The sequence below is a fragment of the Rissa tridactyla genome, chromosome 5 (genome assembly GCF_028500815.1).
Source record: "Rissa tridactyla isolate bRisTri1 chromosome 5, bRisTri1.patW.cur.20221130, whole genome shotgun sequence".
Lineage (NCBI taxonomy): Eukaryota > Metazoa > Chordata > Aves > Charadriiformes > Laridae > Rissa > Rissa tridactyla.
In genome coordinates, this window is record NC_071470.1 from 56,112,990 (window position 1) to 56,224,265 (window position 111,276).

The following is a 111,276-nucleotide window of genomic DNA, read 5'->3' on the forward strand; positions in this document are numbered from 1 at the left end:
TCAAAAGAGGCAGAGACAGCTATAACATTTATCTTCTTTATACATTCCTTCTAGATTAGGAAACCTGCACTAACGAGATCATGGGTACACAAGCGTTTACATTGCTTTTGAACACCATTTAGCTGCTCAAATGCACGCCGCAAAGCAGTTAGCTTTGCACGTAGCTTTTATTTATAGGGCAACATTGATTTAGGCAGAATTTAACTCAATATAATTGTGCCTGCACTAGGAGTATGAACAACAGTGACACAGTCACTTCTGCTCTGAGGCTGAGAGTTTCTGCATCAGGGGGGCAATGGCAACCCCATGGTTAGGCTTGGGCTTCTCATCTGGATGCGCTGGGAGAAGGGAAACCAACAAGCCAAGTCCCACCGAGCTTGTTAAAATGGCAAATGATAATTAAAAATGAAAAGGTAAAGCTTGTTGTGAGTTGCCCCACTATGCAACCCCTGCCTTTCCCAGCTCCTGCCCAGGCACACAGCTAAGGCTCCTTCCAAGCGCCAGCATTTGCCGTATTGCAGCCCAGGTCTTTGTGTGTCACCCAGTTTAGTTGTTTCATCAGCCCCGGATGGTTTTCCCTCAGGGCTTTTCCCTTTGCAGGACTTTCTTAGGAGGCAACTTTCACACCTGCCGGGAAATCACAGGCTGCACTGCAGAGCGGCAAATCTCCTTGGCTTGTCCAAGTCAACAGCAAGACCTTTCCTTTCTACTTGTGAGATGAAGTGGAGAAAATGAACGGATTCCTGACATCTGAAATTGTATGTTTCATCTATATATCAGAAAATATCTAAGTAAAAGTGACCAGTACTGATTCTCTGAGACTGTCACTAGCGACACCAGTGGACGTTAAGCTCACATGAAAAAAAGCCACCTTTCTTTGGTGCCTAACTACAGGCACAGGGAGCCTGTCTTCAGACACCTAATCTGAAAATGTGGTTGCAGGAGGTAAGTGCTCGATCACTCCTTCATCTTCTACCCCAATTTTCTGAGGAAACCAGAGTTGGTTTGCAAGGAGAGGAGACACTGAGCACCTCTCAGGGACCAGCACCCATAGGAGTTTAGCTCTAGATCATTCCCCTTCAATTCATAGTCAACCAAAAGTCACATCCAGAGACAGAGGACAGAGCAGCCACTGAAAACAAACCACCATTCAAATTGAGACACCTTTCGGTAAAGCTGAGGAGAAGGCAGGGCCTGGGAGCAACATTGTGTTGGCCAGAGCCAACGTTACTGATGTCCGTATCAGAAACAGAAGCATTGAAGCCTCCTGCACCCATCCCGGCTTTGCATGGGCTCTGCGTGTGCAGCTACTGAGGGCTTGTATGTGAAGGATCCTCCTCCATCACCAGCACTGGCAGAGACCAGGGAGGGCACAAAGGAGACTCCATGGCCTCATCCACCTGCCTGCTCCCGTAACACCACTGCAGAGCTGCAGGGAGAGGGCTGCTGGAGCACGGTGATGCCAGGCGGTGCGGCAGACCCCATGGGCAGGATGCGAGGATGCACGCCAGGATGCCAACCGCAAGGCTGTGGAGGGCTTTGGAGATGAGGAGAAAACCAAGCATCAGTAGAGACAGCAGGGAAAAATGTCGGTAAATGGATTTGGCAGCTGTAGGCTGCCCCTTCTGCTCAGTCCACCCAAGCTTTTAGCTCTTCACTCAGCAACAAAATGCTCGGGGGTTACCACAGGATTTTAATTCCTCCAACAATCAGAGAATATACAGATACAGCTACCAGATGTTGCTCTAGCGCAGGAAGGCAGTGAGAGATGCGTGCTGTTACGTAGAGAGCCTGACACTGGTGGCACTGGGCAGGAGCACTCCTAGTCTCACGTCATTGCTTTAATGACACCGTGGAGGGCTAATGGCACAGCTCTGCACTGGGCTTTCCTCCCTGGAGCTGGACTGATGGTGACAGTGGGGTTTCAAGACTCCCGACGGCTGCGTAATGTAGTTGACAGAAATGCAGCACAGCTCACCACGTTTTGCTACGGCAGGCATTTGTGTGGGGGAGAGCATTCAGCCATGGCAAGCAAGACTGATGGAGCAAGGCTAGTCAGCCTCTCTGCTCCCAGAGGCAGATATTTTGGGGAAGGGCTTCCACACACTCTGCTTTGTCCCTTTGTGTACGTTGGTCTGTGGTACCGATGGTGTAAGGTACCCAAATCCTTCGTGCAAGGGAAGTGGAGACTCCTCTCATGGGCTCGTAGGAGAAGTTGCGAGCTGAGGGATGGAGACCTGGTCTCTGGTTTCTCCTGAGGAGTTGCTCTTTGTTGAATTCTGGGAATAATCTCCCCCCAGAAGCCCAAAAACCAACCCAAAAAGAAAGGGCGCTCAGCAGCGTGTATAGATCCTGGATGTAACTGAGTGGTGACATTTGGGACCAAAGTCAGCCCTCCCTGCTCTGGTCATCCCACTCCCCAGCCTGCCGGCATCCCTTGGACATCTCCTCTCCCAGACTGCAGGACCTTTGGGAGGGCAGCAAAGCCGAGAAAGCAAATAAACCAATTTTACCACGAAGGATTTGGGATTTTACTGCCACAGCCATGGAAAAGCAAGCCTGGGGCCCCGAAAGGATGAGCTGTACCTTCAGAGCCACCAAGGGTCCTCCCTCTCCTTAAGCCTCCCTTACTCCTGCTCCAGGCCAGAGGCTTCCTTGCCCCAGGGTGCGTGTCCCAGCCATGGCCCTGGGGGCAGGTGCTGCCCAGTAGGTGCCTAAAGTGCCCAGATTCAGACTTTCCAGCCACAAATGCCCGAACAATCACAAGGCTACAGTCACCTTCAGAGCTACAAACGCTGCAGAGCAGAATAGAGAGATCTACAACCATCGGCAAAAAGCCAAGGACTGAAAATTCAAACCATCTGCAGCACATCTCCATCACTGAGCGACACATGCCTCCCACCACCAGAACGACGGTGCTGGGTGGATAATACACCGCAGCTTCAATGTCGTCCCAGCAGGCATCCCAGCCACTGGGTATCTTGCTCCCCAAACTTCACGACAAGCTACCGTGATTCCTCTGCACCGTCTTGTCCGTGCGGTCCTGGAAAAGCCCCCTCCTGCCCAGGGAAGGAACACCAAGAAATAACAACCAGTGACCTCTGATGAATATCGGGGAAAAAATGAAGCGGTGTCCTGTTGTGTTGGAGTCCCAGGCCACCTCCAAGCCCTGCCAGCAGGGCCACCCCCTGCTGCCCAGCAGCATGGCTGTGGCCCCTGTAATCAGCCTGATCCCTCAGCTCTGAGGCTGGACTCTCAAGCACAGGGACAAACAACTGTCTTGGGACCTGAAAAAGCCCTTCTGAAAGTATAAACCAAAGCAAAATGATGGCTTGCTGAACCGGTCCCGTTGCCTTTCCCACCTTATCCCTGTAGGGCTTCTGGTGGATACCGCTGTGATCCGGATGTGGCCCTATGAGAAATCAGTGTCCTTTGGTGGAAGACAGAGATAAACGTCTACACAGAGAAAGGAGACAAGAGATTTTCTGTAGGGCTATAGTGTCGCAGTTGCCAGTTCTCTGGGCTGCCGGGGTTCGCTCAAGGAGGTGAAACAGGCTATCTGGCAAATTTGTTTTCCCTGACCTCATGTAGCTGTTCACTCTTTATCACAGCGGGGAGAAAACATGAATAAAAGAACACGAAGAGTTGCAGGCTCAGTAGAAACAATTTAATTATGGCTCTGAACCTGGTTTTGCACAGAAATTTTAAGCCAGAGTTGAATTTGGCCCAGCAAGCTACGTGAAGCGGGTAGTTAATATAAACCCCCTTATTCTTCAATGCGGGATAAAGGGTGAAAAATTATTTGCCCTGTATGTCTTTCTGAGCGTTTCATGCAGGGGTTTGAGGGGGGCCAAGTACTTTATATTCCTTGAGATAGTCAGAGTCAGGTTTGCCCATTGCAGCTTTAGGGTTAGGAGCAACCTTTGGCTGGGGCTTGTGCCCTGCCTGCCCCGAGGTCCTTCACGGCGGGGGGGGACACGATCCTTCCCTCTAGCAGAGGGCCAAGGCCCACACTCTTCTAAACCATTGCTCTAATTGTGTGCAATTACACGTTGTACTCGCAAACACTCTACCTGACGAGTGAGAGGGTGTTTTCTGCCTGACGTCTTGCCCACGACGACGTATTTGCCTGGTCCCAGTGCCAGCTGGGGAGCTAAGAGACCCTGCTGCAGCCACGGCCAGCGGTGACTTCCCCCCGCTCCAGCGCCTGTCCTGCAGTCGCACCCGGGGATGATCGGGCATCTGGACCTTGTCGCTGTTAACCCTCTGCTCAGAAAGTTAGATTGAAGCAGATTATTCCCTTCCCAGCGAATCTCAGAAGGAGCTGTTCCTGACAAGGATAGCAGCGGACACACATAGTCTGGAGAAGTGGTTTTTTGGTGGGATTCATGATGCATTTAATCAGCTGAAATGTCCTTTTTTCTTTTTCTTTTTCTTTTTTTTTTTTTGTTGCTTACAGATGCAAAGATCGACTGCGAGGAAAAACGGTGAGGCTGGGATAGCCCTAGAAACAGCTCCAAAATACCGCTTGAGCTAAGTGCATTTTGGTGCATTTCCAAGGAAGTTGCGTATCTGTCCTTTACAGCAGATACCTCTTTTGAAAAACACATGCAACTTCAGGCTGGGAACAGCATGTTCAAGAGGTAAAAGGCTTTTTTTACCCCAACTCTTAAAGGGGGGAGGGGTTAAGTCACTCATTGGTATGGTCAAACATTTTTTCTCCCTGTTTGATAGGCAGAGACACAGGAACGCAAAACGGGTCAAATTTTCTCGTTCGATAAATACGTTGAAGCCGACGGAGCTACGCCAAGGGAGAAATTAGATCCATGTCCCTCTCATTAGGCTGCTGATACTGAGAAACGTTGCGTTGTAGAGCACACTGCATTTGAGAGAGGCACGCGTAATAGAAAGCAGTCGCTTCGGAAGCCAAAAAGATCCTGCGGTCTGTCAAAATGTGTCGGGACTACGGGAGGGCAGCGGGTCAATTAGGAGGCTTGTAGGTCAGGATAGCTGAGCACAACCCAGGGAGCAGGGGAGGCTCCGGCAAACGCGCCTTGTGCTGCGGGAGGGAAGACGGTACTGCTGGTTCAGCAGGACCGCTGCGGGGTTTATCGAGCCCGGTGATTACAACAGGCTGTCATTAGGGCAGTAAAGTTTTCATAAAAAAAAAAAAAAAAGAAAAAAAGCGAGATAAAGAAAAGAATAGAGACGTGAACCACACCTCTGACAGGAAGCATGCTTCCTCACACATTCTCTCTCACGCACACTTCTCTGACGTTCACGCGTGCAGGTCAGATACGCACGAGTTGTCTCTTTCTTATCTTCAGCCCAGCAGCACAGTCAGAAAAGAAAAGAATCCCAGCTCAGGGTAAAACTCCTGTTTGTGGATTTGGGAATGCTTTTTTTCTCCCCCTCCCCCTTTCTTTTTTCATTTTACCCAGCCGGTTATCCAGGTTCGCAGCCACTTGCTGGTGTGAAGGGAGGAGAGGGCTGTGCTCCCGCTGAAACCGGGAGCCGGCGCGACAGAGTCCTGCCAAAACCACCCGCCTGCTTTTTCCAGCCGGGAAGGGGTGACGGGCATGGGAGGCACCTGAGCCATGCAAAGGAGCGTCACCTCACCCAGCGCAATGCAAATACTGGAGAACAGCGGAGAGAGAGGCCCCTGGTCAGGCAGAGCAAGAGGGTGCAGAGGACGAAGGTGTCTCCACAGGTGCTACAAGAGCGGCTCGGGGAGGAAGGAGAGAGCACTAAGAGGCAGAGCGTGCTCGCTCCCAGTAATGTCAGCTGGATGTGCCACACCAGGGGAAAAAGCAAACCCTGGGCTTTAGTAAGTACACAGGCTTAAAAGAGTTTGAAATCCTCGTGAAAGCCTGCTGGAAACCAAGTAAGGGCTGTGAAAGTGCAGCAAATCTGGTAAATTGAGACAGACTTTGACCATTCTTTGCATCAGTTACTCTTCCAAAAAAAAGACAAGAGTCTGAGCCCATTTGCATGGGTTTGGGCTGCATGAGATGCTGATGAAGTCAGTTCTGCGGAAGTGAACACAAAGCCTTTGTCTAGAAAACCTGTGTATTTTCCTATGGGATGAGGCTAACTGGGCCAGCAGCTTTCTAAGGGCTGGGGAGAGCAAGCTGCCCGGCACAGGTACAGGAGTGACACTCTGCCAGCAGCGCAGAGAGATTTTAGCACGTTGTAAGGGTGACCTTTTATCTCCAGTCTGCTTCTGAAATGTTTCACAGAAATTAAAGCAAAACCAAAACCCAGAGAACAACCTGTGATGTGAAAAACAAATTACTCAGTGACCTGAACTTCCTAGAAATCACTCTGATCTGCATCGAGCGCAACGGATTTGGCATCTTGCTGATGCCCTTTCCCACCAGCCTGGCCTTCCCCTGGCAGGGGACAGCCGGGGATTCGGCTTCTTTTTATTGCTCTCTACAGTGAGGTGGGGGTCAGTCTCTTCTCCCAAGTAGCAAGTGGAAGAGGAAATGGCCTTAAGTTGCTCCAGGGGAGGTTTAGATAGGATATTAGGAAAAATTTCTACACCGAAAGGGTTGCCAAGCATTGGAACAGGCTGCCCAGGGAAGTGGTGGAATCACCATCCCTGGAGGCATTGAAAAGTCAGGTAGATGTGGTGCTGAGGGACATGGTTTAGTGGTGGTTTTTGTCAGAGTTAGGTTGATGGTTGGGAATTGATGATCTGAAATGTCCCTTCCAACCCAGGCGACTCTGTGATTCTCCCGGGCACCGCTGATGAGCACGGCGCCAGCAGACCCCCTCCTGCCACCCCCGGGGCGAAGGACACATCCACGGTGGGGACAGCAGGGTAGTGGGGAGGCCACCGGCTCGTTCCGGCGCTCCTCCGGCGACGGAGGGTGGCGAGCAGAGGGGGCGGCAGCGGCGACCTGTCACCCGCTGGCGAGGGCTGGCAGATCTGGGTGGCCACCAAACCCCGGGGATGCGGGACCGGGCAGCCAGACCGACCTCCCAAGAAACCGCTTCTCCTGCGGCCAGCGACAGGAGCGGGGTTTGGCAGCAGTGCGACGGGCCCCCGCTGGCCGGGGGCGGGCGAGCAGCCACGCCGCCGAGCCGCGGGGCGAGCGGGCAGGGGGAAGCGAACGCTCGCCCGGGCGGGTGTCCAGCTGGCCCCGCGCTCAGCCAGCTCCTCTCGCAGCCCGCCGCGGCCGCAGCACGCGGGACGGCGACTTCCTTTTGGGGGAAACCTGGGGAGGTTTTGGCTCTGATTTTTTTATTTAGTTTTTTTTTTTCCTTTTTGGCTTTTCTTTCACATCGCCAGCCGGCGTGACCGGTCCCCACGCCCGCAGCCCGAGTGGTGGCCCCCGTAGCCCCCCGGCCCGCGGGAGACGGCGGGGGGGTCCCGCGGCCGTGGGAAAGCGCCGCCGGCCCCCGGGGAGGCGCCACTGGTGGCGGGGGTGCCGCTGGCGGGCGGACGGAGGGACGACCCCGCGGTGCCCCGCGGACCGCCAGCAGCCGCGCAGCGCGGGGCGGGGGGGGTGCGCGGAACGCTGCGCAGCGAGAGGCGAAAGCAGAAAAACTGGGGGAAGAAGGAGGGGGGAGGAAAAAAAACCCCAAAACACCAAAAAGCGGCACCAGCCGGGAAAAAAAGCCCCGCGGTCGGGGACAGAGACGGGGATGGGGGCGCCCCCGCACGCGCTGCTCGCGGGCGCGCGGCGCCGCGTGGAGGGGGGGGGCTGCCGCGGGGGGGGGGGGGGGGGGTGTTGTGCTGAGAGCGCGGGGCGGTGCGGCGCGCGGGGCGGGCGCCGACGTCAGGGCGCCGCGTGCATATTGATGCGGGGGCCCGGCCGCTTTCGTCAAGGAGCAGAAGGAAGCAAGATGGCGGCCCTGTAGGAGCGGGGAGCGCGGCGCCCGGCTGTGCGTGCTGGATGTCGGCAAGGCTGAGGGACGCGGCAGAGGTCAGAGCGGGTCCCCCGCGACGGCCGCCTTCCCCCCGACACCCCCGGGGGTGTCGGGGGGCCGCGCCGCGCCCCGGGGTGTCGGCGGGGGGGTGGGCGCCGCCGCGGCTCCCCCAACATGGCTGACTGACAGAGGCGGCGGGGGGCGCCGCGGGCCCCCGCCGCCCCCTCCCCGTGGGGCCGGCCCGCAACTTTGCCTCGCCGCCCCTCCCCGCGCCTTTGTCTGGCGCGGCGGCGGCAGCGGCGGGGGGGGACGGGGACGGCGGCGGGAGGCGCCCGCCGCCTTTGAGCCCCCGCCGGGCTGTCCGGCCGCGGTGCTGCTCCGCTCGCCCCTCCGCCCCGCGGGGACCGGCCTTCCCGCTCCCGGCTTCCCGGGCCGCCCCCGTACCGGAGCACCGCGGAGCGCGGCCGGGGCGGCGGCGGGGCCCGGCTTTGTGCCGCTCCCCAGCCCCGGGCGGACACAAAGGCGGGCGCAGCCCCGGGGAGAGGGGGAGAGAGGAGGGGGGACTTGCGGAGTTTGGGGAGGGCGCGGAGGGGGGGGAACCGAAACCCGGTCCTGGGGGGCGAGGGAGAAGTGTGTGCGGGTGTGGGGGGGAACTCGTTGCGAGGCCTTCCTTTTTCTGTGCCATCTACACGCGCGTTTTGTCCGCGTTGCTAAATCCTGCTGTCGGGGCCACTTGCACAATGTGGCCGCGGGAAGGGAAGAAAAAAAAAAAAAGAAAAGAAAAAAAAATTACTTTCTCGTGCATGTTCCCCTGAAATAACGCTTTCGGCGAGGTCAGGCTTGTCCCCGCCAGATGACAGACAAGAGCAACAACCTTAGCACATTTGTAAGTCGGACGCGCGGCTCTGTATGCTCGCATCGTGGCATTTATTGGCGTTAAATCACCCCCTTAGACACCAGCAGTCATTTTCGTGCCCTTAGTTAAAAGGAGGCTTTTCGGCTCGCGGTTTGAATCTTGGAAATTTAGCAGACCCATTTCTGCTAAGTAATTTTCCTTTTCAAGAGAGTGAGGTGAAGGGAGAAGTGATGTGGTTTAGCATGCTTCCATCGAAATGTTGCAACCAAAGATCTCATCACAAGATTTGTTTTCCATGATGAGCGGCATGCAAATGTGCAGGCTTTGAGCAGTGATCAGCAGCTCTGCATATCAGTTCAGCACAATTTTTTTCTCTCCTTTTTTTTTTTTTTTTTTTGAATGCGAAGTTTCGGAGATTCAGAGATAAGGAGATACTGTCCCTAGTGAAAGCAGGTCAGTGGGTGTTGTTTGTCGGCTAATGAGGCCATTCTATTTGCATGTTAATGGCAGGTTGACTTACTGCAGCAGGGGGTGAGTGTAGTAATATGTATATTCACTTGTGTATCTGCATGTGTGTTCCACTACGGCACTTTCTCTGGAGGTTGTAAAGTGCAAAACAGGACTTGGTTGGCGAAGATGTTCAACAGGGAGATGTTAATGGTCAAGAGTCATGTATAAACTCGAGTTAGAGGGGGATCTGACTGAATAAAAGGTGGCAAAAACAACACCGTGGTACATGCAGTGTCCTTTTAAGAGATGCCCTCAGCCTGGCAGGCTGACCATAGATTATAAATCATTCCTTCCCTTATCTTTTGGGAGCTAGACAAATTTGCTTAAGTGGTGTGTGATGAATGTGTTGACTGTTTTTACCAGTAGCCACTGAAAATGAGCACGTTTCTTAGGGCTGCTTGGCCCTCAATTACCATTGCATTTCCCAGAACTTCTTTGGCTCTTGGCGGGTTTTTTCCTTTTCCTGGTCACCTCACAGTTAATTTTGTGCACCCTTCCAAATAAAAGGTAAGCCTCTGCAGTTTCTGTATAGATTACCACTTGAGTATCATCACTAAAGGTCCATGACTAGCAATGGTCAGGAAATGGTTTTTAATAGACTGTCATACAGAAACACTACTTCTTTCACCTCTTTCCGTTTCAAATACATGGCACTTTGGTTGGTGCTGTCCTTTGACACTTCAGTTCTCAGTCGCTAAATTTCTGATTTTTTTCAAGAGACTCAAATAAAACTGGATACAAACACTGATACTATTTTGCTACATCTGTGTTAAGACAGTTTTGTATATTTCTTTTCCTGCTCCCAAATTGCATTCTTTCTGTTATATTTAAGTCTGTTGTGTCTTGAAAACACTGGTAAATCTAGCAAGTCAAGAACTTTTGGTCTGCCAGATCTGTTGCTATGTACACATTTTGGGTTTTTTCCTGCAGAAAAACAACAATTTGGAACCATTGTAAATAAATCACTGTTGGGAAATATTTTGTCTCTCCTCCTGAGTGTCACAGAAAGCATAGTGCGGACCCTGCCAGTGAAGTCAGAAAACATTTAAATCTAGCAATCAGGGCATAGGGAGGAGGAAAAAAAGGGAGGGCAAAGACGGGACAAATAACAGTGCTGAGGTGGTGGGACTGAACTGCTGTTTATATGAAACTAAGAACTCAGAAGTCATCTTTCAGTGGAAATAGTTCTTTCGTTTTGGGAAGTGACACCCAAAAACTTTGTGAATGCATCCAGGGAACCTCACAATGTGGTTTTGTATTGCCCATTTCAGAACTAATTATTAACAAATCTTCAAAAGAAGAAAAGGTTGAATGGGAGACACTGAGGCTCCTGAATTTGCCGAAGTATCACTGTTCGCAGGAAGGCTTTTAATGAGGACTTTGGCATTGTGCTGATTCCTGGCTTTTAGCCAGGGAAACTGGTATTGTTTTGATATAGTACGCATGGTCCTAGACTTTGGCATGTCAACATTGTTTAAAGAACAAGAAACGTGTGCCTGCTGAGGAGTTATTATGACGGACAGATTTCCAAGGTCTCTTGTTGGTACCAGTGCTGTAACAGAAATAGGAGGTTGAAAATGTTTTGATTTCTTTGTGCAGAATTGGGAGACCCTGTAGTTGTTGGAATGGGGATTTCAGCTGCCGGAGTTGGAAGGGACCGTTCCCTCTTCCCCCAAGCACTTCAGATGCTGCTGGGACTCTGTCTCCCATACAGTTCCTTTAAATACTAGCGACAGCCCTAAAGGAAAAAACTCACCATGTTTTGGAACAAATCTGCTGCTCAGGTGTTGAAAAACATGAAGTTTGGATTAGACTAATGTTACTGACCCTGTTTGGGGTTACACAGGGTGCATGGGCAGTAGAGTGGTTTTCTCAGAGTGTGCCTAAGCAGGGACGTTAAATCCCTTGCTCTGTTTTGTTCCGAGTGGAAGATGTGTGTTGTGTTTCTACGGGAGTCAAATAAAGTCCTTTTAAAAAACTGTCCATTTTTCAAGGTGGAATTTCAGATGAGCTGTCAAATTTGGCTTGTCACAGCGGGTGACCCTTCTACCTCTCTCACTCAACTGCCACACAGTAGCTCTAAGCGTGGTAGCAGCATCTGTAAGCCAGCTACACAATTGGAGCCTGAAAGTGGTAGAACAAAGTTGCCAAGTTTCAAGTGGAGTTGGTGGTTATCTTGGAAACTGTACCGGAGAACACAACCACAAATGATTTTGCCAAATAATATACAGTATTTATTTAGTCCAGCTCTCTGATTGCTGTTGAGGCAGTCAGCCAGCAGCAGTAAGTGTTGTGACATCATTTTGAAAGGCAATGTGCTGGTTCTGAAATGGAGTGGGATGTAGTATGAATCACTATTTTTAAAAAAAAAAAAAAAAAGCTGTAGTCTGAACAGAGATAAAGCATATGACTGCATCATGGCTGAAAGCCAAAAAGGGAATTATATGAATCAATCACACTTGTAGCATTATTCCGATCCCATACTCCATAAGGCAGTGAATAAGTGAATACCTTCTTACTCATTAAATGATTTTCTGCAGGAAAAATATCCTTTTGAGCACTGAACAAGTAACTAGTAACAAGTTGCCATAGTTCCAGTTGTTACATTTTCAGATCGTCACTGCTTGCATGTTCAATTTGCATAGCTGGTCCCAATATCCTAGATAATAAAATGTTACAAATGGAAAGTACCATGAGTAATCATCTTCTCAGTCACCCGTTGAAAAGAAGTCACTTCTGCCTTGCCTTAGGGTAGACGAGTCTCTTAAAAAAAAAAAAAAAAAAAAAATCGCCCATTTTCCCAAGGAATTGCTCAGTGGGTGGAGACAGAGGTGGTGGAGTTAAGGAAAATTCTGAACCTCCAGCATCAGCTGGACTAATCCCAAGGACAGCTGATGACTGACCCGAAAAGGTTGTTTGGATTAAAATACTGGGAATGTGTCTCGCATTACGTAGCAGAGAGTAACAGAAAGAAGATAGAGAAAAACAAGGTTTGAGAAATAGGAAGAACAGTTAACTAATTTTATCCATGTGTCTCACACTGTTCTTGAAATGAATAAAAAAAAAAAAAGTCCTGCCATATAAGAGGATCAGAAAGAATGTTCTACTAGTTGTTCATAGTAAAGGGTTTTAAATCTGGGGGCAACTTAAAGAAAGTTGTTATGCTTTGAAAAACACTTTAACAATTAAAAGCTGCAAAGATTTAGACTTCTGTCTATCTTTTCAAGCAGGCTTGTTCGTCTCTGTCAAACACCTTCCAGAAAGCTGAGTCATCTTAGCAACCTGAACAAAATTCAGGCTGTCCTTCAAAAACAAAGTTTTCTGTGGAGGTGTGGATTCCAAGTTGAAGTGTTGTTGCCTTGTAGCATACATATGGCGAGAAACCCCAGTAGGATTATTCTTGCAAATAAATAAAGGCTTGCAGTATTGAGGCTTCAGTTTGACCTAATTCTTGGTGCGTGTGGATTTTTCCTCTTACTAAAATAAAAATAAAGGCAACATTTCTCTTGCAGCATGGAAAGGAATAGGTTTGTTCTATGCTCAAGTTCAGCAAGAAAGAAAAATCCGGCATTTTAATACTAATGAAATACAGCATGTCTTTTAAGGCCGTTTCAAAGAAGTGAGCAGGCGAGTGGTTAGATAGCTAAGATAACCAGGAATAGCTAAATAACCAAGTACCCCTCAGAAGTGTGTGTCATGGGTACAGGGCAGTAATCTTGTCACTTTCTGATTAATTACTGTGATGCAGTTTAGACAACTTAGAATATCTTCATGTGTTCCACAGTATTACTTCTAACCTCAGATATATTCTACATGGGTTCTCAGCATGTGAATATTGGTTCTAGCAGCTGTATGCATGGGGGAGGAGTAGTTTTCCAGGCTTAAGTTGAATTTTTCACAGATGTATAAAGAGGATAATGACTACATTCTTTATTCTACATGAGCTACCTTATCCTTAAACTTACATTTCGATGACTAAAATTTAAACAACTTCTCCGCTTAATCTCCTTTCTAATATTGCATAAACAGTCCAAGCTTTGTCTTCAAATGTCCTGGCGTGAGCTGCTCTAAGTCACATTGTGTTGGAAAAGGATTTGGCTCCATTGCAGTAATACCCCCAGCTTACCAAGTGGGTAGATGTTTAGGTCAGGAGGATGACTCTCCATGTGGTTGCACGCACGTGGTTAAGTGTTTACAAACAGTGTCCCAGCATCCTCGGCAGCTGCCTTGACGCAGCCAGTGAGGACAGAGTTCTAGGAATGTCCCTGGTCCTCACGGGTGGCGGAGTGGGGGGACAGAAATAAAAAAATGCCGAGTTCAAGAAAACATATCGTAGTTTGGGTTTTGGCTGAGCTTTCTGCGTCTGTGTTGCATTTGAGGTCGTTGGTTCCTTTGTCAGATGCGGCTGTTTTTTTCCCCCCACTCGTGCGCAATCTGGGCTGTGTTGACGCGTTTGCCTGGAACGGACTGACCCTAAGGACGAGACGGGGGTTAAGGGAATTGTTGCAAATGTTTCAAATGATTTCCCTGCCCCCTCTCCCCTTTTAAAAAATTTATAAGGAATCCAATCCCCAAAAGCTCTCATGACAAAATAGCTCTTTGCAATACAAGAATCCCACTGTAAATGGTTATATATTTTTTCCTTAATTAGGCATGACTCACTGCCTGTTAGAATACTAGAACAATTCCCTTTTTAAAGAACAAAAAAGAAATCATGAGTCCTACTAACTTTATAAGTAAAATCAAATAGCTGAAAGTCTTTATTACTTAATGAGACGTGTTGACACAAAGAGGCGTTGCTGTTACGAAAGCTAATACCACTGCAAGGCAAGTTTTGGATCTCCATTAGACATAAGAAGCTTGGTGGAGATTTCTGCATTTACTCAACCAAAAGAATAATGCCACCATTTTTTTTTAAAAAAAAAAAAAAAAAAAAAAAAAAAGGAGGGGGGAGAAGTGGTCGTAATTATTGGGGTTGTCTTGACAAGATGGCTTCAGGAATCACAGATGAAAATACATCGTAGCTGGTCAGAAGCACCCAGCTGACAATGTGTATCACGCCCTTCCCTGTGGACCTAAACCAAAGCTGTCAGACAGGTTCTGGTCTCCAGAGACAGCCTGTGCTGTGTGTGCACTGTGGGACCTTGTTAGCAGAGGTTCTGCTCCTCATCCAGAAACATTATTTTCCAGTCCCGTGAGGATTTTTCAGACTTTCTCACATGCAGTTTTGCAGCAAGCACTCAGGATGGTGTGCAAAGCACATCACTTGCTTTACAAAATGAATCCCAAGAACTGGTTTTTTTCCACACAGGGAGGAAGCACTTGGTACAAGTGCATCTTCCATATTCTGAATTTGTCAAAATGAGTCATGGTATTCACCATCATAAAACAGAGTATGAAGGCCAGTCTGCAGATCTTGTTGTATATGTGACTTCTGCTATTAGTTGTGTGTTCACATTGGTTGCTTCCATTTTACATTAATGTCAATTACAATCACTGTATTTTTGTTATCACGCTCCAGTGGTTTCTTTCTCCCCTGTCCTCTCATATGCTGGATAGAATGGTTTGGGTCGCATCCAGAACCTGCTTCTGTTTCACTAAGCTCTTCACCTCCTTTTGTTTTCTTTTCTGACTTTTTTGACCCCCAGTTCCCATTACTTTTGCAGCAGCTGGGTAGCAGAAGGCAGCAGATAAGAATAAAGAATATATAAGTGAATAGGTGAAAAAAGCATTTCTGAGTTTGCACTGACTATTTGTTCCTGCTCTTGCCACTTTTAGTGCTGTTAGAGAGATGAAAGGGTAAATGTTAACCCTAGGCCTGATGCTGACAGGAGAGTTTTGCGCTCAACTTCAGTGTCCTTTTATAACTTTCCATATTTGTCCCTTAGCATGAGAGACAACAACTGTTCGTCCAGTGCACACCCCCATTTCATGCCCCTGATACTTTTTTTCATCTTTGTTTAATCTGTTTGTTCTTTCAGTGCTACTCCACTTGCGTTTGAAGTCACATACTTTGAAGTTATACAATTTTTATACTTGCCAAAGGACACAAAACTCTTTCAGCTCTTATGTAAGCAAAAAGGAGAAAAGAATGATTACATATTTCCTCTTGTGTGCAAGTAGCATTACTGTCCTGCTGATGGTAAAATGAGGGAAACGAATTGTTGCAGTAAAGCAGGAGCTGCTTCCCTTCCCCCAAAGTTACTAAAGTTCACAGAAGTGAGATATTTCCTTGAAGCTTAAAATGCACATATAGCTTAATAAAAGGAATGCAGTTTATACCTGAAAGAGAACGTATGAAAGCTGGAAAATACATTGGACTCGCCTCTCCCTGGGATTTGGAGAAATGGGGGTATGTGTGTGTAGGTGTTACAGACCTTAACAGACTTTCTTTTCAAATGACCAACTTTTTATTGCCAGTGCACTCCGTTGCTGGCTTGTCTGTTTGATTTCAAGGTTGTCTGCCCAAAAAGGTCTGAAGTATTACTGAAAGGGCAACAGTAAAAATCAAAAACATGAAAGCTGAGCAAAACTAAAAAGGGTCAGATTTTACACTTACTTAACTCATAACCAGTAGACATTTTGAGAAAAGAAAATCTATTCTAGTGAGTCTCCATTCCACACACAGTCACTTTGCGAGTGTACACATCACATACCCAGGAGCAAATGAAAATATTGACCAAATAGGGAGAAGCACTCTTGATATTTATAAACATGAAAAACGCACAAAACGGAAAAATACAGCCTTTCTGCTCTCTGTTGTTTCTATGGGTGCTTTCCATACTTTCCACAGAACATCTGATCTCTCTAAATGGTTTTGTACCTGTACTTTTCTGCTTCCCTGTAATACTTAATGCAAAGAAGAAGCTTTTGTAGGTGTGAAAAAGTAGTAGGAAAAACAAGAATTGCGCTGATCTGTTTTCTTTATTACTAGGCATATTGCCTGAGAAGTGAGAGACCAGGTAGGAAAACACAGATTTCTATGTATTTTTCCACTGTGCCTGCGTTGTGCAGTTGACAATAGGTTAGGTGGCTTTTTTTCCCCAGTGCTGTCATCTGACTTGTGATCCTGCAAACTGATGGCAGCCCTTGCCATTTTCACAAAGCCCTATTCATTTTCCTTGAGCTCACTGAGCTGTAACAGTCTGCCTATGTAGAGACGCTTGCCGGAGTGAGGCACCTAGTCAGTCACATACTTTGTAGCAACTGAAAAAAGGAAAAGTAGTTTTGGGGGTATTTTTTCTTCTTTGAGGAGGGAGGGAGAGGAAATGGATGGAAAGACTTAAAGGCAGGTATAGAAGCTAAAAACTAATTTTTACTTTAAAAGAAAAAGAACACCAAACTTCGAAGCCGTTGCAAGTTAACGTGATTTTTGCTATAAAATATAAACTCTAGCTGCAGGACTGGAGAGAAGTTTTGCCTCTGGAGGAGTGAGTCTGTAACTACCTACTGAATAGCTGCTTTTTCTTGAAACAACTGCTACTAGCTGGTTGGAGATATTTTGTTGGACAAGCTGGAGCATGAGTCTAATTCAGGATGGCAACTCTGATGCTTCTAAATATAAGGAGAGTGGATAGAGAGGAATTAATTATTGCACGTTAGGAGGCACCTCATATCCCAGCCACGAAACAGAATCCCACTGTGCTTGGGGCTGTACAAACATAAGCCATTTTTGTTCTGTGTTGCTACTTAATTCGGTAAAGGAGACAGAGAAAAGGGGTCTGGCAGTGCACTAGGGGCCAGAGTGTTAGTAAGTCTTGTTTATAACGCAAAGCAGAGGCAGGCAGCTCCCTTCCAGAAAACTAAATATTTGCAGTAAATAAAGCAAAGCTGCTATTGCTACCTGTTCTGTGTGCGTGTGTGTGTGTTAAGAGTAGTTCCTAACCAGCATTGCTGCAGTCTTTTCCCTAGGGTGCTAATATTAATGAGCAGGCAAAACATGCAAAGAGTAAGAGAAAGGGTATAAAATTAATAAGCAACAACTGAGAGCCAAAGCACACACAGATCATGCAACATGGTACAAACCCTGCTGGAGCCATTCATTTTAGTGCCTTTTTTTTTTTTTTTTAACCCTAAAAGTCATACAGGAAAGCTGTGGTATAGCTAGGAACTGAACCCATATCTCCTAAGCACCAGTGCTTTACCCATGATACCCTCCTTCCTGCTCATTCAGAGGTTTACAGATAGTTTTCTCTGCTTACTAAGATAACAGAAGTATCAATTTTAAGAAACAGAAACCAAACTCAGAAACAAGTACCTTTTCACTTTTTTCACAAGTTGTTTTTCAGTAGCGTTTTCTGTTGATTGACAACATGTTCTTTTTTTTTGCTGCACAAGCCTTTGGACCTTTAAACCAGCAGTTGGTGCTCATCCAGAGCAACCCAGTAAATTAAATACTGTTGTTTGTCTCCTCAGTGAAGAGTGTGGCTTTTTGTGCACCACTGCTGAAAGCTTCCACTCCAAGCGAGGAAGGGTGCGGGAAAGGATGTCATCTCGGTTTTACTGGCACTGTAGAGGTCTCCTTGCACCTCCAAACAAATAAGCAAAATCTCACAAGGAGCTAGTAACAATTAAAAATAGTGTGTTGTGTCAGTTAATTGCAGTGTGTGAAACCGAGTTGTGTAATGTCATTTCATAAAGTAGGTACTCCAATAACTCCCATTAACCTTTAATACCCTTGATCCTCCTATTCATTGAGGCAAGATTTCACACAGTCTGCAAACTCTTCCCGCGCATCAGCTCCAGCCTACCACAGGACTCCCATTTTGATCTGTTTTATCAATTAAAGGTTCGTCAGGGTTCACGAACCCTCATGCTGACTTCATACTTGGTAACAGAGCTGAAGAAAAAAAAAAAAGAGAAACAAAAACCCACCAAACACCTACCAAAAACAACCTTAATTGGTCATCAGAAATCTCCCTGCTGGAGACAGGATGTGCAAACCCATGCAGGTGACACAACCTTAGCAGCAGTCATAGCTTTCTGTTGCAACAGTCACCTGTTATCTCGTAGACCTGAATCAGAAACAGTAAATTTTAATGTTGCCTCTCTCCCATCTTTTGGAGTTCCTTTGCTGTGGGTAGTCATAGCTCAGCCTGCCTGGTTTGGTACATAGTGCATTTAACCGGGAGCCTACCCTAAGTAACATCAGCACACTCACAGACTCGTGATACAATCCATGATGAAATGCATTTGGAAATAAAATCCGATGGGTAATTTAGCTCATGCGGCGTCTCTGGATGCTGACAGAGGCAGTTGACCATGAAGGACAGATGGATTTTTCCCTGCCGTGTTTAGAGATTCGATAGCGCTGCAAACTACTTGGGGGGGAAAAGATGTAGTGGGAGCATTTGGATGTTCCTCCTCGTCCCTTGTTCTCCCAGTCGCTGCTCTCCCCACGGCATTTTGGAGGTTCAGCCGGCCAGGCCCCCACGTGGCTCTCATGCACGTGGCCGCGCTGTTTACAAACACCCTCCCAGGCGTCCCCGAGGCGACGCGTAACCAGTGAGAGGGTGCCACGCTCCCTTCGCGAGAACCCCTCTTTTTCACCCACGTCCGTGGCTGCTTGTAACAGTGGTGGCCAAAGGCAGGGCTGCGATGGGCTGGCGGAGCCTGCGAGCTCATTCGGGTTTGTTGTGTTACATTTAAGGAATATTCAGGCCAGGGGTTTAGAGCAAGGTCGTCCACAGTGAGTCAAAAATAGAAACTTTATTGCTCGATAGAGTAGTAGCGCTGGAGAGCGCTAGCTAGACATACATGCAACAGCGAGGAAGGTGCTTTTCTGCTTTCCAGAGATGCTATTAGGGAATTGGGTAACATTTACAGTAGGGAAAGATTTCAGAAAGCCTGTGGAAATGAATGGGGACATTTTTTTTTATTATTTCCTGCTAACAAACTGGGGACCGCTTTTTGTCCAGGTTTAAGAGATGGGTCCTCAACGAAACAGCAGTGGCTTGGAGCAGCTAGTATTTGAAACCACAGTTGCATTATGACTTGGAGAAGACTGCCTTGGTTTTGCTTTGTTTTAGCAGGCCATTGGCATACAGCAAGAAAGAGGTTTGAACAGCTGGTGTTGCTGCATTAAATGGCCTCCCATAGCTGAGGCACGAAAAGACAAAGCGTGCTTCTTTCCAGCCGCTCAGCTAAAATTGTATTGACTTACTTTTTGCTGCTCCCCTCACGAGTTCAGAGTTCAAGGACTCATATATCTACTGTACCTTGAGTTCAGATAACAAGATATAACTGCACGGAGTTAAGTCCGCGTTCTTCAAAGACGAGCATTTTTCTGTGCTCGTTCCCCTGTTTTGTTTCGGGGTGTGCACTGTTTATTTTTCTCCTTTTGTTCGATGCTCCCTCCCCACGCCCCCTCCCGCTTGCCCTCTGCTGCCTGCACACCCTCTTCCAGCCGCCTCTCTGCCTCCCTGGCCCAGAAGTGCAGACTCAGCAGCCACTGGTAACACTTTAACTCTTTGTCCTATTCTCAGCTCTCCCGGCAAAGGTCAAAGCAAACGAGACTTACAGCTGCACTTGAAACACAGCCGGTAGAGGAGGGAGGGAGGGACGGCGACCACAGACTGTTCCCCCCCTCCCGCCGTAGGCTTTGGGTGGCTGTATCTGCTAATTTGTCGCCAAGAGGAAATGAAAGACTTGTGACTTTTGGTTGTGCTGGCCATATCTAGCTTCATGCAACCTCTACTGATAAACGTAAATAATTTAGGAGTTACTTCCTCAAATGCCTGAAACATGGTCTTAATTTCACCAGTGCAAAGCCAGCAAAAACCTATTACAAATACGAAGTCTCGGTTATCTGTCTTTGAAGTCATTTTGGAAACTTTGGCAATGTGCCCTCATACAATTCTTTTTCTTAATAGCCATAGTTTTGCATTGTGTTGTGGGACCACACTGGCTCCAATTTCAGTGACTTAGGGCAGAAATGAGTTTTATTTTTCTGGAGAACAATTCGGCACTGCCATTTGTTTATGGCTGAAAGAAGGAACCTGCCCTGGAAGGCCATCAACATCAATGTGTGCCACATACAGGAAAAAGGTCCCCATTTGCCCTTTGAATAACCCGCCGCGGCATTCGACGGGCTGCGCAGTGCGCGTGCACCAGCCGGAGCATTGGCGTTCAGTAGCTTGGCGAGGCCGACGCCAAGGTTTACCTCTCGGCTTGGCGCTCCAGGTCACGCTGGTGTCTTGCCACGTGCTTACGCGCACATGGCAGCAGTGTTTACAAACATGACCCCAGAACTCTTACGGGCAGTTATGAAAGAGCCGGCGGCGAGTGCCGCATCCCGCCCGTGAGGGTGACCTAGATCGCCAGTGCTGGGAGTGAACAGCAAGGCGCTCGTACCGAAACGTCAGGCTCTGAGAGCACATCAGACATTTGAGGCAGGTGATTTTGCTCCCAAACTGTTTTGAAATATCATTGCCACCATGAGAGAGTTTTCCACCGTAAGCTAAAAATAGCTACTATTAACTAGCAGGAGCGGCGGGTAAGTGATTCAGCAACTTGAGGATAGAAGTGACTGTGTTCTTCAGCACCGTAAGTCTGTTTCTGCGTTAGAACTGACTCAGAAAGTCCGTACAATTTTTAAAGCAGGAAGGAACTGCAAAGCTGGCTTACTTTGGCTAAAAGAAAAGAACACTGCGTGATCGTGTAGTTCCTGACTGGCAGTTCCTTTTTTACTCCTTTATTAACACTTGCACTCGGGCACTAATGAATGCTCTGTAGCCAGGTTGTGACCGTCCATTTAGGAAAAAAATGCCTTAGTAGATTCAAATGACAGACCTCCATCTACAAATTACGAATACCACTGTATGGCTGACTTGTTTTTTTGACATGGCCCTTAAGAAAAAAATGCATAGCTGAAATACCCCTTTAGCAAACCAGGCATTATTTGCTTAACTGTCAAATGTCCTCATTCTATCTTGATATATATTTTTTTAAAATCACTTTTGGATGCAGTAGATGTCTACTTTTAAAAAAATGTGTCCCCTCCTTACCCTTGAAGATCTTCAAAGAAGTTTTTATTGTATGCCAAATTACTCTAAAGCAGTTTCCTTCCTAGAAGTTAGCAGTTTATTGTAAAATGGAAGTAGGTGATCAGGTGATTAGTTTTTGACAGATTCTAGTGTTCTTGAAGTTTTCTCAGAAATACATGTATGTGGAGGAAGACAGGCTATATAATTGTGACTGGTTGCCAAAGATAAACCGAGCTTTCTTGAAAAAGCTGCTAAACTAGCAAAAATAACCCATGCTTGTTAATAAATCACTTCCAGTTTTTAGAGTCAAAGAATTCAATCCCAACTTTGCAGAAGCCTACTAAATGGTGAAGGATTTTCCCTCCCCCTTCTCCCCCCAAAATAGAAAGATTGACCTTTCAGAAGCAGACAAAATGGTAGAAAGATGGTAGTTCTATTTTATATGTGTCACTATGATACATCTCAGTGTTTGTAAATATCATAATGACAAAGCCCTTAGGAAAGATACACTACGAGCTTCTCCGTGCCTCTTCTCCAATGCAATTGAATCCCATTTCTGAATAAAACTTTTTTCATTATAAAGCTAGTCCATAGTCTTCACCTTTTCCATCCATAGTCATGGCAGCTCTGCATTAGAGTTGTTAATGCTCCTGCAGAGTTTTTTCACTGTGTAAACAAAATAAATCAAGAGAGACCAACACATGCCCACTCTGGCCTGGTCACTAACTCATTTCATGTGGTCAGATAGCTCTAACCTGATAGCAGGTGAGTGCTCTGCAGGTCAGCCCTTGACCATCACTGGTTTTGTCCAATCTCCAAGCTGATTTTTAATGTTGCATTTGGAATGTGAGCAAATGTGCTTGTGTTGTTTATTGATGTGTTTTCACTGCTGAATGTTCATTACAGTGTATTCATTACACTGTATGTAATAGACCTAGAAATAAGAATGGAAGTACAGAAAATAGGTCACTGCTGTTCTTTGTAGCATTTCTCCTGCCTGAGGAAAGCAAATCCACCTTGCTGTGAAACTGTACAAGTATGGGCAGACTCGGAGAAAGGAGAACGAGAGCCTTACTATAAAATCTTCTCTAAATGTATATAGCTTTATTCCTGTGTACGTGATTGTACATCTTCTGGAGTCTTTCTCCAGAAGCCTGGAAGCACTTTTTAAAATATTCTGAATCAGAAAGTACTGAGGTTTACAAGGACTGTTTTATTAGTATTTATGATGTCTGTGGGCTTTACCAGTACATTTCACTTAACCAGTGTAAGATCTATACAGATAGACAAATGATGTGTCTGGTGCATCTTTGACTCAGAGAATCTTCTTATTGTTTCCATTTATGATATTTTCTTACATTATATGAAGAGCTTCTTTTAGTCACCCAATGAAGAGAATATTAGGAAAGAAATGCTGCTTATGATGGAGATTATTTTATGCAATGCTTTTAGTTGGAGGCAGGATGGAAGCAAATAGTGTAAGATTACCATTGTATGCTACAGGGTGAATACCGCCATTGTGTCAGTTTAGATGAGTATCTCAAAATAAATACAGACTCTGTCATGGGTTTGTCCTCTAGGTAAAAAAGTAATGGAAATCTTGTTTAACAAGTTCAGCAAAAGGCACACCTAAAGTTTAATTATGTCTTCAGAGGCATGGGTGCAATTCTTACTGAAGAGTTATACCCAACTACCAGAGAACAGACTTGGAACTTTTGATTTTTCTTATACTTAGAATAGATGCTGATCAATAATCATGTCAGTGCGTAGTTTGGGGAAAAAAATCCCTTGGCATAACAAACAATTATCCCCAGCCATAGCTTTCTCTGCCACATGTGTGTGTGAGAGCGAGCAAGAGATTAGTCACCAATTTACAATTTTCTGCCAGTCCCCTTCTGCCCCCGGCCCCCTCCAAAAGCCAATCTACAAAAAAAGCAGGGAGAGATGGAGAAGAGATGAAACAGCAGCTGTAGTATTTACCTGAGGGATTTTTCATTGATGTCTCTTGGAGCTGGGAATCTTGGATGGGATCTAAATTGTGCTACCAAAATTTGCAGCACTGAATGAGGCAGCAGGAGGACTCTCTGGCCCAGGAGGTTGACAGACAGGGACCACGTTGTTCCTCTGTCTCTCTTACTCATTGCTTTCTCAGCAGAACACGGTTCCTTAACAGACCAACTGCTTATTCTTTTTGTGTACAGAGAAGAAAACATGCAGAACACCTGCTGGACAATACTTGAAGTTACATTAACAACTGCCCACAGCACTCAAAGGCAAGGTAGGAACATGCAACAGGCCTGCAGAATATCTGCTCAGCACAAACCACAGGCAGAAAATTCTTCCCATCACCCTACTTAAACACAAAACAAGTCCTGTTAATTCAAGAGTCACGAGAACTACAATGTGTGGCAAAAAAGAACAAAAACAATGAAAAGGAACAAGGAGTATTTTAGATTTTTACAGTACAGGGAAGGTATGGGGAAAAATGCCCAGAGATGTTTTTAGGAAAGCAAGAAAATCCCACGTTATAGAGTAAGTTTAAAAAAATAAAAGTTGGCTGAGCCATGCCAGCAATGGCTCTTCTTTATGTTCACAGGATTAAACCAGTGAGGTGCTGATGTTTCTTCCCACGTCTTTCAGTATTACAAGAAACACTACTGTGCTTTGCCCACCAGCCTGCCTTTGGCCAGGGACAACCTCCAAAGCTTCAAAATATGATGAAACCCCCATTTCTAGAAGCCAAATTATACATCAACAAAAGAGAACAGCCGTTATTATGTAACAAGCAAACAGCAGAAACTCTGATTTATTATTTCAATAGAGATACACCAAAAGCAGCAAAATTAGGCCTTCTCTTCTACTCAAGTTCCACTATCCTGGCAGCTTTGTTTTTTTTTTTTAAATCTAGTTATTTTTTCTTGCTGTAGGTCCATGAGCGTAGAGAGAATGGGTATCTCAAGAGCAGCAAATATGATGAAACTCCGTGTAAAATAATGTTGTGCTCTGGTGTAAAGTTTTGATGTGGAAAACTGGGGTTTGTTTAATTTTCGGGGGAAGAGTGGTCAGCGTCTTCCCTTTGTGAGCCCCTTATGGCCTATGCAAATTTGCTTGCACCAGGAAAATTCTCTCCAGGCTATACTAAATGGAGTTTCCCTGTACCAGTGCACAGCAGTGAGAAAAACGGACAAGTTGTTCCTAAAGTTGTATGAAATTGCCATGGAAGAAACAATGTAATCCATCTTCTTCTCCCAGGCCAGATAAATCATAATTGTCTCTTTTGACAAATACTTGGATAATCTGCTCTAGAAGACCTCTGCTAGTGGAGATTCTGCATTCTTCCAAATCTTCTTGTTTTGATCACCTTTTTTCTTTTTGGACAGATACAGCATTCCAGCTGAGGCCTTGCCAAGGCTGAGAAGAAAGGTAACTTAATGTCACACAAACAGGACTATAGCCTGTGAAAAAATTGCCTTTTTTTCTCAAAAGGATTGACATTAACTGTTCAGCTTGATATTCACTGTAACTCCAGTGATTGTGCTCACGATCGTTCCTGCCTTTTGAGACATTGCCCTTGGGTTATCAATACAAGAAACTCCAGGAGAACTTCAGAAAAAAACTAGTGTATGAAAACAGAGAAGTTGGTGTCATCAAAGAGGAGGACATGCATACTGGGGGAATCTTAAAATAAGTAATTATGTATTTTTGTGAGGGTCTGGTGATCCACTAGACTGTGAATTCCTTGGACAAGGACTGTCTGTGTTACCTGGGCACATTGCTGCTATTCCATGCATAATGCAAGAAGTTCTCTCCTGCGGAAGATCTGGACAGTATCATACACAGCTTAGTGTAGGCACTTGGTCGATGTGTCAATAAAGAGAAGTGGGAAAACCAGATGCAATAGAGTACTTAATCTTAGTAGTACGTATGGTTTTGCTAAGCTGTACTGGATGGAGATAGAAGCGTATTTCAGGGAACCCAATATGCTAAAAAAGATTTCCCTTGAGCTACAGTGCCAGAGGTGCGTGGGTGTGCCATGGGAAGATCTGAATTCTCCTCCTCTTGTTCCAGTGAAATTTTCAGATGAAATTTGCAAATTATGAGTGTTCCCATGTATTCCAACTCCAAATACAATAGCCTGTGCTGGGTCAGCACCTCAAAACAGGCAGCACAGGAGGGAGCAGGAAGCAGAGCACAGTGAAAATAATGTTGGAGGGTGAGCTAAATACCATACGTTAAAGGCAGAGGAGGGCGATCAGCAGCTTACCTTCTGCTCTCTAGCACAGTTTGAAGAAAGAGAGTATTTGGAGAAGTAACCACCAACATATTTCAAATTGCTGAAAAGAAACAAATACGATTGGGTGTGCTTAATCTAAGGATCTTGCTGTCACAACCTGTTGCTGATGCAGGTTCTTTTGTAAGTATCAGGCATTTCTGTGAATTAGGACAAGATCCAGGCTCCTGCTCCTTAGGATACAATCTCTGCGGGCTTTTAAGTCTCATAGTTTTGGCTGTAAACTGGAGGCTGGCTGAATGCATTACTGAGTGTTTATACCTTTCTCTGAGGCATCTGCCCTTTAGCAGACTATGATAAAAACAGACAGTTGTTTGCTCCAGTGGCACTTCTCAGCTGCTGCTGGCTGTTTCCCTGTGTGCTCCCTCCTCTAAAGACTTTGCCACAGTAGGTCTGAGAGTACTGCTACAAAAACAGGGTCAAAAAAATCTGTTATTGGGAGGAACATATACAAAGTTGACCACCTGCCCCAAGAAGCTATTTTCTTCATTTATTTGTTTTTGCAACATCCACAAAGTTGTAGTTTATGCCACTGGCAGCTAGTGTGGTCACTTAAACAGTTCTTCCTAAAGCAGTGGCATGAACTGTTAAATTATCTAAAAAGAGCAAACCAGTGTTGGCGGTTTTTTTAAAAGATTAGATTGAGGGAACAGGGAAAAGTGCTCTCCTGTAGTTCTCTCCTTTTGTTTCTAGTTTTAATATTTAATGAACATGTGATATGGTTTTAAGCTAGTCCTGATGGTCTTGTGAAGTTAATATTTAAAGCAGATGGCTGCAGTCCTTTAATAAGATGGTTACTATAGAAACACAGTACTGTGAAAGCAATAGTTTCTGTAATGCATGGTCTCCTCACTAAACATTTTAAAGACTCTTGGTCTACATGTAGCAGGCCTAAAGAGGACTGACCGAGAACTGGAAAAGAAAGATAGTATGCCTGCGTGGAGTATTTACTTCAGCTGGGGTCCACTTAAACCTAACTGGATAGCTAACATTTTTGTGGCTTGCTAAAGAGCTGCTTGAAACGACATGAAACATGAGACGAGAGATAAGCAAAAATATTGATGCAGGAGAGGACTGTGGGCAGGAGACAGATCATTTCAGTTATCATTTTTTGGAATTTGAGTTGGACTCAAATATTAATACAAACAAATTTAAAAGCACAAAACACCCACAAACAGTTAGCTAATATACCCAAATATTTACTTTGCAATCCTCAGTCTTTTTTGTTTACTTCATCCTTGCATATCTAATGTTGCCTATCAACACACTTGTTGCAGCCTAATGGATGGGGAAGGACACGTTGTGTACTTTCAGGGATTTGGGCTTTTTATTACTGCTTCTGGTTTTCCTTATTCTGCCAAAACTGTTTTAACCTGAAAGTACCTAAATTCCTCTGCATGTGCCAAAGAATTTTATAGGCTATGACACAGACTTCAGAAATTCTTTTAAAATGTTAATGATATGTATGAATATGAGTTTGCACTAAATCAGGATATTCAGGGGGGTAAATGGCAGTCTTTTTGGAAGGGTTACTGATTCTCCTGTGCAGAACTGGGCAGGAAAGTGCTGCCTCATCTGCCCGTGTCTGTCCCTCCAGGGAATGAAGAAGTAGTTTTCAACAGTCACAGTGGATGAGTATACGGAGATATTGGTTGTAGAACTGTAGAAACTATGAAGCAAAGAAGGTTTCAAAGCAACAGTAACCTGATGTAAAGATAGCACTTGTGAGAAATAGCCATCCTTTTTTCATAAAATCTGGAACTCCTATCTTGCGGTATAGCTAGCAACAGTGCTGACCTGGACGAGGTTCAGAGGGAACTGGAGACAGCCTGCGATTTTTCTTTGCTTCATCCTTTCTCTTGTTTCTTTCTGTTCTCCTAAACTCAGCAGGTGGTTGTGCTTGCATGTTTTTTGCTTCCCTTTGCATTTTAAAACACCTAAGCTGGGCAGGCCCAGTTGCAGGGTTTGCCTTTTTTATGAAGTTGAACATCATAATTTAAATAAAAAGAAAGAAGGGAAAAAAGCTGTGAGGAACACTCAACTAATAGGGTTTTCCTCTACCCCATGACTTAGTTTGTTTCATCGTTTCCTGTTTCTGTATGGTCATATCTGATTCCTCTACAGGCTTTTTCTATGACTAAAAACTTTCAGAGGAAGAAAACTGTGTATGATCTAAAACACCTCCCACCTTTCTGCTTTGTCACTGTGGTCCTCACCACTGTCATCCTCTACACACCAGTCAAAGTACATTTTGCCTACTTTGCGCTGCCCTTTAGTTTCTTCCTTGGAAGCGTTCAAATATCATATCTTATCTCAGTCGTAAGGCTTAGCCTGGTTATTCCTGGTTGTATTTTTCTCTCTCACCCCTGCAAAGTATTACCGTGAGCAGCACTGCCCTCAGCTTTGCAAGTTCAGCAAGTCTAGAAGTCAGAGGTATTCCCTGCCCTATTTTACATATTGTCTGCTTTGGTTTAGATGTATTTATAGTGCAGCAGTAGAGCTATAGACAAATACTCTGAAACAAATACCAAGCCCCTATTCATAAGCTCACTGTTTTACATAATTCTTCAGTGCAGCATTCACAGTCCGTGGACGAGGAAGCTCACCCTCAGACTTACCCCACATGCACCTACACATACACTAAACACCCAGGCACAGCACACGAAAACAGACATAGTATCTGTGTCTCTATTTTCATAACAGGAATATTTTTAGGCATGACAGATATTATGAAGGAACTTTGCCCAGCTGCACTCAGGATGGATGGGGCAGGCTATTTTAGGTTATTACATAGCAGTTCCCAAAAAAGAAAGCTTTGTAGCATGCAGGCGAAAGCTTAGCAGGGAAATCTGTCCCTGGGACACCAGCAAGAGGAGCCCTGGGAAAATGGGTAACCCTGTGGTCTGTGTGTAGATTTATCCCTGGACCCACTCGGTGGCCTCAGGAGGGCTTGCCTGATGCGTGAGCACCTGTTTCCTGTTCTAGCCTTTTGGCTGCTGCTCCGTGCAGGATTGTAGTCTCGGCACTAAAAAGTTTTTTTCCCCTTTTCCCTTCATTAACTGTAGACCTGAACATGAGCAGTTTTCCACAGTGATGATTAGTTAATCTCACAAATAATGTCATTGACTGCAGTGAGATCACATGTAGTTTTACCTGCATCCATGTAAGAAACTCACAATACAGCCTTTTGGGAAGAAGCACATAACAGAGGGGATTCAAAAGCACATTATATATCCTTAAGGCATCTAAGCAGGAGGCCCCTAGCTCAGCTGAGGCCTGAAGACATTGCTGTGCTACATAAATAGCACATAAATATTTTTCCTGTATAGTATGTTAATTATGTGTAAGTGCAAATTCTGGGTAGAAGTGCAAAACTCAGGACCCCACCAAGCGAGACAGTGTAAAGTTGAGAAAATCCTTGCACCCTAGAGCTTAAAATACTGCTTTTAGAGTAGAATACAAGAGTCAGAAGAGGCAGAGAGCTCTTTGTAGGAAGATAATAATGGGAAAAAAAAAAAACCAAAACAAACCCAGGCTCAGCATGGCTTTCCGTAGTAACATTTTGCCACTTGTCTTGTGGTGCAGTGGTTTATCGTTCAGATGAGCAGAAGCAGCAAAAAAGACTGGTGATCACAACCTCTGGGAGTACTGCTGTTGCAATTATCTCATAGAGCTATCTGCGTTAGTCCTAAAGGGCTGGAAATCTTTTATGTTGATGCAGTCATAATTAAATGTGATCCCATTGCAGTCAGTGAAGCTATTTGTGGAATTAACTAATCACCGGTATGAGTAAGGGGCTCATAAGTCAGCCAGTAGTTACTGCGGGAAACCTCTGTGGGTTAAACTGAAAGCTGTTGAGAAATGTTGATATTTAAATGGCAGACACAGTAGCTCAAGAACGTGGGGAATAAGAAACTCTTGCTTCTAACATTTCCTGGCATATGACAGTTTTGATAAAGGGATTACTCTAAACAAAATTCTCAGTCTCAAGTATGTTCATAGCTTTAATTAGACCAAGCGTAGATGGAAATTTACAGTCTGCTTAACCTTCTATTTAAATCTCTCTGATATGTTCCCTTTGCACACCTGTTTGAAATAAAGTGTGAGTGGAAAGTATAACCTCGTGGTGCTCTTTTGGGCTTTCATTGTACAAGATAGGTGGCTGTGTCTGGGTGAGTTATCTTAGTTACTTAGTATTTAGAGTAATTTTTTTACTAGACAACTGGGATCTGTGTGTGGAGAATGCTTGTTAATGGGTGAAGCGGGCAACTGAAGTCAGGGGCTGCAAGAGGATACGGTAACTGAAGTAGCGTGAAGACTGTCCAGTAGCTAAGTCTCATGAGTTGCCATGATAATATGCAACTAATATATAATCCTGTCCCAGTTCTGTCTGTAAATTATGTTTTCTTGAGTAAAAACACACTGTTCACTCTTCTGAAACCACAAATTTGAATGTTACAAGCTAAGGAGGTCATTTCTGGGAGGCAGGACCTACCCTCATAGGTGAAAGCGTGAACAGCAGGTTTTTAAATGCGATTTCACATTAGCTTTGCAGTATGTTCTGTGTTTGCTAAAGCAGGTCTTACATTTGTTTAATCTTGAAAAAACTATATGTTCACAGGCTGAAGATCCTTACTACAAAATAAAAATTCACTGTTGTGTGGTAAAATTAAAGGCCTAAAGTGTCAGCTGATAGATTATGGCATTGCAAGGATTACGCAGCTGTACCCACCACACCTACCAGCCTGACCGAGGAGACCACAACCCGCGAGCTATGTTCTAAATTACAGGCGTTGCACATGTGCTGACACTCTTTCTATATATACGAATTCTGAAAAGACCTTCTCACAAGAAGATGTAACCACATGAGAAGACTCTTGATTTATTTTAAAAAAAAAAAAAAAGCACGCTCTTTAAACACCCCCACTGCACCCCTGTAAAAATGGTGCTTTTTCAAACTTAATCCTGAATCCACTAAAGTGACTGAAACAAATCTGATTTCAGTGATCATGGGATCAAATCATTATGTTTGATTAAGCAAATGCTGCCCAAGTGTAAGGATATGAAGACATGCATTGACTTTTCATTAGAAAGCTCCCACCTGAATTGTGTCTGTAATGAGGGAGGTAAGCCCACCAACCTTTAGGATCAAAGTTTCTAACAATTTATATTTTAGCAGCAAGCTTGCCTGGATGCTGAGTATTCTTTTCTCTCTGCGTGCTGACTTCCCTTCTCCCCCTTCTCCCTCCCCGTTATTTACTCTGTTCTTTTCCTATCAGTACGTGCCACTGTACTGTACATTGTGCAGTTACATTACCATTTATCTGATGGAGCTGAAAGCCTAGATCTTTCTCTGTAACTTTTGTGAGCCAAACTTTAAAAGCTTCTCCCTCTCCTCCCCCTCCCAGATCCCTTCAGGGAAGAAACAATATGAACAAGAATATGCACAGATCTCTCAAGAATACAAATTATGTTCTGAACAGAAAGTTGGCTCATGCATGTCAATTACTTGTTATAAAGAATAAAACGTTCACCTATAGTTAACCTTTAGAGGGAATGGGAAAAATAAAGTTATTGCTTGCTATATGCTATTTACTAAAGTGGCAGCTGGCAGGATGAACTGTAGAGGGGGAAAAAAAAGTTGCTCTAGAGGATTCTGGGAGAGTAATTTTGAGCCAGCCAGGAGAGAGAGAAAGTCTCACAGCAAAAGACAAAATTGATTTGTTGCCAGGGTGTGCAACATGGGAAGAAGAGACATGCTCAGCAGTGGTGCTTAATTGTCCTTTTTATACTCTCTGCACTGTCTGTAGTGAGGCAAAAAAACCCCCAGTCCTAAGTCAACTAATGCAAATGCAGAAGAGTTTTGGCCTGCCTGATCCAATGGCCCTGCTTAAAGCTCATTGCTCATGTGTGTTAATAAAACACTTGTGGTTTTGGTCACTAGGAGATGTGCCATGGATTATTTACTTCAGAGAAAGCTTGTTTCTGGTGTATCTATTAGTACGTGCCTTTTCAAAATGCTTTTGCTTTTTCGTTGAAGAGGATACCTTCCCTTCTATTAATGCAAGTAGCGTTTGAGGCTTGCTTTATTTATGTATGTATTGTGGATTTTTGACCTCTATTGCAGCTTCTTCAGGAGAAGATTGCACTGGCCTGTAGTGGCACAATTGTAAATCTGCCACTTCCATTAAAAAGGATTAGTGTATTCCGTGACTTACTAATGTAAACATCTGGAAAAGCAATAATTAGGAGGGCAGGGGGAATAGAAATTGCCTGGCCAGTAGTAAAAGCATCAGAGCTATTGGACAAGGTAGTGAAACATGCTGCCAACAGAAATCAGATAAACCTTTTTTGTGAAGATGCATAAATACAGTTAGAATAGCTAAGTTTGAAACTTTTTTTGCCCAACGTTCATGAGAAACTGAAGTTCACTCAGTTCTCCCCATGACTTGAACGCATACTGCTCCACAGTGCCAGGGAGAACAGGCTCACACCCTTCACTATTAAGTGTTGTGCTGTAGACCTCTTCATTCATGGCAAGGTCCAAAACATCCACTACAGTTAAGTTGATAATATAAACTTCTTAGGGCACACTATAAGCTACAAATTAATAGTAATTTTTAAATTTCTTAAAAATAATTTAAGACTAGTAGTATTATTTGCTTGGGATCTCTCTGGTGTCTGTGTACACGTATAAAATCTGACTTAATAACAAAGCCAAAGGCTTCTCTGTTCACAGTTCAAAGTGGGAAGTAGACACGTGAGGTTATTTAGTAGTCTAGATCCTGATCCAATGATGTGTGCCTTAAAAGGCACAAGGAGTAGTTCAGTCCCACACTTGCTCTCACATTCCTGAGAGAGAGAGGCTGGTGCATAACTGTAATATTACCCATGGCGACGGTCAGGTGATGGGAATGTGTCTGGGATTGCTCAGGTCTTTATATTACTCTTGACTTCTGGTCACCTTCTGGAGGTGAAAGCAGAGCACTTGAGCCAGTCATGTAGCTAGACCATTGGGATATCAAGGGATGCAGAATCGCGTGATAAGTCATTCCTGGTTTGTTTGGAGTGGAAGGTGTTAAACAAGGGCATTTCCTTCTTCGGGAAATGGGTACTTGCAATAGAAAGTTATTTTTAGTCACTCTGTGCTCCAGGAGTTGATACATAGAGCCCTGACCTGTCTGCTGATAACACATTACCTCATTTGCAGCTCCACTGTTGACGTGCGCTCCACTATGTCCTTGCTTGAACCTGGCAGGCACTGTGTGGTACAGTTGTCATGGCATTGTTTGAAGGATTAAACTGCAGCAATGAGGTTGCTACCTGTTCAAACTGACACAGAAACACCAAACAAACCCTCAGCACCAACGTATCTTAGCAGTAACTCACGAGGGGACAGGCTTACATCTATGTTACACCAGAAATATCTGGAATGGTACCATTTCACGGCAGCATAGGTAACACAGTCTCATTGTGCTAACGCCCTTGTTCAGACCTTGAGCCAAAACTCAACCAGTGTGGTTCTGCTGAAATCAGTGGAGCTACCTGGATTTACAGCAGTGCGACATCTGCTCTTGTCTCCTCCCTTTCTTGCAAAATTACCAGATTTTTTTGGTCAAAGCAAACAGGGCATCTTCGGCAAGTGTTCAGTCTCCTTAGAAAGCTGGTCACGAACAGCCAACGACTACCCAACAGGCTTCCTTCCTCCTCTCCGCCAGGTTTTCACTGCTGCCAGCACAGCGCCACATCCATCTGGACAGCCAGACGAGTCGCTCCCTTCGGAGGCGGCCCAGTTGCCTTTCCATGAATTGGCGCGGGGATGGCGTGGCAGCGTGCCGATCGGCTGGAAGCCTTCCGCCAGGACTACGCGCGTCACCTCTGTGGCACGCTCGACATCCCTTGGCCCAAGGCCCATGGCCTGCAATCCTGAGTCAATGCTCAAACTAGGTTTGTCACCCAGCTGACAGTGTAGTGACCTTACTCCGTGACACAGATTCGGTTCCATGGGTCACAGGAAAGATATCGTATAAGCTATTTGATCGTTTTGAATGGGATGTTCATTGCAGCTATTACGAACTAGCTAGATGGGTAAATTCATCCTCACGTGTATTTTTGCCTGCATAGTCACTAGAGACCTTTCTGTCATCATGTCGATCACTGTTACCATTTGGTTACACCATGCTAGCTCAAGAAGTAGGTAAGAGCAACAATCTTCCTTCACAGAAAGATAAACCTCACAATTTTGTTAGTGGTATGGCTTTAAAAGGAAAAAAACAGAAAGTCTTATTTCTTTATCATCTCCTTTCTTGGCTATATAAACTTTGGTTCACCTCTCACTTGCTCTGTTCACTTTCTATAAGCTGAAAAGCATCACTGCTTTATTTCAAAATTTGCTTTCGTAAGCATTTTCTTCCACTGTACCCAGAACTTCTTTTTCATATCTAGCCTTCTCCATTTCACATTCTCACTCATCTATTCTTGCCCTCCTTTAAGATCCTTCCTTTTATCTCACTCCTTTTTTTCTGTACCCAAAGAACGCCAGACATCTGATTTCTCTAATCTAACCAAGGTCTGCATCTGTATCTGGATACATACAGCACTCTCCTTACTTAATTCTTTGCAGCGTGCTTGCTCGTAAAGCACCTACACATTTTCTGCTTGTGTGACTACCCTGCTTCCCTTCATATCCTTCAAACTTCTTTCTTAGTTCCTGAGACCAAACTCTGCAACTACCTTCAACTGTTTCCGAAACAGTTCCCTTCCTAAATTAAAAATTAGGAAGGGACTTCCTCTAACATGCTCCCAGCTTCCAGTCCCTTTTCATTCTGAGGTTCTCCAGCCTTTCACATGTGTCACTTTAATGTGTGTGAAATGGTTCTCTGGGAAAACTTGTTGACTGGCGCAAAATTCCTACCCTGCAGTTGCATGACTTAACATGCATTAAAACAAACCAGAATTTTTCTAAACTGCACCACCTCTCTGCCCTGCCCCTTTCTGAAGCACTGCTCTGGGTGCAGTCAAACACTTCTGATTTGCTTTCCCCAAAACATGAGTTACCAAGTTTCTCTCCATAGAAGACAAGAAAGCTATCAATCCAAAGTACTGTCCTCTAGCCAGTCCCAAATTGCAGTAAGTCTATTGCTTGAAAAAGGCTCGCTTGGTTTTACTTCTTACCTTCTCACCTCTCTCTGTGAACCCAAACAGTGAGTGTCTTCCATGAATCTGTTCCAGTTGCCTCCAGAGGAGCTCCTCACATAATCTCCGCTGACCTTGCAGGGTCCAGGAGTCAACTTCTGTCCAGGCTTGTGTAAAAATTACCCTTCTTCTCTTGTCTCCTCTCCACTGCCAGTTCTTACAGATAGTGTTCCCTGGTGTCCTCTGACTTGTGGTTAAGGTGCTATGTCTGACAGCTTTCTGCTCTGATTTGAACGGATTTCTTTTACCCATTAATACCAGCAACCATTCTGCTCACTACCACAAGCTACTGCCATCATACGTCCCTCTTGTGTCTAGAAAAATATATGTTATAGTTTCCCAACAGAATGAATAATACGTGACGATACTGTGCATATGCACTTGTCCATCCCCCACAAAGACAGTCTGAGTCAACTGGTTGGTTTCAGCCATGTGTAATAGATTTAGTGCTCCAACTGTTGTGAAGATCAGAAGCTGGGTAAAGGAGAAAAACCCTGTAAACATCCCCAGTGAGGAACAACAAATGCATGACTTCACATATTATTAAATGCCAAAGAACGCTCATGGGAGAGAGCCCTTATATGTGTTCCAGCCACGAGAAAAGCTTCTGCTGCAACTCACAGTCGCCCAAAAAAGCAAACCCATGGGACTCTCAGGCTTCCTGAGGCTTGCTGCTCCCAGAACTATCTGCTTGGAAAGCATGGCATGGGTCCCAAATCAGGAATAGTTCCCACTCCAGTCAGAAGCATTTAGAATTTACATTTCAGCTCAGCAGTAACAAATACTAGTTCACAGCATTGTGTTCTTAAACCTCAAAATACAAGTAAAAGTACTGAAACCCCTTGTGTAATTGCATGGCCTGGAAAGATGTTATTTCTTAGGTTAGTGTTCAGGTCTAAAAAGCTCTGTACATAATTCAGGATAGTAACAGGTATGTACCAATTCTGGAGGAATCATCAGCCTGTTAGGGTTATTGATGTACTGGCTCTCATGTCATAGTATTTCTACATCTCTATCAATGAGGTTTTTGTATAACCTGCTCACTGCAGAATAACCTGCTCCAATGAGATGGAGGTATAGCTTTATGAGATCCTAATAAAGGTATTTATTTAGTAGAAACTGCAAGACAAACTGGGAGGTTTTGAGGAAGTCTCAGACTACATAGTAATCATAGAGAAATAACTACCATAAAAGGCAAGAAAAAATTATTTTAGATAATGCTAAAGTGATTTAGAATAACCTACGCAAAGCTAGAGGGGAGAAGGAAAGCACATGGCTGAAAACCCTGGGGAATATTCTGGCTTGCACACAGCGTCACGCTCAGTAATACAGTTACTCACATTTCTATATATAGCTCTGTGTATCCCAAAGATTGTCAAGGTGTTCTGTATAGTTTATATAAATAAAAACCCAACATGTAAAGATCACTCCTTTCACTCCCTGCCCCCTCCTTACTCTGAACAAAAATGTAGTTAACTATTTCAGAGGAAGACAGATTTTTGTGCCCGTAAATCAAGCTACCTTGTCCTTCTGTATTGAGGGTTTGGTACTAACATAAGGGAAAAGTGGTTTTACATATGGAAATATGAGCCCTACTTCCTGCAGCATTTGGCTTTTCCTTGTAACTGAGTTAATTTACCTGCCTAGCAAGGGAGGTCCAGTGTCACGGCTCAAGGTGGAATTACGACTGCACTTTTTTTGCATAACACTTTGACCTCAGCTTCATGACACTGACTCTGGCGACTGTCCACATATTGATGGAATCTTGCAGAGGTCAGTGGCAGTTCCACAAACTACATATGGGACTGCTGATCGAATGCCAGAGACAGGCGTTTTGGAGAGCTGGCCACCAAAACACTAGCAGTACACAGCAGAGCTCAGGAGGAGAGTTGCATTTGCAAGCATCTGATCTGTGTGTATTGTGGTCACCAAACCTGCATACCTGACTTCTGGTAAAACAGACCCTACGGACCGTCTCTACAGGGTCATTTAGATGTCTAGAGAGTCAGATAGGTACTTTTTTAACTCCCATGAAGATTCTAATTACATTAACTACCAAAACGATTTTGTAAATCCCCAGGAGGTGTCCATCTGCATGTCTATGTGCTTAAACATCATTGCACGTTTTGGCCCATCTTTTGCTCATTTCGTCCCTCTCATACTCAAGTTTTGTTAAGGTTTCCCGAGCAGTTGCTGGGAAGAACGAGGTCGACCAGCCACCTGCAGGATGGGTTCTGTGCCACACTGTCGTCCATTCCTCGCCTCGGCAGGAATAAACACGGCTTCCCCTCCGTGTCCCTGTGCATCTCGGGTGCTCGACTAGCAGCCTGTCTGCGCACGGAGCAGAGAGTTGCTTCCTCAGCATGTTCCTATCGGGCAGCTGGCTCGGGCCCAGCGAGGAGGCTGCCTCCAAAGCACGTGGATGCACATGCAGCTTTTTCCAGCACAGCAAAGCTGTTCCTGTCCAAGTCTAGAGATCAAGGTCCTCACAAGGAGCCAACTCCTTTCTCCCTTGGGGATTTGTCCACTCTGCCTACAGGAAAACTCTTATGTGCTTGAAAGTTTCACAGCAATTATTCCCAAGCTTAGACAACAATGAACACACATGCAGCAGAGTAACAGTGAAAGCAGTTCCTCAGCTTTTCAAGTACGCACAGAGCTCATGTTAGTCACGTACAACAGCTAGATAAAAATCCAGCCTGGTGCTTCACAGTCTCCGATCAACATGGAAATGGTTCCGTTGCCCGCTTTGCAGCAGTCACCTCTCCATTGCATTCTTCTCCTGCATTTGCTGGTTTTCCCCATTACACAACCCAGTTAGCTATTTTTTCCTGAATTAAAGTTACTCCAATTCCTTGCATGTTTCCGTGATTACACCATGATTTAGCTATGATGTAATTGAGAGCTCTGCCCATTTGGCACCACGTGTGCTTTCTGGAGTAACACAGCACTCTGCACTCCTACTTGGTGCCTTCTGGTTTCCAAGCGAGGCCGTGGGAGGACACATGCTCAGCTGAGCAGCAGAAGCCAGAGGCTTTCCTCAACGACACCTAACCTTCTTGGCTTCACAGAAAATCTGTTTATTCTCAGATCGAATACCCAAAGTACTTTTGGGGCAACAGAAACAGAGCTCTTATGCTTAAGCATATTTCCTCCTTTTTCATGATAATTAAAAGTTTCCTGGAACAACTCTCCTTTCCCCATACACCCCCCCTCTTGCACGACTTCCTCCTGGTTTGTACCTTCCCAGCAATGCAGGCAGCCATCAGGGTGTGGGGGAAGAAAGGGACAACCCACCCTGCGTATTTTCTTCAGACAAAACTGTTCCTGAAGTGCTCTTTCCTTAGCGTGTTCGTTATTGTTGTCCATAAAATAATGAAAGGAAAAACGTGCCTATGTTAACTTGTCGAGGGAAGGAAGCAGGGCAAGAGGCTTGTTTTTAATTAGTCATTTTGTGAACATTTGTGCAAGGACAGAGTCTGCTGCCAAACAGCATCTCAATTAGCCTGTCCCTGTGGGCAGACCTTGCTTGGGCTGATCTGTGGCTTACAAAGGTGGCAGAGGGAGAAGACGCAGAAAGAATTTGTTCCCTTTTTTTACCCCTCCCTCCCTTTTGTGTTGCTAGGGGAGGAGACTGGTACAGTGGGTGGTGTCTAACTGGGACCAGTGACCCAGTTCAATAAACCTGGCTTGGCTTCCGTGGGACTGAGTGGGGCTGTGCAGAAGAGCAGGCTGGGACCTCACCAGGCACAGAGCAAGAAGCTGTTCCTAGTGCTTTGTTAGGGAAGAGAGGTGAAATGTGAAGCAGCAAGACAAGGACAAGGAGGGATCTGAGAAAGTACAAGGACACTGAGCAAAGACATGCAAACCCAGCCAGCAGTTTGTGTCACTGACCAGTATTTCTTTGCAAATACCACTGTACTTATCAAGTTCTCCAAACTTGGAGGGGATACTGGGGGTGGGTGGGTGGGTGGGAGGGAATTGAAGGAAAAGAATATTTTTTGCTTCAGAAAAAGTTCATAAAGAATATTTTTTCCTGGTGAAAACAAGGTGGTGTGCATCCAGGCTTCAGAAAACACAGGATATTTTATCACACAGGATATTTTAAAGGTTTTGGAGGTTTTGTCATACAGTAAAACAGTGTTTTGCATCGCTGAAACTCCCTGAGGAGTGCAGTAGCATTTCTCAGTATGTTAATTGTCAGATAACGCAGCCAGTAGCTTCTGCTCAGGAGAGGGGGGTGGCAGTGAAGAGATTAAAATGATGATTCAATCAGGAGACTCAGAAATCTGCCTAGTGACAACTTTTTTTTTTTTTAAAGACTCAGGCTCTGTGGCATAGTTACAAAGGAGGAGTCTTAATTAAAATTAGCAGGCAGATGAAGCATTTGAATGGGCATCTTTCAATTCTTTTCCCTTTCAGCTCACAGTAAAACCCTCTTCTCCTTTTCTGTCTTGTCTCACAAGAGCTTAAGTTTGCTTCAGCAGTTTCGCTTGTCCATTTTCTTTCCATTACAAAAAAAAATCCCTTAAATTATATTCTCTCCAGAATGCGATGCAAATAACTTGCATTTCTATGATTCCTTTCAGCCAGGAGCAATTTAAGAGGCAGTTCTGCTTCTTATCAGCCTGCAAGTTAGTCTGTATATCGCTCACTATCCCCTGTTACAGCTTGTGAAACAGGCACAGAAATTAACTTAAGGTCTGCATCATGATTAGCTTTTGCTGAGCGTCCATAACAGAAGTTACATGTGGTTTATTTGCAAGTTTATCAGATCAGAACAGAAATGTTGTTCAGCTCTGGCTCCAGCTGCTTCTGTTTCTGACACCTGTTGACAGTTAGGGATAAAATTTCCTGCACTAGGAAAGGCAAGCAAAAACTCTAAACTGTGCAGATCATAAAGCTAAAATAAGCTGTTGAACATTCATATATATATATTTTAAAAAAATGCAGGATTCTACTGTCAGTGTCAAAAATCATGTCATACTACATGAGTTCAGACATAGGTGTTATAAATGAGGGTAATCAACAATTTAATTTGCACCCTCTATTTCACTACCCATTAATCATGCAGGAAAGCAGGCAAAGCTCCATAGCCTGCTTTCAACAGAGAAATGAAATGGGTTTGGGTTTTTTTATTTACGGTGTCACTTCCTTAAAGCAAATTGTCCTGACAAAGCAGATAGCAAAGAAAGCACGTACTCTTGAGTAAGTGACAACGTTTAAAGGACAGACTGATGAGTATCATTTTGTGATTATCATCTTTGTACAGTTAAACATCACAAAGCCAGGTAACTTGGCTTTTAAGTCTGTTACATTCCTGGATTTTGAAACAGCTTTCAGCTCAGCAACTTGCTATGTGTGTACTTTGCCAGGCAGAGCAAGCCAGCTTGCTTCATTTCTTGCTAGGGTTTGGAATTAAAATGTAGATTCAAAGCAGATGGGGATGTTTCTGCAGCATCTGAATAGAAATACACAGAAACTGAGAAAACTCCCTCCTCCCCCTCCCAAACAAAGTCAGCTATCATCTCATTCTGACAAAGGCCTATTCTTCTGCAGACCACATAAAATTATCTATCTGGTGAAGATCTGAATTTATGTACTATCGGGGCTTTTTGTGAAGTGCTGGTGAGCCCTTCAGCCAGCAGCAGCCACATTGCTCAAACGCTGCTATTACAGAGGAGCAGGGCGACCTCTGTTTAGGAACTCCTTGAACGCTTGTTTTACATACAAAGAGAGGGGAAAACAAAACAATAAGAACCAAAAATCAGTGAAGAGGAAAATGCCTTCCTAGATGGTCAGTACCTCATCGACATTCAATCTAACCTGTTCTGCATTGGAGCAGCATAACAAAGCCGTCCTGCTGGATTAGAGGTTAGTAAGTACAGACAGCTGGTCTCCCCCTGGATCTCTCCCCGACACTGACCTTGCGCAGGGAATCCCTCCCTCCTTTATCCTTAGATAAACTCCCATCGTCCCTGAAACTGGAATAACTGTGCCATCTCACAGTCACATTGCTTCTGCATCTGTCACGCTTCATTGTGAACCACCTTTGTTTTCAGCAGGGAGTTTCAAGTCATTACCTGCCTAAAACAGGATTTATTCTATGCGTTAGTGACTCCGAGGGTTTTCTTAACCCAGGCATAGGAAGATTTCCTGTATTTGCATTTTTCTTTTCTTCTCTATTAAATAAACATTTCATCAGATGATGATACAAAAAACCCTCATCCCATCCTTTCTTTTTCTAAAAAAACAGGAGTTTTAAATCTGAATGCTGGTCCCTGCCATTCCACCATTAGTGGGTGCATTCTGCTTCTACAAACTTTGGACACCCGCCCCCCACCATCGCATCTCTTTTTCTTACAGTCTTTTCAGTGTAATTTATCTCAACTGTGATACTATGTATTTTCTCCTTCCCTAGGCAAAACATCTTACCCCCCCAAGCAGTTTCTGTCTGTTCTTTTCCTCCCTCCCTAAATAATAACTTACCTTTTAGGAAAACACAACTGCCTCCCCCTGTGGTACTGTCCTTATCTCCTCCATGCACAGCAAGAACAAGAATTTCTACTTGAGAAAACACCCATAAGCTCAAGGAGAGAAAAGGTCAACTGCGACAAGCATTATGAATTTCTGTAACTCCTTTTTCTCCTAATCTAGGAAGATTCCTATTTTACGTTTGAACTACAGAACTAGAGTTTACCCTTGCAAAAACAATAATCTTGCTACACCACTTGTATCACCTACTACAAGATGAAGATACTGCTCTTCATTATGGCAGAGGCTTGTGTTTCTGGATTGCTAAAATGCCATTTAAAGCTAAGAAATAATCCCTTTCCCTCACCCCTAAAGATAGCCAAGAAAAATTTTAGGTCTGTCTTAAAATTGTGAAGAATAATAGAAAAAGGAATATAGAACTTTTTCTGTAGGACAAAAAGTATAAGCATGAAATTTGCCTAGATTTTCTTCCTTCTTCAGCAGCTCTCAAATACAACTAATGTTGAAATGAAAACAATAAAAACAACCAGCTGTGAGGACTGTGGAACCAAGGAAAGAAAGATTTCTGCCCATCTATTACTGATTCAGTTTCCTGATGTAAAGCATTTTGCAGTTCTGCTTTTCAGACAGACACTGACCATGGATGAAAGTCATATGGGATATGAAAATACATACCTTTCTGGGTATAGGGTATCTTTTAGAAATATCCCACTTATCTAAGAACTCGCAGTGTCATTTTGACTTCCCTGGGCTTTGACTCAAGTGCTCAGCTGCTAAACTGTTGTGAGCAGAAATGCAGCAACACAGATCAGTGGAATTTTGGAATATGTGTTCAGGAGCAACATGGTAGAGGGCGGAAAACTCTAATGCAGCTACTTTATGCATTTTAAAATCACCAAAGTTTTTAAGTGAAGAAACACGGGTTTCTCATTTGTCATCTGTGGTGACTTTAACATAGCTTTGTGTCATGACTAAAAGATACAAATGAGAGACTTGTGTAAGTCTTCCCAGCAGATGATCTATTTGACAGCATAACTTTGTCAAATGCACTTTCTAACTGTAACACTGAAAGAGAAAGCTGATGATCTTTGCTCTTGGAATGTGTCAGGTACTTAATATTATCCGTCTTCTTTTCTTCATTCAGATATCATAAATCTATTTTTTTGCCTTTGAGAAGACGAGAAATACAGAAACTAGACTTCAGAATTTAAGTGGTTGGTTGGGGTTTTTTTTTTTATTAAAAAAAAAAGGCTCACAGAATAGTTTCCCTTCGAGCAAAAAAATACAAAGAATGCAAATAAACATTGTCAAGCAATGAAAGACTCAGTATTACAAAAGAAGAGCACTGTGGGAGTTGCTGGGGCATGACCAATATAAAAAAATACCACAACTGACTACTTTTCCTGTTATTGAAAGTAGCACCTCTAAGTTACTAGAATCTAATGTTTCTGTGTAAAATCTCGTCTCTGGTCTAGTCAATGTCAGTTTTCCTGTCCATTGCAACGGATGCTGAAGTTTATGGTCCTCTTTTCCATGTGTAGTACATGTAAATGAAAGTGTAAATAAAGTAAAAAATCACTTCGCACTTACTTAAGCAGTTGTACCTAAAACTAAACCTAAATGATGGTATGGCCACAAATGAGCGTAAAAGTTAACAACGGCTGTTAGAGCTGCTGCTCTTTTCAGTCTGCTTATTGGAAACCCGCTAAAAGTCAAGTCAACGAAGTTCATCTAAAACTTAATGCTATAGCTGTTTCTTTTACAATATCTATGAATAGTTTATTCCTGAACTACTGGTCACAGAAAAAAAAAACAAACAAACCACAACCTATACCCTGTGCTATGTGCTCCACACTTTGCCATGCCAAACTGTGCATGGCGTGTGGCCCATGGCCACTGTTTTACAGACAAGTGAGCTGTGATTTGAACAGGCAGATGCACAACCTCCCATTTCTCATGTCAGGTCCTAAGTCTCCCAAGTATTCAAATGAAGAACTGCGCACAGATACAAACATAGTGCCTACCAGGTGCCCAAAGGGGAGCCCAAGGTGGGAATAGCATTTTGCAAGCTGCATTCCCCAGGGATGGAAAAGGTCCTGAGGTTTCCTGGCCGCGTCAGTCTGGGATGTGGTGACAGTCTGGCCACCCTAAGTCCTTCAAGGAGAGTTACTGTTCAGCGTAACATGTGCATTAGTTACGATCTTCATGTCTTCACATGTGATATGCAAATCTGCTCTTAAAAGATAATGTTGGCAGTATGTACCTTAATTAATCTAGGTCTGTGTATTATAAATATGTATCTGTAACTTTAACAGAAAGAGGTAACAGTGAGTAATTAAAGTGCTTACAAAATGTATTTCCCTAAATTTTGCACATTGTTACATATGGGCTACTGTAATTCCCTCTGAATCTGTATCTGTGGTGGTAACTTGCATGAGCAAAATAACTGTCGAAGGCTGATGCCCTGTTTCAGCTGGAACATAAAACGAAGGCTAAGTGGTGTCATGTGCAAGCCCCGATACCATTCAGTAACCCACTGCTGGCTGCGGGGAGTAGGAGGGCTCCCCAGACACAGTTAGCCTCAAAGAAATGGCTTCGTAAATCCTACGGTTGGTATCTCGGGTCAAATGAGCGTGTCTCCTGGCACCAGGCTAGATCAGAAGAGAGGATTTCAGTGCAAGTCGGCAGGATCAGGGAAACATACAGAGTTGCTGTGCACTGGGAGATACAGACGGTCATGTGGGCAAGTTCCTATAAAGACTGATTTGAATCAAAGTTTTTTCAGTTACTCGGAAACGAGTGCCGTAGTTGCAAAGCAAGAGCTTAAACTTTCAATTAAGAAGGAAAGCTTTTCTCATCAGCCATATCTGGAGAAATTACCTTCATTCTCCCGCTTTTTTTGGGCCCTTGAATCACTATTATAACACAGTGAGCACAGAAGATAAAATGCTACAATCACTTCAGCTGGAATTTCATTACAGTCCTCCTGTGACTCCTTTGCACACACCAGTATTCTGTATGTATCCTTGTTCTTTTTTTTTTTAAACAAAAGCTTTTTATAACCAATAAAAATAGTGATAACTTTTAGTTCCAGAGTCAGTGCTAACTATGCCGTAAGTTCCTAGCTGACCTGAGCAAGGGGGAAGCCTTCTGTAATAAACACCCAATGAAGGTCACTGCGTGCCAATCCCTGGGGACAGGCTAACCCCAGTGGGTGCTGCACGAGCATCCCAACAAGGGGAGACTTGGAAGACCAGGTCAGTTGGCAATCCTCAGTAATTTCAACTCCAAAAACTACTGCCAGTGTTTGTACTCATCAAGTCTTTAGCTGTAGTCCCTAGTTGCTGCACTGCCTTCCTCCAGCTTCAACTTCCTGCAGCTCTGTGGAGCGCATTCCCCCATCCCCATCCACTTCCTCTTGTTAACCTTGTCATGGAAAATCTCTCTCAAAACCTCTCTCTCTCTTCCTTGCTGCTATCTGAAGTACACCAATCTTTCCTCCAACACAAATACAATCTGAGACAACAAACAGAGGGAGAGTTATTACTGCTGACCGCATATTTTAATCTTTTGTAGCAATTTCCTTTGTAATCCTGATCGAGCTTTTCAGTATTTGGTAGAATGCAGGCTCTCCCCAACGGGTCTCTTGTAAAAGGGACTGCAAATCCTCGAGCTTTGTATTTCCCTCCTCACAATCTAAAGCAATAGCAATGCTTACTCCAGTTATTTGCACGATAGCCTGTTAGATCAAATCAGGATTTAAAACTTAACATCAAAGAAGCGTCTCATATCATGGAAGTTTTATTCTTTTGCAAGGCTGTGTACATTGTTATAAAGCAGTTCCTCAGCCATCAGCCCACAATACCAGACTGGTTTTAGCATAATCTCAGGGTCTTTTCTCAAACTTGCTGGCAGCAGCACCGCTAGAGTTAAAGTGTTTTGGTTTTCTGTTTTAGTTTTAACATCTTTTTGCTGATTTCTGAGTATCTTGTTTTACAATAGCCTCCTTCAGGCAACAGAGTCCAGAGCAAAATTTAATCTTCAGAGAGCATAACAAAAGAAATCAGCCTTAGTTACCAAAAGATCATTAAGTAGTAGCAGCTGTTTTTAAGACGTTGAATTTTTTCAATGAAGCCAGCAAAACTAAAGCATAAACTACGACTTTGTACTGCCTGATTATATTGCGGTGTTAGAGGAAGTGGAGCAGGAGGAAAAAGAGCAAGCAAATATTTAACATCAGGGTAGCCAGCATCCTGGTCATACAAGTCACCTGTTGTAACATTTTGACAGCTCTGAAGACATCCCTGTCCCCACACCTCCGGGAACAGGGGCTGGGGCAGGGAGCTCAGGCCGGGGGAGGTCGGGAGCTGCTGGGATCCCCATGGGTTGGCAGGATGGGACTGGGGCCCTGCAGGGCAGCGCTGACACACGCCCTGTATTGCTCCTGTGCCCTGGGCCCATGTGCCAGGCGTGAAGAGAGGAGCATGGTTTTGCTGGGACCGGCCAGTGAAAGGACCTTAATGGTCCCAAAGGGAGAATGTAGGAAACAGGATGGGCTGGGAGGCACCAGCACCCTGAACATAGACTCTGAACAGCTTCATGCCATAATTCCTCTGAAGGACGTGGCATGCTGCAGAGTTGATGCACAGCAGTACAGGAACACAGATCCAGTCTCTAGTGCTCACCTGATCTGCTTTAGTCCTCCACACGCTTTTTTAAAGGTTAACTGCAGGTACTCCAGGATATTTTTTTCTTTCTGCCCATCTCATTTTCAGTTCTTATTTTAGGTGCAACTAACTTTTCAGAACATTTGCTTAATCATCAATACCTATCATAATCTTTTAAGATCATTTTTGTTTGGGGAGCTGAGGCGTGCTTCTGATTTATTACACATCAATTACACGCAAACTTTTGTGAGCTAGATGAGGCTGTCAGGAAGAGTTGTTTGCTGGGGAGTGTAATGAGCAAATAAACTTTGCCATTCATCATTGTCCCCCACCTTTCCCACAGTAAACTTACCAGCTCATTTTCTCATAATCAAGTTGGCTGACCCTCAAATTGCTAACAAACCAAAAATAAAGTGTCCTTATATTCATTCCACAGTGGCACGCATGTTAGCTTGAATGACTGCATTAGACATTTAGTATCCCGATAGCTGCCTCCTCTCTTCTCCCAAGCGCCCCCCCTCCCGCCTTTTTTTAAAGGAGAAGCAGCTGTTCATTGCCCCCAAAGGCTGTATAGAAGTAATACCACCAAGCGCAGACTACATTGCAGTTTCTTTTGAGCAAAACCGGTTGCATATGTCAGAGCTTAATGCCCACCATCCTTGCTTTGCCCCCAACCCTGTTCTCTCCCTGATGTGTTTTGAGGGAGGGGGATGGAAGAGGGAGTGAAAGTTTGTGTTGGCAAGAAAAGCAGCGACTGTGCTGCGCAATCACACTTAATGTACAAGGACGTACATAAGCTTACGGGAACTCAACCAGCACAATGCAAGGCGTTCATCCCTTCACCTGCATTCCTCAGCTCAAGACCACCACAGCTGTTAAGACTTCTGGCTGAAGGACTAGCCTGGCAAACACTTCGCATAACCTTGCCAGCTAGGAGCGGTTCTGCAGGACTTGCGGGATCAGGTCCTCATTGCTAGAGGTGTGGATTTAAATAACGAAAAGTCACCTGATCCTTTTGAGGAGAGCTTACCTGCCACCCTTTCAAGGAAGAGTGAAGAGAGGCATTTAAAATGCTTCCATTACTTTTCACTGTCTGTAGTAAAGATGTTTACTTAAGCTGAAAAGTCTCAGCTATGATTTATGAGTTTCATTCAAAGTGCTCCTGTATCTCAGATTTGTCTGTAGTTCCCAGCTTTCTAAATCCAGTTGAGTGTGTACTTTACAATGGTGAGCTTTTCATGCACACTGCTTCTTTGTGCGCTAAAGAGCATGACTCTGTTACGGAGAGACAATAATCAATTAGTGAAACGTTATCTCGTGACTGAGAATATGAAGCGGGTTTTGCGGGAACTGACAACAGCTCTTTGAACTCATCCACTTCTGTATGCCTCTTAAAAATCCCAAAATATCAAAGGTCTTTCATTAGAGGTTCAAACTCTCTCAAATCCACGCGGGCCACTGGATACCTCTGAAGACTATGAACTGATGTGAGCTGGCAGCAAATGGCAAGTTGCCAGAACGAAGAACAACCAACTGTTTTCAAAGCTTTGAAAATATTTGAAAAGGGAGGACAGAGAGAGGAGTGTTGCAGTTCCCTTCAGGACTGCTCAAATACCGCTCTTCCAAGTGTCAGCTGTGGGAGTCTGAAAGTCTTAGTGAGAGTTAAAACACAATCTGCCAGTTCCCCCCCACCTCTATTAGCTTGGCGGCTGTGAATTTTCTGTCTCTTCATGTTGCATCTCGCCATAAAGAGGAAAATTTAAACAGGAGAAAGAATGTGCTTTGAATTATTGGAAATTAAAGGAAAGCAGGAATGCCAACTTGTTCTGGGATCCCAACCCTTTCTCAGCACAGAAATCCCAAGTTTTTATCCAGTCTTGTAATTTGGTTAAAGGGAGAAACCTTCATGTTAGAGCTGTGTTTTTAAACAAACATCCTGTTCACAAAATCCAGACTTTTTACTGGTTTCCAGCTTCCCTGAAACACCGAAGGGAGATTCCACAGAAAGGCAAATGCCTGTCTCCCTGTAATAAGCTTTTTTCTCTAGTAGCTCTCTAACTAAATGTTTCTTGCCACAAAATACATAAAAATCCCTGTATACTGCCCATTTATGCTTAAATGTTAAGGGGTTTTAAATGGCTATAGATAAAAATTGTGTTCTGTGTAAGCAAGGATGTAACAAGGTAAGAAGGAACTCTGAAATGGCCTCAGTTGTGTGGAAGCACAAACTGGAGCCCGTCGCATGATCCTCAGAACAGGATTAACAGTGGCCTTCTAAAGAAAAAGCTAAAAAAATCTCTTGCCAAGTAATAAAAAGCTAAAATTAGAAAAGGGGGAAAATGACTCTAGCCAAGGTGGTAACTACAGAAAATCTAGTTTTCAAGCCAGCTTTCTGAAGCTAGGCTGTAACTTCTTGATAAATGCTGGCACGATGTGAAGTGGGTGTCTCTTGACCTACAATTTGTTTGGGCCTTGGGCGATTTTATCTAAGATTAGTCAACGACCAAGTTCTTTCCAAGCTCATATGTTGAGTATTGAAAATGAAAATGTAGTCCCACATCTTCATCTCCAACCTAAAACCAAAGGGGATGACAACAGTACCCGTGCCAAGCTCTCTTGTGTGCTCAGAACTGTGGCAAGGCAGCGCTGGCTCCCACGTTTCGTTTCTCTCCCAAAGTTGTGCTTTTATCAAGGTTAGATCTCGACTGCTCTCAGGTTGTCAGCTGGCTCTGGTCATCAAAAACACCTTGTCTTTCATCTCTTGTACATCTGAAGAGGCAATTGTAGCTATTTTCTCAGATGTAGATTTCAGCATGATAATCCATGCCATTGTTGCGTGTAGATTGCAGTAACCCACATGAAAACTGCTCCTGAAGACCACACACGAATGCAGAAAGAAGCTGAATGGCAACCGTAGCTCCAGGGAGCATCTTCTAATAGACCTCTAAAAATGCATTAGATTCTTATCTTCTGTGGTGCCTCAGCAACAGTGGAAGTCAGAAGAGATGTTTGTGCCAGTAGCTCACAGACTTAAACATACCAAAGCAGAGGTTTTAAGGAAACAACCTCTATAAAGCTCTGCTAGCAGTAACGAGCCTGTTGTGTTGATTTCAATGTGATTTATAGAGTCCTCTCTCACGCTGAGGGAATAAAACTGATTTTAGTTACTGGGGGGAAAGCCAAGTTAATTCATACAGGTATTTGAAATATATAGGCAGATATTATAGCTGCTTGTATATCAAACATCTGAACTCAGGGAAAATCTAGCAGAATGTGGCATGTGCATAAGGTCTCCAAGGAACAGACTGTTGCATTTGCTTTGCGACCTCCGTGCATCTGGTCAGGGAACAAATGGTAGGGATATAGATCCACCCAGGGAGGAGATTGGATGTCATGAACTGGGTTGTTTATTCTGTCTAAGAGATGAGCATTAATAACAGTCTTGAGTTACAGAGGGAGAAAGAAGCCATAGCACAGAAGAAAAAAAACTGCTCCGCAAGTCTGTGGTAGATGGGAAGAGGCGATCTAAGGTTACGTTTTAAATGGTAGAAGCTTTCTAATAAGTAAGGTTAATGACGCACTGCACTTAACTGAGGGTTATTATGCAACCCTCATCATTAGAGACCTTTGAAAACAGGTTGGAGTGGACTGGTGCAGTTCTGGCTTGTGCTGCCCCGGAGCTGAGGAACAGGGCACTCATCTCCTCAGGCCCCTGACAAACCTATTTTTCGCATGTGTTTATGAGCGATTGGTTTGGTTTGTAAGTCGTGCAAGGCACAAATTGGAAGGAAGAAAAAAAAAAAAAAAAAACACATCACAAGTGGGTGTGAAAACACATTTTTAAATCAAATCATGCAACAATTAAACCAGCACAAGATCTTTCTAAAGCAAGTACCCTTGTTTTGGCTGAACTCCTCCAACTTCACCATCTGGAAGTAAATCCCCAGAAGGACATAGGAAACCACGCAGAAGCTGCAGTGGCACGCAGCATCTTGCATACGGACACATGGATATCTCATGGCTCGCCGCCCCCGGCAGGGATCCCCAGCACCTGCCCCCCGGGGACTCTGGGGCGCACAGTGCACACTGTGCAGCATGGGAGCTCTCTCTCTCTGCTGCCTCTCATTTCTCAAAGGCCAAGAATAGCAGCCAAAAGTTGAGTTCTCTACAGCATCCCAGCCTAGGTGTGGCAGAGGCATGAGAAAAACAGAGGAGGAATGTGTATGGGGTGTAAAGGCTGCCATGGCAAGGCCAGTGAAGGGGCTGAAAGCTACGCTTTATCATCTGGACACGTGGGAGCAACAGTCAGAGTAATCCTCAGAGTCATCAACCCCTGTGTCTCTGCATTCTCCCCACTCTCCTCTCGGCACACGATCTTTACCTTCAACTTTTGGAGAAGAAATTTAAGAAAACAGCATTTCATCCAAAATTCTGTTTTCATCAGAACTGGGAGACCAACAGGATTTCCTATTTGAAGTTCAAAGGATAATGGAAAACAGAGCTGTGTAAACAGGCTTTCTGAGAAGGCTGCAGCCCACAACGTTTTACTCTCTTCTATCAGTTCTTCCACCCACATGCCAAACAGGACCATTTTTGTTCCTGTTTTCTAATGTTACTGTCCCAACATGATGAAACTTTGAAATCTTTAGCTTGCCAGTGGTTTTTCCTTTGGGTCTTCCCTTTCTTCTTTATAGTATGGAATGAAGACAACCAAGAGAATCTCTTACACTCCTTCTTGTTCTCAATGAGGATGTACTACTTAATAGCAAACTACTTAACTCTGCCAACAGCTGTGATGAAATCATCATGGATAACCAACCTTCAACTGGTGTCAGGAAGTCATCAACCCAAGAAATCCATGCTATATCCAGGTCTGAAGCCAGATGGAAAAAGATCACAGAAACTGGAAGATAATGATGACACTGACCTCTTGGTAACCTTTCGTAAACGGCAGGTTGATAACATCAAGTGTCTCTTGAAGAACGGTTCAGCCACCAACGCTTGCTCATTCTGGCGTGCTCACACAGAAGCACACTGCACTGCAGAGCTCGGTCAGGATAGCATGAGCAGTAAGCTGTTGCTCTCGGACAGCTGATTTTAATCAGCAGCCAGTATCATCATTACTATTTGACACACAGGGTAGCTGAAGTACCGAGAGGAAAATCATCCCTCAAATTACACCATTTCTCCAGAAATCAAAATAGGTCTGAGCGCTAGTTGTGCACCCGACAGCACTGCCCACCTTACCTTGCCAACCTGTGCTCAACACACCTAACCTAGCACGACAACCGGTTGAGATGAAGAAAGAGAGAGACTTGGTTCTGTTTTCCTACCCCAACATGTTTCCTCATGTTGAATCCACAGGCACTGGTGAATTACCCAAATGATGCCCTATGTGGATCACAATTTGAAACAATTTTGCTGGTCCAGACTTCACAGGCACACGAAAGAAGTTTCTTGTTATATCCAGGCATAGAAGCATCTCACTCAGCGCACACTTATTTGAGCATCCCCAGCGTTTAAGACTGTAACTCCCACCCCCACAGCCTTCCTGTTACAATTACCAATTGCAGCGATTCTCAAAAACAGCAAAGGCAAAAGGGTGCTTTAGTTCAGCTTCCTGGTATTTGTGGAAGTTGTATAATGGTATAATAGGTGGTGCTCAAGAAATTGAGCAATACTGGTCTTAGAGTATATCAGCATACCAACAACCAAAGTAATGTCAAACAGGCTAACTTGGGACGTAATATAGCTCTGTGGGATGGCCTGTCAGTATAAACCACCTAGATCCACCATACTGCAAATCTAAACCACAAAAACGAGCTTACAACCAGCAAGAACAAGTGTGGGTGCCAGCCTCATCTTGAATGTTCTGGTTATTAAAGCGGGAAGGTTCTTTTGTCTCCAAAATCCAACCTGAAGTTCAACCTTTCGGGAAACATTTCTAATCACTAGGGTAGAAATATACTATGGTGGCATTGCAGGCAACTTGAAGAGTTGTGTTCTTCTGTTGGAAGTGCTACATGGAACAATTAGGTGCAAAGTTTCCATAGGACGTAAATCACAAAAAAAATAGGGACTGGAGAGCTGTGTGATGCAACACTGTAATTCCTATTTGCTCTCATTTTATATTCCTGAATTCATTTCCTTCACATAATTGTTTTTTTCCACCCGCATTGTAGAGGCGTTTAATTTTCACTCCCCTTGATTTTATGCAATTGTTAAAATAGTGCAATTTTTCATGTCTGGGTAGATACTATGCAGTTTCCAGTCTTGTTGATGGTTATGAAATGTAGCAAGGGGAAATCGCTGTGCAGACCAGTTTAGCTTTACTCTCTTGCCCTCTGTATTAAGGTCAAAAATCAAACCGATTCAAGTGCTTTTGCGATTAGATCATTGTATCACTGAAATGCAAAAACTGGTGTCAATAAATTGAGGGGGGTTTAGCGCTAGTTGATTTAAAAATGCATGAATTACGAGGCTTCTGGCTTAGATAAGATTTAATGAATTATTAATCCTCATATTTCACAAATCCCATGCTCTTCATTCCCTTATGTCTGCTTATATCTATATTCGCTAGTCACCATTTTCCCTGTAAATTAATGATAAATTAGCTATAAATTAGGTAACAAATTTTAGCCATCCCACATTTTCTTTTCTGTTTGACACAGATTATTCGTAGATCTAAATGCCAGAGAAGACAATTATATTCATGTAATATGACCTCCTGCAGAATACAGTCACAGAGCCTCATCCAGTAGTGTCTAGATTAACCCCTTAACTGCTGCTTGAAGCTACAATGCGAAAGCAATATGTCTATTTTAGAAAGAAATACAGCCTTAACTTTAAAACTTCAAGGGACGGAGAAAGCACGGCATCCTTATGCGAGCTTTTTCCAAAGCATTGCTAATGCACTGAATAAATATAGTATCCAAATGAAGAGACAGCTGAATGCAGTGCAAAAGGACCCCATTGTAAGCCATAGAGCACAGCTAACAACAGAGTGTCCTTGTCCTTCTGGGGCCTCCTTCACATCTGCCTTGAAGTTTCACTGTGTTTTCCTCAGCCACCACACTTGCAGCGGGGCAGCAGAGATGCTGGTAGGGAGCAGAGCAAATGCTTAGGGCATATTCTGGGGTTCAGAGCCTCAATTCACCTTGGGCACGAATGCAATCTCTCTTTGGAATCTGCTTTGGACAACAGGGTTGAAATTCTCTCTCATGGATGCCCTGGCTTCAGAAAAGCACGTTAAACCTGTATTTAAATAGCAGGCCCAACACAGGGTTTGGTTTCTGATGGTGTTGTATTTATTACAAACTACCGTCAACCGTGGCTTGGGAAGAAGCTGTTCTGCAAATGACAAACCATCCAGAGGCTGGGCAGGAATAGTCCTGGTCTTGCCTCTCCCATTAGTTTCCACATGGGAGCTTGCTTTGTTTCTCAGTATATAAATACAGGGCACCTTAAGTGCAAAACATACAGGAAATCCTTAAACTATGCCACTGTTTTCATGTGTGCAACATTATATCCCAGCAATAATGGAAATGTCTCATTAATAAGGAGCTTTGATGTGTTACATCGCCCATTAACCATCTGAGTTAACGGCACATCTTTTCTCCTCTAGTGACATTTGCAACTTGCTTATAGGTGTTAACCCAAGGCACAGCTGAAGCAACTGCTATTTAGATATGCCAGAGAAAAATGACATCCCATGATAACCACACTGCTATAAATCATGGTGTTGAGCATCATTTTAACTGCTTACACACTTGTTCTCACGTTAAAAAAGAGAAAACTCTGACACAGAGTTAATCAGAAACAATTTCACATGTATGCAAGTCCAGAAGATTTAAGGTTTTAGTGCAGAAATTGAGCTTTCTGATAATGCCATGTATGAGTGTCCTTACTTAGGAATAAACCTACTCATGACTTTTCTCAAATTTTCGGTCATTTTTGAAATAGGAAAAAAAAAAAACAAACCCTTCACTTTAGGAGCTTTTTCACTTGTTGGAGGTTCAGGATTTAGACCTCTGCCAGCGGCATGAGCTTCAAAGGAGAGAATCAGCTACACAACAGCACATAATAATACATAGCAAATTAAGCCAGGTGTGAAGCCAACTACTGTACCCAGGTGATAAGAGCAGGAGAACGTAAGCAAAACGTACAACTTACCAAACTGGAGCTTGGCAAGACGCATAGGTAAATTCACCTCCTGTCTAGAAAGTGCTACAGGGGTTTCTTGCCTGGGAGCAATTTAGACCTCTGTGTCATCTGGTGGTGGCAGAAGGGTGCCAGCAGGATGGCGGCTGTGGCAAGGCCGCAGGGACAACCCAGCGAGCCATTGACAAGCTCCCAGGTATCTGACTTCTGCTTTCTTAATTCTCATCCTGATAATCACTCGAGCACAAGTCAGTTGAGGTCATGATCTGAGGAGGTATATTTCTGCTGGGGAGAAAAACCTCTGAGTAGATATATTTCTATCCCAGCTAACCCCAGAAGGGGAAACAAAGCCATCTGACATCCCACCTTTCAGTCCTTTTAGGGCCATGAGTACTGTAACACAGCATCCTCCCACCTACTTTTTCTACTGGGAATCTTGCCCAGCTTTGCAGAAGACTGTACTTCCCTGCAGTGGGTGTATTTGTCCATTCATTCATCTGAGCTGCTTTGCATTCACAAACTCCCTAGATACGAGTGCTATATAAGGTGTGAACCTCTAGAACTGGCTAAAAAAAGTAAAGAAAGATTTTCCATGAAAGAAAATGACATAACTAAGAGTACTTTTGTTGCCGCAGAAAGGTTTGTTGCGCTCATAACAACGCCTTACACAGTCTTTCCAGTATTGATAGAGGTGGCAGGAATATGCCAAACTTGCCCATAAAACAAACAAAAAGATAAATCTCAAACTCTCTTTCAGTACCTGGCTTCCAATTTGTGTCCCATACGTGGCAAGAAATAAATGTACGTACATTGCTTGCATCTGAAAAAGTCAAACGCTGGCAGACTGAATTATAACTTGAATGCATGCTGGTGGGATGAGATGCTGATCCACTTGCACAGTAATGTGCTATATTTAAGTCACGCATCGTGGCATCTTCAAAGAGGCCAGTCATAATTATGATGGATTAGACTGCAGAGTCAGTCCTAGATGCAGTAATTGTTTCACAGATGCTGCTGATGTGACTTGAATTTCTAATGAATTATAGCTGAAGAAAAATATGCGGAGCTACTAAACGGTCTGGATAAAATACAGTTATAGGAAGGAGAAAAAAGGCTAACTGCTACGCTTAGGGAAAGGTAGATTTACTTGGAGAGGCAGACAGTTCACCCCACGACAATTATAAAGAAGAGCACAGAGACTTCGTAAGTTAGTAGCGTTAAGAATATCTTCATGGTATCCCAGTTAAAACCAGTAATAAGGGTATCATTGCCATTTGTCTTTTGCCCGTTTTAAATTACAAATAATTGCTGTGATTTGTAGCTGCTTGAGCAAGATTGGTACTCAGGTGTGACTCAAGGACTGCAAATAACTGACTGTAGACAGAGGGAGAAATAAGTATAATGCAAAGTCACCACAACCCTAGATGCATTTCAAAGAATGCAAATCTGGCACTTTTAATCAATGAATTAACTTTTTATTTTAAAGAAACAAAAGACTCCCATGTCCTTTGCAATGCCTAACACAAGCGCCTTTTACACTGGAGGTGATGGGAATTTGGGGGAACTGGTTAACACATACTTTGAGGATACCATGACTAATAATCCATGTCACATGGTGAAGGTAACCTCGTGGGTTTTGAGGACGGCATGAACCTACGGCTCTTTTCTGAAGCACAGATGTGCTCCTTCAAGGGGTTTGCAAGCTAAGGTTAGAGAAGTCGGGCAGAGTGGTTTTACCTATCAGTAATGAGTTGAGAAGAAGGATTGTCTGGGAACTCTTGGGAGGAATTTAGTTGCAACCCACACAATACACCAGAACACAAGCAGCAAGGCAGACTTTAAGGGCCAGAGGAAGTTTCTCATGACTCAATCGCACAGCCTAAAACTTTTTTTAAAGAAATAAATATTTTAGAAGCAGCTTGACAGCACAGTGTTAATTACTATGGTGCCTTTTATTTCATTTCATACTTGCGAAATACAGCAGCCTACCCACTCATGTCTGAGTTGTGGTTCAGCTACAGTTTCTAGGTATGAAAGGTGTGAAGGCAAAGAATGGTTTCCAAATTAGGCTGACATTTTATTTTTGAGACACTCTGGGAGCATCATTCTGCCTCCTGGCCTAGAATGACACATCAGAGGGATCCTTTTCACGCTCCTTTCTGTTAAGCGTGGAATATCGTCTCCCTGGGAAAGCTGCAAAGGCTTGTGTCTTGTGGTACTTTAAAGCTAGGTTGTGAAATATACTGAAATATATCTAGAAGGGAAGAAGCCTACCTTACCTTGTCAAGAAAACAGGTAAAATGGACAAACACTCCTTTCCATCTCTTCTATCTTCCTTAGCTTTCCCTTCAAAAACTCTTTTTTTAACTACTGTTACTTGCAGAGGTAACTTCTCTATGCCTGTCATACAAAACATAAATTGAGTACAGAAGGAAACGAAAAAAACTTCAGGAGGTCAAAAGTAAATCTAAAACCAAGTTTGGGATAAGGAGGAAGTGGATACAAGTCATCATATAAGTGCGTGCCAGTCAAAATGGATGTCTGAATTGTCCTGATACTGAAATCAGAGCTGCAAGCGGAGAGGGGATTCTGCTGGATGTAATGAATCTCATGAATTAATATTAATTTTAAAAGCATTTTCAAATCATATTACTTGAGTAAGGCAAAACTGCACTGAAAACTGTATAAATCAGATGTTCGTTGGCATTTAAAAAAAAAAGTGTTAGTGTAGGATAAATATATAAGCAGAGCAACCATGATGGGAGAAATTTTTCAGTATAGTAGTTCTTTCTATGTAGTGGCAATACCAGCCACGTGTAGTGCTTCTCCTCACTTTGCAGTCCAACTAGGGATGACCTGGTAGTGGAGAACCCTTCAGATTCCTCTTTATGCAAACTAAAAATAAAAGCTTCAGGACAGAGACATGCACAAGTCCAAATTTTCTCTGTGCAATCTCACATCTGTAAGACCCTCTGTCAGCCTGTCTTCTGTCGTTTGTGACTGGTTGAGAACCATAAAGCCAACAAAGGATAAATTACAAGCACAGTCAAACAAGGGCTTTATCTATGTTAACTGGGATTGTGAATCCTGGGAAGATCCATGTGAACAGGATTAGCTTGTCATTATGTGGAATTTGTTCACTGCACATTGTCAGTACTTTTATCCAATGAAAAACTTCATTTTATAAATAAAATATAAAGAGTATATGAGAAAATGGGATTTTCCATTCAAACAAAGAACAAAAAAAAATCCTAACTCCACAGCTGTGGGGCCCAGTTCAAAACCCAAATGCATAGTTTAAGCCATGCCTGATGTCTATATGCAAATTCAAACGGGTATTAATACCTGAAAAAATACCGCTTCCATCAGACCTTTCAGAAATCTCTCGATTTGTTTTTGTCAACATTACTGAGATGTTGATGAACTGTACGAGTTCCTATGGACAGCAATCATGCGTGGCTTTGTCTCACGTGTGTATCGTGCCACTTGCGTGGTCCTTAGGAATGCCAGTTTTAAAAGACCTTGTCAGACAGCTGAAGACAGAAAAAAGGGGGGTTTCCCCTCTAATTGGCAGGCTTGGTGGCAATAATCCTTCAAGTCACACAAAAGAGGCTTGGCACGCTTAATCAAATAACGGGATTAGCACCAAGTCTGGGAACCACAGTTTCGGCATGACTTTCTGCTGTCTTACCAAGGAGAAAAAATGACAATAGAGGAGTCTATGCAAATCATTCAAAAGCAGAGAATATTTTTTGCACCATTAAGAGATTTTTTTTTTGGTAAAATATCCACTTGTGTGTTAAATGGGGGTAAGGAGCCACTCTGTATTTTCACTCTCTTTTCATCTTGAAGAGCAAACCTTCAAGAAAAAGGAAGGCACGGGGCTGCAAAATGTGACAGGACAGTGAAACACCCCTCAGGTGCACCTGCGAGCTCATGTTGTGTGGGTGCTGGTCAGGACAATGGGTGCTTGAATGCTGCAGGAATTGTTGATAATTGGCTGTCCATCAATGTAAACTAAAATTGACTTAGATTCTCTCCTGTTTCTTTTCTCTCTTTCAGATACGTTCAGAGGGTAGCCTTGTGGATGGCCCCGGAGCAGGCCAGATGGAACAGGACAGAACCAACCATGTTGACGGCAATAGATTGAGTCCATTTCTAATACCGCAATCTTCTCACGTTTGCCAGGCAGAGCCTTCTGCGGTGAAGCTACAGAATGGAAGTCCAGCAACAGAGAGGCCCGAAGTTGAAGTAAATGGAGACCACAAGAGGCTATTCATTAAAAGCAGCTATGGAGTGCCCCACCTGAAGGGAAGTCCAAACAACCGCGTTAGCCCCGACCTTTTACAAGAAAAGAAAGTATATTCCAAATATATGCAAAATGGTGGGATAAAACGCACTTTTAGTGAGCCCTCTCTGTATGGACTTCATGAGAACAAGAAAGTGAAACAAGACAAAGAGGTAAATGGAGAAAAAGCTGAGCCAGAAGATAATAATGAAAAACCATGCGTCTCCAATTGTTACAGTGAGAAGAAACCCGAGAGTTTTACAAGACAAGAAAATGAAGTTTCAGATTTGATACAGTCTACAAGATACAACAGTGGTGGTTCAGAAAACCCTCATGACCTCCTGATTCAGGATGAGCAGGAGCGGGAAAACATTCATTGCCACAACAGGGACATTGTCTTACTACTTAAGAACAAGGCAGTGCCAATGCCTAATGGTGCTACAGTTTCTGCCTCTTCCATGGAAAGCATGCATGGTGAACTCCTGGAGAAAACACTGTCTCAATATTATCCAGAACATGTTTCCATAGCAATGCAGAAGAACACATCTCATATCAATGCCATTACCAGTCAGGCTACTAATGAGTTGTCCTATGAGACAACACATTCATCCCATACCTCAGGGCAGATCACTTCCCCACAGACCTCAAACTCTGAGCTGCCTCAAGTGCCAGCTGTAGTGGTTACTGAGGTCTACAACACAGAAGACTCCAGTAACCCACCTGTATTGCCAGGTAGCTGTTCGCTTCAGAAACCAGAACTACAGCTACAGCAACAGATTCCAGGCTATGATCCACGCCAGTTACCCGTAGGAAACAGTACTGTTCGTGGAAGCGTAGGGCAGGTTCCCAACCAAGACCTCTCTCTAAGTTCCAGCAGTAACCTGCAAGCTCAGAACGCCACTCTGGAAAGGTTTTCTGAGCAAGCAGAAAAAAATGGTGCTTTCTTTAAACAGAACTCAATGTTTCACAAAGATTCCTCTACTCCTCCTGCTCCAGAAATGAACAGTGCACTGTCTGTCATGGTGCGAGAAGGACTTCATTCCTTTGACAACAGATGTGATGAAACTCTTCCTGGGGAGATAAAGAATGAAGGGCAACAGCAGGGACCAATGTCCGAAAGTCCCAGCCTCAGCCAACAACAACTTCACCCTCAGCAGAGACTTCCGCAGCAGATGCAAACACCACAAGATGTTGGTGAAAGCAACCCGCAAGCTGCTGTGGCCGCCTCAATTCAGCAGCGCCCAGAAGAAATGACGCCGGCGTCGGAGCCTCCCCTCCAAAACCTGCAAGCGCGCGGAAGCGAGGGTGAGTTGCAGCAACACTATCAGCCTTTCCCAGGACAGAGAGAACCTGAGATTCCTCCCGACAAAGTAAAGGACCAAGTGAAAGAGCCTGTGCAACAGGCTCAACATTATTCAAAACCAGCCTGGATAGAACTGGTTTCCACCCAGTTCCGCCAGGGAGAGCCTCCCCAAAAGCCCAGCGAAGCATTATTGCGATCAATTCTTCAGTTCCAGGCAAACACAGCCAAAACAGCCTATACAAAACAGTATGCTGGAAGTCCTGATGCATTAAAGGGGCCTTCGGGACAGCCCCAGAGCCAGGAGATAATGCAACAGGAACAAATTCCTCCGCTGTACAAAAGCGAGACCTCCCAGCTGCAGCCGCGTCCCACAGCTGACCACCAGCAGCTGCCGTTCCAGAAACACTCACCGCAGCCACAGCTCACGAAGATGGATTCCCTGCTCAAGTCCCAAGTGCAGCAACACCCTCCGCAGCAGCTCCATTTCCAGCAAAGACCAGAACAACAAGCCAAACAGCCTTTAGGGGCCCCGCTGAAACAGCAGCACTTGAATCCCCAGCCAGGGGAAAATGAGCAATTCTTGCATTCACACATTTTGCAACAGATGCTTCAGAAACAGGCACAGCAGGTGCAACTGCCGTGCAGTTCGCAGCTAACCCCAAACCAGCAACAGGCTCTGCAAATGAAAAACAAAGACCTGCCCCAAACCATTTCCCACTCCCAAAGCAATGCTGAACAGCCGCTAGACAGGGCATCCTTCAATCAGCTTAAAGCAGATGAATGTTTTCAAACTGGGAATAAGTACATGAAATCAACTGCGTTCCCGCTGCATAACCCTCAGCTAGGCCTAGAGCAGGTACAGAGCATGAACAACAAAGCTCCCCTTTACACTCAGAAAGCGAATGCTGGTCTGCAGCATCCCTGCCCAAACAATGTGCACTTGATTTCTGAGAAGAAAGAAAACCCCACAAATATCGAACGCTTTGGAGCCAACAAAATGCAGGACTTGCAACACGTGCAGTATTTTTCAAATAACTTGACCGCAAAGCAAGATGTGAATCACTCTTTTCAAGAACAAGAGCAACAGACACAACAAGCTTCAGTTATACAGCTACCACCACTCCAGCAAACACAATGCTACGGTGGTAGCCTGAACCAAGATCTCCTGAGCCAACAAGCTACGCAGATTCCTCAGCGGTACTTACCACACAGCCAGCAAACTGCCCCACACTCCCAAGACCAGAGAGGCTCTCATTTGCAGTCCCAAACCCCTAAGGATTTCCAAAAGCATGCTGCTCTAAGGTGGCATCTCTTGCAAAAACAGGAGCAACAAGCGTACCAGCAACCCAAAACCGAGATTGGTCCCAGTGCAGCGCGCAAGCCTATAAAAATTGAGGCTGGCACAAAGTCTAATGTCTGCATGCGTCCATCAGCTGGACAGCTGGAAAACAAAATGTGGAAGAAAACAATTAAACAAGAGAATCAGCACTTTGGCTGTGAGAATATGCAACAAAAGAGCATCATCGAGACAATGGAACAGCAGCTAAAACAGATACAGGTCAAATCACTGTTTGATCACAAGACTTTTACTATCAAATCTCCTAAACATGTGAAGGTTGAAACAGCAGGCCCTATTACCATCCTATCAAGAAATACCAGTGCTGCAGATTTTGACACTCAGACCCCAATCTTAGATCAGCAAGCAAACTTGTCTGCTGAGAAAACCCCGACCAAAAGAACAGCTGGAACTGTTCTCAATAATTTTTTAGACTCACCTTCCAAGTTATTGGATACTCCTGTAAAAAATTTATTGGACACACCTGCCAAAACCCAGTATGATTTCCCATCTTGCAGCTGTGTGGGTAAGTGCTGAGATGTACTAAAAATGTACTAGTTCACAGGAAGGAAATGAGCCTTCAAAGTTGGGATCACGGGGTTAGTTGGATGTTTTTGTTGGAGGATTTTCTGGGTTGGCTTTTTTTAGAACAGTAATTAGTAAAGACTTAAAAAATTGCCATTTTATACACCTATGCCTACTCCACTTATCCAACCCTGCACACAGGCCCTTTCTCAATATTTCATGAAGCAATTGCCTATTTGCTTTTTCAGTCAGAATGCTTACGGCCAGTAATGTATCCCCTCACATCCATTCTCCTTGAGCAGCAGACATGTAACGACAACATGCTGATAAAAAGTAGGTCATAACTTTATAATCTAATTTATTCATCAAGGTTAGATATAGCGTTTATAAAATATGTCCTGGGTCCAAAACTTGAGATCCTTACGCCATTTTTTGCTCTAAGAGTGAAATTGCTGAAGCTTCCCTCAGCCAAGCCTAAGCAAGGAAGGGATGGCAGATTATTCCTCACTTGTTTCAAGTTAAGATTAACTTGTTGTTTATCATCCCTTTCACACACTTGTCTCCTGCAAGGCTAAAGAGTGCAGCAGTTTCTTAGAGAAGCTACGCAGGCAGCTCCAGAAAAGCAGCGAGTGAGACCCTCGGTGTTTCTTGATGGCACACCTGATCTCCAAAAGCTGAAATAATAGAGCAGAGGGAAGCAAAGTGGAGTGACAGGCATGGCTGCGTAGCCCGAGCTTCCATACAGCACTGATGCTGCACATAGCCAGGTCTAACGGGCACTTCCACACTCTACTGGATAAACTATTCAGGCTGAGACAAAAGGCTCAGTGCCAAAAATGGGAGGGGGAGGGGGGAAATCCTTGTTATAGTTTCACTTACTGAGATTTTGTACCAACTATAAAAGTGGAAAGTTGAACCAACACTCCTCCAAAACTGCAAAATGGACCTTTTTGCCTTTTCAAACACCTGGACCTATGTCTCAGAGATGATCCATGGGAACAAAACCAGGAGGTATTGGATTTCCAAAGCCCCCAGGAAGAAAACTGGAAGTCAGTTCCTTGCTGTTTCTTATTGTTTTATAAGAAACAATCTACAAAATGTAGGCTTTTTGAAAACACTAAAGTTGTTTGGGTTTTTTTTCCTGAGACTGTTTCTCCAGTGTAGTTGGCACAAGATTTTCTGGCAATCATTTCATTATTCTCACTATTTTTTTATAGCCAGTACCGTAACCGCTAACTAAGCAAAAGAACTTACTCTCCACTTCCATTTTAATTCTTCAGTCTTAGCAGACCCTCTAGGAAATAAAGGAGCATGAAACTTAGTTCCCATCCTCTTTGAAGAACCCAGTGCCACAGCATAATCGATAGGCTTTATTGCTCTTTCCTACCAATACTCCTTCTTAGGAAGATCAAATTAAGCCATTCCCCTGTTGACATGTTCAGGTTTATAGCGTGCCTTCATCATTCTTCCGGAGGCTGTACGTCAGGAGCAGCATCACCTCATCCAGCCTTTGGAGTTAGCATGGCAGAAAGCGTAAAGTCAGCCCTTGGACAAGTCAGCACAGCTCCACCATCTCCTCCTGAACCCAGGCAGAGCCTGGCCATTTGTTTCTCACTGACGGAGCTTGCCTTCTCGTATCAAACCAAACATATAGCGTATATTGTGAATGCTGACATGGTCCTACCTACACACAGAAAACTGAGGGCACATTCTTAGCATACAAGCATTTTGACTAAGCCTTGTGCAGGATTTCTTTCAGCAAACTTGCTTTTTTTTCCATTTCACAGAGTCTTTCTGTGGGTGGCAGAAATTCTCTATGTAACCTTACTGGCCGCTCTCTCAAGCTGTAGGTTCCTACACTGTAACATGTCTGCTGAAAAACAAGTACTGTACAGCTCACTAACGTCAATATTTACCGTTGTTATCCCATTTATCCTCCTTTCTAGATACTGGGAGAGGAGGAAGTGGGAGAAGGAGAAACAATTGTTCAGTGATAACAGGAAAATGCCTTTTGAATTTCAGTTTAGAGCCCAAGATGCAAAACAACTGTTTGTGCTAGCAAAAGGCACACAGTCCATATCATGGCTATTTGCAGGATTAGCCACGTGCTTTGCATGTTTTGTACAAATTGCGCGAGCATACTTTAGACATAAGTGTGAAAACTGACCCCAGACCCATACAGCAGTATTCTAACGAGCTAGATGTAAGCTTTGCAATGTGACTTTTTACATTAAAGAATTAAGCTTCGAAGTAATAACCTTTATTTTGTTTTAAACAGAGCAAATTATTGAAAAAGATGAAGGTCCTTTCTATACCCATCTAGGAGCCGGTCCTAATGTGGCAGCTATTAGAGAAATCATGGAAGAAAGGTAATTAGTGCAAAGGCACAGGGCAGATTAACGTTTATCCTTTTGTGGATGTCAGAATTTTTCCAGCTTTTGCACATAAAGAAATAAACAATTGCAACTCAAGTAATTACTTGTAGGCTTAGCTACTCCAGTGTTGCCAACATTACGCACTGTGCTATTCACCAGAGAGTCACAATATTTGACAGGGCTAATAGTCTGCTGGCTGGCACAGGCTGCGCACTTTGAGACAGATGCCAGCAAACCCAAGCAGGAACAAGTATTCACCAGCCTGCCAAGCAAGACGGTTGGCAATGGCTGCAAAAGCAGGCATGGACCTGGTGTTCCCTCTGGGTAGGAGAATGCCAAGGTAGAAGGAAGACGAAGAGCAGAATACCAAACTCCAAAATTAGTGCACCCCCTGCCCAAATTACTAAGTATACGGTGAAGCCCTAAAGGGCTACATCTAACTCGGTCACGTCCAGAGAAGTGCCACAAAGCTGCTGGATAGGAGTTCAGCCCAAGAATCGATAAATAGTTTTGTGAAAAAACATCCCCCTTCCTCAGAGTATTGCACAAAACTAGCCTTCTCTTGATTGTGGACAATCCCTGTATCGTGTTGCATCCCATGATATATTTATTACATCAAAGCCAAGCAAACCGGGAATTTTGAACTGCACAGAATGGATATGTGATCCGCGCTATTTAAAAATATGTGTAAACACAAAACCCACTAGCCTTTCTGAGGTATTTAAATTAAAAACTGACACAAAAGTGACTTTTGCACTGTGAATTCTGCATTACTTGTATCTTTTGGCATGCATAGATATCAATGGCCAGGTTTTTAGAGGTTATCTGGGAATTCAGTTCCCCTCTGAACAAACAAGCAAACAAAAAGCTCCCCAGTAAGTAAGAGACAGATGGGAATTTGAATACCTGAAAAATCTGGATTCCAGAACTGCAAAGAAGTTGCAGCTAGTTGCAGAACCAAAAGTAAACGGGCATTATTGCAGTGCTCTGTCTGAGCTAAGGAGCGCCGTTTCTTAGCAAGGTCTGTTAGTTTGTGCTCATCACTGCATGGCCACAGGCCACGGAGGGCATATTAAACCCTTCCGATTACCTCTAAGTCCTAAGGTCCTTTCTCTTTCTTAGCACCTCCTTCCCTGTGACTCCTGTGCAGGCCTTGCCCCAATACTTGTTTTCAGCTTTGTGAGCAGCTCCAATGCATGTAACCTACATAAACCAACTTCTTCCTGCGAAGGGGCAGTGGACACTGACCCTCCTGAGGAGCTTCTGACAATTTATCTCCAGAGCTCTCATTGACTGGTTAATTCTTTAGTATTTACAAATAACAGAGGAAAGTCATTCATGTCATGATGTCAATTATTAGAGATGAAACTTTTTTCATTTCTTTACTTTGGAATGTAATTTTTCATCCTTAATATTGACCTCACCTTTTTTCTTTTTTTTTTGTTTTCTTTTTTTTTTTTTTTTTTGCATTTAATTTCATTTCATGTTGGCAGAAGGAAATCCTGAGAGATTATAGATAACATGCATCTACTCAGCCAGGTTCAGCAGAGTATAGCAGGAGCCACTTGAACAAGGGCTAGTTTTCAGCTGTTCATATGGTATGAACTATGCGATTCCCTGACTGAAGAACTCCATAACTCCTCCTCATTAGTTAATTTTGTATCCTTGAGTTAAAAAAGCACTTAACTCTAAAGATACTCTCAAGCACATGTGTGCAGTTGGTGACACTAATGACAACTGTAGCACTTTTAAACTGGCTTCCTATGAACATGGTTTGACTTTTAAGGTATCAGCACTGCCAAACAAACCAGGATTTGGATTTAGACTCCCAGATGATATTTTAGCTATACCAGAACAGATTCCTTGCAGAATCCATGGTGGATACATACATATTACCTCTTCCTTCTCCCAGTCCCTACTTCATGCTCAGTGAGTTTTGCTCCAGTTTTAGAGCCAATCAGCTCCGGCCTGAAAGCCAGCATGACAAACATCAGGCACAAATTCCTTTCTGACAGTTGAAAAGATTTGAGACAAAGTCCGTTTCATTCCCAGTGTGTAATGCACAACGTATTTCTATAGCGGCATCTGCACAGTTGTCCTTGATGAGGTCCTTGTCCAGATGAGCAAATTGATAGAAAATTTTAAGATTTAAAAATGTTTTTTCGTGTGGTTAATTAAAGAAACAAATGTATACTAACATCCAAGCCTAAGTAGGAAAAAGTGACCTAACAGTTGCCTGCAGAACATGTGTAGTACGACTTGATTTTATTTGTATAATTTCCTGTGACACTGAAATTTCACAATGAGATCACATCTAAAAATAAGCATTTTTCATTTCCTTTACAGGACAGAGATTTAAATACAAATATTTGCTCTCAGATATGTCAACGAGATTTTAGTGCAAAAACAAGAGGGATGGAAGGTCAAAAGTTCTCAAGGCATGATTAAATGGCTGCGTAACAGGAAGGAACTATCTTGATTGCTCTATAGGTAACAGGCAAAGGACAAGGAGATGGTGACTTAGTCCCCACACGTTTCTAATGCATGGCCTCACCCGAGACCTGATGTGCTCTAGGGCTCAGCAGGGGGGCACCCCCCAGCTGCAGCAGCCCGGGGAGAGGCCTGGCCTGAGAACATGCCTGGAAATGCATGACCTTAACAGGCAAATGTATCAAAGACATTTGCCTCTCTTAACACATCAAGCTGCTGCTATAATAAAATCAGCAAGATGAAACACATTGCATATCCCTCCCTGTAATTCATAGTGTTTATTTTTTAAGACAAGACTGGCAAACGTGCTCCATCTTTTCAGTGTTCACGCAGAACCAAATGAGTCTGCTTATTCTACTTATTTTTGTTTGTTTAAGATTTGGACAGAAGGGTAAAGCTATAAGGATTGAGAGGGTTGTCTACACTGGGAAAGAAGGCAAAAGTTCTCAAGGATGTCCAATTGCTAAATGGGTAAGTGATGTACACAAATGTTAAGACTAATCTAGTTCAGTACGATGGTTCACGTAAGCAAACAGCAGTGACATGTCCTTCTGTTAGCTGACACTATGAAACTTAAAATAGCTCAACGGCAGCGGTACCTCAGGATGCCTGTAGCCTGCTCCCACCCCTGTCTCTCACACTCCCATTTACTTGTTGCATGGAGAACAGCAAGAATAAAATTTGGCTTAAAGATATGAAAACCCGAGAAAGCAGTTTCACTTAGATTTTCTGTAAAATTAACACTGCTGGTTAATTTTTAGCTTAATTTTAGCCAGTAAGTGCACCACTGTGATGTTTTTAAAATGCACTCCCAGTTTGAGGGAGACATTGGGACACCCTCTTAGCAAACACTGTCATGCTTTGGCACAAATTATGAAGTAGTTTGGGTAGGCTGGGGGAAGACGGGATGGTGAAAAACCAATACACGATTATAGTCTTTATGCATGCCAGACTGCACCTTTTTTTTTCAGAAATACCCACAGTAGCACAAGCACTGAGAAGCAAGGACACCCTTTTATTTGAACAACATCTACTGCTTTCCTCTCATCACTGTAATGTTTGTTTGTAGTAAGGGCAGGTCACCAAACTGCGTGGCTGATTACAGGTTTAGCTGCTTAACTTTGGGAGGGAAAGGGAGAGAGTTCCCGTGTCCAGTTACTTAGTCCCTTCCTTAGCTGTCTCCTTTCCCCGCGTGGCTCCTGCCCTAAGTGCAAGTGTCCACCATCCAGCTCTGTGCGGGGAGGCATCTCACCGCTCACTTCCTTTTGCCCGCTAATCAAACGGGGACACTCGTACCACAGCGCAGATTCACAGGAATATTCCTGGTGAATCAGAGCATGGGGGATACCTTTACAAAGCTGGTTTCCACCACCATGGCTTTCCATGCCATCGGTCAAGTTTAGTCTCTTAGAGTCAGCTTCATTAAACAGAAAGGGTAGTCCCGGCCCGTAGCATTAACAAGAAAAACGGACTGAGTTGGCAGAAACAGAGAGGAAGACAGAATTAAGGTCCCCACATGCGCGCTAATGCTGAGGTTTCCTATTCTCCTGCTCTTCACATTAAGAAACGCACTGTTTGTGTTGGGGCTCTGGGGGTGTGTGTTGCTGTGCATGCAGGTAGTCCGCAGAAGCAGTCAGGAGGAAAAGCTACTCTGCTTGGTGCGCGAGCGAGCAGGCCACACGTGTGAGACGGCCGTGATCGTGATTCTCATCCTGGTCTGGGAGGGTATCCCAACAAGCCTGGCCGACAAGCTCTACTCCGAACTCACCGACACCCTGAGGAAGTACGGCACGCTCACAAACCGGCGGTGCGCCCTGAATGAAGAGTAAGTAGAACAAAGGGTCTGCTCGCCGGACTTGCAACCCCCCCTTCAGCCTCGGACCCCCGGCACTTTTGCTCAAGCCATTACCCTGAAATGCTCATAACTTTTCCAACTATTTCAAGCAGTTTGAAAACCCACAAACCTTGTGAGAAAAGCAAAGTAAACATTCTTATAACTCAGGGAAAAACATCTTCCCAGAGTTGTGAAGCATCTCAGTATATTTAAAAGAAGAGATCTCATCAGGGCGCAGGACAGCAGATAACCTCAACCTTGAAATAAAAACTAGATGCACTAAAGCATACCGTAAGCCTACAGAAGCCAGCCTGAATCTAAAGAAATTGCACTATATTGCACAAAGACATGTTTTCCCATGTCTTTCTGAGAGTGTAAAACATTTATACCAAAATTAACATAGCTATCACTGTATATTATTTTGGCTTAATGGGTAGAGTCATAAATTCAGGAATTACTGCTTAGCCCCTGTCAGAGGGCTCCCACATTGCCACAGTGCCATCAGCATCTGTCCCTTTCAGGTGCCATGAATATGGTTACCTGACAAGGCACCACACAAACATTCCCTCTTTTGAGCAAAGCCAGAAGCATAAAACCCCATAGTCCTTGCTTTGCAACCACAAAACTATTCACTCCAATAAATTCTTCTGTTACAATGTGTATGCCTCCCTCTTTCTTCATTATTTCTTCATTATTTACTGATGGAAGACAATCCAAGAGCAGTGATTCCCCAGAGTGCCAGCAGAATTGTGGGAGTGCCCCGGGGTGACCCACCTACTGCTGACAGCCATGTTCTCTTATTTTTTAGGCGGACTTGCGCATGTCAAGGGCTGGACCCTGAAACTTGTGGTGCTTCATTTTCCTTTGGTTGCTCCTGGAGCATGTACTACAACGGTTGTAAGTTTGCCAGAAGCAAGATTCCAAGAAAATTTAAGCTGATGGGGGATGACCCAAAAGAGGTTGGTGTCCATGTCTAAAATGAGCTTCATTTGCAAGGAAATGTTTTCTGTCACTCTGCAAATAGAGATACAGCACAAGAGACCAGGGGCCAGAGCCCTGCCTGAATGGCACACATGTAGGGTAATTAAATAACTGCCAGTCAAAACTGATTGATTCCAGTCACCGAGCCAGCCGAATTGGCCGTCCAAATTCTGACAGCTGGTAAAAGCTCTGAGATTTGAAGCCATGTTTGCAGGCTTTCACAATTAGAGGAGAGAGCACGGCCTGAATAATTGTGGCTGTATTAGGCCTGCAATGGGATATTCCCCAGTGGCAGAGTGGAAGGTTTACCAACTGAAGGCACATAACATTGCAACTGGGAACCAGAGCAGACTGCATGGAGACAAACATGATGAAACTCTGAGATGACAACAGGAAGAAGAGGATAGGAAGACTCATTCTACATACAGTCCTGGTCCACTGAATGTTTTCAGACTGGGCTCTACGTTACAGCAAACTGGCAACTGTTTAAAATGAGTCCAAGTAATATAAAAAACATTGACCTTAGCCTGGGCACAAGATGCCTTTGAAGTTATGACTGCAGTGATTCCTGGACACCTCCAGCTAGTCATGTGTCTGGGAGGCTCCAATGGCCCAGTCTGGTTTTTGGCAAGCACGTGCAAATTTAGTCCTTTGCTTGTGCACTGACACATAGGTCCACAGCTTTCACTGTATTCTGGTGTCTTACACAAATCCAAGCATTTCTTCCGCACGATCAGAGCGCCAGGTACTTCTGCATCCTATGGCCTGTGCTGAGAACAGCACACTGTTAAGAATATCATCATAATGAAGGTACAGTTTTTCCTCCCCACTGCTCTTCTATGGCCCAGAGAATCACAGAATAGCTCTCCTTCAGTCACGCCGTGGCACAAAGCCTTCTTTATCATAGTCTGCAATCCTAAACACCCTAAATTTTCTAAGCTGGATACCTGGCCCCAGAGCCCATCAGGGCATCCTTCCAACTTGCATTCCTAGATTTACTTCCCATGGAAGCCAGAGCTGGGCAGGAAAGATGGTTTTACCCTTCAATCTCTTTCCCACACAGTCAGGGGCAGCCAAAGCCCAGACCAGGGGCTGGATCCCACAGCATAGACACAGTTTACAGACAACACAAATAGGATCCTCACCAACAAAAACTAGAAGTAACACTTACAAATGGTAACCTATGGGCCATACAAAAAGCTCCACGTTCTGGCAGCAGCCACAAGGTCACAGCAAGATATTTTTGACAATTTCATAATGTCATTTCGGAGTCCCAAACTAGGATAGTCCCATATAGGAGATAGAAATTTTTAATGCACCAAACTCTCTCTCAAACCCATAGGCTTTTCACAGCTCTTCACACATTCCTAAAATACACAAACTCCTAAAAACAAGTATGCCACTGTTCCTTATGCACTTGAAATTAAAAATAAGGGCCTTATATAAGCAACGTTTTGGATTGGGGATTCTCATCCTGAGAGGATGGGGAGCAACTTTGGAGTATGTTATTAGTGTACTTCATTTTTAAAGAGCCCTTCATTTTGAGAGTGTGTACCTCTCCTTACAGAAAAAAAGAAGTGTGGTCATTCCTGCCTCCGTATCACCAGCTACTAGACATGTCCACAATTCTTCATTGCTTAAGAATTGGGAACTTTTTGAAGTCTGAAGTATTTAAATAATTTTAAATAGCTGCATGAAAAGATATTTCAGTGTGTTGAAGTGCTGTCACTGCAACGTGCAAAACCCTCAAATTATCCAGATTTACTTGATGAACCATTCTGATATTATTTCTCTCAAGCTTTCTGAAGAGTATTATTTTCCCAAAACTCCAGTGGGGAAAATAATGGGGATCATCATGCTCGGGTCTAAAACATCTCCATGTTGAAGAATGTGATTCTTCTTAATATAAACCAGATTAAGATTATAGTATGTGATGTCCTCTTGCAAGGATCACACTACAGTACTTTACTACTTCATTACTTTAAAGGCTGTGAAACAGTAAAATTAAAAGAAGATTCACAACGGTTATTGTCTGAACAAGAATGATAACGGTCTAGGCCTTTAAACAACTATCAGTGTAAACATAATTGTGTAAAGACTGTAACTTTTAAATCCCATACATACAGCTTAGAAATGTCATTGAACTCTATTTCATTTCCTATCAGGAAGAAAAACTAGAATCCAATTTGCAGAATCTGTCAACCCTGATGGCACCTACCTACAAGAAGCTTGCACCTGATGCGTATAACAACCAGGTATGCTGGGGAAAGAAGGAATTGGAGTAGTCATGCAAATAACCTGATTTTCACCACACTTCCCAATGCTTCAAACTTGAGCCAAACCATTAAGTACATTTTGTGCCAGCATTCCTTTGACATCGGCTTAAAGATGGATGGAAATGAACAATTCCACTTAACATGCTTTCAAAAGTAAAACTAGTAGAATTTGGTTCACAAAGTAGAACTAATCTTTTCACCCACATCAACACAATAAAATTACTTCACACTTGAGCCGAACTCTTCAGCTCTACAACACAAATTCCTGGATTTGGCATGACTCACGAGCCAAACTAGTGAAACAGCCATGAAGATGGTGTGAGACTGGCAACAGTGCCAGAAGGCAGTGTATCATACTGCACTCCAGTCCTGAAGCCATTGTTTCGGTTTTGCTCTCTCAGTGGCAGATGAATTTAGTTTTCACCAAAATAGGCGTTACAAACATGCTTTTAAAGCAAAGTTTCATCTTTGAACATACGCAGCCCTGCATATGCACACACGGGCCTGCACCAGCCTTCTTGCATGAGGGGACTGCGCACGCATTTTCTGTGAAGCGGTGTTCACAGATACTAGCACATTCAAAGCCTTTATGAGGTTCCCAGTTTGGCTGTCTCTCCTTTACCCAAAGTCTTTCAGGTACTTCCATCAAAATTTGACAACGTACCCCTTGCAAATGCATAACTTGACCTTCATTTTCATTGCTTCAGTTCAGTACCATTACAAACATTCACAGAACCTACAGTCTCCAAACTATCAGCATCACTGCAAACTATGACATCCTCTTTCTTTCCTGTTGGCAGCACTACGCTGTAGCAACCAGCACAAGACAGATTTTCAACTGTAACAGATACAGTAAACTAACACAAAACTGTCCATTTTTATTTGCCAGAAAACTCACTCCTGCATATTTAGTAGCAACTAGACAGGGTAAGCAGACGTACCCGATTTCACTTACCTGATCAGATAATGTTTGGAGACTCGTTATGGAGGAAGCTGTGGCCGTGTGCCCACTAGCTGTGGTTATCTGTCCAAATATCTGAGAGATATTCTGCAAGAGAAGAAAGGAAGAGGAAGAAGAAAAAATGAGGGGGTGGTGAACAATAAAATGGTTCTTTGCTTGGGCTGCTTTTCTTTTCCCACAATAGTTTGCAAAAGAACTTTTCTCCATGTAAGCCGTGGACCTGCCTGACACTTGCTGAAAATACATGCTTTTACAAGTTTGAATTTTTACCTCATGTAATGAGGCACATGTATAGCTTGGCCTACTTCAGGACTTTCATGCAGACCTTGCATTTGTGGGGAAACCCTGATCAAGCTACTGTCAGCAGCTCTAAAGAGGGATGATCAAGGCCTAATTTGTATGGTATTGTGAAAGGTTCAAAAACCAAAACGCCCTAAACGCTCCCTTTGAATCCTAAAGAGAAATTCCAGGTTCCCAGATTTATTCTAATCCAAGTCTGGATTGCTACCGGATTAAAATCTAGAATTGGAAAGAGTCTGTTTTTCCAACTGGACCCAACAGAACATCTCAGAGAACAGTTGCACCAGCATACTTTAATCAGACAATTATAGTCTGGCTAACATTTCAGATCCCTCTCATTTAATTGCAAAGAAGTAAACATGTAAACATGTTCCGCATTTTATTGTGCTTTTATTTTCAGATTCCAGGGAAGTAAATATTCCAAATTTAAAAAATAAAGGTCTGTGAGCAAACTAGAAATCTTTTAGTGATCTTGGATCAAGACTTGGCAAAACTTCTAATTTGACCTTAACTTAAAACAGGATCCATTAAGTTCCATTAGGATTTTTTTGCATTCACTTGAAAGGTTCAGGAATTTCAGCAAAGCATTTTACAAACATGGTTTCATTTTTAATTTTCTAAATAAAATATGAAACCATCGTTTGTCTAAGGCTTGATCTTCCATTACAAAATCCTTTCTTTTGTTGTAAGGTTTATTGTTGCATTATCAACTCTTTGTAAAGCTCCTTAATAATGAACGCATGGCTAGAAAGTACTGTCTTGACTGAATTCTCTCTCTTTTTGGTCAGGGGTTAGAGTCATACTTAAGCTAATGAAATATACGCTTAGCACGCCAAAATATTACAAATCAAAAAGCAAACTGTTATTTTTCATGAAGTCATTCTGAAGTCAGTTTTCTAAAGCCATTTTCCTTTAATAGCTTGGTATATTTCCAGTCTACACAAATATATCACTCTTACAGTGCCAGACGCTCAAACCATACGCTGCATTTGTCATGTAAAAACACCAACCACTGGCAGCGACTGAGAAGTAATACACAAGGAAAAGTATTATTGGCCAATTTCACAATCAAGCCCGAGACAGAAGGTAACAGGGAACGAAACAACAAGGAATGAAGCGCGGATATGAAATTGCTATCAAATGGCTTGATTTTATTTGTCTTCAAAATCTGTATGTTGCCATCTCCAAGGTGTCAGGAAACTTGCATGTTGTCACAGCGGAGCATTCGGTGCTAGTTCTGTGTACTGGAGCGTCCAGCTCGGTTGCAGTGATACCTGTCATCTTTTTCCAGATCGAGTATGAACACAGGGCACCCGAGTGTCGCCTGGGTTTAAAAGAAGGTCGCCCATTCTCAGGGGTCACTGCCTGCCTGGATTTTTGCGCTCATGCTCACAGAGACTTGCACAATATGCAGAACGGGAGTACACTGGTAAGTCTGTGATGCATATAGCCTCCTTACTCCAGCACTAATTTCATATATTTAATTCATTATCTCCCGTCTGTTTAAATTTATACTTGCATAACACAGATTGCTAAAAAAAGAAACATTAAGCAGTAATTGAGCTAACTTATTATCCCCTACACAATTTTTCATTCAAACGAATGAGACTTACAGTGTATTAAAGAAAGGCTTAATATAGAACTGGTAAAAGAAAAACTGTGGAGACAATGGAAAGAAGGTCCCGGCAGGGCTGAAATGCCTATTTCAGTGTTTCTGGCACAGAATGGTTTATATTTGTCCTCTTGAAACACTGGGTTTTTTCTAACAACTTTGGATTATATCTTCTAATAAAATAAAAATGGAAACAAATAACTTCTTTCCAGAAGAGTTTAGGAAGTTATGGATTTCATTCCTGCTTGGGATGAGCAAAAAGCCTGCACGCCTTGCCATCCTTTGTATTGTACACGCACCCTTTACTCTCTTCAGTTCTCTCTCTAGCACGTACACAGCAAAGGCTCTGTAGAAGATACCAGAAAAGGGAGCTGGTTTTCAACGTGTATTGGATCATTTCTGTTCCTTGCCTCTTCTTTCTATGACAGTACAGTTGGGGTAAATGTGAGAAAGAATAATCTTCAGTTTTGAATAATCATCATAGTTGTAATTTGAAGCAACTACCTAGATGAGTGCAGCTCCTATTACGACCAAAGGGAATATCTAGTTTTTTAATACCAACTAAATTTTTCCTGTTTCCAGGGTCTGACTTAATTGACCAGCCAGCCACCACCAATACAATATATATTTCTAGCTGAGCTTTCTTCCTAAAACTGGCTGATGCAATGATTTTGCTATAGAATATGTCTGTATCAGCATCTTTTCCCACAGAGATCCTCCCAACACCTATTTTAGCTGGAGCTAACACAATGAGCGTGCTGCACAACACAGCAGTAATTTCCTTAAATCACACTATTAACATTACAGTGACTTGCTCCTTTGCAAAGTCCTGGAAGTTGCCATTGTAAGGGTGTGTGAAATACAATGGCAGTATGTTATATTGCACACTATTTCTAATAGCTAGCTAGCTAATGTATTATAGAAAAAAAAATCTTCAGGTGAGTATGAAGTTCCAGGTTCCGCTGTTTTAGCTCTCTGGCCGCAGTACAATGGATCACATAGTTTATTTCACATTAGGATAATCCCTTACTATGCTGTTCATTTCAGCAAAAGTACAAGAAATAGATAGATATATATGTATAAATACATATATATATATATATACACACACACACCTTCTGTTTCTATTAACGCTGTCCAACAGAGCAATGGAAGAAATGAAATTGCAGGCTCGTTGTGATATGCATAAGCTGCTCAGAAACTTAGAGTTTACAAATAGCTTGCCAGATGCCAATGCCGACAGTGGCAGGGCAAGGTAGAATGCCCAGGGTAGCGTTTCAGATCTCCTCTTCTCAGACTGGTTTGAGGGAGTTCCTCTAACACACCTTTCTGACAGGTTTGCACACTAACTAGAGAAGACAATCGTGAAATTGGCCAAACACCAGAAGATGAGCAGCTGCATGTGCTCCCGTTATACAAAGTCTCTGATGTGGATGAGTTTGGAAGCACTGAAGGCCAGGAGGAGAAGAAGAGGAACGGCAGCATCCAGGTCCTTACCTCCTTTCGCCGAAAAGTAAGGATGTTAGCAGAGCCCGTCAAGACGTGTCGGCAAAGGAAGCTAGAAGCAAAGAAAGCAGCTGCAGAGAAGCTTTCCTCCTTGGAGAATGGGTCTAGCAAAGCTGAAAGAGAGAAGTCTGCTGCAGCACGCAACAAGCAAGGCAACTCTGAGGCGGCAGGTCATGCAAAGCAGCTAGCAGGTAAACACATGAATCGGATCGGGATCTTTATCAGCAGTGGTAAGCTTCCTAGAAATCAGGGCTATTTTTAATAAGTCTCAAGAAAACCATTATTCTCAGCCCAAGAACATTTTAAAGTAAAAGGGAAAGAGAATTCTTGAAAATAAATATCGTTATTGTATATTTATAAATACTAGAGTGGCAAATTGTATGAGAAATCCTTTCCTGTTGGATAGTTAACACCTGTAGAAATCTGGTGCTTTTGCAAACTCTGCTTGCCATCCAGTGGATTGTAAAGTACCTTTAAAAGACTAGTAGTGCTAGAAGCCATGAAAAGAAGTGTGTGATGCTGCTGCCAAAGAAAGAATGACCTACACGTCACTCACTGTCTGCCGCTGTTACAGAGAACCTCCTAATTTGAAGGGATTCGAGCCTAACCTCTTTACCACGATGTATACTCTGCTTCAAGACCAAAAGCAAAGCAGGTTTTTCCATAGTGGAGTAAGAGTTTAAAAACCCACTTAGCAATCCCTGGCAGTTTTCATCAGTAGATTTGAGAGTCCTGAGCAAAGGAGTTCATCATGACTATTTTATTGTTACAGCAGCTTTCTCAGAGAGGAAAAAAGCGATGCATCCAAGGCCACATCGAAGGTCACTGAAATACCTATGAATGGAAGTCAGCTGCCCCGTGACCTAGGCTAGGGTTGTAACCATTAAACAATGCCATTTCACTTTAATGAGTGATGGTTTTGCTCTTAGGCCTTCAGTTAATCTCACTGGTTACTGAACTGTTCTCTCTGCCAGTGAATGTCACCGTTGATTTTTTTTACATAAAGCTAGGGACATTTTTTTGAGACAGTTCCATTAATATAGATGAGAAGAATTATTTATTCTTAGGGAAAAGAAGGTCACCTTGTGCACGGCTGTTTGGGAGGACTTTGATGCTCCGTTTCACGGGCTACTTAAATGATGATTCAACTCTTTGGATTTTGTGCATGTGACTCTGAACAGATTGCACTGTCCTCTTTCTCCCCATTGCCACTAGCATCTGATCTCACTGGATACATGCCAAGAAGGATGAGTAGTCTTAGTATTTATTCAGCTTCTTAAAGGATGGTATTTGAGATATGAGAAAGAGAACCTCTGTTAATGTATCATATGATATACTTTTCTTAGAAATTTCATAGATATGTATCATGAAAGTCTATAAATATGTTGTTTGTTGGTTTGGTTGGGTTTTTTTTTTTTTAAAAAAAAAAAGCTTGTTTGTTGTGGTGTTTTTTTTCTTTTCACATCCACAGATCTTTTACGTCTTTCAGGACCAGCCACACAACAACAGCAGCAGCAGCAACAACATCCACAGCGCACTCTCCCTAACAACCCTCAGTCAAATCCTGTTAACTCTTACTCGGGTTCAGGTTCTGCAAATCTCTATGTAAGGTTGCCTAATCCAGCCAATGCTTATCCAAGCTCTTCATACACTTCAGATCCCTATGGAGGGTCCAGTCCCATGAACCTCTACACAACCTCATCACAGCCTGCGGGGTCTTATTTGAATTCTTCCAGTCCCATGAACCCTTATTCAGGATCATTAAGTCAAAATAACCAATATCCGCCCTACCAATGCAATGGAAACATACCGATGGACAACTGCCCCTCTTACTTGGGCTCCTACTCTTCCCAGCATCAGCACGTGGACTTGTATAGTTGCCAGAGCCAAGACCATATGTCTAAACTAAGTCTACCACCCATTCAAACATTATACCAGCATAGGTTTGGGAATAACCAGAGTTTTGGTCCCAAGTACTTGAATTACGGAAACCAAAATATGCAGGTAGACTCCTTCAGTAATTGCACCATTAGACCAAATGTGCACCACGTGGGGTCTTTTTCCTCTTACTCCACCCCTGAGGCTGACAGCCATTTTATGGAGGTTGCCTCAAGGTTAAAATCTAATTTGAGTAATCCGAGCATGGATTATGCCACCATGAGTAAAACCAGTGAACATCATCACGTGCAACCCCTTCCGCATTTAGCACACGACTACCATTCTGCTCCAAATATGTTTAGTGGTCCTCCTAATTCACTGCATCTCCAAAATAAGGATAGTGAAATGATTTCACATGCAGTTAATGGTTTGTCTAACATGCTTCCAGGTCAAAACCATGATAGGACTACTCCCCAGGGTGGTTTAGATAAAACTGAAGTGCTGAATCCAGAAAAAGCGGAGGATCCCGATGAAGTCTGGTCAGACAGTGAGCAGAGCTTTCTGGATCCAGAAATTGGAGGAGTGGCAGTTGCTCCATCTCATGGGTCAATCCTCATAGAGTGCGCAAAACGTGAGCTCCATGCAACGACTCCCTTAAAAAATCCCAACAGGAACCATCCCACCAGAATATCCCTTGTCTTTTACCAGCACAAGAGCATGAATGAGCCAAAACACGGTCTGGCTCTGTGGGAGGCAAAGATGGCTGAGAAGGCAAGAGAGAAAGAAGAGGAATGCGAAAAGTACGGTCCAGACTACGTGCCTCAGAAATCTTACGGCAAAAAAGCAAAGCGGGAGCCTGCTGAGCCACACGAACCCTCAGAGCCAACGTACATGCGCTTCATCAAGTCTCTTGCACAAAGGACACTGTCGGTCACCACAGACTCCACAGTAACTACATCTCCATATGCCTTTACACGGGTTACAGGGCCTTACAACCGATATATCTAACTTCACACCTTTGTTGGTTACCTCATTTGAAAAAACACCTTGTCAGTAGGGTAGTTCTTCTTTAGGTTGTGGGGAAGGCAAGGGTGAAGAAGAAAACAGTGTTTTTACAAAACTCGTCAGTGGAAGAAGCCTCAGCACACCAGCAACAAGAGGTAATCTCACTAGCGCACTTATTTTCCACTGATTTTTAAGTGGTCACAGATGGCACGTAGGAAACAAGACCAAAGCATCCTATGCAAAAACGAAAGCAGAAGAAAAAAAGTGTTTGACAATTTACATTTGAAAACACTGGCTCCATTACTGAAAGAGATAATCTGCAAATAGATTATTTTTTTTTCTTACAGTTTTGCACATCTGTGGCCACTTTTAATGTCATCAAGTTTGCATAGTCATGGAACAGGAGCAAAAAACAACCCTAAAAAAATAATACTGTAGTATTACAACTGCAGGAATCTTAAAATAACATCTGGTGCTGAATCTACGATGTACTGAAATACTGGAATTATGGCTTTTTAACATGCAGTTTTTACTGTAATCTTATTAGCCTCTTGATTTTATTTAACAAAGTAGATAAGTATAAAACATAATGAATAGACAGCAAAACACTGAATTTGTTTGGATATTCTAAAACCATGGTGCTATCTAAGAGAATGGTGTCTTTATTTTAACAGTCGAACAGTTAATGCCTTTATAACAAAATGTCAATGATGTAGTCAAATGTTCTTCAACAACAGGGAGGACCTTTTCATTCATGTATGTATTGAATTTACCTGGTGTTAAAATAAGCTTACTTTTTAACGTATGGGAATTACAAAGACCTCTGGATTTTGCTCATCCAGCCAAGTCCTAGAAAAGGACAATAAAATAGAGAGAGAGATATTTTTTTTTTAAATAGTGTTTCAAAAGCACTTTGTCTACCTAAGCTTGGCAACTTGAACAATGCTAAGGTACTAAGACATTAAAAAAAAAAAAAAAAAGAAAAAAGTTTACTTTGATTTTAAAATGCAAAGATAATTTTTTTAAACTAAAAAAGCTTTTAAATACTTTTGTTTTAGCCATGCATCTGCTAGTGGGCTACATATCCATTTTTAATACAGTCAGTTATGGCAAAAATGGGGCTTACTGGATATAAGGGAATACTTTAGTACACAAAACACATGTTTTTCTGGTGCTCATCTCACACAGCTATACTGTAAACTGTTTTCTACAATTATTATGACAAGTTCATTGCTCAAATATGTACAGTTTTAAGGAAAGAATTTTATATTAACCACAGGTAATAATTAGCAGCATGCGACAGACTACAACTAGTTAGCTTGGGCTTCTGCTGTTTTTAAAGATCCGTACGCTCTTCAAATATTGAATGGCAGATTGCTTTTGTGTTGATAATTATGTACATTGTGGTGTAAGTCATTTCTTGGTGCAAGTGTCCTCTTTGCCAGGAAGATTGAGCAGACCGATGCCTACACAAGATGAATGAAACAGGGTTAGTTCTGTGTGATTCCGTTGATGAAATAGAAAAAAAAAAAAATAGGCAGCTGGCTTGCTGTGGTGGTTTTAAATCATTAATTTCTATTAAAAAAAAAAAAGCAGGAGAGTTGTATAGTAAATTAAATTGTAAACAAAACTTTTTTTAACGCAATGCTTTAGTATTTTAGTACTGTAAAAATATTAAATCTATATATATTTGGGTTTTGAGCTGAATTCACATCATGGTGCTACTCAGCCTGCTACAAATATATCGTAATGTGAGCTAAAAAAATACATTAAAAGGTTTGAGTGATGTTCCTACTTGTCATATACCTCAACACTAGTTTGGCAATAGGATATTGAACTGAGTGTGAAAGTTTATATATTGTATACCATCTTTTTCCCCCAATAGCCTTTGAAAAAAACAAATAAAAAAAAAAACAAAACAAAAAAAAACTCTCTCAATACTTGACATTTTAGCAAGTATAACTTGAACTTCAACTTTTTTTTTTTTTTGGTTCTAAAAATTCAGGGATATTTCAGCTCATGTTCTCCTATGCCAACGTGTCACCTGTGTGTATGTAAAGCTGTTATAGGTGAAATATATTATTCTTGGGTTTTCTGTTTTGTTTTTGTTTCCTTTTTTTTTTTTCTTCAGGGATTTAATGCTTTTCTTTTGAATCCCTGCTCTAATTTTTCTTGTACATGTATTGATGTAACTAAAACTAATTTTGTAAATTCGTTAGCTCTTTTTATTGTAATGAAAGTGTTTAAGAGATTTAGAATGTTTTGCCTGTTTCAAACGAATAAACAAAAAGAAAGTAGAATGCACTGAGCTGATTAAAGGGAAAAATGTAAGGCAGGGGTTTGGCAAGTGACTGTTTGCTAGAGTTGTTCAAGTCACTCTCTAAACAAGGCTTCTTGAATACTGTAATGAATAAAATAAGATAAAATATAAAAAGGTACAGTCTGTACAAGGGCTTCCCTAAACATGCAAACCTCCATGTCCCAGATATATCTTGTGCAATATACTGTAAGATTAAGTTTGGTCGAAAGAAATTTTATCTAAAAGAATCACAACCTAGCTCTAAGTAAATCAAAGGAGGCCTTTGGGTTTAATGGTCAAATATTTATTATGGCAATTTTGGTTTTTTAATTCTCAGTCTGTGACTTTACCCACTGCATTGAAACAAAAGTTTCGCCTTTTTAAAAAAAAATAAAATTAATGATGGTTATATGTCAGATTAATTAAATCCTTATAAATCTTCATCTTTCAACGATTTTTTTTTTTAAATCCTATATTCTTCATGTAATCTATAGTAGATGTTTGGTTAACATGCCATGCACCGTCATTTGCCAAACTGCTGGCAGCCGGAGCAGGAAGCTTAGCTGGTGAATCAGTTTTGTATTGTAAATACCCGAACTGTAATTTTTGGTGTACAGAACCCTGCCTCAGTTGGAACGAATGACAAAGCAGACATAAAATTGCTTGTATAGGATTATCAGGTTGACTATAGCCATACTTGAAGATGCTTCTGAGTGGTGTCAACTTTACTTGAATGAATTTTTCATCTTGATTGACGCACAGTGGTAAAAAGTTCACTTCTAAAGCTAGTGGTTAACTTGTGTAGGAAACTTTAGCAGTTTGACACTAAGGTAATGAACTTCTGTGTGCATTTTCTATGCTTATGTTCTACTTTTTTTTTTTTTTTTTTACTTTAGTTTCATTCATTTTCATGAAATGTTTGGTATGTCTATAAAAAGAATCTGAGGATGGTTATAAATACTGTAAGTATTGTAATGTAATGCAGGTTATTTGAAAGCTGTTTATTATTATATCATTCCTGATAACGCTGAGATGTGGGTGTTTTTAATAAAATTTATATTTATTTAATGCACTCTAAGTCTGTCTTGCAGAAACTTGTCTTTCCCCATTATTTTTTATCAGCTAACAACAAAGCCAGCGCAGCAAAACGCGGCCCCTAGTACCAGACACAGGTCAACAGCCCCCGGGGAGCCGGACTGTGGTCACAGGGCTGGGGAAGCTGCTAGTGCCTGGGGAACTTACATTGAAAACCGTGTTTGGAGAAACGGAGGAAGTTTGCACACTTCAGCAGCTCAGAAATTGAATGCATCCACTGACACCCTAGGACAAGCCAAACTTTTCACGGAAGCAGGCCCACACACCCCCACAGGCTGAGCCCACCTCCATCTGACTCAAGCATCACACTCAAACGAAATGCATCACTAGGGACTTCAAAACAGGGCATCTGGACATCACATTCATTCCTAGTTCTGCTTTGACTCTCACCCCTAACACGTTGGGACACTAGCTACATAGCCCAGGCTACTGCTCAATAAAATCTGTGTTTACAGTGAAGGAGGAAGGCATTTTTACGGGCAGGAAGAGGGTGTAGAGCATCACTGCTGGTTTCCTACTGGTGTTTGCGGACACAGATGAATGTGGTGTATTCACTCTTGGAATTTGCTCACTGCTCGAGGAACACCCACAAAAGCACGCCTGGCAGAAGCAGGACAAGGGGGAGTTTGGGGTATTTATCTGTACCTGGGTTTGCATTTTTCAGTTGATTCAAATTGCTCCCAAATGGTGTGATGCTCCAATAGATAGTATTATTGTGCCAGGGGAGGTTTAGATTGGATATTAGGAAAAATTTCTTCACCAAAAGGATTGTCAAGCATTGGAACAGGCTGCCCAGGGAAGTGGTGGAATCACCATCCCTGTGGGTATTTAAAAGCCAGGTAAGATGTGGTGCTGAGGGACTGGGCAGTGCTAGGTTAACAGTTGGACTCTGCGATCTTAAAGAACTTTCCCCGATCTAAGTGATTGTACAATTAAGAAAAAACAAAATTATAAAAGCCTAAAACCTTATGTATAATTTAAATCACGGATAATCTAGAGAAAATCGGAAGCAGTTAAGAAAGTGTGTCTGAATCAATACCAGGATACACATTCCTGCAGGCACCAGACAAAGGCTTGTTTTCACGGTCCCTTCTTTTAACTTCAAGGGATATCGGGACTGAATCCTGAAATATTCTCTGCTGCGGGAAGAGACAGAAATTGCTCTCTCCACAGCTGCAAAATATTTCTGTGACTATTGGTACTTGAAAGCTTTTCAGGCTTTCTTGAAGACACCAAGTTTGTTGTCAGCCCTGGTTACACCCATCCGTCAATGGCACGTGCCTTGGGAAAGCCCCCCCTACTCTGTACGTTCGTAGAGCGAAGTGTCTTGGGGAAGCAGTGATTTAGAACCCGAGAAAATCTGTAGCGTTCGCTCCCAGCATATTCCCAGCTGGGAATGTCTTGAGGCAGGCTAGCACACAGCAGCAGCCAAGCGTTGCTCTTTTCTGTGCGCAGGTGCACTTCAATGCATTAGACAGCTGGAACCGACAGATGCACTCGCTTTAACAAAGGTCTATCACCCCTTTAGCCTTTCCTGGAAAAAACAACCCTGCCATTAATGAACATTCCCACCAGTGGCCTTTTAACATAAGTGGCTCTCCCTTTGGTGCACTTCGACAGATCTCACTTCAGAGGCGCTGCCGAGATTGGCAGGAGGTGCTCCCAGCCACAGCCACCGGGAAGTCAAACCACACCCGCCCACCACGCTTCTCCCAAAACACGGGCTCTCCCTGAGACATGTGCCTCCGGTGGCCGTGACCAAGGCACCACTTCCCATCTCCACCCAAGCCACCAGCTGCTAGCCCTGCTGAATGAGTTACAACCAGAGGGTGCCTCCGCTGAGCATCCAACTCCCAGAGGTAGCTTCTGCCTTGCCTTTCCTCTTCTCTTACCCATCGGTTTCTGTCGTTTTCTGCCTTTTGACATCCCAGAGAGGAAAATACAGCTTTTTATGGGAATGACTGAAAAGCCTGTGATGACAAGCCAAGCCAAGGGTGAACAAACCCCAGGTAAAATTTAAGAGCGACAGGTGATTGTGCTCAAAGATGCAGAAAAGCATCCAGCATGGATGAGCAGGAAAAAGGGGGAGGGGAAAAAAAAGAAAAACAAAAACAAACAAAAAAAAAACCCCACAAACCCCACCACATACTTAAATAAAAGGATTTCTTTTGGAGAAGTAAAGCACCTTACAGAAGGCGGCAGGCACCTTACAAAAGAAGTGGTGGGTAAAGGTAGTTTCTCCATGTGCACATTTTCATCGCTACTTTCAAATATTAATTAGGAAATATTTAAAAAAAAAAAAACTCAAATCTTTTCACTCAAGTAAAACTCAAAGCAGGGGAACAAGACCTTGGATTTAAGTGTGAACCCTGTGGTTTACACCTAGCTGCAAAACAGAGCTTATAGAAACAGGCATTCTCTTGCCCGCAGGCTGTTGAGAAGAGCGCAGCGCCGTGCCTGCCGGCACTAAGGGCTCTCCCCTACGTCTACACTTGCGAGACAAGTGTCACGCTGAACTCACTGACGCTTGCTGATACTCCAGCAGCACCGAGATTAGAATTGGTAGATACCATCCTCTCAGCAGTAAATTAATACTCTGCTATTTAACTGACACAGTAACTTTTTTTTCTCCTCCTGAAAAACGTGCATCTGTCAAGTTTCTGTTACACTCAACTATGTTTACCCATCTGCAGCCACAACTAATAATTTTGAGGCACTCAGTAAAGGACCATTTTGTCTCAGAGGACTGACAATTTTACCCCCACAACCCCACGAGCTACGACGACAGCCCTCCCTCCATCACTCTGTGTGAGACAGTTCATTTTTCAACTAAGTTTATGTATTAAGCGGGTCCCTTTACTTTGTCCTGTAAATGATTCCCTAAAGTTAGTTTAATTGGGGGAAATACTGTACTAGGAGGGATTCTTGCAGAACTTGCAATTAAGTCAGCTCCATGTTTTACTTGCCTCACCTCTAACCACCAAAGGGAATAACTGATGTGCATGAAGTTAGGACCGAAAGTGTTGCTGATTGAAGAAAAAAAACAAACAAAACGCCTTCTATTTAGAGGGAAGAAAAACCTCGCACTGGGGTAAGAAAGCGAGAAAGAAGGAGGAAAAGGTCTGTTAAAGACCTACTGCTGTCCTTTCTACTCTTTCCGATCAACAGAGAAAACTGGGCCTTGAAGCCGGGAACTTGACCTGCACGCTGCAACGAGGCGCTCCGTCCCCCGGCAAACAGCAGGCTCGCTGTAGCCACCCCGTCCGCCCAGGGCAACACCAGGGAGGGATCCCCAGATGCCAGGCTATGGGGAAGGGAATGACATACTTCTTACAACACGGTATAAAAACATAGAAATCTCCTTATCCTTGACTTCAAAGGGTCACCTTGTTCCCAGGTCTGGAGCCTGCGCCTGTGTCTTTCAGATGTAGGAAGAAGGCACCCCTCTTTCTCCCCCAGATCATTTTGCCATCAGTTCAGTGGTTCGATTGCTCATAACCTTGCCGTTCAGGTCCTCCTTGCCTGAACAGATTCAGAGCACCATCTTACAGGATGTAAAAGGCTTAAAATACTCTGGGGTACACACAGGAACATCACATCGTCCCCCTCCTTCCCACGTCACATAAAAAAACCACTTCAAATCATTACACGAAGGAGCAGGGGGAGGGAGAGCCTGCTGTTCCACTTCCTTTTAAGATGGGGTTTAATGCTTGGCGTAAAAACAATGCCACTCTCTTGATTCATAATCCCAGCAGCAACACGGCACTCGCTGCTGGAGGAGGCCACGAGAGGGTTTGCGGGTTTTTTTTTCTCTTTTACAATCCAGCCAAGCTAATCAAGGTTAACCTGTTTCTCCCACTCAGGTTTTGCTTCAACTAGCACATTAAATACTTTGTCTTCGTAGTATTTTACACATGGAAAACCATCCCAGGGTAAGCACTTTCCTTCTAATGTCATGGCAACGCAACTGTACACTCCTAAATCACGGCAGAGAAGGCAGCCCCGTGCTTGGCAGGAACAGCTTGGGATTGGGGTTCAGCTTCCTTTTAGCTCCCACTGCATTAGCAACTGGAACCTCATTGGATTTTCAGGCGTAATCATCTTCCTCTTATTTTTCTGCCCCTGTTGTGATTATTTGTAAAAATGACAGCACCATTATCTTCTTGTATGTAAGCCTTCATACAGACCACTTTGGTAAAGAGATTTAACTGGAGGGGATGGCTTAAAGTGCAGTCTGCTCTGAAAAGGGACTGGGAAAGTGGCGTCCTGGGGCTCCCAGTCTGCATTTCAATTATTGTTGTAGCTAACGTGCCTGATTGGGAAGGGGGGGGGGAGGGGGGGTGAGGAGGCTGGCATCTTCCCCCCATCTATCCCTCCCCAAACAGATGCAACAGATCTCCCCTGACTAGCCCTTCTCCCCACCTGTGTAGTCCTGGCTCCATTGACATTTGTACAGGCATAAAGCTGGTCAGATGGCAGGAATCCAGTTCTAATTAATGGGAGCAAATGGTTTGCTATAAACAGAGGAAGGGTTGACGTGGGGGGAGGTGACAGATGTCAAGCAAGGGGAAAACATCTATTAGCTGTTCCCTCCTCCACCACCACCCCCAGCACATTTGTTTTGCATGACAGCCCTTCAGTTCAGGCCCCGCTTTAAAACATCCAGATATTGGTTCTGTATTTGAACTTTTGCAGCATCCATGCAGCCTTCCTAAGGCAGAAGGACAGGATACTGGAAGGGACCGTATAAGGCAGAATTTTAAAACCTCAGTCTTGCCTGCTCTTCAATAATTTATACAGTCTTATAATCAGTAACCCTGGCAAATCTCCCCTCTGTTTGTCTCTCTGCTGTTAACACTCTCCATACCAGAAGCAAGCATGCATTTTGTCAGAGGGCCGCAGTTTGTCGGCATTTATTATCCTGGCTCTTAAGATGAAAACGACTGTGCATTTGCACCAAAGCACTCCAACATCTCTGGCACAGGATGCCAACAAGAGCAGCCCATTCCCACCTTCCCTGGAGCAGCTGCAGGAACTCCTCAGCTGAGCTGCTCCAGGGAAGACGGGGACCGAGGTCGTGGCACAACACACACACCTCCCCCCAGAGGACACGCTGGGCTCCTCCTGTCCAAAACCCCAGGCAGATACCAGCTGATCTAACAGCAGCACAGAAGAAACTCATCTGTATCAAGACAGTGACACTGCGAGGAGGTGCCGGGCAATACCAGCCAAACCAAAGCAGCACGAGCAGGAAAAGGGAGTCTGACAGTCCCCACAGCACTCAAATTGCCAGGCGCAAATCCCAGACACGTAAGGTGACAAGACAAAGGTGAGCCTCTCTCACAGGACTACCAAGAGGACATGGGGAATGTATTAGATCTGCTATCTTGGTAATTTTCCCAGCAGCAACACACTGGCATTTTACAGAAGGACTTGCGACGCAGGATTCCTAGCCCCGGAGCAGGCAGAGGCACGGTCTCCAGGTTAAATTAAATTGAAAACCAGATGTGCTTTTGTCAAGGAAACCAGGTCAAGTGTAGCCACGAGGTTTCAGAGCTCCAGCAGCTGTGCCTGTTATGTGAAGAAACCAGTGCTGCCTCCTCCTCCACGTTCACTATTGCCGTGCAGCAGCAGCTGCTTCCTTGGGAAAGGCAGGCAAGCAGCTTGCTTACACATACTTAGATCCAAGGAACACACAGACACGCACACATTTCAGTGTGAGGGAAAGAAGACAACTTCACAAAGTCTGAAGAGGCCCTCACAAGTTTCTGTGAATCCAACAAGCATTCCCATGTGCTCTCTTCCTGCATTTGTAGTAAGGCTCTATAAAAGGACTCAAACACAGAGGAAGCCCAAGTATCGCCAGGTACAGCTGACATTTGACTAGCTGGGAACATTAGCAGCCGTTTTCTTCCCGAGAAAGTAGTTTGCTGCCAGTTGACAGTCACCAGTTACACATGGCTGTCAGATGTGTCTGTAGGAAGATCTCCACAGCATAATTTACGGACTATCACTCTAGGAAAGACGCTGCCCTATTTCGGTGGGGCGTTATGAATTATACTTGTGCTGATAAAAACACACCAAGGGGATTTGCTGCATATTTGATGCCTGCCTGCTTGCCTCTAGAGCACGGACAAAGCAGGGAGCAGACGCCGTTTGATCCGTGGAGGGCCCTGCTGCGAGTATTCCCAAACAGCTCCTGGTAAAGAGCAAACGAAGTTCTTGCTTGTTCAGTTAACTCCGATCAATTGATTACAGTTAATAAGAGAGATCACAGGTTACACATGACCTCTTGCCACAGAGGCTGGAAAGAGCTCTCTTGCCTACCACGCACGCAAACATTTTCCAAAAATGCAGTGGGCTTCTGTTCGGAAGCATGGGCAACATTTTTAAAAAGCTGCTAGAAGAGATTGAAGCCTTCAGTGCAGGGGAGAGCAAAGAGCATTAGTCCAAGACAAGCCCCTTTAAGGAAGGGGATTCCTCCTGCCACTCGTCCCAAATTATTATACCGTATTTGCTGGGCCGGGGGAGAGAACTATGCCTAAGGGGAAGCGTGACTTTGTACTATGGGAATGGCGAGCTCTGCTGCCCGTTCTCATTTCTGCTTATGGATGTGATGTTAATATTAAACAGCACATTAAAAGGCAGTGCTCAGAGACAGCACTTGACCCCTGCCTTCCTCTTCATAGGCAAGCACCTTCCCCAGTAGGCTCTCTCCTTCCCCAGCTACGCTTTAAAAAGCAGCCAAAACAGAGGCGTGATGGTGTCAGGAGCTCAGTTCCCCTGAGCAATGAGTCCGCTTTGATCTGAACTTAGAGAGAGGAACACTTCATTTTGGGGTCAGGTCATGCTCCCCTATGAGCTATGCTGTGGGAACTCCCATTCTGAGCAGTCCTGAGTGAGTTTGAAAGCAAAATCCAGCTGTTCATAGATGTCAGGAAGATGCATCACCTCCAGGGGTAAGAAGCGACTGGACCGCAGTTCTGGATTTCAGCATCTAAACTCTGCTTGGAACCTGCTTTAGGTATCCAAGCCCCTAAACTGTGTTTCTCAGCGCCGGTTCCCTTGCAAAAGGGCCTTCTCCAAACCACATGGGAATGTTATAACAATAAATACATTAACAATTTAAGTGTTCAGATGCTATGGCAACAGCACCTGAATTACGTATCCTTGAACTGGGAGAGCTCAACAGCTATTTTTTCTGTTCGTGTTAACTTTCTTCTTTCCTGCTTTAAACTTCCACCCCTTATGGATGAGCCCTACTAAAACACTTGGCTTTTCATCATCTTCACCTTAAAAATACCTCCCCTTTAAAGAACTGTTCCATTGTCAATCCACCGTTTATTAAAAAAGAAAAAAAAAAAGGGTGGGGAAGGGAGAAAGAATGAAAGAGAAGGCTTTCTATAAAATCTTCCAGTTCATCTAGCCCATCTCAAAGCAGGTATAGACAAGAATAGCTGCTCAGCGTGCGTGGAAAATTGTTTTACTAAATGTGGAAGGAAAAGCATTGATTCAATCTCATGGACATGAGAAGTCAAAATTGCACATAGTTGCCATTAGTGCTCCTGCAGCTGTGAAATCTGAAAGGAGTGGAATGGCCACTTGTTCAGAGGCCAACATAAAGGCAATGAAGGAAGCCAAAATTACTCTTACGAATTTCCTCTCACTGCTGCTATAATTGGGCACCCCAAGGTATTCTCTTCTCAGCCACAACGGTGAGCAGTCAAACCTGTCACTGCATACATAGTAGACAGCACACAATTGACAGCCAGGGCAACTTTTTCATTGATTTTTCATAATATGATCAATAAAATATTTCATTATGACCCATAAAATCCTATTTGCATCATCAAGAGACAGGAAAGATGCTGTCATGTGTTGGGGAGAAAAAAAAACACCCCAAAACAACCACCCCCCCCAGAGATGCAGATCTGCCAACTGCTTTTTTCCAGTAAAAATCCATAGAAGATGATTTCTTTTCTGATTCTCATCATACCACATCAAGTACTGGCTAGCTGCAAGGGAAAAAAAACCCAAACCCACTGGTCAGAATCAACTTTCAGCTAGAGAAGCACCACAAAATTCAACAACGATGCTGCTAGTTGTCTTAGACAGCGGGTTCAATGTGAAAGGACTAGCTTTCAGCATTACAGGCAAGCCCTTCTGCCTTCTTGGGAAATAACTCGTGCAGAAAAACCGCACAACACACTGAACTAAACAGCCCACCGCGCAAAACTTTTCCAAGCCGTCTTCAGCGAACTGCCCCAAACGTAAAGGCAAGAAGCGCATCTTACCGCTGGTTTATCGCTCTGCGGGCAGAAGGACCGTATGCGGGCTAGTCAGCAGCGTTCTCTAAAGAGCTGCTGGGGATTGCAAATGGCCCTGGGGCAAAGGGTATTTTCTACTCAAACGCACTCTCTAGTCCATCAGGGGTAAGGTAATCAGAGGTGAAGATACTTAAATTCTCTTCCTTGAGTTTAAGTCTATATATGTAAAAAGCAAACCCCCCACTTCCCACCCACCCCCATACACTCTTATCACTATGGTTTAAGGGAAAGAATGAAGCAATATCTTGAAGTCTATAGAAAGTATGTGGCCAAATACGCCACAAGCTCTTGGAGCCTTCTGAGGTTTTCAGAGAGCACAGCTTGAAACCTTTTAAAGCCACCTGATTATTGGAATACAGACAGGTACTTCAGCTTCCTTTTAATGTCTCCCATTAACCATCCAACACTCAGCGAGCCACTTTGAAAGGTATTTGAGTGCAGCCCAACTGTAGATCAGACTACATAAACATCTATTTCCATACTTATTAAGACACTTTTTTTTTTCCTTCCTCCAATTACAGATTTACAAAGGCAGAACTTGTTTATACAATTTTTGATTGCTCACAAAATAGTCTATAGCACACTGCAGAACATGGGCTGTAAGTAGCACAGCTTCTGGGAGATGGTTTACAAAATGCACGGTTTTCTCAGAGCCTTGTTTTCACGGCTGAGCTCAGACTGTGAAAGCTATTTAAGACAGTGCTGCCCTGACCCTCTCGCCCTTTCAAGATGCGAGAAACCCTCACAACAGCTTAGTTCTCCAAAGGTCCTTCCCAAAAGGCAATTCATAAAGTTTTAAAGCACTAAGATTACACTGGATATAGGACTTGTGGGAAACTTCAAGGCAAGACAATGCAGCCATTCTGCCGAGTACCACAGAAGAACCGTGAAGGTGTAAGAAATGACACGAAAGTGAGTGAACTGCACTCACCCTTGCATATTTGCCAGTTTTTGCAGAACTCCAGCCAGGCTTAACACAGTTTTTAGTCTGAGATGCACACAAGTTATACTGAGCAAAAAGCACCATTTTGTAACTCCCACCAATCAAAGCTGGAGATGGACTGAGGATTTCTGAATGTACCACACATGACAGAGGAAAGTCTGGCTAGAGAGAGATAAAAAGGAGATATCTCTGTCTCATTCAATTTCCTCCTTAAAGAAAAAAAAAAAAAAAACAAGCAAAACAGAAATAGTGAAAATCAGCATAATCCTGGCATAATACAGAAGTGGGGAGGAGAGGAAGGACAGTCTGAGGAGAGAGATTGCAACACTTTTGTGCTGTGGATGCGATTTTACAGTTGCCTGTTGCAATATGCAGGAAGCGAGGCTGAGACAGAGAGGATCATTTACCCAGTGAAGGTAAAATACAACGTGTCTGGTTTCTCATTTATAACATAGGCCTCCATCTGACAGGCTCCACGAGCTGGGACCTGAATGCAAACCATGACCAGACAATCGTACCTACAGAGCGCAGCCCTGGGAATGGAGCACGAGGAGGTCGGGTGTAAGGTGAATCCACAGGAACAGCAGAGAAATCAATCTGGGCAGCCAGAATACAGTTTTCAGAGCTGGCACCACACCCGGTGTGGGAGTACCAAGATGTCAATAATGACTGCAAAAGGTCTCAATCCTCTTCGGGGGCCACATGAGTTTCTGCAGTTTCCACATTCCTCCAGGAATTTGAAGATTTGCCTCTCTGCGTCCATTTTTCAGGTGCTGAAGAGATCTATTCGCTCAACATGTTAGAAACAGAATTTAGTCAGCACCATTACCCAGGCTGCTATTTCTGCAACGGCCCAGATTTTCCTGCATCAGTAACAAGACCTCTTCTTTCTACTAAGAAACCATGTTCTCCTCATCTCCCAACAGTCTCAGCACTTTAAACCTCAGCATTCACCGACTGCAGCTTTGCACAAGCCTTAGTACCCTTTCAGAGCTCTCCACTCTTCTCTGAAGTTCACCACCCTGACTGACTCCACAGCATTAGCTGGCAAAAAAATTTAGGGGGGGGGGGGAAGCGTTATGAGAATTACCAGGTGACCTCTATTTATCATTGTGTTATTTCTGTTCACAGCAGATTATTTTACTAAATTGTTTTGAAGTCTCGCTCTGTATGCTTGTCCACTGCCGACCATCAGTCCAGAAAAAAAAAACAAAACCTGCTTATGCTTTCATGTTATTTTTCTGCCATGGAGCTTTGTTACTATGACCACCTATACTAATTCCAGAAAATGAACTGCCTTCAACAGGAGCTCACACGTGACTGGAAGGGAACATCCTACCAGGTTCTGTAGCCACCAAAACGCAGCTCTCAGTGCCTATGACTCAAAGCATTTCCAGAAGATCAGAAGTTATACCTATAATCTCTCTTCATTCCCCTCTTTTTTTTTTTCTTTTTTAAATCCTCTCTACCTCCCTTCATAGCAACTATAGATGCCAACATTATTATTAGCTGTAACCAGTAAGGAAATCAATAGAAGGCTCTTCTCACAGTGTGGCAAGGAATGGGATCTAAACTGAGATGCTGCATAGAAGTCAAAATTCATTGATACGCATTTTGACCCTTTCACCTCTTTCATTTTAAGAGAAGCACAAAAATATGAACATTAAAGCACCTCACTTTGGATACTTTCAAAGGAAAGTCAATGAACAACAAATGAATCTAATCAACTTCAAGTGCTCTCACATGGGAGCCACCCCCAAACGGTGGGGGTTTATATTTGATTTCAAGGCACCTTGAAAATAAGAAACGAAAAATGGAGTTGGAGATGACTAATTCCCTTAGGCTGGAAGATGCCATGACCACTGGATCACTAATAAAAAAAGAATTATATTTAGAAAGCCTAGAAAAAAAAAGCAATGCACTTTAACATAACAAGGAAACAGGAGGTAAGGAAACCCCAGGAGTGAATGCCAGAACTTCCACACACATTAGAAGTCAGTCTCACTCTTTTCCAGTATCTTTCACAAGAAGAAAACACATATACTTCTGTAACCAAAACAGACATCTTGTAAAATGCCCTGACTCATTCTGGATACAGTCAGCATGCAAGTTTATTTATTTGGTTGTGAAACTGTCAGTAAGTTGTCTAAACAGGTTAAGATCATCTGCTTCCTCCACCTGCTCCCTGCCAGCCTTGCTCACACTGGGCTTGTCCCCATTGAAACGTGGAACTATTCAACCATTGCTAATTAGCACTCCTAAGCCCCCACCCAGCACAACTGGGAGCTGTGTCTCAGGCTGAATAGCTACACTTCCAACGCAGTCTGCTCCTTATCAGCTGAAGGGAGAGGTTTCAGGCTGCAAAGTAAATGCTTGCGAGCTCCACAGGAAGAAAGCGTAAACTATGATTTCTTGCTGTAATGCACAGAAAGAATTAGCAACGTAGGTAAACAGAGAGAAAGGTCAGTAACAGCCAGTTAATAAATCAATTCACACTTCTTAGCTGGAACTCAGTCTCTTAAAATTAGTAAAAATCTAGCTGAAGCCTGAAACACTTCCAGATGCAGGCAGTTTCTCCATTGCTTTCTATCTCAAATTTCTCTTTGGTAACCCAGGATTAAATGGTATCATTCCACTTGCCAAGGGGTTTTACCTATTTTCTTGGGCCCTAAACCACTAACCTAGTTTAGACATACAAGCTCTTGTAATCAACTGCATATTTACTTCCAAAATGCGTTCATTTTTACACTACCACAACAGTTTTATCAACTCCGTATTAAAAATTCAGACACTCGTTAGTTCTAAGAGCATTTAATGACAGCCTGAAAACGGTTCAACGCAGGAGAGGACTTCCCCGTACATCACAAAACTCCTTTTCTCCACCAATAGCACACACAAGCCTTCTACTTTCTCATGGCGCATCACAAGAGCCTTAATCACAGCCTCACACTCATTCCCCTGCCCCGTTAAACACATGGCACACCCCACACCGTGGCTCATCCTTGGTGTTGCTTATGGAACACCTCCAGGCAGGGAGCCAGGGACATGGGATTACAGACACCCTACTCTCTCCCAGGTTATTTTATCACACGTGGAACACAGAAAGAACGTGGATTGTTACGCCACAGGATGCAGCAGCACAGTCCAGAGTGCTTTTGACATTTATAACTGGATTATTTTTTCATTTAATGAATTACACTTTTTTTTTTTTTTTTTTAAGAAGTGATATAGTGAAAACAAGCAAACAAACGACAAAAAAATCCAACTATCCCCTCTCAGTTGCCAGAGACTCTATTACACAAAGTATTTTCACACATTTCAGTGATTTCTTTCCTGGCAGGGCTGATGGCTAACAGCAAGGACTTTAGCCCAAACAGAGACTCGAGCAGCTCCACAGGTAATGTTACAGGATCTAACTGACCACCAGGCCTTGAGTAGAACTTGGGACTGCGTTAACACAACCGCTGAGCTTAACCAAAGCCCAGGGACGATCAGGTACCTCAAGGAGATGCAGGGGCAGACAAGTGGCACAACCCAGGATCCCTGGCAGAAGCTCCTACAGCCTGCCTGGGGCCTTCAAGGGTTTATTAAGAAGCAGCATCACTGGTTCATGATGCACATCCTCTGATTATAAGTAAGCACCTCCAGTTCTACTCTTAGAGCAGAAGTCATTTCCTTCAGCCCACAACTAGTTCAGCATTTAACTGAGATGTGGTCATTAGGCCTTAAAGCCCCTCTCTTTCTGGAAGGGATCCAAGTTTATAATTTTTAGTTCCCAAGAATGCATCCTAGTACTTAGGCTAACAGTGTCCCAGAGCCTGAGCTCTCTCCTCCTCCAAGGGCTGCTCGTGCATTTATCATTACATGGAGAAGAGCATGAAACACTAGAGCCTCCCTCTCCACTTCAGACACAGGCACTTAGACCACAACTCTCTCAGGCTGCAAGATTAATTCAGAAGGATGGATGAAGGCTGCTCCCACTGAACAACAACCCATTCCCACCTCACCAGAGAACTCCATTGCGAGGCACAAGATAGACTCCAAACCCTGAGCCCAACGAGGAAATTATGCTTGCTACATCCTCACAACTATCTACTACCATCATCTCCTTTCTCCTCTATTGAGCTTTGCCTCTCAGCCCTACTGGGAAGTGCTGAGGTACAACTGCCATTTTATAAAAAGAATTACACATCCATAGTACAAGAGAGATGATATCCGAGATGGCCGTAAAGAACAACACTCCTGTTAAATCCTGTCAGTCCAGTTGCACCACAAGGAAAAGCAACGCATACTCTAAGGTACAAACACAGTGGGAAGGGTAAGAGGCAACAAAAAGACACCTGTTTGTGCTCTCCAACATACATTTATACTCTTTCAAGTTTAAGCTTCAAGATACCTTATAGAATGATAGAATCATAGAAAAGTTTGGGTCGGAAGGGACTTTTAAAGGTCATCTAGTTCCAACCCCCTGCAATGAGCAGGGACATCTTCAGCTAGACCAGGTTGCTCAGAGCCCCGTCCAACCTGACCTGGAATGTTTCCAGGGATGGGGCATCTACCACCTCTCTGGGCAACCTGTACCAGTGTTTCACCACCCTCATTGTAAAAAGTTTCTTCCTTATACCTAGTCGAAATCTACCCTCTTTCAGTTAAAACCATTACCCCTTGCCCTATCACAACAGGCGCTGCTAAAAAGTTTGTCCCCATCTTTCCTGTAGACCAGTTAAGCTGCTCAGTGCTTTCTGGGCACACCAGTAGTTTAGCCATATCCTTTTTTAAGGTGAGCCTTAACTTTAACTAGGCTGATTTGACATCTCAGGAACAGAGCATTACATTCAAATAACATTGAAGCTTTATGAAAACCAAACGTACTAAACTGAACTTACCTTTTGCACTCATTTCCCCCTAAAGGCTGCTAAGATCTACCTCGAAAAGCATCCTCCTCTCTTTCGCTTTAGTTTTGCAACCTAACTCTGAAAGCAGCTGGCCTTTGCAGGTCACGCTGGGAAGGGGAACCCTACCTACACCTGTGGAGAGCAGCCCCCAGCCCAGTGCTGAGTTAGTCCCAGTCACACCCCCTCTGCACAGCTGCAAACACTCCCAACCAGCCCCAGTCGCCAGAGAGCAGGTGAATCCAGTGAATCCACTACTGAAAAGCTCTAGTATTGTGTCAAAACCAGAGCAGGTTTTTTTGGATGCATTCCTCCTCAACGCTGCCCGTGATTTCCACCTATGAATTGAAATATTGTGCCCTTAAATGATTCTGTCTCATAGGCGTGACAATTTATCCTAAAAAAAAAAGTGGAAATGACAGAACCTGCTTTTTGCATTCCTCCCGGTTAATTGGATTTAACTGGGTGGGGAGGAAGGGAACTCTCTCTCCGCTGGTTTGGTTACTTTCTGTGTAATGCTGTAATTCAGCTTTTCCCTGACACTACAGAACCCGGCCATCCCTTGCTCAACAGCAAACTCCCATTCCTGCAGTCCAGACGGTTTCTGTGGCTCCACAGCAGACCGTCTGAGATTTCTGTCTAGGGCACAGAAGCATAATTATCCTAATTATGAGAGAGAAAAGATAATAGATACAGAAGTTCTTTTCCCTAATCAGCTCTAGGTCAAAGCTTTACCTACAGCTAACAAGGAAATAATCTATTAATGAGCCCACATCAGGAACCAGCACAGTCACAGCAGTGCAAACACAGAAAGCCATAATTTGCAACAAATGGGTTAGAGCTACGTTCTAAAAAATGGCAGTCTTGGGTTTATTTAACTAAAGACATTATTATCTTAAAACTATAATTGCCTCAGTGCTTGGTCTTAGCTTAGAAAGAAAGAAGGCACGCGTCCATCCAAAGCAATGAATGCAATATACTGAAATTTCAGAGTTCAGGGCTAACAAAGTCAACGCTGAAAGTCCAGAAGAACCTCTAAAAATGCCGATTAATGGCATTATACCAGCCATTTGAAAAAGTGCTTTTTTTCTTATTTCTCCAGCTAAGCGTGCTGCTTATTCAAGAGAAAGTTGCTAGCTGTTCTTGAATTCAGGTAATGCATAGACTACCAGGACTCTGGGTGTTAGACCATGCCAGGCAGCTTAGAGCTTTCTAGAGAAACTGTACTGTTTTATCTCGTATGAATATTTTATTATGTATTTGATATACAAGCAGGACACTGAGAAACTGATTGTTAGGTCCACTGAAATACCAGTGCAGGCTTTGCATATGCTACAGCTGGATTTTTTTTTGTAACTGCTGGTAGACGTCCCACCAGCAGCAGAAGTGCAATGAGATGCAAGGAACCGATTTTCAGCGCTGTGTCATCTATACTTCTGAGAGCGGAGAGATGCAAGCTCTATAAGCTATCCTCACTATGCCTTCGCTGCCGCTATGACTGATAAGCTTTATCAGGGCAGCAGGCTGGAAGGAAGCCTGCTTTTTGTTTTGCTTTTTTTCAGGAAAGAAATGGTCGCGCAGATGCAAATCATGAGCGACAGGTGCTCTGACAGTAGCCTGCAGTGCAGGTGGGACACGGGGTCTGGCTTTATGTTAGCTCCTCTAACTCTGTTTCAACTGTCATAATTGTGTAGTTATTGGGAGGGGGTTAATGTATATTTAATATGCAGACTGCTGGGAGGAGGGCTCGGGAAGAAAGCAGTACCAAATGCTGCTTTTTCTCTGTACAAGCACATACGTCAAGAGTATTGTGGTGTTAATGCCCCCTAAGGAACAAACTATATATTTGTGCACCTAGGTTTTTGGCACAGCAGTGCTACACAAAAGCGCTTAACTATTTTAGTCTCTAGATCTTGCAGCAGAAGCAACGCTTGCGATTTCAGCAAGTAGGTTCCCTGGGCAATGTGCAGGAAAGGCCTTGATGCCGCAGAGCGCGATCCACGTAAACCAGCTCACTGCACAATAAGCTGGTTCCACCAGCACCAGGGAGCACGGAGGAGAGAGAAGCTCCTTAAAACCACCTCTTCTGGGGGCTCAGCCTCTTCCTGCAGGGCAACAGGAGGCCCTTCTTCTCATTTGCAGTTCAGCACGTAGCTCTGCTCTGCCTACTAGCCCTTTGCTTTCATGAGGAAGGGCAACTTCTGTACTACGCAGCGTGGCCAGAGGAAGCAGCAGTTTCCTTGCCCTTCCTTAGAGGTTAGAGCACTCATTCAGGATGTGGGAATTAAACATAGTTCCCTGTCTACTTGGTGGAACGCAGATCCATCTGCTCAGTTTCACAAGGGCTGAATTTAATCAGAAATTGGAGACCTGAACGCTCCAACCTCCGAGCCAGCGTGTAAGATGACTGCTACGAAAGCTGCCTGGGTTGAGGACTGCAGGGAGAGCAGCCGGTCTGTGGCGCAGGTGAGACGGATGTGCCATGCCACTCAGCCCTGAAGAAAAGGAAGGTGCTTCTGAGAACGGCAATAGCAGGACTGTCCACGTCTGAGGATTTAAGTGGGAAAAACGAGGACCAAATAGTTTCCAAGTTTAGGCGATGACAAGCTGGCTGCGACGGAGGTGTACTAGTTCTTCCTGCAGACCAGTGCCTGTGGCACCAGTGCTCCAGATCAGAGGCAGGACAGACAGCATCTCTTGTCTACAATAATCAGACTCACCAGAACAGAGCCCAAGCGCAATGCTTCCCAACAAATCAGAATAAATAAATAAATCAAAGGATTATCTGTCCCTTCAGGAAATTAAACAAACGATAACCAAGGCCGTGCTTGTTGCCCTGTTACTTTTTATAACTTCCCACCAAAAAATTAGGCTAAAACTCTGTATGACTGTTATTTTTATTTGCCCATTTCTTCCCACTTTGTTGATTTGCTGACATATGTGAGAGCACACACGTGGTACAATTTGAGCATTCTACTTTCTGTTCTCCCTGGAATAACACTCCATGTTTTATGTCTGACCAGTGACCCAGGATCGTAGCCTGAGAAACACTGATGTAATGATGGTTCTTCACATCCTTTTTTAAAAAAGGTTTAGTTTCCAAAGATAATGGGGAACAACTATCCAAAGCAAGGCAAGGCAGTATCACCTGTCTTATATTAAGAGAAGTCTGACAAGCTCACGTCAAAGACAGAGGTCACAGCTGTTTTGTTCGTGATCATAGTTAAAGTTCAGAGACAAATAAGGAAAGCATTCACTGTAATGAAATTGTTAGATTCAGTTGTGGGAATGGGAGAACTAGCTTACACTCTAAACAGGATAAACCAGCTCATACAGGTTTACATAAAAACGCCCTAAATAACAATGCCAACACAGTGTGTCAAATCACTGAACCAACAGAGCACGGGATCAAATTGCTGTTGGATAATCAAGTCCTCTGAGACAGACTGTGCTTATCTTCAAAGAACTGGTATTCACCTACTGATTCTTTAAGGTGTCTCATGCTCTTACACCCTGATTTTCTTTATAAAAACTTACAATGCCAAAATGATGGTAAAGGGAAAGGACAAGCATGGCGCGGAGAACATATAATCTCTGTCAAAATGCACCTTTTTTGCGATGGCTACCACAGTACTCTCACTGTATACAGGACGGTGCAATGCACTACTCTCCTTCCACATCCCCTCCTCGTGACTCTGCTGTCTTCACTTCTCATAATATCTTGTAGACTCCCATCCTGCGCAATCAGCCAGCTGAAATGGCCTTGGCTGGTGTACACGGGAGAGTACAGACATCATCCAGAAATGAGTTTGTATTGCTACATACTGAATTTAAACATATCTGCAGTGCGCTGGGTTTCTGGTCTGGCTGGTTCTGGCAACTCTGCCTCACTCCGTCCCTGTGCTTTTACTAACAATGTGCTTTGAATTAACAATTCAATCGCAACACCAATCTCAAATACGATTCTAGAAATGATACAGCAAAAGTCCATTTTTATTTGTCCCAGCAATTACAGATCCCAGCTGCCTCCTTCTCAGCTTTTGGGGTAGTTCACTTGTTCCTGAGGTTTTTTTGGTGCTTTTCAAGGGTAGGGCTCTGTTTTGATTTGAAAGCAGGAGAAAGAGAAGGGAAAGCAACTGTTAACCTTAAAAATCTGTGAACATGAAAGCTGTGTGTTCTTTTTCAAGTAATGCATGTTATTTCCTGCCTTTTTATTTGTGATTGCAATTATTCTTGTGTTGATAATGTCAGAAGGCAATCTGCTCGCTTTCAACTATGTTGACCACGCAAAGCAGATTTTAATCTAAACAATAAGCAGATTCAAGCCAGAAATAAACATGTTGGTTTCCAAGTAAAGGAAACCTACAGGATATTCTCAGAGTAAGATTTTTCAGGACTGGTTCCACTGATATTGTTAAGTGAAATAAATTGGCAACAGCCCCTTTATTGACAATAACAACACAAAACACAGCAATTCCAAACATTTATACAGACCACCATTTTCTTGGGCTTTTTGGCATGGTTTGTTTGGGGGTTTTTTAAGTGATTACACAGCATACATATAGTTAAACAGAGGATCCAAAATGCATCTGCCCACCCTTGCCTTTGTTGCATTTCCCCTGACCTATTTTCTCAAGAACAAGTTACACCGCAGATTTATGGGGTCTGAAAAAAGCTGTGAGAATTTGATTTGCATAATTCAAGTATCACCATTGAAAAGCAAATGTTATTTAGTATCACAAAAAAGCAACAAAATTGAAGTGGTGTTATTAGGTGGTCACTTGCATTGCAATGGGAAGAAAGGTCAAAAGCATTTAGCATTTTTCAAAAAGGAAAAATATCTCCAAAGCAGGTCACTTCCAAACACCTAATTCATTCCTAACAGCAATTCACTGTAGCTCCCATAATTTATGAATCCCAAGGATGCACTTAAACATCTGCAATTTCATTATTTCATTTTTTTATACCGTTAGCGTAAAATTTGGACGAGCCATTGTGCAGGTAACAAGTTGAGAAGTTGAGGATTACTATTGCAGGAGAAGCAATGAACCCAGCTGTTCACCGTGATCCAGAACGGATTATTTCCTGTGACAGGTCATAGTGGAGGATTTTCTTGCTGTTGTTTAATACCTGCAACAGCTGAAAAAACAGCTGCTTAGTTTGAACATCTTGAAATTCCCCAAGGAAAAAAATAACCTTTGTTTTCAGGGGTTTTTGTGTTTCAGGGGGTTTGTTTGGTGGGGTTTTTTTCAAGAAAGAAGAAAAAACTGCTGAGTCCACAACCAATTTATTCAAGATCTCTCAAAGTCATATAATCCCACTCCTCTTTTACCAAAACATAGCAGTCTTTCATGAAAAATAGCAAAGTAGCCATGTCATAACAGCCTCATGAAATAACCAAGGCTGTTTCAAATACATTCAACAGAAGAGACTGAAGTCTTGGAGCATTTCCAGAATGGCAGAGAAATACTACGTAGCCAGTAGTGAAGAGCCTCTCACTTCTGCCCTTCCACAGGAGCAGCCATGGCCACCCCTGACATGGTAGGGCAGCATCCTGCCCTGCTGCTGGCCCAGTCTCACCATCCCTTTAGGATACTCTGCCTCGTGGAAGTTAGACTCGCCTTTAGCCAGGGGTCTGACCCCTTATTCCAGTTTCCTCTCTCTCCCCTTGTAATTACGGGGAGCAAAGCTGATGTCTCAACAACTCCGCGGCTTTCAGATTCACACACTTTCTCCAGGAGTTGCTCCATCACTACATCCAGCCACATGTGCCTCTCCCATCCTCTTCTGCTGTGTTCCATGAAGCTAAAGGATTACAGTAACAGAACTAAATTGGCCACCTCCCTGTCTGTTTTTCCCTCCTCTACCCGATTTTTACATTTAGCGTTGGACTAAGTTTAGAGGATGCAAACAGTGGGTCTGATTCAGCAGCTCTGCTAATAATCAGATAAGCAACACCACTGTTTTGCCGCACCTTAGTGGTAACATCTCTTTTTAGAGGCAGCATTGACTTACGGCACTGTAGTTTCAAACAGGCCAAGAGTAGTAATTCACCGGCTTCCCTTCATCTAGGTCAGGACTTCCCAAACTGTGGCATGCACACCATGCATGATGTGCAAAGCTAGTTTGAAGAGATACATGCTAAAACCAGACCAGCCCACAGCTGTTTCTCTGGAGGAAACGGGGACAGTAAATATTGCCCATGCAGCTGAATGCTTCTTCCTTTGCCTGCCAGCAGCCCTAGACCTGCCACCACAACTCTTTGTAGGAAAAAAAGTCAATGAAGGTGGAAATTGGCAATCTTTGAGCATTTACTCATCTGCCCAAAAATTCTTTGCGCTGCTTTGCCCTCTAAGCCTCTGTTTTCACAGAATCAGGCTCTGTGCACAAAGGTATTTTGCTGTTCACTATTTTCACGTGTCCCAGCATGAAGCACAGCACCAGAGACTCTCCCGTGCCACATGACAGTAGGTCCCAGCAGTCTCTCTGCCTTCCCCTTCCCTGATTTGTCTTTCTGAAGTAACCAACAAACTACTTGGTGAGGATGTGGATAATGTGAGCACGCAGCCATGCAGCTGTGCTCAGTCATCTGACTGCCATGTGGCATTAACTCCGACACTAATCTGGATGAAGCTGCCATTTCTCCTCATCTTACCTTCTCTCTTCCTTCACCTCCTGTAAGCCTCCTAGAGATTTAAATGGCATTTTTCCACTCCAGGTATTGAAACATTGGTCACAAACTCATTTCAACATCAAGAAAGCAAACTTCAGGACATTCAACCCAAAGTCTTGCATCAGTGGGGGGAAAGGAAATGCAACGACAGTAACTTCCATCTCCAGACACACCTCCATAGGAAGCAGCATGCTTCCAGGAAAGCAGCCCTCTGAGCTGACACACTGCACCACTTCCTCTTTCCTGTTCCCTTCCCAGCGCAGGCAGCAAGGGGAGAAGCTCTGTGGTTAGTCTCTCGGCCCCTTCTGCCAGGCAAGAAAGATCGAGGAGAGGGAAGGAAGAAGACTCCTGGAGAAGGCAGCAGCTTAGCTACCCCTGCTGATGGCAGGCAGCAGTGCAGGGTGCCGGGCTTTATGGGGCAGCCCGCAGGGGTGGCCATCCCTGCCCCTCTGCAGGGGTCTTGGCCAAGCTGAAGGAGACCCCATGGAAGATGCAGCCATTCCTCACTGCTCAAGATCGAGCTCCCTGTGTAGGTGTTTAACCAAGAGTCACCCAAAGGTCACTAAATGACTCAATCTGCAATAAGACTTGGAAGTCCTGATGCTGTAAATCTGCCACTTGCCATAACCACTAAATCACATATAGAAATCAACATCTGTAATATGTCCTCAGTTTCACAAAGCATGACTGCACTTTAAATTTGAGATCTGGAATACAAGAGACAGTTTTCCAACTACTTCAAGAGGAAAAATTAACTCAGACTTAAGCCCACTGTTTGTTTTGGATAACATTTTCATTTTAACTTAATGTTTATGCATCTCCCTCCCTCCAAACGTATTTTCTTAAGGTTTGAGCTTCTTTTCATTTGTCAGCACCACTGAGCCAACTTCCAACCAACTTCCACATGTGATCACCTTAATGAAAACATCATTGTCTGTTCTAACTCGTTACAAGCAATTGGATAAAGTCACTGAATACAGGGGGGAAAAAAAAAAACATTAAAAAAATTTTGGAAAAACATGGTAAATGCATGACCAAATGTTAAAGTTTCTGCCAACATGGAAGTACTCCTTCCATTCCTCCTGACATTTCCAACTACTGTTTCCCTCCTTGGGCCAGTGCCTGCATCATACAGGATCTTTTCTTGAGAGGACACTGTAAGTAGGAAAATAACACAAGATGGCTTGAGAGCTTGATGGCTTTAAGAAGTGAATGAATCAACTGTTCCCCCTAAGCTCATCATCCTTTCAGAAGTGGTTGGGGCCTAAAATAACTGGGGAAGTTGAGGCTACCATCCACATAACCCCTTTCTAAGCATCACCACAGTCTGACCATATTCTCAGAATGAGAAACAAGCTGCTGTGGTCAAAATGTGTGTCACAGGGTTTTGCCGAGTGATATAGAAAAGCTGATGGGCACTGAGAAACAAACAAGGGAAAGAAGGGTCTCTGTCATTTGCTCCCACTCACAAGTATAAAGTTGGGGCAGTAACAAGGTGGGAAAAAAGATCTCTCAAAAAAATCCACTTATTTCTTTCTTCTACACAGTCATCTTAGAACTCTAATCTCTCTCTAGTTTTCATATGTATCACCTCCATAGTGCATATTGCCTCCCTTCACCTTGAGCACCCAGACAACTCCAGTTCCAACACTCTCTCTTGCAAATCTGTGCTCTCCAAAAATGAGTGCACAAACCCTCACCTTGCCTGAACACCCACCATCCCCAGCCTCAGAAACATCACCTCAGCAAGAAGAAAGCTGTCTAGAGGTCTATTGCTGCCTAAACCTATGTGGCAGATCAATTTTCCCCTCTAAGTTCCTGTACTTTTCATTCTTCACTTCTGTTGCCTTTGTGTCACAATAAAAAGGCAGAACTCCTCTGAGGGCAGCCATATTCCATACAAAATACACATGGGATGCTGTACACATGACATCTTCTGCAGAAATCACTTGTGGCTGGATCATAGTATGAAGCAACTCCCCATCAACCCTCTCCAAGATCATCTGGAATGGGCCTAATAGATTTAACAACTTGGGAAAGGGAAAAGGGAGGGGAAAAAAGAAAGAAAAAAAAAAAGGAAAAAATGGCCTAGTGTTTGCCAACAAACGAACCATAAAAGTGTCGTTGAACTTCTCCTTTCTGTGCTCCTCAGATGGTTCTCTTTTTCAGATGGAAAGGGGAACTGTAAAAAGAAAGACTTTTCTCATCCTCTTTCCAAACTGGCAGGATGAACATCCAGGGTTTGAGCTCGTTGTTAGGGGTTTGGTGTTTGATTTTTTTTTTTTGAAGGCTGAATGCTTGCTGAAATTCTGAGCTTCAAGGTCACATCATCCTACCACTAGCTGTGACTCCACTAGCCAACAACCTGTTCATTACTGTTTAAAACAAAGCACAGAGATTTTATTCCTGCATTGCAGTCCCAGTTCTGACACCACCTATGAACAGACCATTTCCTCCAGCCGCAACAGAGCAGAAGAGAAGTCCATCACTAACTGTTCACGCCATGCCTTGCTCAGAGTTACCACTTCCTCAAATCTGATGACTTGTTTAGTCTGGTTATCCCTCTGTTAGCCATTTCTATCAAAATGTGCTTGGTTCAGTTATACAATCAAAACCGTAAATCTTTGCAAGGCCAATCTGAGAGGTAGAACCCTCATCAGAAATTTGTTAGTTAGACATTGTGCAGCCACAGCCTTTTGGGGACAATCTACTCAACTGCCCCAGTCTTACCTGTAAAATCTCTCTTCCAGAACTACTGCTTAATTTAACATAGCTAAATTGTGCATTGTTGAGAGAAAGCACATAACATTTTCTAGTCCCCTGACAACAGGGAGGGAGTATGGAATAAAATCCTGGCTATGCTTACCTTCCTATCCCTCTCTCTCAAGGGTTTCAGGTCCAAGTGGAGTATCTCTTGAAACCCCCTCTATCCTGCTGCACTAGTGCTTAAGATAGTAATTAAAGCACAACTTCCAACAAGGGCAGATCTGCCTGAGCCTGTTCAGAAAATTAAAGAGGAATAAAAAGGCAAGAGATCACTCCACTGATTATCACAGCTGGTTTTGCTGATAATACTGTAATCCAGTTAATAAAGTTGCAATTGAGTTTAACTTGGCTCTATATCCTTTAATGTAAATATTCTGCTGCTGGCATTAAACATGTTAACATTTAAGCATATGGTCGAAACACCACACTTTTACTGAAACAAACATCATCAGCTTGCATAAAAAGCCAAATTCACAGACTCCTACACCAGAATTTCTTATTGATGGAAAACTACTAACAAATATAGTTAATTATTTGGACTGTATGGATAGTTCAGCTTAAATCCATGGGCCCAGTATCGATTCCCCAGGGAGGAATACTGTACCCAACTTTGTTTAATATCTTCATAAGTGATCTGGCTGATGGGATCAAGCGTATCCTGATGAAGTTTGCTGATGATAACAAACTGAGTGTGGAAGCAGACACTTCAGTAGGGAGAGCCACCCTGCAGGAAGACCTGGATAGGCTGGATGAGTGGGCTAACAAGAACCTTATGAAGTTCAACAAGGACAAGTGTAAAGTCTTGCACCTTGGAAAACATAAGCCGGGGCGCAGCATAGGCTGGGATCTACCCAGCTGGGGAGCAGCTCCGTGGAAAGGGACCTGAGGGTCCTGGTGGACAACAAGCTCATGCGTGAACAGTGTGCTGCTGCGGCAAAGAAAGCCAGCAGTATGCTGGGTTGCATCAAGGGCATTACCAGCAGAGACAAAATAAGTCATTATCCCACTCCACTGAGTGCTTGTCAGGCCACACCTGGAATACCGTGTTGTCATGATTTTGGCCAGATTGGCCAATCACAACAACAGATGGCCCTCCGTCCCCTCTCCTCAGAGAAGAGAGGAAGAGATAAGGAGATTTAGGAGTTTAGAAAAAGAACTAAACTACTTTAATGAAAATAATAAGAAAATAATAAATAATAATAGAATAATAAAAATTAAAGAAAAAAGTATACAATATATACAAAACCATATCCAGCTCCCAGGATGACAATCGCGTCACCAGCAGACACAGGGAAAGTCCCAGACTGGAGTCAGCGACGGACAGGAGATGAATTCCAGAACTAGAGTCAGGAATGCTCAGATCGGGATCAAAGGCAGATGAACAGACAGGGTCCTCCTCAGACATCGGCCCTTGAACAAAGAGCGAGCCAGAGCAGCCTTGCCCCTTTGATCCCTCAGCTTTTATACTGAGTGTGATGCATATGGGATGGAATACCCTGTTGGTCAGTTTTGGGTCACCTGTCCCGTCTACTCCTCCCTGCAGGTGGGACCCCTCTACACTTCTCCACTTCTGACCCTCTAACGGGGCAAATAACGAAGTTACCTGACCTTGGTTGTTAAGGCAATAAGTATAAGCAAGAGCCTCTGTGCATACTGTTCCTTGGTATAATCAGGTCTTATCACTCTGAGAGTGAACAGTTTCTGAACAATATGCTGTTAGTTTCAGACTGTAGTCAGTTAGAAGAGGCCCAGCTAAAAAGTAAAATTACAAATCAGAAAGTTGGTTCTGTTTTCCTCAAACCAGGACACATGTTCAGTTTTGGTCCCTGCTATGCAAAAAAAGATGTGGACAGGCTGGAGAGGGTCCAGAGGAGGGCCACAGAAATGACCAAAGGGCTGTGAAGCCTGCCATAGAAGGAAAGGCTGAGAGAACTGGGTTTGTTCAGCCTTGAAAAAGAAGGCTAGGGGAGACCTCGTCACCACGTTCCAGTATTTAAAGGGTGGCTACAAAGAAGGTGGAGACTCCCTTTTTACAAGGAGTCACATGGAAAAGATTGGGGTAATGGGTACCAGTTACTCCTGGAGAGATTTTAATTGGACACAAGAGGAAAAGTTTTCACAAGGAGAACAATCAGCCAGCAGAATAATCTACCCTGGGAGGCGGTGGATTCTCCATCATTGGACACTTCTAAAATTCAGCTGGACAGGGTGCTGAGCCATCTTGTCTAGACTGTGCTTTTACCAAGTAAGGTTGGATCAGATGATCCTTGAGGTCCCTTCAACCTGGTATTCTATGGTTCTATGATTTAAATGGCTACAGCCCCATCACACAGATACTTTCAGTCACCCTGCCAAAGGAATTGCCTCTAGTTTACATTTTCATCAACGCGACAAGATTGAAAGTAAGCAGAAAGACGAGACCTCAGTAGGTCTGTATTAGATACAGAAGTTTCTTCATGTAATAAAGGATTTTAATCTCCTATCTCTGGCACCAGCTGTGAGTTGACAGTTCTCTGTCAACACTGTAAAAGTGTTTTACAGTAACAGTGCAGGTCAATATTCTCCAAATGCCAGCTCAAAGGGTTTGTGAAAACAATTCAAGTGATGCTAGCTTAACTCCTGGAGGGCAGTAACTTTTTACAGTTAGGTTGCACATACGTGTTAGCTGCTGTCATTCATGGATGGAAGCTTTGGAATTCAGCTGGCAAAAGGACACAATAGACAGGTTTTAGTCCAGGGAAAAGTACTTCCTCAAGGTGAGTCACGCTTTGTTTACTTTTATCTCCTTTGTGAATACAAGGCTTCCTTTTCTGGGCATCAGCAACATGCCATACATAGACCATTGAGACATTAAGATATAACAGCATGCATCTAAGGTCTCAATATCCTACATTGTTACTATTTAGGGTATGCTAAATTTATCGCTTAAACTTTAGTCCTGCTTAATGACTGTTTTGATTACAAACAGCCACTATCGCTCCATATAATATATGGTGTTTGCCAAACAGTAACACCATGATATTACAGTATAGAGGTTGAAGGGTCAAGATAAGTCTCTGTAGAGTTCACCTCCTTCACATATCAGCCACTGCCCCCGAGTAACCCGCTAATGTTCACTGCTCCTCAAGGTCTCTCAAGCAGAACAGGAATAGCATTTAATTCTTCTCCCATCTCTCATCTGTTTCTCCTGCTTAGATTGTTAGCTTTTTGAGATGCTAGTGTATTTCGACATACCTACTACAATGCTCTCTGATCACGATTACAAGTTCTAATAGATGAAGAAAATGGTTAGGGGCTGCAAAATGTTGCTTTCATTAGTCATATTCTGGAAAATAGCACCTTTAATATCAGAAAAAATAGCGTCCTAGCTGTTATGCAGAACAAGCATTTCATTTTTATGGATATGGGTCAGAAGACTTCAGTGCAACATTGTTTCAAACTGAAGAATTTTAAAATAGGCATTTTTAAATAGGAAAATTTACAATTTGAACATTCAGAAAGCAAAACCCAATAATTACAGAAGAAATGAGTCAGCTACCTCTATTCACTATGCAACTAATCATCATAAAGAAACAATTTGTGCTACACTTATTTCAATAAACCTATATTTAGAAAGGGATCAGGCTTTTGAATTAAAACTGAAAAAAATTCCGAAGTTTTAGAAGCTGGTGTGCATATGTTCATTAAATGCTACAGTTTGCTGGGTCCCTTCCTGGTAAAAGGCATTCCCCCCCCCCCCCCGCCCAGTTTTTCTCCCTTCTCTGAAAAAGTAACTTTTGTTTTTACATGAGATCAGCAGATCGTGCATTCAGTGAAAAATATCACACGCTGTGCAACTTGCATACATTACACTTTCAGACAGACTATAAGCATATTGGTATGATTCAGATTAGCTATACTACGTACATAATAAAGAGCTTGCACGTCACAGAAACATCATTATGATATTTTCAAGAATTGTGTCACTTCTTCCAAGAAGTGTGAATTGAAGAGAAACATCTAAGGCTAATTTGCATTTCAGTTGGAGGTCCCACAAACCATTCCAGCTCAAGATAGAGAGCTAAATGAATCAGAGAGCTACTTTTACAAAGCAGATTGTCATAATCAGGGAGCAACACCTGTACATAATTTGCAGATAACAAAGATGTTCTGATGACACTTATGACCACAAAAACACAAATCTCAAACCTCTTCTCATATTCCTTTCCCATTTCCCTCATTTGGGTCCCCTCACTCTCTTCTTGTTCTCCCAGTTAACTGTATGACAAGCTACAACTGTCTTTTCATATGTGCTTCACAATGACCCTTGCTCAGCTGCCCTGCTCTTACCCTGACTCCTTTTCTCTTGCAGGATTTCCCTTCCACACACACACAGCTACAGTAACTTTGACAGGATTCCAAAAACTCCTCTTATCTGAACTCTTAAGAGCTTTGTGCTGCCAACCTATAGGGTCAGAGAGACATCTGTTAGTAATAAGGCTTTCTTGATGTTTAAAGTTTTTAAGCAACTAATGCCCACAACATTACTGTAACATAAACGGATACTGTCCCTATTTATAGACACAAAAAAGAGAGGGAGAGATTTATGTGGTTTGTCTGAGTCAGAAAACTGCCCAAGTAAAGGCCTAGGAATTCCTAAATTGATTCCCAAATTAGCACATACAAGGAATAAAAATAATCTAGTTAAAGCGAGCTAATAACGAGGCAAGACATAGATTTCAGTGAACAGCTCTGTCAGGGGAATTTTGTCCTCACCTGACTGTGCCTTCCCTCTCATCCCAGCTCTCCAGGGAAAGCACGATGCCAAATGCTGCTCAGCTAGACATTATTTTTTTACCACATAGTAGGTCTTCTAAATAGCAGGAACCAGCAGGATATTTTCACTTTGACTCTTAAACCAGCTTTGTTCCCAGGCCTCCTATGATTTAGAGTTAAAATGCTCAGAACTCCCAGGTGGTCACGAGTTACACTTTGAAATTGGCTTTTCTGCACTCCAGAAACACCACACATAGGCCATCAGAGGACTTAAAGACCTGCTTAAGAATTGAGCCTAGTCTCCTGCAGAACTCACAGGGACAAAGACTCCAATTTACACCTTGAACTTTCACCACCATTGATGCTCTTTTCACTCTTAAGATAATTACACCATCAGAGAACCCTCGGGCAGATCAGTCTGACTAGCAAAGCCTGCATCTTCAGCCAAGTCCTTCAGAAAGCCTGTCAGTATAGCTAACTGTAAACAAAGCTGAATGTATCCTATATTTTCCTAGACCCTGGAAGGAGTTCCCCTCTCAATGTTGGGGAAGTGTCAGGTCTCTGGCAGAAATCAGATCACTCACAGAAGAAACTTTTCTACCCATTTTACAGGTAGCATAAAGATTAAGTGGTCTGTCCAAGCCCACAAGGTATGCTATGGAAAACAGAATTTAAAGTTAATTCTTTGTATTCCAACGTAGGGCTTTTGACACCAGGTAGATGTCGATACGCTCTTCAGCTATTTAAAATGTGAAATACCAAATGCTTAAGAAAAACCCCAAACCTATAGTTGGTTTAACAGCAGCAGACAGCAGATACA

The 111,276-nt window shown here is 43.5% G+C and overlaps 1 protein-coding gene across 2 annotated transcripts; it reads left to right on the forward strand.

Annotated features, from left to right (window-relative positions):
* The first annotated feature begins 7,836 nt into the window (after positions 1 to 7,836).
* TET2 (tet methylcytosine dioxygenase 2) lies at positions 7,837 to 82,077 on the forward strand. 2 transcript variants are annotated; one of them, XM_054202283.1, is made up of 10 exons: positions 7,837 to 7,934; positions 58,099 to 61,489; positions 63,767 to 63,857; positions 66,731 to 66,824; positions 67,970 to 68,178; positions 68,996 to 69,146; positions 71,334 to 71,423; positions 73,997 to 74,134; positions 75,654 to 76,014; positions 77,295 to 82,077. In XM_054202283.1, the coding sequence occupies exons 1-10, from the start codon at positions 7,905 to 7,907 to the stop codon at positions 78,707 to 78,709; spliced, it is 5,970 nt and encodes a 1,989-aa protein (XP_054058258.1). In that variant the 5' UTR covers positions 7,837 to 7,904; the 3' UTR covers positions 78,710 to 82,077. The 2 variants fall into 2 exon arrangements, with proteins under 2 accessions (XP_054058258.1, XP_054058259.1); XM_054202284.1 differs by having other exon boundaries at positions 77,313 to 82,077.
* Positions 82,078 to 111,276: the final 29,199 nt, after the last annotated feature.

What these genes read in the sequence shown, in the direction of transcription:
- TET2 (XM_054202283.1), top strand. Translation starts at nt 7,905, where the DNA reads ATGTCGGCAAGGCTGAGGGACGCGGCAGAG. An exon ending in GGCTGAGGGACGCGGCAGAG is followed by an intron (nt 7,935 to 58,098) that starts GTCAGAGCGGGT and finishes TCTCTCTTTCAG; the next exon opens with ATACGTTCAGAGGGTAGCCT. An exon ending in TCATGCAAAGCAGCTAGCAG is followed by an intron (nt 76,015 to 77,294) that starts GTAAACACATGA and finishes TCACATCCACAG; the next exon opens with ATCTTTTACGTCTTTCAGGA.